Raw genomic sequence first — 144179 nt, forward strand, 5'->3', positions numbered from 1 at the left:
ACACGCTTCCTCTGGGCCTCGAGGTGTGAAGAGACTGAATAATTCTGGGAAAAAAAAATCAAAACTGTGAAGTCCTGAAAAGCTTTAGGGTTTCCCAGATTTGTCAAGTTAGGCAAGAACTGGGCCATCAGATCAGGGAATTCATGCCTTCATTCAAGAGCTGTATTGATTTATTGAGCGCTTTTTGTGTGCCCAGCACAGTTCTGGGTGCTAGGATACAGCGGTGTACAAATCAGACAAAAATTCCTGTCCTTGTGGACGTCATTCTGGTGGAGAGATGTCCAAAGTGGAGGAAAATGCTTATAGCATCGCCACTTAGATGATTAATTCTGTTTCTGGCTGTCTTGCCTCTGTATGGGATTAAGACTTGGCCCAATCCCAATCCCACTGCATCCTTCTCTATAAATTAGCAAGGATAAAAATGTCTAAAATGAGGGGTGGCGGTGGTTGTTGTTTTTAACTTAGAAGCGAGGCACTGGGGTCGGGGGGAGGGGAGAGGGCTGATAGTCAAAATATTTAACAACTGGTCTAGTACCGGTGCTGAGCCATCACAGTGGATACCTGTGGTCCCTGCGGGCCATCATTAACCCTTTTGTTCCTGGGTCATACCACGGTGCAGAAGTCTGGGAGGAGGGGCTGAGATGGCTGGGAACTTCAGAGTGGGGTGCTTGGGGCATTGTGTACTTACTAAGTGGTACGGAAGTATTTCAGTATTTTAACTGCAGGAAGGCTGTGCCAGATAGTACCAGGTGAAAACCACTTCTACTCTTGAAAGTATCCAGAAGAAGGCTATGCACATGTGAGGTCCCAGTCAATTCTCATTGCTAACATATCCAACATCCAGTAGAGGAAATACTGTTAATTAAAAATTTTGAATCTGAATGGGGACTCACTGCTACTGAGTCTCTACAACGTTATTACATGACTTTGAAAACCAAGTGGCCCCACAAGTCATCCCAAGTGGCAGCCAGGTGGAGCAGAGCTATCAGGGCCACCCAGCCCTGGTGAAAATAAAGTCTTCACTGAAATGAATGCAACAGCCCTGATGTTTTCTTCTGGATCTGCCCTTGCCTGGTCAGTGCTTGATTTACACAGGAGTTGACCAAGGAGGAAGCCACACACCTGTGGCAGGTAGACTGGAAACACTGGACAAGGAGCATTGGACAAGCCATCCAAGTTGTAGTTGCTGGGGCGCTAGCATATTTCCGGTCTTTCCATTTCCTAATTTGTCATCATGGCTGGTAACACCCCCTGGCTTTTATTGATGGCCTAATTGGAGAGTGTCTGATGCCCAGAAGCCTTTGCTGGTTGACAGCCTTGAAAGTGATGGAAGCTATTGAACTGAGGCAAGCTGTTCTTTCTGCATCCTTTCCTTTCTCACAGGTGGAGCCTGGTGAAAAATATCTTCTCTATGGGACGCACAGTAACTCTGACGATGGCTGGAATGATTAGAGGCTGCCCAGGAGAGTTACCCCCCACTTGAAAAGAAGCATAAACATTTATAGTTGTTATATCTACTTCTTGGATTGATCCTTTGATCATTATGTAGTGTCCCTCCTTATCTCTTTATTTTAAAGTCTATTTTATCGGATACGAGTATTGCTACTCCAGCTTTCCTTTGATTTCCATTTGTATGGAATATCTTTTTCCATCCCGTCACTTTCAGTCTATATGTGTCCCTAGGTCTGAAGTGAGTCTGTTGTAGACAGCATATATATGGGTCTTGTTTTTGTATCCATTTAGCCAGTCTATGTCTTTTGATTGGGGCATTTAATCCATTTACATTCAAGGTTATTATCAATATGTATGTTCCTATTACCATTTTCTTAATTGTTTTGGGTTTGTTTTTGTGCGTCTGTTTCTTCTCTTATGTTTCCCGCTTAGAGAAGTTTCTTTAGCATTTGTTGTAAAGCTGGTTTGGTGGTGCTGAATTCTCTAAGGTTTTGTTTGCCTGAAAAGCTTTTGACTTCTCCATCGAATCTGAATGAGATACTTGCTGGGTAGAGTAATCTTGGTTGTAGGTTTTTCTCTTTCATCACCTTCAGTATATCCTGCCACTCCCTTCTGGCCTGCAGAGTTTCCACTGAAAAATCAACTGATAACCTTATGGGGATTCCTTTGTATGTTATTTTTTGTTTTTCCCTTGCTGCTTTTAATATTTTTTCTTTGAATTTAATTTTTGTTACTTTGATTAATATGTGTCTTGGTGTGTTTTCCTTGGGTATATCCTGTATGGGACTCTCTGTGCTTCCTGGACTTGGGTGACTATTCCCTTTCCCACGCTAGGGAAGTTTTTCACTGTAATCTCTTCAAATATTTTCTCAGACCCTTGAACATTCCACCCAAAAGGGGCAGAATACACTTTCTTCTCAAGTGCACATGGAACATTCTGCAGGATAGATCACATCGTGGGTCACAAATCAAGCCTCAGAAAATTTAACAGAATTGAAATCCTATCAAGCATCTTTTCTGACCACAATGCTGTGAGATTGGAAATCAACTACAGGAAAAAAACTGTAAAAAACACAAATACCTGGTAGCTAAACAGTGTGCTACTAAATAACAAAGAGCTCACTGGAGAAATCAAAGAAGAAATAAAAAATATACATAGAGACAAATGACAATGAAAACATGACGACCCAAAACCTATGGGATGCAGCAAAAGCAGTTGTAAGAGGGAAGTTTATAGCAATACAGTCTCACCTCAAGCAATAAGAAAAATCTCAAGTAAACAATGTAACCCTACACTTAAAACAACTAGAGAAAGAAGAACAAAGAAAACCCAAAGTCAGTAGAAGGAAAGAAATCATAGAGATCAGAGCAGAAATAAATGAAATAGAAATGAAGAAAATAATACCAAAGATAATAAAACTAAAAGCTGGTTCTTTGAGAAGATAAACAAAATTGATAAACCCTTAGCCAGACTCATCAAGAAAAGGAGAGGATGCAAATCAATAAAATTAGAAATGAAAAGGAGAAATCACAACTGACACTGCAGAAATACAAAGGATTATAAGAGACTACTACAAACAACTATAAGCCAATAAAATGGACAACCATGAAGAAATGGACAAATTCTTGGAAAGGTACAATTTTCCAAGACTGAACCAGGAAGAATTAGAAAATATAAACAGACCTATCACAAGTAATGAAATTGAAACCATAATTAAAAATCTTCCAACAAACAAAAGTCCAGGACCAGATGGCTTCACAGGTGAATTCTATCAAACATTTAGAGAAGGGCTAACACCCATCTTTCTCAAACTCTTCCAAAAAATTGTGGAGGGAGAAACACTCCCAAATTCATTCTACGAAACCACCATCACCCTGTTACCAAAACCAGTAAAAGGATATCACAAAAAAAGAAAATTATAGACCAATATCACTGATGAACATAGATGCAAAAATCCTCAACAAAATACTAGCAAACAGAATCCAACAGCACATTAAAAGGATCATACGCCATGATCAAGTGGGATTTATCCCAAGGATGCAGTATTCTTCAATATATGCAAATCAATCAATGTGATACACCATAGTAAAAAACTGAAGAATAGAAACCATATGATCATCTCAATAGATGCAGAAAAAGCTTTTGACAAAATTTAACACCTATTTATGATAAAAACTCTCCAGAAAATGGGCATAGAGGGAACCTACCTCAACATAATAAAGGCCATATATGACAAACCCACAGCAAGCATCATACTCAATGGTGAAAAACTGAAACCATTTCCACTAGGATCAGGAAAAAGACAAGGATGTCCACTCTTGCCACTCTTATTCAACATAGTTTTGGAAGTCCTAGCCACAGCAATCAGAGAAGAAAAAGAAATAAAAGGAATACAAATTGGAAAAGAAGAAGTAAAACTGTCACTATTTGCCGATGACATGATACTATACATAGAAAATCCTAAAGATGCCACCAAAAAACTACTAGAACTAATCAATGAATTTGGTAAGGTTGCAGGATACAAAATGAATTCACAGAAATCTCTGGCATTCCTATACACCAACAATGAAAAATCAGAAAGAGAAATTAAGGAAACACTCCCATTTACCATTGCAACAAAAAGAATAAAATACCTAGGAATAAAACTGCCTAAGGAGGAGAAAGACTTGTACTCAGAAAACTATAAAACACTGATGAAAGAAATCAAGGATGACATAAACAGATGGAGAAATATACCATGTTCTTGGATTGGAAGAATCAATATTGTGAAAATGACTATACTACCCAAAGCAATCTCAGATTCAATGCAATCCCTATCAAACTACCAATGGCATTTTTCACAGAAATAGAACAAAAAATCTTACAGTTCGTATGGAAACACAGAAGACCCCGCATAGCCAAAGCAATCTGGAGAAAGAAAAACGGAGTTGGAGGAATGAGGCTCCCCGACTTCAGACTATACCACAAAGCTACAGTAATCAAGACAGTATGGTACTGGCACAAAAACAGAAATATAGATCAATGGAACAGGATAGAAAGCCCAGAGATAAACCCACACACCTTTGGCAACTAATCTATGACAAAGGAGGAAAGAACATACAATGGAGAAAAGACAGCCTCTTTAATAAGTGGTGCTGGGAAAACTGGACAGCTACATGTAAAAGAATGAAATTAGAACACTCCCTAACACCATACACAAAAATAAACTCCAAATGGATTAAAGACTTAAATGTAAGACCCAACACTATAAAAACCTCTTAGAGGAAAACATAGGAAAAACCCTCTTTGACATAAACCACAGCAAGATCTTTTTGACCCACCTCCTAGAGTAACAGAAATAAAAACAAAAATAAACAAATGGGACTTAATTAAACTTAAAAGCTTCTGCACAGCAAAGGAAACCATAAACAAGACAAAAAGACAACCCTCAGAATGGGAGAAAATATTTGCAAATGAAACAAGAGACAAAAGATTAATCTCCAAAATATACAAACAGCTCATGGAGCTCAATATCAAACAAACAATCAATCCAGTTAAAAAATGGGCGGAAGACCTAAATAGACATTTCACCAAGGAAGACATACAGATGGCCAAGAGGCACATGAAAAGATGCTCAACACCACTAATTACTAGAGAAATGCAAATCAAAACTACAATGAGGTATCACCTCATGCCAGTCAGAATGGCCATTATCAAAAAAGCTAGAAACAATAAATGCTGGAGTGAGTGTGGAGAATAGGGAACTCTCTTGCACTGTTGGTGGGAATGTAAATTGATACAGCCACTATGGAGAACAGTATGGAGGTTCGTTAAAAAACAAAAATAGAACTGCCATATAACCCAGCAATCCCACTACTGGGCATAGACCCTGAGAAAACCATAATTCAAAAAGAGACATGTACGACAGTGTTCATTGCGGCACTGTTTACAATAGCCAGGACATGGAAGGAACCTAAGTGTCCATCGACAGATGAATGGATAGAGAAGATGTGACACATATATACAATGGAATATTACTCAGCCATAAAAGGAAACGAAACTGAGTTATTTGTAGTGAGGTGGATGGACCTAGAGTCTGTCATACAGAGTGAAGTCAGTCAGAAAGAGAAAAACAAATATCATATGCTAACACATATATATGGAATCTAAAAAAAAAAAAATGGTACTGATGAACCTAGTTGCAAGGCAGGAATAAAGAGGTAGACATAGAGAATGGACTTGTTGACATGGGGTGGGAGGGCGAAGCTGGGGTGAAGTGAGAGTTGCATCGACATATATACACTACCAAATGTAAAATAGTTGGCTGGTGGGAAGCAGCAGCATAGCACAGGGAGATCGGTGCTTTGCGATGACCTAGAGGGGTGAGAGAGGGAGGATGGGAGGCTCAAGAGGGAGGGGATATGGGGACATGTGTATGAATATGGCTGATTCGCTTTGTTGTGCAACAGAAACTAACACGGTATTGTGAAGCAATTATACTCCAATAAAGTTCTATTAAAAAAAAAGGAAAAGAGGGCTTCCCTGGTGGCGCAGTGGTTGAGAGTCCGCCTGCCGATGCAGGGGACACGGGTTCGTGCCCCGGTCCGGGAAGATCCCACATGCCGCGGAGCGGCTGGGCCCGTGAGCCATGGCCGCTGAGCCTGCGCGTCCAGAGCCTGTGCTCTGCAACGGGAGAGGCCACAACAGTGAGAGGCCCGCGTACCGGGAAAAAAAAAAAAAAAAAAAAAAAAGAAAAAAGAAACATAGCCTAATCTCATCACATTGGCTAACAAATTACATGTGGAAGAGGGATGTCATTCACTCATACCTTTATCTAAGGCAAATGCCCCACCTAGGACCCCTCTAGGGTACCCACTTTTGGGTCACATGACCATCAGGGACCAGAGGACCCTGGGGAAGTTAATTCATAGACTTGCCAGAATGCTGTGACATGGCACACAGAGAGCTCGGCCAGTCTGGTTTTGCCTCTTGGGAATGTGACCTGGGAACTGTTGAGAATCTGGGAGGGGGACAGGTGGCTGCTGTGGCTGACAGCCACTGGGTGGAGGCAGAGTAGGGGTGCCTGGGGAATTCGTGGCTGTGCAGGTCAGATGGTGGGGAGGGTGCAGGGAAGAAACCAGGCGGCACTGTGGTGTGCCTGCTTCATTGCTCCAGTCGCCATAATGAATGAGCATCCACTGTGCATCAGGAACTGTGGCAGGCGCTGGTGATCCAGCAGGGAACACAGCAGACGAACATCCCAGCCCCTGTGGAGTGACATGCACGTCGGGAGACATAAAATAACCAAGGAAAGAAGAAAGTTTTACATTAGTGACAAGTGCTGGGGAAGTTTAGAAACCATGCAGGGAAAATAAGGAGGAGGAATAGATGAAATAGGATCGGTAACATTTAGACATCTGATTGATGATGGATAGATGGGGGTTCATTATACTATTTTTGAGGATGTTTGAAATTTTTCATAACCCCCAGATTTTAAAAGAATGCAGGTACATTGGACAGGAAGTATCACGGTCAGGGGAGGCCTCACTGAGAAGATGACATGTGAGCAAAGACCTAAAAGAAGTGATAGCAGGTAACAGGGGATGAGCGTTCCAAGCAGAGGGAATAGCAAGTGCAAGATCCCTGAGGCAGGAGTGTCCCTGGGGTGTGGAAGACCACAAGGGGGCAGCATGGCTCCAGCAGAGTGACTGAGGGGGAAGCAGTGGGTGAGGGAGGGCATGAGAGTCATACTGGGTCCGTGGTCGCAGTAGTAACTTTGTCTTCACTCTGAGTGAGATGGGGAGTCACTGGAGCATTTTCAGCAGAGGGATGGCATCATCTGACACAAGTTTTAGCAGATCTTGGAACTTTTTGGAGTGAAGATCCATTCATTCTTCCCTCTGGAGTCCACTGAGTGTCCTTGAAGGCAGGACCACACCTCAGCACTTCCGCGACCTAGCTCTATTATAGCCCCTGTTCTCGGATGGCCTCGGAACTCCACGTCTTTTTTTTTTTGCGGTACGCAGGCCTCTCACTGTTGTGGCCTCTCCCGTTGCGGAGCACAGGCTCCGGACACACAGGCCCAGTGGCCATGGCTTACGGGCCCAGCCGCTCCGTGGCATGTGGGATCTTCCCGGACCGGGGCAGGAACCCACGTCCCCTGCATCTGCAGGCAGACTCTCAACCACTGCGCCACCAGGGAAGCCCTCCACTTCTTTTTTATTTTTCAAGTATTCCCATAAGAAATCTCCTTTATTTGACTTCACTTCAGTGGGTATCTTTTCCTCAAATTGAAACAGACCACAAGGACAGCCACTTTTTCTTCTGTGGCTGCTGCTCCTGGAGAGCAGACAGGTGTACAGAAGGTGTGCTTGGGCTGTCCTTCACCTCAGCTCCGGAGGTGAGGGGAGCAGGTCCCAGCTCCGGAGGTGAGGGGACAATACCAGAAAGCCTAGTCAAGACGACACTTATCTCTGATTTCATAAGCCCTCAGGTGGTCTAAATTTCAATGGTATTTCCATTGGGAAACTTTAAGACAAAAAGTACACTTGAACCCAAACCAAATTTAGATCTCTTTATTTTAGAATCTCATGTTATGAAAAATAATAAAATCCTAAGACATTCCCTCCACTCCTCAAGTACTGAAATGTGAACTTCTACCCAGAAGTTAAGAGGTATAACCAACTGAGTAAAGGTGCCCATTAAGGAGAAGAGCTTATTCTCTGCTGCATTTGGTGGTTAAATAAGGGGCCTTTCTTTAGAGTCTTATTTTACTTGGCATTTATCATGTCAATAAGGCTGAAGAACTACTATCTAAAAATAGCACCTAGCGCTGAATCTGTCAGGTTTCCAAGCCCTCCAGTCTCTGAAGCCAGCTTCTCTCTTCACTCCCACCTAAAACTCAAAAAACCACCTGCATTGCTTTCGTGTGGGCCTTGCCCACACATAACTCCACCAAATCCAGGCTCACCCTTGGGAATGTGCTGCACGTGACCTCCTCACCTGAGAATGTCACAAAACCTGTTTGCTAGAGAGCTTGCACGCTCTTACTAATGAATGAACAAGTGTGAGCTGGACAGCTTCTTCTAATGACATTATTTGCCTGTAGAATTCTTTTGTCCTCAGGATGGATGAGACAAATGCTACATTTTTTTTTCCATTATAAAAGTTTTCCTGAGAAAGGGAAATTTTTTTTAAAGATTTTTTTTTAATCCACTGGACTCTTTTTACCTTGTGATAGAAAGACCCGTCCCAGCATCGAGGCTCATAGCATGTCTGTAGTGTTTATATTTGGTACTGTGTATTTCCCTCACTGCTGTTATCTGTAATCATTTACTATCTCTTAACTACATCTCCCCCATGAGACTGGCCAATTTTATCAACCTTATTTTATAGAGAATTGGTGGGATCAAATGCTTTACCACCATCATATGGGTGCAGGGTAACGTCAGAATTAGACAGGGCGCCGCTCAGCGCCCTGTTCTTGGGCTGGGAACCAGCATGGCTAAGTCCTTGTACACGTGTGGTCCCAGGCAACCTAGCATGGATGTTGTTGTTCCTTGATCAACGTTATGTCCTTCTCTAGAATATGATAGGAACGTAGGGAGAAGAGGGCTCTCGCCTATCCTGTAGGCATGTTCTATTTTTTTCTTGACTCAGCTTAAACACCCACGCTTAGGGAGGCAAAATTGCAGGACGGTCCCCAGAAGTGAGGGCTCCTTTGTGGCAAGGGCATTCTTTCTTCCAGTCAAGAGGGTATTAAAAAGGGCACTGGGAGAGATTATTCTCCTGATTTTTTTTTTTTTTTTGGCTGCCTTGGGGCTTAGTTGCTGCATGCGGGCTTTCTCTAGTTGCGGTGAGTGGGGGCTACCCTTCGCTGCGTTGCATGGGCTTCTCATTGCGGTGGCTTCTCTTGTTGCAGAGCACCGGCTCTAGGCACGTGGGCTTCAGCAGTTGCGGCACGCAGGCTCAGTAGTTGTGGCTCGCAGGCTCTAGAGCACAGGCTCAGTAGTTGTGGCGCATGGGCTTAGTTGCTCCACAGCATGTGGGATCTTCCCGGACCAGGGCTCGAACCCATGTCCCCTTCATTGACAGGTGGATTCTTAACCACCGTGCCACTAAGGAAGTCCCTGTTCTCCTGATTCTGCAGCAAGTTTAGCTCCAGAAGAATGGCCTAGGTATTGAGAATGGCTCAAATGTGACTTTGCCTCTACCTTTCATTCCATCTGAAGTACATAAATTATAATAATCTCAGTTTATTACTATGAGCAGGGAAACAATGAGAACTAACAGCCTATTCAGAGCTGCCAAAACCTTTCTCAAGAAGCAAACTGGTTCTCAAAGGATGGTCAGCTAATAATACGTTCTGTAAATACCTGCCACTTTATTAATATGCCAAAAGCCAAATTAATTTGTCCCATGAAGGTCACCCACAGGTTGAACCTGATTTTCTTCACTGTGGTGTGGTTTTTTAATTCAAGACAATTAAAATGGAGATCATTTTCTCCTGACTCTTTATGGGAGTATGATTGTCATTTTACTTCCTGAATTAGCTGCTGTAACAAGTAGACCAAACCTTTTTCATGGTTAACATAATAGGAATTTATTTCTCCGTCACTTCCGGCATGGCAGGTGTCTTTCCTCCATTTGATGATCCTGAGACCCAGGGCTCTTCTATCTCCCGACATCCCCTGGGCCTTAGCGTTATCCACATCAAGCTGGCAGAAGGGTAAGGAGGATGTGAAAAAGGTACACCCACTTCTTAAAGCCTTGACCTAGAAGGACAGAAGTTGTTTCTGCTTATATTCTTTAGTGAGAACCAGTCACATGGCCACACTTAGAGATAAACAAAGCTGGGAAATGTGGTCCCTGGCTGGGCAGCCAATATTCAGTGATAACTCTATACCGTGAAAGGGGGGAGTAAAATGTTGGAGGACACGTAGCCATCTCTGTCCCATTTCCTTCAGTAATCAAAGTAATTCATGTGGATAATTTTCTGTGGTACTTTCAAACTTGGTGCCATCTTAGATGCCCACGTTTTACATTCTGCCTCTTATACAAAATCTTCAAGTGTCCATGAGAGCAAGCACCACGGGCGCATACCTATTGTGTGTGAGTTCAGGCCTGTCGGGGCCTGCCCAGAAGGCTGGAAGGAATTCTGTTTGCGGGAGATCTGGATGAGCTTCGAGGAGAGACAGTGTGTGTCTGAGCTAGGCATGCAAATAGGAATCCTTTACCTTGCCAGATGGTGAAGTGGATGAGGAAGGAATCACTATGAGAGAAGAAGATGGACTGAAACTTCTAGGTCTGCAGATTCTGAAAGGAAGGGTGGGGATGGCTGTACAGGATGGAAATAGAGGGAGATGATTGAGGACAGCACTATTGCCTCTTACTACTATCGAGGATCAAACCTCCTACTCAGCTTCCTCTTCACACATGACTTTACTCTTCCGCTGTCTTCAACGTATAACTTCATTCTTCTAGGAAACACTTGGCCAGGGAGATAAAAGAACAGATAACTTCATTGATCATTGTAGGAACTTCCTGCAAGACCTATCTATTCTTTAATTAAAAAAAGCATCCCATGACAGTTTATACCCTAAGACTCTTTGAGTCTCTTGCCTCAAAATCCTTGCATTGTTCTGTCCACCAATCCTAAATTGTATCATGATCCTTCCTCAGTCTTGACCATACCCCTACTTTGAAACACCTGTCTTAAGCCAGACTTCAAAATCTCAGTAAATATATCTCCTTAGGTCTTCCTGCTCAGAGATGCTACTAAGACTCTGAGGAAAAGTGCTCTCCTTTCCTGCGGTAAGCAATACACTCAGCTTATGTTTGTTTTTGTGATATTTTGTGTAGCCAGCATTCCACAATATCTCCTGGTCTGGAGGATTTGTGCCAACTTCCAAAGGGAAGGGGAACTGTAATAAAATAAAAATTGTACTCAAATGAAAAAGTGGTCCCATTGGCAGCTCCAAGCCACTGAGTAGGCCCAACTGTCTCATATTTTGGCTTACAAAAGGTCTTTTTAAAAATCGTGGGAAACAGACCTGACCCCTAGACAGTGATTCAGAAAAAGACTGTGATTCAGAGAAACACAACAAGGTAATTAGAGGAGCTACAGGACAGCCAGGAGGCAGTGGTCCTTGCAGGGGGAATCTTGAGGGTAGAGAGTGGCAGAAGATAGGAGAAAAGTTAGTGCTTCCTGAAAGCACACTCAAGACATCTCAGGGGCTCTTGAACAGGCAGTGATCATGATTTCATGAATGGGACCCTTAGCCTAGATCCTAGTTACTTTTCTGTATGCAGTGCTCCCCAAGCCTGGGGATGCGTGTCTGGGCATGGAAGGCTGGCATCTAGGAGACCTGGTTGTAAGAGTAGAGTCCCCTGTGATCTGGGCCATGGGGAGAAAATGGAGGAAGGGAAGGGAAGACTGTGATACCCAAATAGGAAGGAGTTGGGACCACAGGAGAACAGTCTACCAGGAAAGAAACTGCTTTTTTCTTGATGAGCTGAGATCTTATGAGCCCTGAGGACCCCTCCCACAATAGGATTGTGGACCAACATCCAATTCTGGGCTGGGTTAGGAACGGAGGAAAGAAAATGTGGAGGATTTATAATCTCAGCAGGGTAAAGATTTGCATTAAATGCCTCTGATAAAAACTGCACTTTCCCTGAGAAAATTATCAGGCCATCAGTCATTCACACTATAAGCTAAATTAGTGAATCAGCTACTTTCCTTCTGATATTTACAAGAGGAGGGAGAAAATTCAAGTTTGTATGAGGATAGGGGAGTAGGGTGGTAGGAGGGTGTGTGGGGAAGGAGATGGAAAGGTTGTGTAGAGCTCCACACACTTCAGAAGAAGTCAGGTGTGACAGGATGTTGTAATGGGGCCCTGAAGCCAGAGGAAGTAGTGTGACATTCAACATGTGTGTGTGGGATGTTCACAGATGAGAAAGGGACCAAACAATCCTACTTGCAAATTTATTTTCTAGGCCAGAAATCCTGCACCTTTCATCTCGTGTTGGCTAGAGTGTTTAATTTGTAAGGTGGGGATATTTGTTTAACACTGAGCTGAATACCTGAAAAATGAACATTTTATTTTAAAGTCAGTTAGGAAAAGAAATCTTAAGAATAAAACCGAGAGACCTCAAAGATCTGAGCTTTATCTGTACGGAGAGCAGCCCTTTTTTTCTTTAACTGGGATAGATTATCTGCTTGGCAATGTGAAGCCTCTTCACTCTCCAACCCAACTGCTGAGAAAGCTACATGGAAAATGGAGAAGCTGAGTCTGTCCTTGGAGAGCCCTGATGATGTGCAGAGGAGCTTTTGGTTAAATGTTTTGAGCCCTGGTGAGAACTGTAAACTCCCCTTTCTCCTAGTTTCTCTGCTGTAAAACAGAGAAAAATAAAAACAAGGGTCAGAGGGTTATTTCACTTGGAGAAGATCCCAGGAAGGACCAAGTAATTCATCAGGTGGAGCAGATGTGGTCCAGAAAAAAAGCTTTGCCAGAGAAAATCCATCTGAAGAGGCTTATCTTTGTTGATAGCTGGCCTGAGGGACACCCCAGGATTCCTTTACCCTCTGAAAGTGACACATCATCACCTGCCTCTTCAGCCTCTTTACAGTAAGAATTTCTTTACTTACCAAATATATAGAGAATATAGAAAATTTTGCATTAAAAATAACATTTATTGAACTTACCTTTAATATAGAGAAGTATGAAGAGATAAACAAAAGGTAAGGCTATAATCTCACTTTTGATAAAACAGATCAATGAACAAACCTATCCAGGGTCACAAAATACCAATATACAGAAAGGCCTAATTTGTGCTTTATTTATTCAATTCCTGATTGATGGGCACATTCTATATGTCCTCCCTCCCCCAACTTTTTTTTTTTTTTTTGGTATTATAAATTTTGCTGCTATGAATATCCTTGTATGAACATCTTGGTGAACTTTCATTCAGATACCCAGAGGGCAAGTTCCTGGCGCTAAGGAGTTAAGGGAAATGTATAAGAATCATGACAGGTCATAGCTACCCTTTATTGAACAACTACTTTGAGCTGAGAAAAATTCTAGATATTATTTTTAATCCTCACAATAACCTTGCAAGGTCTTTATTTGTGGTCACAGGGGAGGGTGATCTGAAATTCAGGTAGGAGGAGGGTCCTGCCTTAGGTAGCAGAGCTGCCAGTGGCAGAGCTGGAATTCGGTCCCGAGTCCTTCTGACTTGGAACTGACATGGCCATCTAAAGGTTACAAATAACATTCAAGAGGAGATCGTGAGACTTCGTCAAAGGCCTTGACAATCTCCTAGCCTAAAGCTTTCAGTTTCAGATGTGGCAGGGAGACTTCAAGCTTAGCGTTTTGCCAAAGGCCACGGAGCTAGGTTGGACCCAGGACCTGCCTTCCAGGACAAAGCGCTTTCTAGTTCACTAGTGGGTTTGCATGTTTGGGGCCACAGATGCTCTTCTAAGGAAAAGCGTGTATGAAGCATAGAAATTCAGAGCTGCTCTGTTTGAAGGGAAGAAGGCCCAGTGCCTGTCTCTCCTTTGTTCTCCACCTATTCTGTCTCTGTCTCGGCACCTCTGGGGAGCACGGTTTGAAAACCACCCGTCTATACCACAGCTGCCTTCTGTGGGCAGAGTCAATAATCCGTGTTGTACTGGACAACCTCCAAAGCCCTGACTTGATCCTCCAAATGGCTGTGTAGGGCCTGGGGGGGCCATCCTTCGTGCTGCAGTTCCCTTGGCCTCGTCCTCCTGCCTTGGGGAGGCCTTGTGATGGGCCTGTTCGTGCTTCTTGCTCTTCGACAGGCTATTTCAGATGTATTTAGGACTCTGGGGTTGTAAAAACCCACTATTACTAATCCTAGAAGAAGAGAGTAAAAGTATAAGAAGAAATAATCAAAACATTTTAAAATGTGAAACTGTCTTCTTCTGCCTGGGGTGGCGTCAGCGGAGGAGTACAGCTGCTAAACTGACAAGCGCGGTAAGTTTTCTTGGGCCGGATGCACCACGAGAAGATGGGTAAAAACACCAGGAGCCATGCTTCTATAAAAGAAGACAAACAGGAAATTTGATATGAATCATCAGAAAGCAGACTGTGCAAAGAGGGGCCGTGCGGCTTCATCAGAGTTGAAATGCGTGGTGCTGTGTTGTTTAGGGCAACGGACGGGAGAAAGCACATTCGCCAGGTCTAAGAGAGAGACGCGGGGTGGCTGGGTTGACCTAAGCTGAAATTAACAGATTCCGCTGCTGGAGGTGGGACAGTTTAGGAAATTGAAAATGAACTTCAGCTTTGGGCACTGTGAGATGAGGCCATACTGATGCATCAGTAACGTCAGGTGTTCTGTGTCTGAGGTGCTGTGAAAACCTTCTGCAGACCATACGGCCTCAGCTCATTTTCTGGTCATTTATCCACCAATTTCTGTCCCCTGCCACTGTGGGAGCTGGGAGGCAGTTAGCCTTTTCATCCTTGTTGGCAGGCACAGAGTAATCAGAGTTACACAGAGTTAAGCATGGTTCTGATCAGAAAGACCACCATCTGATGCGGGTGAAGCTGCCTGCACTCCTGGGCCCTGTGTGTGGGTCCCATGGGCCCTAGCCTTCTACTCTAACTGGCTTCCCACACGTGTAGGAGGTAAGGGGGAAAGGTGGGAACAGGTCATCTAGGACTGTGATGCCGTCTGAAAGCTGGAGCGCCCCGAACACTGAGAGAGGCCAGGGTTCCTTTTCTCCAAAATGGAATTCTGGAGGCAACACTGCCTTTGGCTCGCACCAGCTTGCCGTCCCAGCCTCAGAACTGACAGCTTTCGCAGGCCCGTGGATGAAAGCTTGTGATGCCAGTAAGAAGAGCTTCAGGTGGTTCTGAAGATGTTCAAGTCATTTCCCACGAAGACATTAACAAATGCCGCAGGCTGAAACGAAGGCAGAGAGGGAAAGTGTGGTAGAAAAGTGGTGTAGCTGCTGTGGAAACCAGTTGGGTAGTTCTTCAAAAAGTTAAACAGGGCTTCCCTGGTGGCGCAGTGGTTGAGAGTCCACCTGCCGATTCAGGGGACACAGGTTCGTGCCCCGGTCCGGGAGGATCCCACATGCCACGGAGCGGCTGGGCCCGTGAGCCATGGCCGCTGAGCCTGCGCGTCCGGAGCCTGTGCTTTGTAATGGGAGAGGCCACGACAGTGAGAGGCCCGCGTACCGCAAAAAAAAAAAAAAAAAGTTAAACACAGAATTACCATATTGATCCAGCAATTCCAATCCTAGGTATATATCCCCAAAGAATTGAAATCAGGGACCTAAACAGATATTTGTAGAGCAATGTTCATAGTAGCATTACTCACAACAGGCAAAAAAGTGGAAACAACCCAGATATCCATCGACAGATGAATGGATAAACACAATATAGTATATACGTACAATGGAATATTATTCAGCCTTAAAAGGGAATGAGTTTCTGACACGTACTGTAACATGGTTGTGCCTTGGAGACATTACACAACATGAAATAAGCCAGACACAAAAGGACAAATATTGTATGATTCCACTTGTATGTGATACCTAGATCGGATGAGGTCGTAGAGAAAGTAGATTACAGGTTCTCAGGGGCTGAGGGAGGAGGGGATGGGGGGTTATTGTTTAACGGGTACAGAGTTTCTGTTTGAGATGATAAAAAAAAGTCCTGGAGGTGGGTAGTGGTGACGGTTGCACAACAATGTGGATATGCTAATGGCACTGAATTGTACACTTAAAAATGAGGAAAATGGTAAATTTTACGTTGTGGATAGTTTACCACGATAAAGGAAAAGAAGTGTACAGCCAGACTGCTCATCATGACACACATCGTGCCCCTCCTGCTCTGGCACTGTTGGTGGTTCCCTTCTTCCCCTCCAACTCAGATACAGCACCTCAGCCTGGGACAAGAGCGCCAGCTGGGCTGCAGGCGGCCCGCCTCCTCAGGAAAGCCATGCTCCCGTTTACTTCTCTGGCCCTGCTGTGCTGCTCCCAGCCCCATGTGCTCCCACCTCTGCTCGCAGCCTGCAGGCAGAAGGGTCTAAGCCCCACTCTTCACCAAGAGATCTTTGCCGTCTACATCAGTGCTTTGGGCTATATCTTGTAGGAATTTCTCTGAGAGTTGGAGCCTGTGCTACGATCTTAACGCTGAATTATACATTGTCTTGTAGCAGTGTCTGCCTGTGTAACGACTGTGGGTCACCATCTAGATTTTACTTTGGATCTAGAGTAAAGGACAGAAGTGGAAATGCAGCAAACAATAAAGAAATGCTTTGTGACTTGCCTGGAAATAATAACGCCGCTGATTTTTATGTCAACTCCGGCCTCTATATTGCCTTTGGGATTGGTCTGTGTGGAATGAATTGCAGCTTACAAAGTCAGGACTAAAGAAGGGACAGGTGAACATAAATAGGAGAATTAGGAAAGGAATAATAGGAGTCAGCCAGCCTGCACTCTGGTTCATGGGTGATGGCCTTCGACTAGAATAGTATCGTTCTTTGAGTAGCAGTTCTAGAAATCTCAGCATCAAGAGAAGCTGTAATTGCTTACAGTGTTATCTGCTTTGTTGTCTTGTCATTTTATTCCTTACCCGTTTTATATTCTGGGCACAGAACCAGCTGGGAAGGATACCAACACGGTGGTGTCAGTAGTGGTGGCTCACTGCAGGTATGATCTGTTTAAACCTTGGCTTTTATTTAGGTCCTTCTTCTTGTACATAATGGGTCACTTGGAAAGAAGTGATTCCATTGGGTAGTTGAGGAAGGGAAGGTGCAGGAACAGGGGAAGTATTTAAAGGTCACCAAGTATGCAGTACTTCACAACCAAATTCAAATTAATTTGAAGCACCTTGGGTAATTTGCTTTTTTCCCTTTTTTACTTCTGTCTGTGTAACGAAGGGCAACGTACTTGCAGGCCCCTGCATCCTGACATACCTGGCCTGGGTGTGACCAAGCAGATTTCCCTGCTGCCGCAGCCTGCAAGTTGCTTCCCCTACAGTGGAGAGGAGAGGCCGTCAGGCCTTCCCCCGCCCGACTTCGAGATGAGGTTGGAGTGTAACGAACAGCGACCTCCAGTGTGTGGTTCAGGATTTGCGTTTGGCTAAGAGCACAGAATGAAAACAGCAGAGATGGGAATGCTTCTAAAATTCCCTGCAAACAAAGACGAGATAGACGTTTCCTTACTGTTTTCCCTGGTAGAGAAGCTCAGGACTGAAGTTTTGTTTCACTTGCACCGCACACAACCATCAGTGCTGGAGATGCTACTCAAAACGTTGTCTTTTTATTTCTCCAGCAGATTTCCTCCAAATAGATCACTGGGATTTGTTTTTCTTAAGCCTTATTGGTTACCTTTAGAGTTCACTCCGGATGGCATCAACCTCTCTGACTGTGGGGTGTGTATGCCAGCTGGAGGGAGGGTTGAATGGGAGAGGTTGGAGTGGGGAGCTCAGAAAGGGGCGACGGGCAGTGTCTGTGGGGAAGGTCAGGGGCCCCTGCTCACCCTTCCTTGGTGACAGTGACTCTCAGAAGGTGGCCGGCTCTCCACTTCTTTTTTTTTTTTAAAAGAAGATGTTGAGGGTAGGAGTTTATTAATTAATTAATTTATTTTTGGCTGTGTTGGGTCTTCGTTTCTGTGCAAGGGCTTTCTCTAGTTGTGGTGAGCGGGGGCCACTCTTCATCGCGGTGCGCGGGCCTCTCACTGTGGCGGCCTCTCTTGTTACGGAGCACAGGCTCCAGACGCGCAGGCTCAGTAGTTGTGGCTCACGGGCCTAGTTGCTCCGCGGCATGTGGGATCCTCCCAGACCAGGGCTCGAACCCGTGTCCCCTGCATTAGCAGGCAGATTCTCAACCACTGCGCCACCAGGGAAGCCCCACTTTTTCTCTTGGCTATTGGCTATTGAAGACTTCTTTCCCCTGACCTGGTACTTCAATAACAGTAATCAGCCAGAGAGGGTTCCTGCCCTGTCTCTGTTCTCTCCTTGTCTTCTGCCCCTCCCACTCTTCTGAAGCCGGGTTCTGAGTCTCAAGGGTGATGTTTAGGCCAAGTTAGCTCACAGGCTGATGGTGTTCATTCCCTCTGAAAAATGGGGCCAAAGGGTGATCTCCAAACTCTGTCAGGAGCCAGAGGGAGGGTCTTCAGAGAAAGGCTAAAATCACAGTTCCTGGCCCATGACCTTGCTGTTTTTGTGATGGGAATAGGGATTTGGGGGTGGGGGAGGGAATATTTTCCTGTAACTTCAACCCTTTGAAGGCTGATACAGTCACAGTACACATTTGCAGTAATAACTGGGCTTGCCCTGCTACTGCCTTTTAACAAAACTTCAGGGTGGAAATGCTGCCTTTTACTGTTGTTTTTAAAGTTGTCAGCACATCCCTGTGCTTGGGCTTCCCTGGTTTCATGAGGGCTTCCTCCACCCTACATGTTTAGATCTAGGACCTACGCAATTGCTTCAGGTGGAAACCATCCTTTGAGTTGACAGGCTAGAGCCATAGACTCAGGCCAACCTTGGCCACGTGTTCCCTTAACATCACACTTATCTGCCAGGAGTGGGAGTGACAGATGAGGATGAGCCCGTGAACAAGGTGAAAAGAAGATGAAGGGAGTGGGGGAAATCACATGACCAGGTAGAGCCGGGGAGGCCTGTGTGGGTACTGGATTGGTTCAGCAAGTTTTCCCTGGTGGCCTGGCTGAGCATGTGGTACAGCTCAGGAACAGGTTTGGGGCAAGAAGAAGGTCAGGCCAAGGGGGAGGGACACAATGAAGAGGCAAAGTGGGCAGAGCTCCCTGTCCTTGGATACAAAGGGTCAACACTTTGGCTCTATCTTTGGTGATGTGGAAAGCTGCTAGAATCCCAGCCCAAGATGGGTAAGAAAAGTAAAATAAGAATGATGATTCAATAGAAAACAATGCCAACAGGGGAAGATAATTCTGGCTGAGGTGGCAAGGGTCAGTGGGGGAGGGTAGTAGATTTAGAGGGAAGGAGTCTGGGGTGGAAGACGGTTCCCATGGGAAATTACCAGTGTCTGTTCTCAGGCTGTGACGGTACAAAAAGAAAGGTAGGAAGGCTAAATATCAAGAGACAAAAGTGACAGCAGGATTTGTGAATGGATTAATAAAGACTAAAAATGAATTAAAGATTTCTCTGAAGTTCTCTGTCATGGAGTTAGCAAAATGGTGTTATTGATGAAGTGGGCACTCAGGAAGGGCTACCTTTTTCTGGAGGTGGATGGTGGTCCAGGTAAGGATTGTGCCTTGGAAGCAGAGCCCTGCTGGAGAAAGGCTGGGCTCATTTCCAATTCTCACTCTTCCCCCTTCGACACTCCTTTGCCTCTGCCTGGCATAGCTCCATTCATGCGAAATGCGCGTTCACCCGGCAGATGCTAATGGCAGTTTCAGGGCTTCTCTCCTTCCTCAAACCTCCAAACTGCCTTCTGCATCTCATCCTCCCACCAGTCACCGGCCAGAGCAGGTGAAGGCACAGTTAGTTTTGGTTCTCCCGTGACTTGTAAGCTCTTCGGGGGAAATGAACCACATCTCATGTGTCCTTTATTTTTCATAGTCTATTGCTTGGCATGTCACTGAACACCTCGTGTGTTCTTTATGTGCCTGTGTCACTCAGGGTTCTTCAGAGAATACACACAAAGGGATTTACTTTAAGAATTGGCTGACATGATTGTAGGGTTCTGGAAAGTCCTAAATCTGCAGGGCAGGCAGCAGGCAGGAAGCTCAGGCGGAAGTTGATGTTACAGTCTTGAGGCAGAATTTCTTCTTTGAAAACCCTCAGTTTTTGCTCTTAAGGCCTTCAGCTGATTGGATGAGCCTCACCCACATCATCCAGGGTCATCTCCTTTACTTAAAAGTCAACTATTGTAGATGTTAGCCACATTGACCAAATGCCTTCACAGAAGCACCTAGATTAGCATTTGATTAAATAAGTGGGTACCATAGTCTACCCAAACTGACATATAACACTAACCATCACAGAGCAGTTGATAATAGAGTCACATTGAGGCGTACAGGCACAGCTCATTTTTTGTGTTTTGCTTTACTGTGCTTCACATATACTGCCTTTTTTTTTACAATTGGAGGTTTGGGGCAACCCTGTATCGAGCAAGTGTATGGTGCTATTTTTCCAGTAACATTTGCTCACTTCATGTCTCTCTCGCACATTTTGGTAATTCTCCCCATATTTCAAACCTTTTCATTATTTTTATATATGTTATGGTGATCTGTGATCAGTGATCTTTGATGCTACTACTACGACTTAGCAATAAAGTATTTTTAAGTTAAGGTATGTACATTTTTTAGACATAATGCTATTGCACACTTAAAAGACTACAGGATAGTGTAGACATAACTTTTACATGCACTAGAAAACCAAGAAATCTGAGGTCTACCTACAATTTGTTGTACAGTATTCAACAAGGTGGAGTCTTCAGAATAAGAATGGAGAACGTCACTGAGGGAACTTGATAAGAAGCAGCGAATCTCCAGGGTGTGCAGAGTGGAAGCCACGTGGTGCTTCTGGGCCAGCTGGTTGTCAAGGAGTTTGCAAATCAGGAGGAGCTTGAAGATTCTGGGTTTTTTGAGGGTTAAAAGGAAGAGAGGAGGAGATCACTCTTAGAAGGTACTATGCAAAGAAAGGACTGGGGTGGGGTTGGGGGAGAGATGGGGAGAGAGAGAAAGGGGGAGAGAGAGAGAGAGAGAAGGAAGGAGAAGGAAGGAAGGAGAGAAGAAAGGGAAGGGAGAGGGGGGGAAAGAGAGAGGAGGACAAGGGAGAGAAGGGGGAGAGACCAAGAGTTTTAAAATCCCAAGTCATCGTTTGTTGTCTATGGTTAAATGAAACTGAGGTAAATTTAAGTGACTTCAAAATTAGAAAGAAATTTTGTTTTCTTATCAGGCAATAGGAAGAAACTAATGAGAGACTTTGGAAATGTGGGAATAAAGTCAATAGGAATCTAAGAAAGGCAGAGCAGATGCCTCTAGTGAGGAGAGAGAGGTTTTGACAGATTTTCAGATGACAAAAGGCCAATTTTTATCGGGAAATTGGTTAATTTCAAATAAATTTGTGTAGATAAGACCTTGAGGGAGTTAAAAAACAACAATAAACAAACAGAAAAGCCAAACAAAACAGCTGACAGCAGAAATCCAGATATTTGCTGCAAAACAATTAGTATTAGCATTGCTGGAGCATTCCCGAAATAGATGAGCTTCACCATTAGCCTTCTGTGAACTCAAGCAAAGAGGCATCATTACCCAAATTACATGCCTGGAGAAGGGGCTTCTGCACCGAGATGAACTTGTGAAAAGAACATTTAAACCAACAGCAATTTTGCCTGTCTGTAGTTTGCGCTATTCCCTTTGCTATCATTAAAGATATTTATTCTTGAGCAAATTTCTCACTCTCAATCTGATTTCTCCTTTTTCTTAATCCAGCCATGAAGTCATAAAATCCCCTGTTTGGGACAATATGATTTGCTGCCATGGAAACAATTACAATATCATAAATTTATCTTGCCCCATGAGATCAAAGAGGAAAAGCAATGATACTAATATTTTGCAGTTCGATAGTGCCACTCGTCTGGCAGTCACTGGCTGGTACATATCATCGATTTGTAGATGGGGAAAACTGAAGCCACAAGCTCTCGTGCTTTGGTCTAAAGCTCTTGAATTTTAGACTGTGGCAAGAGTGTCCAGATCTTTCTAATTCCCACTCAGATAAGCAGCTAAGGCGCCAGACTCTTGGTCTCCATGTCTCTTGTTTTTTAAAATTTATTTATTTAATTAATTTATTTTTGGCTGCATTGGGTCTTCGTTGCTGTGCGTGGGCTTTCTCTAGTTGCTGCAAGCGGGGGCTACTCTTTGTTGCGGTGCGCGGGCTTCTCATTGCAGTGGCTTCTCTTGTTGCGGAGCATGGGCTCTAGGCACACGGGCTTCAGTAGTTGTGGCACACAGGCTCAGTAGTTGTGGCGCATGGGCTTAGTTGCTCCGCAGCACGTGGGATCTTCCGGGACCAGGGCTCGAACCCGTGTCCCCCACATTGACAGGTGGATTCTTAACCACTGCGCCACCAGGGAAGTCCTCCGTGTCTCTCTTTGGATGAGGATGGAGAGCCAGCTCCCTTCCCAGTGCCTGTACTTCACCAACAATTCCTAATTATGGGAGTATTTGATGGAATCTAGTTTGATAAAATATACAAACAAAAAGTCTTTAGCAATTGCCACAGTAGTGAAAACATTTATATACATAGGAATAGGAAAGAGATTCTGGAAGTGCATTAAAAAGTGAGCACTCATATCCGGTCCAGCCTTGGCCTGACACCACCCCCCCGCACCCCCCGCCTCAAGTCTCACCTAGGTGCTCGTTCTCTTGGCTCCTGGCCATTGATGGATTTACCTAGAAGCTAATGGCACTTGAACTCCAGGGCCCCTCACATGTACAGACTCCTTTCAGGGCTCTGGGAGGGGCCCTAGCATTGTGTCCACTGGACAGACTTTAGAAAGATCTACACTCTTACTTCCTCTGTGTTGAGTATTGTTGGAGTGGCCTTTTGGGTTCCTGGTAAAAGAAAGTGAGGTAGGGATGCATTTGGATTAAGTGGTTTGCATTCATTTCTGTTTATGGTTAAGTTATTGCTGGCCATTTCTGAGCAGCGGTGGCTTCCAGGAATACTCTTATTGCCCACTTTCCCCAACCCCCATGCGTGGTGTGAAGTATTAATAAGTCTGAACCAGGTTCCTGGAACAGGCATTGTTGGCCTTCTTTCTACATGGAGCAATGTGCATGATGCAATAATTTATCTTTTATTTTGGACGGGACACCGTGGCATTCTTCAGATCACTGGAGACCTAAAATTTTTACTGATGTGGTGGATTCCTGAATCTTCATGGGGTTTATCTCCCACCCTCCAGAGCGCATGTGGCTTAGCCAGGCCTGTAACACATTAGCCACTTCTTGCCCATCCAATTTAATTAGCATGATGTTGTTAGTATAAGGGATCAGTGTGATATTCTGCGGGATGTCTAACGACTCCAGGCTTTTATTTTGGACTATATTATGACAGCAGGTGGGAGAGTTAATCTAGCCTTCAAACCACAGTATAAATATACACTGTTACCTGTTTCTGGTCCTCTTTTTTGTATTTGCCAGCTCAGTGGCTACATTCCATGTAACCAAGGCCATGTTCATCTGGTCCAACAAATATACCACATCTGGTGCAGCAGCTGCATCTGGGCTTGGTTGAGTGGTATTATCTACGGTCATCCTTCAGGCCCTGTCTGGTTTTTGCAGAGGCCAGGCTGGTGAAGTAAATGGAGGTAAGATGCATCCTTTAGGGTTTTCTTCTGCCATTCCTCCAGGAAGCTTTATTGCTTTTGATTTACTGTTTGGAACTGGGTTTGGGAAGAATGCTGTTTCAGAGTTTTCCACTTGGATTTCCCCACAGATCAAGGCATCAGTGTGGGTGTATTTGTACTGAACTGTACATTTAGGAACTGTGGGAATGACCATTGGATGGGTCCATGGATATGCTGGGCCCACTGTAAGCCAGACCTGGGCTAGGCTACCTCCACTTATTACTTGGAACTGATATGTCCTCACTCTAACAGGAGGGCCATGCTGATGCTTTGAGTCTCCGGTTATCAATATCAAGTCAGATCTTATGTTCAATAGACCTCAGAATGTTTGGGCATTTCCCTTCCTCATTGTATGTGTGGCAAGTGGTCACACCTCTCTCTGGGGGAGGATTGGAGGAATCATTACTGGGTATACTTGCCATGATGTTGCAGGGTCCTTCGTCCCGGGGACCCAACCTCTCCTTCAGTTATTAGGTTCCAAGTCCACAGAACGTGCTCATATCTGGAAACTGGGCAAGGGATCATGGCTTCTTATTGGTACGATAGCCCCCAGCCTCCTGATCATTCATCCTTGATTTCTTTTTATTTCAGATTGAGTAGCGTCCTTGCCAAGTACCCATTAATTTTGTCCTAGGGATATTAACCCTTAATAGAGAAGTGTGGGATGCTTCTGAAGTCTCAGAGGGTTCAGAACAATCTAGAATTCCAAGATTTTTGAGGGCTTTAGCCTAACTATCCCAATCCGGTGTATCACTTGGACTAGATGGACTCCAAGGTCCATTTTAACCCTGAAACATCTTTCAAGAATGACGTTTTAGATCTAATTCTAACCTTTCCTCAAGAAGCAGCAAGGCACAGCCTCTGGGGGCAGACCACAAATGTTCGAATTGTGGCTCCGCCATTTAACTAAATGTGAGACCTTGAGCAAGTTACTGAATATCTCTAAGCCTCGGTTTCTTCGTCTGTAAAATGGCAATAACAAGATACCTCCCTCAGAGAAGGAAATGAGTTAATCTGTGTAAAGCATTGATAACGATGCCTGGTACATGTTAGGTAGTTTTGTATAAGTATTTGCTGTCCTGGCTCCTGCATCCAACAAGCTCATTTTCGGATGTGAGCATTCATTTCTGCCGCCCCTGTGCCCTGCGTGTACCACATGCCGTGTTTACCTTTAGCACAGTGCTGAGCACATTCACTATGGTGACCGGGGCCTGTCTGGTTTTCCTGCCTCACTTTGAGCTCCTCAAGGGCCCAAGTATGCCTTGTTTCCTCTCCGCTCCTGACACAGTGCAGCTGTTTAGTAAATACTCCTGCGAGTGAATAAGTGAGCTTGCAGTCCAGAAATTGGCCTGTCTTCAGCTGGGTCCTGAAGTGATTTTAGGACCCAGCTTTGTCTTACCCAGCTGCATGCAGCTGGGTTCTCTGTCAGACATGCACATCCACATCCCTCGGTCTGAGAGTATCTGCTGCCTGGCTCCTCTGGCAAACAAATCATCCTCCAGGCACTCACACATCCTGATCACTGCTGCTGTCGTTCCTTTCCCCTATTTACCTGCGTCCTGGCCCCTTGATTGTTTTGGCAATTGAGAACCACCTGTTCCTACCTCTTTCCTGGCCTTCCGGTTATCAGTTAGCTTTTAAAAACCAGCACCTCAAGTTCTCTGCTTTAACCTCCATGCTCCTAAGTTTTTTGTTTTTCTCCCCAGGCAAATAACATGAAATCCCTTGTTTCTGTTCTGGCTTCTTGTACTGAGACCCCTCACCTAGCTTCTGGCGTCTCGGTGGCTGAAACACCGTTGATGTTTCCCATCTCCAAACCTGGGTATTTGATTGGTACTGCCTGACCTCCTAGAGCAGGGATGAAACAGTCATGGCCACTCCCCATCCTGTGTTCAGGGCAGACAGAGCTAATCAGTCTCAGCTGTCTTTCCTTCGGGGTGCCCATAAGGTTGCAGATCATGTTCAACTCCCAGCAGCCACTACCAATCAGCATTGGCACATGAGTGCAATCCTGTTTGCCCTCCCTGAATTAGATCATGGCCCTTGCCCACATGAATCTATTTTGCTAGTTTCACCTCTGCCTCTCGGGACATGACCTTTCTCCTGCCCATTTGACAGATGCCTACCTACCATTCTTCTTAGTCCCTGGCCCCTACCAGACAGCTCTGGGGCCTGTTGGACTTTAGCTACTAGGACTCTACAGAATTTGGCACAGTTATGCCTTTTAAGGGTCAAATATGACTCTTGGCCCACAGTCCCTCTACCACCGTCATTACTGCGCTGTACCTGGAAGCAGCATCTCTAACCAAGTGTTTGAAAGAAGCCCAGAGAAATAACAGATCTTTTCTGAAATGTACTAGTTTCTTCTCTGTGCCTACTTATAGGATTTTCTTGGGGACAGAGCCAGGTCCGACGGATTGTGTTTTCCTGAAGATCACTCAGAATTGGGCTTCTGAGTAGGCTCTTTGGGGCCCCAACTCTCCCATGCATTCCTGTGTCCTCCACACACACAAAAAAAACAACCCATACTCCATCCATCTATCCCTGAAGACAGTGGTGCTGATGTGAGTCAGTGAGATTATTGAGCCCTGGTGCTGGGGGTGAAGCTTGTGGTGTGAAAAGCAACAATTTTAAATACTTTGACTTCCACATAATAGTTTGTTCAGTTTCCCCTTTGGGCTACTTGCCGCGTGGTGTCATCTCCTGCCCTGGAAAGGCCAAGCAGAATCAGGTTGGGGCCTGGGGAAGGATGCTACACCCCAGAGCCCGGGCTTTAGGGAGAAATGTGCTCTTTCTCTTTCCACTCTTTGCCGAGGCTGGTCTTCCCTCAGCCCTTCTCTCCATTGCAAGGTCAAGATCAGCACGTTATTGGGGGAAGAGGCCCACGGGGCTGGCCAGTGAACATTTCGCAGCTGCTTAGGCTTCCTAATCTCAAGCATCTCAAGTGGCCATGCCCACTGTGGGGCTCCAAGGGGAGCCACATGCCTCACTGAAGAGGTCATAAACTGGCTACCCCGGGGACCCCTACAGCCCACATTTAAGAATTGAGGATTTCACGTGGACTTCCAGATTTCTGCTTTCTCCTGAGAAATAAGATGTACCGTCCATGTTGGACCCGTCTTATGATGGCACACGTTAGCAAGAGTCAAGTAATGACTCCTCTTTTAGATGGTGTCAGGGGCTAAACCGTGTCCCCCCGGTTCATATGTTGAAGTCCTAACACCCAGCACCTCAGAATGTGACTAGATGTGGAGATAGGGTCTTTAAAGAGGTAATTAAGTTAAAATGAGGTCTTTGGGTGGGTCCTAATCTAATATGACTGGTGTCCTTATAAGAAGAGGAGATTAGGACACTGGCAGATAGAGAGGAAGAGCATGTGAATACAAAGCAAAATGATAGCCATCCACACAGCAAGGAGAGAGGTGTCAGAAGAAACCAAACCTGCCAGCTCCTTGATCTTGGACTTCTATCCTCCAGAACTAAGAGAAAATAAATGTCTGTTGTTTAAGCCACCCAGTCTGTGACATTTTGTTATGACAGGCCTAGCAGACTAACACAAATGGGCGTGTTCTCCACTGGGCCACGGTTCCCACCACTCCTCTTCCTGGTCCACTTCAGCCATTTCCATCACCTCTCTGAGCCCTGGAGGCATACTGTTTGTGACCCAAGTCTTACCAGAACAGAGAGAGTGCTTTTTCCTGGTTGCGGGGAGGGGACCTCCATCTCCTTCCTTCACATTCTTACAGAGTGGCAGGTTGTGAGATTCTGAATCTGGGCCAAATGTCTATACTTTTCATCTTGATGACGCTTCTAGATACTTAGAATTCATTTATATTCAGAGTGACCTTGGGTAGCATGATCAAGCTTGATACTTCCTAGACTGAGGGTTCCAGGACTTCCGACCTGGCGTGTGGGGAGGTGAGGCTGGCTCTCATACATGTGGTCCCAGGAAATCCAAAAGAAAACACTGAGGCAAAGTCTGAAGTGAGGGCCAAGCAGAGGCAACACAAGAAGCTTTAATCTGAGGAGACAAAGTAGCGTGCTTGCAAACTAGGGAAGAGGCAGCAGGACAGAGAATGCAGACACAGAACAGCACAGATATGCCCAGAGTGAGGGACTGAGGTGACAGAGTAGGCCTGAGCTGGAGAGAAGCCATCAGGTTTTCTGTAGAGTGCCTATGGCTGTATCCCTGGTGATGTATGGGAGCTTAGACATCCGGAGGAGAGCCATATTGCTCAGCATGCTATGAAAAACCCTCCTTTTGGCTTCTCAGTATAACTTGTACAGGTTTTAGGCCTATACTGGGGAGGCATAAACCAAATTAAAGTGTACCAAGTTCACAGAGGACAGAGATCCGCACTTACTCCAGCACCTGAAGGCCTCAACAAGTCACATGCACAGGAATTACAAGGAACTGGCATTGGTGGTGATCACATACGCCTCTCCACTCTACCATATTGCTTTTTCTGAGAATGTAATATTTTTATTTTGATACCGTCTATGTGAGAGGATAAAGAAATGTTTCCTCCTTCTGAGGTTTCTGTGAGGGTAGATTTTGTTTATGCTATTGGTGGAAAAGCAGGGCTTTTGAGTAATATGTTGACTAAAGGCCAGCCTTTACTCCAAGTGGAGCAGACCATGCCAATGCTTGTCCTCATTGTCTTATGTCATGGGTTTACCAGCGCTCATGAAGCACTGTCGGCACCATGTCTTTATTATTTCAACTCTCCACTGTGTATGGAGAGAATAAATCATTTTTTAAAAAATATACATCAGGCATTTTATAAATTTATTTATTTTATTTTTGGCTGTGTTGGGTCTTCGTTTCTGTGCGAGGGCTTTCTGTAGTCGCAGCGAGCGGGGGCCACTCTTCATTGTGGTGCGCGGGCCTCTCACTATCGTGGCCTCTCTTGTTGCAGAGTACAGGCTCCAGACTTGCAGGCTCAGTAGTTGTGGCTCACGGGCCCAGTTGCTCCGCAGCATGTGGGATCTTCCCAGACCAGGGCTCGAACCCGTGTCCCCTGCATTGGCAGGCAGATTCTCAACCACTGCGCCACCAGGGAAGCCCCTAAATCATTTTTTCAATTGAAGTATAGTTTATTTACAATGTTGTGTTCATTTCTGGTGTACAGCAATGTGATTCAGTTATATATGTATGTATTCTTTTCCATTATGGTTCATCACAGGATATTGAATACAGTTCTCTGTGCTATACAGTAGGACCTTCTTGTTTATCCATTCTATATATAGTAGTTTATATCTGCTAATCTCAAACTCCTAATTTATCCCTCGCCTCCCCCCTTTCTCTCTTTGGTGACCACAACTCTGTTCTCTATGTCTGTGAGTTTGCTTCTGTTTCACAGGTAAGTTCATTTGTGTCATATTTTAGTTTCTATATATAAGTGATATCGTATGGGATTTGTCTTTTTCTTTCTGACTTACTTCACTTAAGAGACCAAATCATTTTTGTCCTCTCTGTAAAGTCACTTTAATCACTTAAAGACTCATGGCTCCCCTTCATCTCTCTCCTTAAAAAACAAATATAGGCCGTTTTTTTGGTATTTTCTCATAAGACTTATCTTTCAAAACTTTTATTGTTCTCATTTTCCTCGGAAACTTCTCTGATTGGTCTACATTGGTTTTGAAATTTGGAACTTGAAGAATATACTTAGTATCCCCACCGGGTTTGTACTTAGTGAAGGCCAAATCCAAAGTAATGAACACATGCCTGTTTGACCTTAGAGTAAATCCCTGCAGCCCAGCCCAACACACCACGGTCTGCTGTTGCCGTGAGGCCCTCTGTGGATTCCAAACCATTTATGACTTGTGCTTAGCTGGACCAACAGTCCCAATTCTCTGCTTCCTCCATATTTGTTCATATGGGAACCACTTTGTTTTTCTTTGTTGAGTCTCATTTGATTGATCTGAGCCCAATCTCTAATAAAACATGTTCTAATGAACATGTTTTATTATCCCCACTCACACAGGAAGCCGTCATTTTCAGTGCCCTGATACTTCATCAAAAATGTTTTGGTCTGGGACTTCCCTGGTGGTGTAGTGGTTAAGAATCTGCCTGCCAATGCAGGGGACACGGGTTCAAGCCCTGGTCTGGGAAGATCCCACATGCAGCGGAGCAACTAAGCCCATGCACCACAACTACTGAAGCCCACGAGCCACAACTACTGAGCCCACATGCCCAGAGCCCTGCTCCGCAATGAGAAGCCACCGCAATGAGAAGCCCCCGCAATGAGAAGCCCGCACACTGCAACAGAGAATAGCCCCCCGCTCAGTGCAGCTAGAGAAAGCCCGTGCGCAGCAACAAAGTCCCAACGCAGCCAAAGTTAAAAATATAAATAAATAAATAAATTTATTAAAAAAAAAAGAAGTAATCCATGCATATGGTAAAAAAAAATCAAAAGGTGTAAGAATACACATTAAAAAGTACGTCTTCAAAAAAAAATGTTTTGGTCTGACAAGAATCACATCTTCCAAAAATTCACATGATAGAATTCCAACCTACAGAATAAATGTACCAGTTGTCTTACAATCCCCTGGTCACATCTATTTTATGAAATGAAGCGTTTACTTCGTTAAATAAATATTAAGATATATTATAAAATTTGAAAAAAAATCACATCTTTTGAGTATATATTAAGTTGGCTAGAGAGGAATATTCACTAATTTATTCATGCTTTCAGTAACTGTTGATGTTCCATTATGAGCAAGTGTATGGAGGATATAACAGAGAATGAGACATGACTTTTCTGGCTTTAAGGAGGAGGTTCCTCCTCTCAAATGGCCATGAATATAATAGAGCTTGAGTCTATATTTTCTCCCCTCCTTGGACATCATTCAAATTCAGAATGTTCAATAAAGGTTTATTCTGAGCATAGTGAACTGACTGCTTCCAATAAACGACCCCTTCTCCATCCTCTCCCGCAAATGCAGACCACCGCCATGTTTGCTTCTCATCTAATGCATGGGAATTTTTATTTTGTAACTGGGAGCAAGAAAAGATGATGAGGGAGATGGAGGAGATACTGTAACATGTGTCCCCACCCAGTCCAAGGAGCAGGTGAGTGCTGTGCTTGGTTGGAACCACTCAGACTGTGGACATAAGCTCAAGTAACAAAGCATGGCCCAGCGGTGAGGGAGAGGGACATTCTCCCAGCCGCACTGGGAGTCTCACACAGTTCTGGAGCTCTGAAGACTGGACATATTGGGACCAGTAGAAAATAATACCCTAGACCTGAGCTTTAGGTTTTCATCATAAGTGCGGCCATTTGGAGTGTATGGGAGAGGCTGATTATTGCTAACTTTGCTCCCCTCCTGAGATTCCTAATAAATGCAGGAAACGGGGGTGTGACAACTAGCTTGGAGACTTAATGGGTTGTATTTGACATAAAAGTTGACGATTGCTAGCTACAGTTGGCATTGCAGGTAGAGGGGAATAGGGAGCAGGAAAAAGGGAAGATGAATATTATCTTGAGTTTATGTGACATATCAGCATATTGGGTACTTGATGTATTTTGTCTTACCTTATCCACACAATAACCCTGTGAGATAGAGATCATCATCTTTATTTTCAGATAATTAAAGTGAGACTAAGAGAGGTTAAGTGACGTGACCAAACCAGGATTTGACTATAAGTCTGCTTGGCTAAAATACTATTTTCTTTCCATTATATCATTGAATTGTTATTATGAATGGAATTGCCTGTTATACTCTTCTACTGTCATGTCATATGACCTAAACACATAAACTTGGTCTACTTTGGGAGTGAGGCCTCACTCTTGTTATTTTGAGATGATAATATGACTCGTCATCACTCTCCTCTTATAGAAAACTTCCAAGGAAACAGAGAGTATGATGCTTTAGTGTACTGCTCTTCTGTAATAGAAAAATTGTTCCAAATCTGGTCTGGAGCAGACTTTTCTATGTGATAAAAATCTATAAATTCCTCCTAGAAAAGAAACGCTTATGCAGTTTTCTGCTGAATTTTAATGAGATGAAGATTGGGTCTAGGAAATTAGTTACTTACCCACCCAGTTGACTTCAGCTGGTTATCAGAAAAGATTTCAGAGACCTTTAACCAGGCGTTCTTTTTCTTTTGTATCTAACAGTGATATTTGCCCCATTCTCTTTGCCTTTAGAGCGTCTCTGACTTGGCAAACTATGGGCCTTTTGCCCTTGCAAGCATGATTATAGTGATATTTTGATACTTTCTCATAAATAGATTATCTGAAAATTTTTCTTTAACACAAACAATGGTAACTATTAATAGCATTGATTGAATTCTCACAATATGTTAGGCAAGGTTTTAAGCACATTACATGTATTATCTTATCCTCAAAAAACCTGATAAGGTAGGTATGGTTAGCGCCCTCATCTCACAGATGAAAAAACTGAGACCTAGTGAAGTGAAGTAATTTGTCCAGCATCTCACAGTTAGTTAAGTGGCAGAGCTGGGCTATAAATCCAGACAATCCGACTTCAGTCCTGTGCTTGTTACTTCTTCCCCATAATGCTTCAAGTCTCCTCTCCTTTTATTTTAAAATGTTTGATAGCTTTTGCCTTATGAACCTTTGAAAATCAGTATACTAGTATTCTCTGTTGGGTTTGCACTTTCAACTAGAAACAACCAAAATGTTGCCCTTTGCTTTCATTTCTTTATCTGGCTGAAATGTGTCATAATCATTCTTTGTTCTGACCCTTCAAACTTTGGCTTTTCCTTGGGGAGATGGAGCGGTTTCTAGCCGAGGAGTGACGTGATTTGACTCGTGTTTTCAAAGGCTCACTCTGTGGTCTATAGAAGCAACTGTAGGAGGGCGAGGGTGGAAGCAGGGAGACCAACCAGGAGATGCTCACAGTAACCCATGTGAGGGCTGATGGTGTCCAGGACCTAAGGGGGAGAATAAGCTACGGTCCGTATTTTGAAGGTAAAGTCAAAAGGATTGGGTAGATGAGCTCTGGGTAAGGAATCAAAGAGCCTGACTGGAGACTGTGTGGAAAGAGAAGAGAATACGGCTCATCTTCTGAGCCTGGCTTCTGAACCATCTGCATGAGGGTAGGAATCATCTACACCAGCTCCTCCCTATAGACTGGAAGATTCCTCCCTGTGGGAATCTTCCTAAACCCTGAGGTACAGGATATCAGGTTTTTCATGGTTTCCTCTTCTTTATAAACGGTCGTCTCTCCTGCTTGGAGCAGTTTATAAAAACAGCTTTCTCATTTGCCTGTTCCCAGCAACGTATATTCTCGTAACGTTCATTGTTGATTCTCAATTTTGTTTTAATTTGCCCCTTTTAAACTGCATTTTCCATATTGTATGAAACCTCTTTTGGGGTGTCTTCCCAGGGCAGGATCCCTCCTTCTGAGAAGTGTTCCCCCAATTGCCTTGTCTGCCACGTAATTCTTTCTAGACATCTTATGTAATCCTTAGTTAATAAATTAACTCCCTAAGTTATCACTTGATAAGCCTGGATTTACTTATGTAAGTTTTGCCCATCAGTGGGATAAACCTTCTTACTAATACCCACAAGAAGATTGCCTTCATGTTGGTAATTATCTATATTTGTACATACACCCATATCTATACATGTTTATGCATATTTATGAATATTTACTTATTTAAGCTGTCAAACTTTAAGGTTAGGGGTACCACGAGTAATTCTCAGTTAGGATCTCCAAACCCTCTCAGTTTTAACAATACAAGTTCTCACTCAAGTCCCCCTTGGGAGCTTTAGTATCACAGGTGAGGCTGGAGTCATACCAGCGAGATGAGAAGTTGCCCAACTTGGGCTTCGTGATTGCTTAGGCATAGGGTGATAATCTCTCCACCTCCTTTCCTCATAAAGTCAAACTCAGGTTTGTTTCTGTTACACAGCGATGGAAGCTATCTGAGCGGGAACCACCCGTCCACATGACTGAGTGCTTGGCTGAAAGTGACAGAAACCCAGTTGAAACTGACTTAAGCACAAAAGTGAATTAATGGGCTCGTGTAACTGAAATGTCGAGGTTAGCCTGGCTTCAGGAATGGCTGAACTCAGGCACTCACGCTACACGATTGGGAGGAATCTGGATCTCTCCATTTCTCGGCTCAGTTCTCCTGTGTTCTCAAGGCAGGATCTCCTGACCGCATGTACCCCAGCAGCTCCAGGCTTACATCCCACCGGCTGGACACTTCAGTGAAAGTAGTGGCAGGCCCAGCAACTGGGTCTCACTGGGACTTGGGTCCCAACTCTGTTCCCATCACTGTGGATGGTGGGACACAATACCATTTGGCTGTATGGCATGGGAGTGGAAAAGGCAGAGTTCCCCAAAGAAAATCACCAGAAGGAGGGAGAGAGATTCCAGACCGCTCCACCAGCAGGTGCCCTATCTTAGATTTAAATTCCATTTCTGCTCCCTTGGGCTCTGGCCTTAGGGGATGTGCATCTTCGTTGGGGTCTGAGTTACCAGTGCCCACTGAATTCCCAACTCAAGACAGAAAGTGCCTTTTTGAAAGTGAAACAATGAGGTTTTTTCTTCAGGAGCTTTAAAAAAATACTTCCTCCCCCACTCCCTACTTGAATTTAATCTTTTATATTTCCATCAGAAATAATTTCTAGTGTTCTTTCATCTGCAAATAAGCACTGGTGTTGTCTTTGTCTGCATGTATTATTTATCATTCAATTCATGGTGTCTCTGTCGATCAGCCTGTAGGTGTACATGCCTGAATTGAAATGAGAATTTATCTGTGTGGTCAAAGAACTCCTTTAGGAAATCAAAAAAGAGGCTGGGGAGGCAGCAGCTTGGCCCCATGCTGCCCTGGGAGCAGGAAGCCGCCTTTGGAGTCGTTGCCTATACAGATGGCATGGAGCCCTTCTCAGCTCTAAGGTCACCAGGCAAGTGGAGGGCAATTCACAGATCTAATGCCGCCTTGGCTCAGCCCAATGCAGAATTTCTAGAGTACCTAATGGCAGCGATACAGCATAGATGGTTAGCTTGCAGCTCACAACTGTTAAGAACACATTGCCCATTCTCCTGCTTTATCATTTCTGCTTTCCCTCAAAAGGCACGACTGCAAGGAAAGGAGCTGAAATGCAATTTATTTGTTCCCTTCTACTCTTAAGTGGTTATAACCACTTTTCAGAGTTTGTTGGTAGAAATGATAGGTGCTATTTGCAAAAAAAAAAAAGAGAGAGAAAAGAAAAACAATACTAATAATAATGCTTCCCAACATGTAGCCAGCCGCTGAAAATAATAGTTCTCCCGCCAACTAAAGGGCTTCTATCTCCATGGCAACAGGAGAACTACTCCCAAATATAAGGTGGAACGGCAAACACCTTGGAGGCCTTTTACTTGCTCAGTGGACCCTGGGTTTGGTTTTGTCCACTTGGCCAGGAAACGTCCGCAGGGTCAGCAGCTAATAGTTTTGGCTCCTGGAGCTGCAGTCTCAAGGTAGAGCAGCCCAGACTTTATCCTGATGAATCCCTGGGTGCAGATCTCCTCTTTTGATGCAAATTTAAAGAGATTTTATTAAAAGATGAGATGCTTTTTGAAAAGAACCACAAGTTGGAAAATTTCCTTTAGAGTTATTGAAAAGAAAACTTCAGGCAAATCTCCACAAAGGGTTTTCTTTTCCCCTCCTTCTTTCCTTCCCCTAGTATCAAATGAGTGAATTAAATACGAGGCATATAGCAGCATCCAAACTGGAGAGACAAGACTCGTGCATTAATAAATACAAGTGGGAACATATGCTAAATGCTGCCCTGTGGCACACACAGTAATTCACACAGGTCACTGTGGCCTAATAAACCTGAAGGAACGTCAAACAACAAGAATTCCCTTTGTGAATCTCGTTCAAGAAAGCATTTCAACATCCTACAGGTCCTTAGAGCATTGTGTATTGTGTGTACTATTGGCAAGGCCGTCCCCATAAACGCTGCCAGATCCTGTGCTGCGTGTGAATTACGACTCCAGGACTATTACTCCCTTCCCTCCTCCCTTCTGTTTCCTTTTCCCCTCCTGCCCCACCCTTCTTTCACTAGCACTTTTTATAGAATATCTCTTTAGTCTCTGACTTCATAGTGACCTGTGTTCATTTCTGGTGAGGAACATTGTCCCCTTAAATTTCACAACTTTATAGAAACTTGGACCTTAACTTGCAGATTTGAGAACCACTCACTTCCAGCTGGCCATGTAGAGTTGATATTCTCCCAGTGGAAGTCTCCTCCAGGCTCTTGAATTGCTAATTCTGTTTTCCTTTTGGGGACAGAGTTCACATATAATCTTCTCTTGGCCTCACAAACAACTTTTCTTTGCTATAAGATGGAGTCCAACTTGGTGTGCCTTCGAGAAGCCCTCATCAGGTGCAGCTGAGCTTGGTGGTCCTAGTAAAGGGTGCGAACCCTGGAGCCCGACTACTAGGGTGTGAGCTGTAGCTCCGCCACTTGCATGCTGTGTTGCTTTGGCAAATCGCTTAATCTCTCTGTGCCTTCATTTGCTCCTCTTTCAAATGGGGACAATGTACCTACATTGTAGGACTGTGAAAATTAAATGAGTTAACCTATGTTCCAAGCTTTCTTGCTTAGAACAGTGTTCGGCACTGGGTGAACTACACAGTAAGTGTAGCTATTATTATTCAAGCAGTGATGGTACTGTGGCCAACATCTTCTGAATGTTCACTAGAAGCCAAGTGTGGTATTAAGGGTTTCACATGAGCTATCCCATCTGATCTGCACAAAGCCCTTTGGGGCATGTATTATTACAACCTTGGTCTTGTAGTTGAGGAAAGTTGTTGCCTGATGTCAGTCAGTTATCCTTTACCAAGTAACAGAAACAACAGGAAACTAACCTAGTTCTGTGTGGTAGCGAAGCACAGACACTGAATTACAAGGCGGGGCTGTGTGCATATGAGTTGCTTTTTTGTTTTGTGATGTGGGGGAAGGTTTGAGTAGGAAAAAGCAACCTTTTCAGAGAGTAGTTTTTGTCTTATTAGTATCTCACTTGGATTTGAGAAACTAATTTCTATTAAATAATGATCAAATCTGTGAAGATCATTTTATATAAGTGGATCCTCCCCCTGGACCTCTTGCTTAGCACATGCACACCTCTCACATGCTCAATTCACAGCCTGGGAAAGGCGTGGCCAGTTTCGGAGGTGGGTCCAAAGCAGGATAACGGAAGCTGAGTTGGCAGTGGCTTGAAGAGCACCTAAGAGTGCTTTTCCTCCCACGAAAAACCAGCCCTCTGTTCTAATCAGTTTGGTGATCACCTCGGAGGGAGCTCACAAAATTGAGTCCAGGACATGAATTCTGACGAGAGCAAGAAGGGGCAGGAATAGGGGCCTCCATGGGGGAGAGGCCTAGGCCGCTGGGATTACTTGCAGGTAGCAGTCACCTGAGGCTGTCTGGGGTCTCCTAAATGAAGAAGGTGTCGATCAAAAGAACTTTTGAAGATCACTCTTATTTGAAACTTTTGCCTAGATCTGGCCTTGGGTAGCCCATTAAGGCTCTGGAAACCAACAGCTACTGCCTTTATATGCCAAATGTCAGCCTCACACGCACCGTTTACTCTTTGGTGGTATTTAGTACTGGTGTTGTATTAAATTTCACCTTGTTAAAATAACTACCATAATAAAAAAAGAAAAATCTTACTGGGCACATGGGCTGTAGCAAATGGAAGCTGTCTTTTATTCTTTCCCTCTTTAACATGCATGGTCTAGCTGAGCTGATAACCAAACCCCAGCCTCCCTCAATAAACAGCGGACTGCTCTGTCCAGAAATGAATGTCGTATTTACAAGGTTTCTTCTATATAAGGAGCAACCCCCCTGCTCCACACCTTCTAGGCCATTTGTGGCTCTGTCTCAGGCCACAAAGGAAGCATTTCATTTTCTTTCTCTAATGGAGGCTTTTGAAGGATGTTAGCTATTGCCAAAGCATTTTCAGATGCAGGGCAGTGAAGCAGGTTGGTTTCTTCGTGAAGCCCTGGTTCTGTCTTCCTTGGTGAACTGCAGGCATCTTACCTCCACAGACCAGGCTCTAACTGTCGTGCTTTGCATATTCACCTGCGATTCCCATGGGAATGGCACGAAACCGTGAGACTTCACTCAACCTCATTTCCCACCAACTTTAAATTGAGTTTAACAGAAGTAACTACTTCACAAGACTCTTGTGAGGATGAAGCAATAATGCACACAGAGCATCTTGTGCAGTGCTTGTCACAGAGTAAGTGCTCAGTAAATGACAGCTAGTATTACCCCTCCAGCCTTGTTGGAGCCTGGTCTTGTGTCCTCTTAGGTGTCACAGTTATGAAAAGTATGCTATGGTGTCTTCTAGAAACTTGTGAGAGAATCTTATAATTTTCCTTAACTAACTCCTTGCAAGCTGGTGCTCACGTACTCATGTTGCTGTCCATTAGCATTAATGCCTCACACCTTCTCAAACGTAGAACCGAAATCAAAGGCTGCCGTCATTGCCCTCAGTTATATGAGGCATAAATAAACTTCTCTGAGAGACTTGGAAACTTGCCTAGTTCAAGGTTAATTAGCTCTCCATCTCCAGAGTGTGTGTACAACAGTGCATTGCTCCCACCAGCTTAGAAACCTTGTTATTTAAAGACATTTCAGTGCCTGGGAGGGAGGCTGCACAGTACATCTCTCAGGGTCAAGGCATCCCTGCTTATGTTCGGGGCTTGACTGAGGGTGTGGTTCATCTGACCACAATGACCAAGGGTTTCAACTTCAGGAACAAGCCTTCTATGGGGAGTTTTCGGAATGCAGTCAGCCTTTGTGGTGGTAAGAAGGACTCACAAGGCAGACTTTGGACGAAACAGTCAGGTGAAATCTTCAGCATCCATCCTCTCTTCTTTGGATCCTAGAATTCCAGCTAGAGAAGTTCCAATGGCCATTCTCTCTGCTGTTCTGAAAGTTAAGGCAGGTAAAAGGATGGTTTGGGGTATTGCCTCCCAGGGCAAAGTATCTTGAAAAGTTGTCAGTGCTTTCTCCATTCTCTCCCGAGACCTCTCCCATCAGACTTTTGTCCCCACCTCTGCATTCAAACTGCCCTTGTTGAGATCGATAGTGACCTCCACGTTGCCAAACCCAGGGCTCTCAGATCTCATGTTACTGGACTCATCAGTGCATTTGACTTAGTCGATCACTGTCTGCTGTTTCAGAAACATTCTTTGGATGCCTCTCAGAAGCCTCCCAGTTTTCCCAGCCTCTCCAGCTGCTCCTTCTTCGTTTCCTTTTCTAATTTACTCCTCAATATACAGTTTTCTACACATTCTATGTCTTTGACACTATCAAGATAAGCAACATATATTTGAAAGGATTGGGGGGTCAGGAAGGCACAACGAATCATGGCACTTAAGACTCGGTGGTCGGCAATCCAAAAATGGGCAGAAGACCTAAATAGACATTTCTCCAAAGAAGACATACAGATTGCCCACAAACACATGAAAGGATGCTCAACATCACTAATCATTAGAGAAATGCAAACCAAAACTACAATGAGGTATCACCTCACACCAGTCAGAATGGCCATCATCAAAAAATCTATAAACAATAAATGCTGGAGAGGGTGTGGAGAAAAGGGAACCCTCCTACACTGTTGTTGGGAATGTAAATTGATACAGCCACTATGGAGAACAGTATGGAGGTTCCTTAAAAAACTAAAAATATAACTACCATGCGACCCATCAGTCCCACTACTGGGCATATACCCTGAGAAAACTATAATTCAAAAAGAGTCATGTACCACAATGTTCACTCCAGCTCTATTTACAATACAACTACCATATGACCCAGCAATCCCACTACTGGGCATATACCCTGAGAAAACTATAATTCAAAAAGAGTCATGTACCACAATGTTCATTGCAGCTCTATTTACAATAGCCAGGACATGGAAGCAACCTAAGTGTCCATCGACAGATGAATGGATAAAGAAGATGTGGCACATGTATACAATGGAATATTACTCAGCCATAAAAAGAAATGAAATTGAGTTATTTGTAGTGAGGTGGATGGACCTAGAGTCTGTCATACAGAGTGAAGTAAGTCAGAAGGAGAAAAACAAATACCGTATGCTAACACATATATATGGAACCAAAAAAAAAAAAAAAAGGTTCTGAGGAACCTAGGGGCAGGACAGGAATAAAGACACATGTAGAGAATGGACTTGAGGACACGGGGAGGGGGAAGGGTAAGCTGGGACGAAGTAGTGAGAGAGTGGCATGGACATATATACACTACCAAATGTAAAATAGATAGCTAGTGGGAAGCAGCCGCATAGCACAGGGAGATCAGCTCTGTGCTTTGTGACCACCTAGAGGAGTGGGATGCGGAGGGTGGGAGGGAGGGAGACACAAGAAGGAGGAGGTATGGGAACATATGTATATGTATAGCCAATTCATTTTGTTATAAAGCAGAAAGTAACACACCATTGTAAAGCAATTATACTCCAATAAAGATGTTAAAAAAAAAAAAAGACTCAGTGGTCGGTCGGTATGGACCATCCTTTGCGGAAGTGGCTGTTGAGCAGGGATGCAGCAGGGGCGATGGTGAAGCTCCTTTCCCAGGCTGCACGTTGCCTGTGGCTGCTCTCCTGGGGCCATTCCTGAGCAGAAGGAGAATTTGGGGATAGCAGTGACTTCTCTTTCACTCATCATCTCTCTGTTATTCAGCAACTAGAAGGCTGTGCCCACTATGTGCCAGGTACTCTTGTCTTTCAGATTTTCCTCTGTATCCAAGTGATCATAGATTCAGGTAGTCAAAAGTCACTGTCTTCAGGAAAAGTGTAGCCCCCTGTCCTTCTCTAATCTCAGAATAATTCTACAAAACTGTGAATATCACACAAGTGTTTTGGCACAATTTGACACCCAGGACCCAGTGCTTTAGAGGAGATGACTGTGTCCTGGGTCTGGGACAACACGCTCATTTTAAATCATTCATGCATGGGTATATTCAACAGATTTGGATACTTACTGTGCCACCAGACTTTAGTTAAAGCTTCTGACTTAACTTCCTTCCTCTTTAGGCTTTTTGTGATATGGCCCCGCACCACCTATCTGATGCTGCTTCCCACTCACTTATAACCTCTTTTGCTGAGTACATATACCCACAAGGGTACATCACAAGCGCACTGCTGCAAATTAGCACACAGTACTTGATGCCGGCAGCCTGCTGTCCGCGATACTGTCCATCTGTTCTTATCACAGCCTGCCTCACCATGGTGAGCCCGAGGCTGATCTCCAGTAAATACTCGGCTCATTGATTCATCTGTGAAGCCACCGTCTTTGAACAGCCACAAGCGCATCAGTGAGGAGCATCTTCAGCTGCCTGGTGCAACAGAAAAGGGAAATTTTGAGAAACAAAGGAAGCTAGGGCAGTTTCTTCTTTGAATTTGGGACTGAAGCTAATTTAAAAGGCTGCCAGAAATCTGGAACCACTTTGCTGGCTGCAAGTTTTTGGTGAAAGCATGAAGAGTGTTTCCTTTTTCCTGAGGCCAGTTTGTAACATCCTGGAAAGGGTCCTTGGACTCCATTAGAGTCTCTGTGCTCTAATGCCTTCATTGGGCCCCATGTCCTTTGTGATGGGCTGTCCTTCCCCCCAGACTGAAATCAACCTCACCCTCATTACTTTCCTTTAAGTCTTGCCTGTCCTCCCTAGCACCCCTATACACACACACATATTTGGACAAGTATTGTTAATCTCCTCCTTTTTTCTGGCTCCTGGAATTCATTAGCATCCTTTTTCCTTTCCCCGACATAACCTGAAATCTTACCAACATCAAAATTACCTTCCTCCAAAGTGTTTATATAGTGACTCTTTGCACGCAGTGCTGGGCTGGGCAAAGCAGCACATAAGTTCAGGGATCGAGGTCCATGCCCCTCGGGTGTGTTGTTTTCCTGCCAGCACCAGCTTGGATGGGATGTTCAGAACCTTTGGTCAGTTAATAAATACTTCTTACCCCCTTACTTTTCCTTTGCATTATTTCCTCTTACTTTTCTTTTTGCCTGTAAGATGGAAATAACATCACTTTGTTTCATGGAGCTATTTAGAGGGATAAATGAGGTAATTTACCCGAAAGCACTTTGACAACAATAAAGTCCCATGTACATGCTTGTTATTATTTTCCATCACCTAGCGTAATGCCTGGCACTTTGGCACTTTTTGGTTGAAAGAATGAGTGAATGAATGAATGAATGAATGAATGAAATAAAAACCATAGTCTCTGAACTCTGCTTAGAATCAGGTTGGGAAGAGGCTACACTCACTGAAATACCACCAGAACAGTGTCTAACAACACCTCACTAATCGAGATGCCCTTTTTGGGTAGTGGCAATGATCTAGAACATAGTTGAAAACTAGTGTCCCCAGATCAGCCAGAATAAATGTCCCTGAACACTTGCACCAAAGCACATGCCCTTTACTCATTAAGGAGGTCTTCAAACATAACCTATTTATTCTAATGATTTTGTTCATTCTTTTAACAAACATGCTTCTCTGGGCTGCCAGCCTCAGAGCAGCATTTTGGAGCAAATGGAAGATGGGAACATCTGACTAAAGGAAACTTGTCATGGGCTCAGAAGGTATCTCAGTGATCCAGCCTTGTGTGATAATTGATGTTTTTAATGATGGCCACTTGTAATCAAGTAAAGCCTCAAGTAGATTTAGTATCTTCTGAAACCATTTAAGTTAAATAATACATTTTAGAAATGTTAAAAAAAAACTTTTCATGCTTAAGACGTTAACTCCAAAGGTTGGAAAAGTGCAGGGTAAGTGTAGCGTGACTGTGCCCACAGATGTGGAAGGACACTGTCTAGGTTCAGTGCATAAGTGCTGAGAAGGTCAAGCATAGGCTGTTCACAGCGGGTGTCTCTTCCCAGAGGAGAGGGTTTGAGCAGTAATAGCCGTTGTGGTAGCAGGTGCCTTAATCAGTGCTCTGCAATAATATAAGTGCTTTTTCTGTATCAACACATTAAATCCTTGAAACAGCTTTATGAGGTAGCCTTGTTATTATAATCATTTTACAGATGAGACACAGAGAGGTTCAGTAACTTGCCCCAGGCCAGGCCACGCAGTAGTGGAGGTGAGCCTGGCTCCAGACTCTATCATCATTGTGCTAATTGCTTCCCTAGGTTTTAAAAGAGGAGAATAAAATCCACTGATAGGGAGAAGAACCGTAGGAGCAATGCACTGAGTGGGAATGTTGAAGGAAAAAGGAATTATTAAAATAGTACTTTAAAAATTGTGAGATCAGAAAAAAGCTGCCATGTAGTTTTGTTGCTGTTGTTAAAGAAACATGTATGAAAATATGTGAGGAGCTGTCTGAAGGATGCATTGACGAGACCATCACTAAAAAACAGGGCACGTTATATAACAGCAGGGGTGACAATGATTTCATAAAGCTCTGGTTTCAGTTGTGCGTGTGCCTGTGTGTGCACGCTGGGATGTGGTGTAAAATATTTTTCTTACTAAGAGTCACAGTCAAGAGACTTTGAAAGCCCTTGCTCTGTAGAGTTTGCTGCTCTACCGGGACAAAGCTGGCTGGAGCGGCCAGCGATCAGGTCCAGATTTGCTGTCTCACTGCTGTACAGTCTCTTGTAACCTAAGAGCTCCGTCCGTGCTGCCCACTCCTATTTCCAGGGGGAGGGGCCATCATTGACTGAGCTGCTTGGGCAGCATCCAGAGTGTGAGTATGTGGGTTTGTTCACAAGGGGCTCTTATTGGAGGTTATTTCCTTAGGTCAATTGTGAAGTGTACAAAAGACCAGTCAGGCAGTCAACAAACGTGGATCAAGTGCCTACTATGTGAAGGGCCCTGTGTTAGGCTACTTGGGCTCTGACATTTTCGATTTAACAGATATAAGTCTGATGTAAATTTAAGAAACGGCAGAGAGAGAAATCTGTTTGGAAATGGGAGAAAGAAAACCAAGTCCTCCCCCTGTGTAGCTCTGCAGCTTGACAAGCTTCAGTTTAAGGGCTGGCTTCAACTCTGTTTTCATTTCCAGTGGGTATGCTTTGAGTTGGCACACAAATTCAATGTGTGAATGGCGTGGGAGTTGAGAAAGTTGCATTGCTGTTTCTCTTCTTAAAATTAACAGTGGAATCCTTGTGAGAGCTGTGTAGGCCCCGGAATGTGCCACACAGGATTCTCTAACTGCATAATTAGGGAGTTCTCCATAATAAAATAGATAAAATAGTCCTCATTCTTGCCGAAATGTGTGCGCCTCCTCTGCAGCCTCCTCTGAGAAGCAGCTGACTGACAAAAGCTCTGCAGGCGTCTCCAAGTCCTAGCATCTTGCTGTCAGCATAGTATCCACACCCTAGCCATTAGGGCTTGTCTGGTGAGGTTTACGGATGTTCCTACTTGTCCTGAAGCCCTGTTACCTTGAGCTTCCTGGCTTTTCAGAATCCACAGTGGATGCCTCACTGATCTACGATATGTGTGTACATGTTCCCAGGAGAGGTCAGTCCACAGTGGCTCACGGCCGCCTTCCTACATAAACATGGTTGGTCATCGTGGGAGCTTGTTAGAACTGAAGACCCTCAGGCCCCGCCTCAGCCCTACTGGATCAGAATCTGCAGTTAATAAGATCCTCAGGTGATCTGTGTGCACATTGAAGTTAGAGGAGCACTGAGTAGACACTTGGGAGCAGCTCGGAGGCAGTCTAGATTTCTATGTGGAGCCTCAACCAACTGTTGACCTAAAACAGACAGACTGACTGTTATTTCTCCAGCAAAAATGAGTTTATTTGGGGTCAGCAAAGAATTGCAATTGGGGTCTGCAACCACGATGAGCCACACGTTAGTCCCCACACAGCAAAGAGAGGAGAGCTCTTTGAAAGAAGGGAAGAGGAAGGGGCGGGGGAGGACAGTGGGGTTTACAGTAAACAAAGAGCCCATTAGAGGAACTGACAGTTCAAAGTATAGTGGTTTTTCATTGGCTGAGTGTGACAGCCTCTCATTGGCGGAGCTTTGGCCAGGCAAGAAGAGGAGGTCTTTCTTCTTCCTTTTGAGCTCTGCTATGGTGGTAGGGGGTGAGAGTTCCCCCTTCTGGCCTCTTGGGTCTATTTTAATTGAGGTTTCTGTTTATTGATTTTTACACAACCAACCAACTAACCAGCCAATCAATACCTATATTTCTATAGACCATCTACCATGTTTACCGTGATAACCAATACTCATGATTACCAGTGCAAAGATCAAAGTAATAAAAAAGGGCAGTCCTTGTGTTTCCCAAGTAAAAACTTTCATCACAGTGGTAGCAGGATCAAAGGCAATAACTTGGCCCAGGGCAGTACTAAAGTGGGAGGCATCTGATAAGTCTGTGGTCCCTGCAAAGTCGGAGGTTGGAATGCAGCTTTGGCTAATCGTGATTCCATCACAGTGAGTGGTCAGTGCTGACAATAGAGAAAAAAATCTGGTTTTAGTTTTTTGACAAAAAGCAATTGTTGGAACAGGTGGACAGGGGACATGAAGGTAGGCGCTGTGTCCTGCTGTGGCTTAAAACTTTTTCCAGGAGTCTATCAACCAGAGTCTGTAGTTATACAATGGTTATAAAACCATTCCTCAGGGATACACCAATTATGTATAGTTTTCCCTCAGCATCCGTGAGGGGTTGGTTCCAGTACCTCTTGTGGATAACAAAATCCACAGATGCTCAAGTCCCTTGTATAGGATGGTGTAGTACTGTTGGCCTCTGTGTCTGCAGGAGAGTCTGACATCTGCACATTTTGATCCATGATTGGTTGAATTCACCTACGCAGAACCCATAGATGCAGAGGGTGGACTGTATTTAAAGGATTCTTTTCAAGTTCTTAAGGCCATGTTTGACCCTTCACTTTCCTACTGGCCCAATATCCAGCTGCCTCCAAGGTTACTAATTCTTCTTTGGAAATGCTTTTCCACTCACTTCTCCCCGCTTCTCCCTCCACTTCCGGTGCCATGACTACAGTCCACACTATTTAGCTTCTGATTATAGCAGTTATGAGATGATTTTCTTGTTTCCAAAATATTTCCCCAAACACACCTTGAAAACTTCTTTAGCTGTACAGAGTTTCCTGAGATGATGTGAATCAGGCCACTTCCATGCTCCATAACCAGATGCTATCCCATCTGTGAATGAAAACTGTTACCTGCCATATCAGTAAATGAGGGACATTGCAGTCCTCAGCCACTGCAGCCACCCCCAGCAGTGAGCCCTGAGGGGACACAGGCTGCTGGCCCTAGATAGCTATGGTGCATAGCAAAGGAATGATTTCAATGAGCCCAGACTCTTGCATCATTTTTATTTTTTAATTTTTATTGGAGTATATTTGCTTTACTATCTTGTGTTAGTTTCAGGTGTACATCAAAGTGAATCAGTTATACGTATACATATATCCACTCTTTTTTAGATTCTTTTCCCATATAGGTCATTACAGAGTATTGAGTAGAGTTCCCTGTGCTATACAGTAGGTCCTCATGTTGCATCTTCCCATACATAGAAAAGCGCTAAATCATTAACTTGAGATATCTGGTTTTCTTTTTATTAATTAATCTTTTGATGTTCCGACTACCTGGTCTTTGAGGCAAAAGCCCCTATATTTCCGGGCTCCTCCCTTACCTCTTCCCTCAGAGCGATCTGACAAACTGTCTTCCTGGCTTGAGGTCCTCAGAAAGACCACCGAGTCAAACATAATGCTCCGCTTTGAGGCTGTGCATTTTTTCAGTTGACACATCTAACTTCTCTTCTTGGTCTTGAACGTTTCAGTGACCTGCTCTCACATCACCTGGACAAACTTACCATTTATGCCCAAAATACTAGTTAAGATTTCTTCCCCAGTAGCATCCTTCAGAAAAAGAAAAGTCACTTTATATTTGTCTTTACAAAGTTTGATGGCTTTTGTAAAGAGCACCAAAATTTGGGTGTTTCCTGAACTACTTTATTTGGAACACGACTGAGAGGACATAGGATTAGACTAACATCGGTGAGAGTTCGGGATGTTTATTGAGGCTACCTTCTAGAATCATTTTTTTAAAAGGAAGCAAAGAAACTTAACATGGTTTAGTAATTACTTCTAGGAGTATGACCTCACTTTTAAGATTTTTAAAGTGATTTGTTTTTTAAAGATTACTTAGAAAAATACAGGATGAGGTTACTTTGTGGAGATCATGTAACCACAAGAAGAAGGTTAAAAAAAAAATGACCTAATGGGATGGAACTGGTAAATTGCAGCTTGGATAAAATGTTTAGTGACAACTTTGCACACAGATTTAAGTCACGCTGTATGTCCAGCATCTTAGATGAATGTAAAGATGGTGTGCTCTGGAAAATTGTGATGCATAACTCAAAATATAGCTGTAAGTAATGATGATGATGTATATGAAGATACCTAAGAAGTGTTTCAAGAACTGGGTTATAAGAAGTGAGAATGGAGAAAAGCAGTGTTTGTATGTATGTCTCTGAGACACAAAGACGTGCTGCCCAGGTGGTCTTTGAGGAAGAACTTGCTGTCTCACCATCAGCACCATTGAGCTGCAGACAGCTCCCCAGCCCAAGGTCTCACTCTTGGGGGCAGCCCCTGTCCTGGAACCAAACGAGGTAGAGACACAAGGGCCTGGCCCTGGGGCATCACTTAGGATGTCTCTAGTCAGCACCCTTGGCTCCTGAGCTCCCTGCAGGGCTGGCGGAAGCGCTGTCAGGCCTGTAGCTCAGTTACACGTCTTCCTCTGCACAATCCTGCTTCCTCCCTCGTCCTTTCACAGGTGTTGATCTCCATTAAACCTTGTGCACCCCAAACTCCCTCTCAGCATCTGCTTCCAGAGAACTCGCCCTGCGTCAGGAGGGTACCACATTAACAAACATTGCAGGAGGACACTGGCTAGTTCATCTATATCCTTGCAAGTTTATACATTCAGGTTGGCGAGTAATTTTTTAAAATAATTGTCTCATTGGGAAAACTGGATATCACCTTACGAGCAAATGTTTTTATTTGCATACCCTCAGTATTCCCATCAGTAGCGTATGCAGGCCTGTCCACTTGCTGTCCTTCACACCCATACCCTACTCCCTATATCACATCCCACCCCACTCATTCCTGCTCTTAGGTTTTGTCTTATGCTGTTCCCTCCACTGTAAATGCCTTTCCTTCTGCTCTCTTTCATACCTGTCTAAATCCGACTCATTCAAGGTCTTCAAGGAAGGTACCACTTCTTCCACGAAGGCCTCCTTGCCTTAAACTGCACTCTTTTATTATTCCTTTATGTTTTAAATTGAATTACATTTTATTGTAGTTTAACAATACAACTCAGTTAAGCACAGTTATTCTCTAATTGTTTCATGTGAAGCAGATACCAAATTCATATTTCCTAGTACTCGATATAGCCCAGAGCATTAGGTGGTTACCTGTAAGACACTAGTGAGTTGACTAAAATACGTACATGATAACAACAATATTGAAAAGGTTAGAAAATGTATCCAGGAAAATTTTAAATTTAAATCATACCCTGGAGCAGTATGTTCCAAAACCTGTTTCCTGAATTTGTGCTTTAAAAAAGTTTTCGTGGTCAAATTAATTGGGAGAACTGTGCCTCTAGTGTCTTCCTATAAGGGATGAGCACGTTGGTCAATTAAATAGTAACGGATCTGAGAAGTCCTAGAGTAAATAAATCTGGTTGACTTTATTTAACCCAAACTACTGTCATTTTTAAAAATACATGTATTTTCCACTTTAAATAGCATCTATGAGCATCCCCGTGGTATTTGTGTAAAACAGACTCTGGGGGCCATACCCCAGCAGACAGCAGAGTGGGTGTCAGCACCGACAGCACAGGTAGGCCTGGAGGCCAGAAAGATGGACTCTCCATGGCAAACGGGCCATGACCTGTATTCCCAAATTTGGGGAGAGGAACAGGCTCCACAGGCAGGTGGACGATAGCACTATTCCAAGCACAGGAGGCACCATTCCAAGGAGTAGAAGCAGCAGCAAGAGGCAGGGCTGGCAGATCGTACCAATGACTCCTGGGCAAACGCTCTCTTTGGGCAGCTAGTCTCAGCTCCAGCTGCCAACTGGAATCACCTGGGGAGCTTGAAAACATCTGGACGCCTGGGTCTTACCCTGCAAGATGCTGATGCCACTGGTCTGAGGTGAGGCCTAGGCCCTGGGATACTTAAAGCTCCCCAAGTGATTCTAATTGCAGCTCAAGTTGAGAGCCACTGCTTTAGGGGAACAGGAATGGAAATGTTTAAAAGAATGTCTGGGCTTCCCTGGTGGCGCAGTGGTTGAGAGTCTGCCTGCCGATACAGGGGACGTGGGTTCATGCCCCGGTCCGGGAAGATCCCACGTGCTGTGGAGCGGCTGGGCCTGTGAGCCATGGCCGCTGAGCCTGTGCGTCTGGAGCCTGTGCTCCACAACGGGAGAGGCCACGGCAGTGAGAGGCCCGCGTACAAAAAAAAAAAAGAATGTCTTCTTCTGCATGCTAGGTTTCCTTTATTGAGTGTATCTGCCATAACATAAGTTGCTCTGGAAATTGTCAACTCCAGATGGGGTCTGAGGACCGCCAGCACTGACTCCACCTGAGGGCTGGTCCGAAAGGCAGAATTTCAGGCCCCACCCACATCCTGAATCATGATCCCCGGGAGATTTGTATTTGTCCCAGAGGCGCTGAGCTAGAACAGCAGCTCCACTCCATGTAGCACCTGCCATCCAGAGAGTCTGCCTGTGTGGTCTTCATTCATCTTTGTACTGAAGGCACGTCTCTCCCTGTCAGTAGTCATCGGCCTCCTATACCTCAGGTCTGCTACCCTGGAGGCCAACTGCCTCTCTCGAAGGAGGAGGCTTCAGAGTCCCCAAATTAGATTTTCCAAAGACCAGTCAGTCAATATTTTGAGTTAGGCAATCCCAAATTGGTGGAAATCTGTCCAGCTGCATTCCCCTGATGTGGTCAAAGCAGAAAAAACCAGAAATGTAGTTTGATTTATAGAGATGACAAATGGTGTCCGAAATGGCTCTTTTCCTTCTTTGTTTTGGATTAAAGAATGGGGGAAAATCAGGAATGTAGGTCCTAAGTGACCAGCCAAGTCATCCAGGTGAATCTGGGCCAGGACAGAAGAGCCTGCTGTTCCGGGGGCTCCTGGGGAGCTGAGCTGGACGCGTGAAGAGGGGGCGCTCCGTGGCACCCCTCCCACGACAGAGGCGAGCTCCCTGTGGAGGGTCATGCCAGCCTCACACCACACGTGATCGCACCCTGCCCCGTCAATGACTGTCCTACAGCTTGAGCCCAAGTCTCCCACTGGCTGTGCTTGTTACCTTCACAGAAGGATTTAATTGTCAGTTCTCCTCATGACGAAAACCAGACCAAAACAGCCTCATATTTCTGTAATGAGTAGATGTTCTGGATCCTCAGCTGTGCTCTTTCCTTCTCCATTCCCAAGCTCACGGAAGGTCTGTCCTTCCAGGGCGAATGCAAATGGCTGCGCCTCATGCTTCTCCTGCATGCAACTTGCACCTTCACTCGTGAGTTAGCTCCCTCACTCATTTGTCCAACAAACATTTATTGTCTAGTGTTCACTGAGAATAGCACTGGGCTCTGGGTACATACGCTCCTGTCTACACAGAACTGAGAGCTGAACACATGTGGATAGACTATTGAACAACAAGTTTCTGGGAAGAACTCTGTGTTAGAAGGTGAAGCTATAAACACTACTTCATCAAGAGAGAACGCCTTCCTGTGAGGTCGTTATTAGAGGTGTTCTGGCACATCCATTCAAAATAAAAGATGAACAGTTGACTTGTGTATAAATTCAGTCATTCTGAAGACAGCTTACTTTCCTCTCTCCAGAATACGACATCAGCCTCAAACCTGATAATGGCAACTTTGGAAGCAATGCAGCATGTCTGGTACCTGCTCAGTCGTTCTGACCTCTTCCATCACACGCTGTGCCGTGGGACAAGAATCAGGCCGAGTGTGGCCAAGCGGCAGTCCAAGCACCACAGGATTGTGCACGAGTTGATAGAAACGTGCCCATTTGGGGGCTGGAGCAGGAGTATTCGTTGAAGGTGGTGCAGCAAGGGCCCAGGGAGAAAGCTGTGTTTAGTTTTGGTCACTTAATTTCTCAAAGGGGCCAAAGGCCCCCTCCTGGCCAGCTTATGCAGAGGAGGAGTTCATTGGCAACATACTAGGTAGCTCACAGAATGCACAGGAAATTTGCAGAACTAGGCTTGGAAGATGGGAAGCTGGGCAGGGGGAGCCAGTGAGGGTCAGGTCTCGGGAGCCATCGGGTCAGCACATTGGCATCAGTGCCGCCCCCTCCAGAGCAGGGCTCTGGATGTCAGCATCACCGTCACCATGACAACGACAAGTCACATCTGTGTCACTCCTTCCAGAGTCCCCATCACAAGCGTTCGATTAGCCCACCCCAGGTCATGTGTCCACACTGTATCTGCCAAGGGGTGGAGAAAAGCATCATCTGGCAACTTCCAGCTCCTGTAGTAGGAAGTGGGACCCTATCTCCCTCCAAGACACGTATTCTGCAAGGTTTATTCCCAAATAAAATGGTGTGGGTGCTGGGCAGCCAAAAATATGGCCCGTTCCACTAAAAATCATAACTTTAAAGTTGTGTCTATCTGAGCTCTCCTATCCATGCCCCTGACTGTGGTAAGAGTCTGAGGAAGGTTAGGTCGACCTGGCCATCTGCACAGGGAAGAAGACAAGGTAGCGTTCCAAAAGATGGCCTACAAGTTAACACTCTGCTTGATACAGTTACTAGAAACCCAATCCGAATTCACTGATGCAGAACAGAATATTATTTTAAGAGTAAGGGGAGGAGTGTGTCTCATGGAGCCCAAGGGCTGGTAATTGCTAAGACTTTGGCAATGACACAGTCCAGTGACTTGAGTGCTGTCGGGATTCTGACCCTAATATTATTATAATTAATAATAATATTTGTGAAGCACTTATGTCCTTGCATTTATTTGTACAACAACTCTGTGAAATCTGAACTAAAATCACTCCCATTTTAGAGAAGAGGAAGCCTGGAGAAGTTAGGGCATGTGGCCAACGTCACACAGCTAGTAAGTAAGACAGCAGTTGAACCCGGAGCCTGTGCCCATGACCGTCGACACTGTGTTCTCCTGTCTTGGTGCCAGACCACCGTCTTCTGTCCCTCAGCTCCACAGACCCCGAGTTTCACACCTGTGTCCATTGGCCTAGGGAGAGATCACACTCTCCTGTGTCCCAAGTCCAGTCTCTCTAGAGGACAACTGTGATTGGCCAGTAGGTGCCAGAGGTAGAGTCACCCCCAGTGGCTCTGCCATAAGTAGATGCAATGGGTGAGGGCTGGGGGCTTCAGAGGCAGGGCAACCGTTCCCAAACAAGTAAGGGTTGCTGGCAGCCAAACGCTTGTTAACTACACATTTCAACGGTGCCTCCTGTGTGACTTTCCATTTTTGCCTCACTTTCCAGCAATTTACAAATAAATTTATTTTCAAAGGCAATGACTAACTCATTCCATGTGTCTGGGAACACTATTTTTCGGCTCTCTTTTACAGAATGACTTTCTTCTTTTATTATGAAATTTTTTTCAATTTTGCCATTTCACGCTACGCTTGATTTTTTTGGTAATCCATTTTAGAACTTTTACGAAAGTAGATGAGGTACAAATCATAGATTAAAAGAGAAAAAGACCGCAGAGATGTGCTGTCCAACATGGGAGCCCCTAGCCACATACAACTATTTAAACTTAAATTAAATTAACCAAAGTTAAGTAAATTTAAAATTCAGTTTCTTGGTTACACTAGCCATATTTTAAGCTCCCAGTAGCAAGCACACTGTAAGAGCAAACTCTGTATTATAGAATCTTTCCATCGTTGCAGAACATTCTACTCTCCAGTGTTGCTGCAAAGGGTTGTCATAATGGCATGGACTGTCTTCTGAAATAATGAGCTCCCTAACGGAAGCGGTTCGCTGACCAGGACCTACCCTTCTGCTCCCAGGGGGCTGTGGGTTCCAGCCTTCTTTCCCATCACTATACTTCCTTTGGATTCCTTTCTGAGTTGCTCCCATATTCGTTTACTCAAAGCCAACACTGGAATCATGTAACTGTGAGTTATTTCTTTTCTATAGTAGAAAAGGTATACAACTATAATAGAAATTTCTTGCGCTGGAGGGACATTTATCGCTGATACTGAAAATTTAATGCACTCGCTTAATTAGAGGTGGGATGGAAGGAATGTATGAGCTGGAGATGCTCGTTAACAAGATGAATTGCCTGCATGTGGAGATGCTTGCAGAGCCCAACAGCAGAGGCTCCGTGTTCTCCATCGTAGGGAAGTATCCATCCCTCCTCTTTTTATAACTGTCCAGAAAAGACAGGCTATTCTTGATGAAAGCTGCTTTGAATCTTTAAAATTGTTTTGTCCACATTAAAACAACTCATTTCCATTCAGCGCCAATCCACAAATTGTTTTTACCGCCCCTTGGGGCCAAGGCGGGTCACAGCTGCTCCTGTTTAAGGTAAATTCTGCCCTAGAGTGGGAGGAGTACCTCTGGAGGCAGCTGGGTGATGCGGGAGAGAGTTCCCCCTGCGACTGGTCAGAGGTCTTGTGAGGGTGGGGCTGCTTGCCATTCCTTGTCTGTGCGCTGAAAAGAGGGCAGGATGTCCCCAGAGTGTCCCTAGCTAGAGAGGTTGGGCCCCAGAGGTGGGACCTTGCAGCTCACCAATGATTCTCATGCCCCAAGCGAGGTCTTTAGACCCCAAGGAACCACAGGGGCTGGGACAGTGTGGCCTGTGAGCTGCAGGAACCTGGAACCCTGATACAAATCAGGACAGAGCAGGTGCCCGGTAATGATAATGATTCAACTGCCCATCAACTCAGTGGAAGGGGGACTTGGAGTCACATTTAACTTGATTTAAGGGATTCTAAAAATATATATTTCTTGTGCACCTGAGTCTCGGGACTAAAATTCTTGCTGCAGTTGGATATACTAAGTTTGGACATAAAATCCGAGGGGCTGGTAAGGACAGTGTCTGTGTGACTGGAAGGGGACACAGATGGCATTCCAGCAGCCAGGACTGAAGAGCTGCTTTCCACACTCTGAAAATTTGACACGGACTCACTGTGGGGAGGCCTTTGTGGATGAACCTCGTCAACTGGCAGCCCCACTGGGGGTGAGAGGAGCTCAGTTTTGTCCTGCCAGGTCTTAAGTTAGGATGGCATGTGATTTCACAAGGACTCAATTACGTTGCATGTGGATTTGGCTAAGTGGTAGATGATTAGTATGTATTTTTTATTTTTATTTTTTTAAAAACAATGACTATTTCCTGAATTCAAGCAGAAGCTTTTGAAAATGACCTCCGTGAAAGTGATGGGCCAGATTAACTACCCATTTTCTTTGTGAAGCATACTGACTGTAATGGGCTGAATGTTTGTGCTCCCCCAAATTCATATGTTGAAATCCAACCTTCAATGTGATGGTGGTAGGGAGCCCAGAGAGCTCTCCCCGTCTTTTCCTCGTGTCAGTGTACAGTGAGAAGACTGCTGTCTTTCAACCAGGAAGTGGGCCCGCACCAGAACCTGACCATGGCCCTGATCTCAGACTTTCAGTCTCCCAAACTATGAGAAATAAATTTCTGTTGCTTGGAAGTCACCCAGTCTATGGTGTTCTTTACAGCAGCCTGAGCTAAGAGATGGACTGATGTCCACAGCTCATCGAGGGCTGGCGGCTGGCACTGCACAGGCTACTGTTTAGTGGGCCCACAGTGTGTTGTTTGCTTCTTTCCTAACCTGTTAGTTCCAATTGATTGTTTTCCGGTAATTACACAGTTTGACCAGATATTATTAAAACTAGTGATACACCAGTACACAAAGAAAGAGGGATGTGCTACCAATAAAACTTCAGCTTAATGCTTTGGAAAGACTCAGTGAAGGAAAGTCTATTTTAAAAGCATTGCTGAATTATATTTGATGGTTATCAGTACAGCATCTAGAAGGATTCTTGAGTCAAGATGCTTTGTACTGTCTTTAAATTCTCATCTCAGTAAGGAAACCCAGTGAGACAATACAGAGGATGCATTATGTGTGTGTGGTTTGCAAAGAAAGGAAATAATACAGCCCTCTAACCAGCAAACCCAGATTCTAAGAAGAGGCATTGGGTCAATAAAAGGATTGGTGAGTGAAGATAGATTTTTTTTTTTTTTTTGTGAAGATAGATTTTAAGTTCCCTGTTACAATAAAATGTTGGCTGCGTAAAGGTATCGTTTGTGCGCATGATTCTCCTTTTTGTCCGAATGGATTATCGCCCTCTACTGTTAGCAGTGAGGGATGCCAATCGTGACTTGCACGGCGACCCCACCCACGGTTTACTTTCAGAGCACCTCCTTTCAGTTAGAATGTGCAGGTAGGTGTCCGGTTACAATGGGGCTGAAAACGTAGCCGCGCTCACACATCAATATAACGAAATTATTTTACATCCCAAGTATTTTCATCTATTTATTTTCAACTGTTTCATCTATTTATAAAAGAATGTTTTATAATTGAGTGATGAACACCCTCATCCCATCCCCACACGATTTTATTGCCTTTTAATTACACTCGGTAATATTTAAGCGCAGATGTCGATTTAAAAGGCGGTGGTCTTCAAAAAGGACAGCTGCTATTCTTTGGTGCCACTGTTCACAGTGACAATGTGAATTAAAATAATTCTATGGAGAGGTCCAATCTTCCTATGAATGAGAAAAATAATGTGTGCGACAGACAGCTCTCTCCTCCCACATCAAGGGACTTGGCAGGGAGTGGAAAGCATCTTGAAGGGACATCCCGGATACTGCGGGAGACCTGGCGAGATGGCGGCGGGATCCTCCCACCTCTGCGGCAGCTTTGCAATCAATAACGCAGGGCTCTGCGGCAGCGCTGCGCCTTCTTTCTTACCCGCCTCCCGCAGCGGGGCGGAAGGCCAGTACGTTAGTCCATTGCGCCATCTATCGTCTATCAGTGTTCATTGCAGGTTGGGTCTGGAAAAGTGCAGAACTGCAGTTCTGAACATCAGAATTGAACATCAGAAGCTGCAGTCTGAATTGTGCGTGGGGCAACGCTTAGCCTTCAAAAGGCGACCTAATGTTAAAAGGCAAAGAAAAAAATTAATGCCGTGTTTATTCATTTGCCTGTAAAACGAATAACTTGTCTAGAAACTCCAGGTGCCAATCATGTAAGGTAAATAAAGATTATCAAGCACCTGCCCGTCATTTTGTGTGTACCAAGGCTGTATTGATAGGTTTCGTCAGTCTCCACCCTCTTGTGACTCGGTCCAGTAGGGACAATCCATATAAACGTAAGTCCAGCTAAATCTGAGGTTCATGTTAACAACGAATAGATTTTTAATATAAAATATGTCCCATATATACTAAAAATATAATTGGGCATCCTATCATTATTATTACCCTTCTTTTTATTAGCTAAATCTGGCAACCCTCCATGGAAACACATGATTGCAATACAGGTTTTACACGGCCATTAGCTGTGCACAAAGGGCTTGAGGACCTTTGTTCAGAGGTGCTGGTTAGGAAGGCTTCTCAGCAGAGAGTCACTAATGCGAATGGTTCACCAAACCGGTGAACAGTGGGCGGGTTTCTCCTGGTAGAACTTCAGAAGCAAAGGCAAGAGTCTGGGGGAACACACAGCACAGCCCACACACAGCATTTCTGTGTTGTGTAAGTGCAGGGGTGAGGAGGGGACAGGCCCGTGGGAAGGCCGCTGCATCCCAGAGCGCTATCTACCATGCTGGCCAGGAGGTGGATTTTATCCCGGGTGCAAGGGGGAGTAAAAGAAAGGTACTGAGTAGGAGAGTGACTTGGTCAAATTTGTGCTGAAGGAAGATAAATCTGCAGCAGTGTCGAGGATGGACTGGAAGGTTAAGAAGCCTAGAGGTGGGGAGACGTGGAGGATATTGTCCAAGGTCAGCGAGCTGGTAAGTAGCAGAACTTGCAGTGTGAACTGGGGTCTGCTGGCTCCAGGTCAGCCCACGGACCTGCCCATCTAATTGGATTATGATTCCCACGTGCAATCATTTTCAGGCTCAGGAATAACACCACATTATGCACATTTTCCTTCCCTGGAAGATGAGCTCCACCCACATTTGGAAATACGGGAAATACGTCGTCCTCCTCTTCTCTCCCTTCCTGCCTCTCAGGAGGCCCCTCAGCTCCTGCATCTGATGAACTCAGCCCTCTTTCCCACACAGGGCTCCCCCTGCAAACGCGTCTAACAGGGCCAAGTGACAAAGTGAGTTAGATCCTCTGAGGTAACCTTGCGGGCCTTGTTTTTCTTGGGCCGCAGCCTGACTTTCTGATGCCCTGGAATGAGGGCACCTGTTTCTTTTCAAGGAGACTCTGCTATGAGGCCCACGCAGATGGCAGGCCTGGCGTTCTGCGGTCGTCAGAGGCTGCTCGTTCTTGGACCTGGTTCACTAAAAGCTGGACAGGAGGCCAAGCAGAGCCTGGCAACCCTTCCAACCTGCCCTCCGAGGCTGGGGCATTGGCAGCACCTTAGCACGCATGGTGCAGCCCCTCAGAGAGTGCGCAGGTGCTGGTGAACTAGGCTGGTAGGTTAGTGGGGGAAGAAGAGGGAGCAAACTTGCTCTCCCGGACATGTGTCGTGAAATTCATGTCAGGATCTTGAGGCTAGAGCTTTGCAAAAAAAAAAAAAAGAGGGGGAGGCGCATTTAACAGAAGATAAAGATACACATGTAGGAAAAAGGTATGTGAGAAGTGCAACAATTAGTTAAAAAAGGTCACATAAGGATGCAGTGGATAAATTATGCAAGAATAGAGACATGCATAGATTTGATAGTTTTGGGGCGATTTTAAAAGGAGTGCTTTTAAATAACCAACAAGTTTTTATTGAACACCTGCCATTTGAATGCCCTTCAGCACCGTTGGGCCGGCAGTAGCAAGTTGGTTGGAAGAATCCCTGATTAGAGATCTAGTTGCTGGCCCAGGCAGAGCGGACGGAGAGCCAGAGGAGATGGTACAGAGGTTCCCGGCATTGGTTTTGGTTCTGAGGCCTGTGAATTTTCAGGGGAGAATATGCGCTCTAGGAGAATGGTGATTTTGTGAGACTGATGGTATTCGTAGCAAGCATGAATATGAAGCCACAAACCCAGGCATGTAGGAAATATCCGTTTCTTCATTTTCTTCAAATTCAAATTTTAATTTGATTAACTTAATTTTAATTAAAGTTAAAATTTAAATTAACCCTGGCTCTGAAGCACCCTCCCCCATCTCCATCTGGAGATAAATTTATTATTCGAAGCCGTCATTGGAGGGCTCCTCCCCGTTCCACCACTGCCGCCAGCAGAGGTTGATCAACAATCCAGGAGGCCTAGCTGGTGCCTGGAGAAGAGGCCAGGCCTCTGGTCTTCCCTTGCTGAGCTTCCTGCCCACACCCCGACGGGCCACGTCTGCATAGGCACTGAAGGCTCTGTACGTGCACGGAGGTCCTCGGGGAACTTGTGCGGAGGTGGCCCGAGTGTCCAGTCCTTACCGCCCACCCCTCCCCACCGGCCTCCCGAGCTTCCTCCTTCTCTTGGCTGCCTCAGACTCACTCCTCTCTTCTCTCCCAGCAGCACCTCTTCAGTGAGATCCAGTTCCCTAAAAGACGAGAGAAAGCATTGCAGTAGCTTCCTTCTTCTGCTTGGAGGATGGAGAGAGGGACATATAAATGGCCTCACTAACTTCTTGAAACTAGAGAGGTGAGCAGGAAAGGAAAAAGCTTTGAAAATGCGGTGCAAATTAGTTATCTCAATAAATCATCCTGCTGCGGGTTTCTGTGTAATTTACAGGCCAGGCAGAGGGGCAGCAGAGCAGGGGATTAAATGCTTGGATTCTTGGTTCTACCTTTTGCTATCCACGTGGCCTTGCCTCAGCTTCCTCAGAGATGGTGATAACTGTACCTCCCCGGCAGTGATGCAATGAGGGGCAGCGGAGTCCACACGCGTACAGCGCTCGGCACAACGATGAGGCGCCCTGAGCACTTGGTAATTGTTAGCGGCGGTTATTATTTTTTTGGTTTTTTGGTTTTGTTTTTTTTTTTTGCGATATGCGGGCCTCTCACTGTTGTGGCCTCTCCCGTTGCGGAGCACAGGCTCCGGACATGCAGGCTCAGCGGCCATGGCTCATGGGCCCAGCTGCTCCGCGGCATGTGGGATCTCCCCAGACCGGGGCACGAACCCGCATCCCCTGCATCGGCAGGCGGACTCTCAACAACTGCGCCACCAGGGAAGCCCAGCGGCGGTTATTATTAAAGCTCTACTTTCACTGACACCCACGTTCAGCGCCCGACTACACCAACAATGTCGGTTCTTTTCTCGGACTAACAATAGCTTCCTCTCCACAACCAATAAGCGAGGAAAAGAAGGACGGGGTGAGGAAAGGGAGACTCATCCCATGCTCAGTGCACTGACGGAGGTGTGGAGGCTGATCTCTGCCTGCCCAGATGACCCAGGAGAAGGGACTATTCTAGTTGTGATGCTGTTAGAACAAGCTCAGGAATCTTACAGGAAGGGCAGTGGCACATGTTCTTCACAGATGGAGCTTGTCACCACCAGAGGTGTGTGTTTTGCCAGTGGAGAGACCACTGGACCAGGAGTCTTCCTGACTCTTCAGCTGGCTTCCTCTCTCAACTCTTTTCTTTTTTTAGTAAACTTACTTATTTTATTTATTTATTTTTGGCTGCGTTGGGTCTTTGTTGCTGCACACGGGCTTTCTCTAGTTGCGGCAAGCGAGGGCTACTCTTTGTTGCGGTGTGTGGGCTTCTCATTGCGGTGGCTTCTCTTGTTGTGGAGCACGGGCTCTAGGCGCGCAGGCTTCAGTAGTTGTGGCACGTGGGCTCAGGAGTTGTGGCTCACGGGCTCTAGAGCGCAGGCTCAGTAGTTGTGGCGCACGGGCTTATTTGCTCTGCGGTGTGTGGGATCTTCCCGGACCAGGGAACGAACCTGTGTCCCCTGCATTGGCAGGCGGATCCTTAACCACTGCGCCACCAGGGAAGTACCTCTCTCTCAACTCTTTGTGTCACTGCCTTACAGGTGTCCTCCCTGCCCCCTGATTTAAATTAGCTCTTACCTATCATTCTCTCTTGTAATTTCTTGTTCTTTATTATTAGCCTTTAGCCTTTATTCAATTTTTAATCATGGATATTTTGCGTGTTTATTTGTTTAGCATCTTCGCTCTCAGTAGATTACATAGCTCTAGAGGGCTGGGATTAAGTGTGTTTTATGGACCAAGTGCAATCACTTAACCTCAACTTTTTAATCTGCTAAATGAGGATGGTAATACTGCTTTTGCATACCTCACTGAGCTGTGAAATTAAAAAAGATAATGCATGTGAACTTCCTTGTAAATCATGAAACATCTTGCAGATATTAGTTATGCTCAATGACATGTCTACTTGAATGTACATCTCAAGCTGAACACTTGTGAAATGAACTCCCAGGCAGATGAGCATTTTGTTCAATGAGATAATGTAGGAAAGTGCTCACAGCAAGACACACACTGTGATGGCTCTTGATGTCTACAGTAGAAGATGGCAGCCCCAACCTCTAGAAATATGATAGTCACTCAGTCCGTCTGTAGTGGGCTTGAAATAGTTAAAGAGGAGCATGCCCATGGCTGGAGATGTCTGAACACAAGCCACAGTGAGTAACCCAGAGCCCAGCCATCCTGCACCCCGGAGGAGGATTCGCAAGTTCATTCTCAACTAAGATGTTCCTTTGCTACCAAGAGGCGAGGATGGGGAGTATGACACCTTCCCCTGCCCTGTGGCAGAGAGACTGCCGAGGGAGGGAAGACATTTGCAGAAGAACGGCTGCTGCTGCCAGCATTTCACAGAGGGCACACGGGAGGAACATGAATCTCCTTAAGTTCAAACACTGAACAGATAGGTGCAGTATCACACTTGGAAGAGGACGGATGTAGCTGATGAATATGTTAATCCTGGGCGTAGATTTTTCTGCTTTTGATGGACCAGCGAGGAAATGAGAAATGATCCTTTCTCATGGCCGGTGTGGTGCATGAATCACTGAGGCTGGGAACCCAAAGATCAGATGATGTTAAACCAGAGAGACAAAAACAGATAAGATTGGACCAACACAGACCCATCTTCCTTCACTAGGCCGTTCTCAGGTGTTACTGAGTCCATGTTTATCCTGCTCATGGCAGGACGGGCAAATCAATCGAGAGACCGAGGTGTTGGGGCAAGGAGTGGCGACTTTATTCAGAAAGCCAGCAGACGGAGAAGATGGGCGGTCCCAAAGAACCATCTTCCCCGAGTTAGAATTCAGGCTTCGTTTATACTAAAAGGGGAGGGGGTGAAGCCTTAGTTCTGATCCAGCTCTGGAGGGGGTGTGTTCGTTTCTTCCTTCCTGCAGCCATTCACAGGTGGGCCTGGTCAGAATGTTTCCTGTGAGCTAAACAAAGGTATTTTAGCTTAACTCTCATTACCTGGGAGGCAGGGTTCCCAGAGATGGGCCATTATGTTAATTTTAGCTTATAGGCAGCATCCCTTTAGTGATTGACTTGTAATAGAATGCAGAGGTTTTTCCCTGTTACACAGGTTTTGTCCTGTTTCTCAGGGAGGAAGGATGAAGAGATGACACCAGAACTGTGCTTGGTATTCCTTGGTGTTTGCTGTGTATGTAATTATGGCGTAACTGACTACTTAGTAAATTGTGTAGGGGATGTCTGCACACTTTATGGAGTCCCTGGCTCTCCCAGGACCCCAGATTCCCTGTTGTTGGCAGGGAGCCCAGTTTTTCCCCAGGTCTTGGGCTTGGGACTGAATGAGCGTCAGTCACTGTGTCCTTATACATAGAAACAAAGGTGAGCAGTGAGCCCAGGAGAGGCAACAGGTAAAGGGAGGATAGGTCACAGGTCAAAAGGGATAGAAATCGGCCCTAGGATGGGGGCAGGAAGATGGACCAGACACTGGATCCACAAGAAGTCGAAGCCCCGTCACAGATGCATGTCAAGACACACGGACAAAGACCAAGGTTGAGAAGCTGGGTAAGCCAAGGTCACACACAGTGGGACACAGGAGGACATGGGCTGGTGACCACACATGCCAGGGAGGTGAGAATTAGAAGGAGAGGGGGGTACAAATCTGTAATAAATTTAAAAATAATCTTAATTTGTTAAATGAATGATTGCTACTAGTGTAGTTGTCTTATCTTAGCCCCAAAAGATTGGGGTTAACTTTACTCTCATCTATCATGGGGCTGCAGCCACAGAAAGGGGCTTCCCTCAGGCCCTGCAGGCGTCCACCTGGGTTCAATCTACATTTTTTTCCCAAACCTAATCCACCTGCTATGAGGAACGTGCTGTAACAGAGATAAGTACAGGGCACTGTGAGTAGAAGCTGGGGAGTGAGGGAAGGCCTGTGGGAACCTGTTACCATGTGGAGGGAGAAGCCCAGACGCAGCAGGCTGTGATGGGGTGCTGTGGCCAGAGGCCAGGCTGGTACCCTGTGCTTGAGGACTGGGGAAAGCAAGCAGCTCAGAGAGGGCTTGGAGAGGCAAACCCAGACGAGAGGCTGAGGGCAAGGCGGGTAACTGCGTCTAACTTCACCATTTTGCCCAAGGCGGGCTCTGATCTCTAGAGCAGGTGGGACAGCTCCTCAAACAGAAGTCACCCCTGATCTGCCCTTCTCAGTCCCGGGAGGAGTGCGCTCCAGGCCACCGCAAAGGTAAATATGAGAAGAGTCGCCTGAAAGTAAACAGGGCAGTAAAAGGGATCTGGGAAAGCGAAAGCAGAGTCTGAGAGCGGGAGCACGAAGTCAGGAGCCGGGAGAGGTGGAGGCGTGGGTCCTTTCTCCTGGAGAGACAGGGGAGCTTTGTGCGCTGGCCTCGCATCTCCGGCTGCGCGCGGCCGGGCCGGGGCCATGCGAGGGCCGCTCCTCTCCACGCTTCTCCTGGCTGCTCTGTCACAGGTACGTCCTGGCTCTCCCACCACTCCTTCCCCCAGGGGATGCGGCGACTCCTATTTCCTCAGGTCAGAGATAAAAAGGAAGAGAAGATGGGGGAAGAGGAGAGATGCATTCCTTGTGGGAATACTTGCAGACGAATAGGGAGCCATTTTCCTCTCCAAATCGAGTCCTGTTGTGGTTCATTAGCTTCGGGAAAGAGTGAAAAACATTTCTCCCTTTCGGGGAAGGGCACTTAATCCTGCTTCCGATATGTTTGACCAGCTCCCAGATTTTCATACGGTGTATTTTTTACGGGAGTCTGCTGGCACACGCACTTGGGGAGCGGCAGCCCTGCGGGCGGGGTGGCTGTGGTCCTCTGCGGGCGCCAGCCCGGGCGGAAGGCACAGAGCCGCTGGAAAAAGTGATCCTAATGGCTTTCTTCAGCTAAGCCTGTCCTTGTAGGAAAGAAGCTTTTCAGAGCAAACATTTATATTTTTAAAACATTCTATTTCTTTTTTCTTAACCCATGAGTTTTTCACTTTTCATGAAAAGGAATCAGTCCACGGGATTTTTAAGTATTTCACACAGCAGACCAAGGGGAAGTTTAATTTAATATGAGCAATTCTTTGCTTTAGTATTTTTTATTAAGACCATTAAAACAGGGTGACTTATTTATGGATTTATTTACATGGTGGAGGTTTTCGCTAGCCCAGAAGACAGAGCTTTTGAAACGTGGTTATTTAGAGTACAGGGATGTGTCTGTGAGTTAATTTGATTGAGGCAGTAAGTCGTAGATGTATTTTAGAAAACAAGGGGTTGAAAATTGTTATATGTGGAGAGATTGAAGATTTTAAAAGGGTCATAAGAGTCAGTGGTACCATTATGTGGAGGGGTGCTTTTCTCCAGTAGGGGTGAGATGGGGCTGCCTATTGCCTATTCCACTGCTCTTGAGAAAAACCCTGTCATTTTTGTTGACTGAGAACTACAGCATCTCCCTAAACAGCAAATATTCCAACAGAGAGAGATGTGCCCAAAGTAAAAACAAACACAAGAAGGGGTTATATAGCGAGCAACAAGAAAATATTATGCTTAACGGCAAAGTTAAGGGTCTGATAATACCTACCATTTATAGAAAATCTACTATGTGCCGTGCACTGTGCTATGCACTTTAGTCATTATCTTAATCCTCAAAATAACCTTGCAAAGTGGATATTATTAGCCCTGTTTTACAGAGGAGGATTGAGGCTCAAAGATCAAATAAATGAAAGTTATCGAAATCCCAGAGTTATACTAAAGCTCAGCTCTGTGGTCAAGACCCCTCCTTGTTTCTGTTGTATTATTCTGATGATTCTTTTGTGGTCTTGAGCTTTTGATTTTGAAAACAATCAAAATGTCTGAAGAAAAAATTATGTACAGTTTTTTACATTTACCCACATATTTGCCATTTCTGGGACCCTTGATTTCTTCCTGCATTTCTAAAGTACTATCTATTGTAATTTTCCCTTCAGACTGAAGAGCTTCCTTTAGTATTTCTTGTGAGACAGGTATGCTAGCAACAATTTCTCTCAGCTTTTCTGTATCTGGAAATGTCTTTAATTTTACCCTCATTTTTAAAAGATAATTCCACTGGAGAAAGAACCTCAGGTTGACAGTTTTTTTTCTTTCAACATTCTGTCTGGGGGCCTTGCTCTCCTTCTCCACCTCCTTTTTTAAAGACATAGTTTTTTTTGGCGTAGTTTTAGGGTCACAGCAAGTTTGAGAGAAAGGTACAGAGATTTCCTGTGCACTGCCTCCCCTCCCCCCGGATTATCTGTGTCCCCCACAAAAGTGGTACACAACTGATGAACCACACTGGCACATCATAACCATCCAGCATCCATCGCTTACGTTACGGTTCACTCTTGGTGTTGTACCTTCTGAGTTTGGACAGATGTGTAATGACATGTATCCACTATGACAATATTGTACAGAGTATTTTCGCTGCCCTAAAAATCCTCTGTGTGCCACCTGTTTATCCCTTCCCCCAACCCCTGGCAACCACTGATCGTTTTACTGTCTCCATAGTTTTGCCCTTTCCAGAATGTCATGTAGTTGGAGTCATACAGTATGTAGCCTTTTCAGATTGGCTTCTTTCACTTAGTGATATGCATGTCTTTTCAAGGCTTGATAGCTCATTTCCTTTTAGCACTGCATAATGTTCCACTGTCTGGATGTATCACAGTTCATCCACTCACCTATTGAAGAGCATCTTGGTTTCCTTCTTTTGATGAGAAGTCAGATCTCATACTTACTGTTATTCTCCTGTGTGTAATACTCCCCCTTTCTCAGGCTGATTCCAAGATTTTCTCTTTATCCTTAGTTTTCAACCGTGTTACCTGTGACCTCGGAGATCATATAGAAATGCTTCCAGACTGGAAAGATAAACAGGTGTCCCCAGGTGGGAAGTTTGGGGAGCGGGCATTTCATTAGAGGGAGCAATGTGAGGAAAAGCCTGACCTCAGAGGAGGAGAAACTGACCTGGTGCCTCTTGTCAGGTGCATGGCATAGGAGGAGAGTGCATTGAGTGCTACGGCTGGAGAGGAAGGCGAGGACCAGCACACAGAGGGTTTAGATACCATGCTCAGAAGTTTGGACCATATATTGTTGACAGTGGGGAGCCACTGGATGGGCTTCAAGGAGATGAGGAGTAAAATCAGATACAGTGGTTTTTTTAAAATTAAAAAATTTTTAAATTTTATTTATTTTTTATACAGCAGGTTCTTATTAGTTATCCATTTTATACATATTATTGTATGCATGTCAATCCCAATCTCCCAATCCATCACACCACCACCTCCACCCCCGCCACCACTTTCCCCCCTTGTTGTCCATACGTTTGTTCTCTACATCTGTGTCTCAATTTCTGCCCTGCAAACAGGTTCATCTGTACCATTTTTCTAGTTTCCACATATGTGCGTTAATATACGATATTTGTTTTTCTCTTTCCGACTTACTTCACTCTGTATGACAGTCTCTAGATCCAACCATGTCTCTACAAATGGCCCAATTTCGTTCCTTTTTATGGCTGAGTAATATTCCATTGTATATATGTACCACACCTTCTTTATCCATTCATCTGTCAATGGGCATATAGGTTGCTTCCATGACCTGGCTATTGTGAATAGTGTTGCAATGAACACTGGGGTGCATGTGTCTTTTTGAATTATGGTTTTCTCTGGGTATATGCCCAGTAGTGGGGATTGCTGGGTCATATGGTAATTCTATTTTTAGTTTTTTAAGGAACCTCCATACTGTTCTCCATAGTGGCTGTATCAATTTACATTTCCACCAACAGTGCAAGAGGGTTCCCTTTTCTCCACACCCTCTCCAGCATTTGTTGATTGTAAATTTTCTGATGATGCCCATTCTAACTGGTGTGAGGTGATACCTCATTGTAGTTTTGATTTGCATTTCTCTAATAATTAGTGATGTTCAGCAGCTTTTCATGTGCTTCTTGGCCATCTGTATGTCTTCTTTGGAGAAATGTCTATTTAGGTCTTCTGCCCATTTTTTGATTGGGTTGTTTGTTTTTTTAATATTGAGCTGCATGTGCTGTTTATATATTTTGGAGATTAATTCTTTTTTTTTTTTTTAGCATTTGAGAACTTTGGTTTATTGAGTATTTATCATATGCCATGCACTATTCTGCCTTAAAGTTGCTCACAATTTGCTGTAGGGAGACAGGCAAAAAAGTGCATTCAAATGTTACAGTTTCTGTGATAAAAAATATGTATGGGATACAACAGGGTACAAAGGAAAAATGGTCATTTCAATCTGGACAGAGCTCATTAAGTTTCTTGAATCTGTGGGTTTGTAATTTCCATCAAATTTTGAAAAAATTTCAAACAAAATTTCTCCAAGTATTTTTGGTCTCTTCTATTCCTTCTGTGACTCTAGTTACATGTATGCTTGAGGTTGTCCCATAAGTCACTGAGGTTCTTTTTTTTTTTTTTGGCTTCTTTTTTTTTTTTAACATCTTTATTGGAGTATAATTGCTTTACAATGGTGTGTTAGTTTCTGCTTTACAACAAAATGAATCAGTTATATATATACATATGTCCCCATATCTCTTCCCTCTTGTGTCTCCTTCCCTCCCACCCTCCCTATCGCACCCCTCCAGGCGGTCACAAAGCACCTAGCTGATCTCCCTGTGTTATGCGGCTGCTTCCCACTAGCTATCTACCTTAAGTTTGGTAGTGTATATACGTCCATGCCTCTCTCTCGCTTTGTCACAGCTCACCCTTCCCCCTCCCCATATCCTCAAGTCCATTCGCTAGTAGGTCTGTGTCTTTATTCCTGTTTTACCCCTAGGTTCTTCATGACATTTTTTTCCCTTAAATTCCATATATATGTGTTAGCATACAGTATTTGTCTCTCTCTTTCTGACTCACTTCACTCTGTATGACAGACTCTAGGTCTATGCACCTCATTACAAATAGCTCAATTTCGTTTCTTTTTATGGCTGAGTAATATTCCATTGTATATATGTGCCACATCTTCTTTATCCATTCATCCGATGATGGACACTTAGGTTGTTTCCACCTCTGGGCTATTGTAAATAGAGCTGCAATGAACATTTTGGTACATGACTCTTTGAATTATGGTTTTCTCAGGGTATATGCCCAGTAGTGGGATTGCTTTTGTAGTTTTTTAAGGAACCTCCATACTGTTCTCCACAGTGGCTGTATCAATTTACATTCCCACCAACAGCGCAAGAGGGTTCCCTTTTCTCCACACCCTCTCCAGCATTTATTGTTTCTAGATTTTTTGATGATGGCCATTCTGACTGGTGTGAGATGATATCTCGTAGTTTTGATTTGCATTTCTCTAAGGATTAATGATGTTGAACATTCTTTCATGTGTTTGTTGGCAGTCTGTATACCTTCTTTGGAGAAATGTCTATTTAGGTCTTCTGCCCATTTTTGGATTGGGTTGTTTGTTTTTTTGTTATTAAGCTGCATGAGCTGCTTATAAATTTTGGAGATTAATCCTTTGTCAGTTGCTTCATTTGCAAATATTTCCTCCCATTCTAAGCGTTGTCTTTTGGTCCTGTTTATGGTTTCCTTTGCTGTGCAAAAGCTTTGCAGTTTCATTAGGTCCCATTTGTTTATTTTTGTTTTTATTTCCATTTCTCTAGGAGGTGGGTCAAAAAGGATCTTGCTGTGATTTATGTCATAGAGTGTCCTGCCTATGTTTTCCTCTAAGAGTTTGATAGTTTCTGGCCTTACATTTAGGTCTTTAATCCATTTTGAGCTTATGTTTGTGTATGGTGTTAGGGATTGATCTAATCTCATAGTTTTACATGTACCTGTCCAGTTTTCCCAGCACTACTTATTGAAGAGGCTGTCCTTTATCCAGTGTACATTCCTGCCTCCTTTATCAAAGATAAGGTGATCATATGTGCGTGGGTTTATCTCTGGGCTTTCTATCCTGTTCCATTGATCTATCTTTCTGTTTTTGTGCCAGTACCATACTGTCTTGATTACTGTAGATTTGTAGTATAGTCTGAAGTCAGGGAGCCTGATTCCTCCAGCTCCGTTTTTCATTCTCAAGATTGCTTTGGCTATTCGGGGTCTTTTGTGTTTCCATACAAATTGTGAAAGTTTTTGTTGTAGTTCTGTGAAAAATACCAGTGGTAGTTTGATAGGGATTGCATTGAATCTGTAGATGGCTTTGGGTAGTAGAGTCATTTTCACAATATTGATTCTTCCAATCCAAGAACATGGTATATCTCTCCATCTATTTGTATCATCTTTAATTTCTTTCATCAGTGTCTCATACTTTTCTGCATACAGGTCTTTTGTCTCCTTGGGTAGGTTTTTTCCTAGATATTTTATTCTTTTTGTTGCAATGGTAAATGGGAGTGTTTTCTTGATTTCACTTTCAGATTTTTCATCCTTAGTGTATAGGAATGCCAGAGATTTCTGTGCATTAATTTTGTATCCTGCTACTTTACCAAATTCATTGATTAGCTGTAGTAGTTTTCTGGTAGCATCTTTAGGATTCTCTATGTATAGTATCATGTCATCTGCAAATAGTGACAGCTTTACTTCTTCTTTTCTAGTTGGATTCCTTTTATTTCCCTTTCTTCTCTGATTGCTGTGGCTAAAACTTCCAAAACTATGTTGAATAAGAGTGGTGAGAGTGGGCAACCTTGTCTTGTTCCTGATCTTAGTGGAAAAGGTTTCAGTTTTTCACCATTGAGGATGATGTTGGCTGTGGGTTTGTCATATATGGCCTTTATTATGTTGAGGAACGTTCCCTCTATGCCTACTTTCTGCAGGGTTTTTATCATAAATGGGTGTTGTATTTTGTCGAAATTTTCTCTGCATCTATTGAGATGATCATATGGTTTTTCTCCTTCAATTTGTTAATGTGGTGTATCACGTTGATTGATTTGCGTATATTGAAGAATCCTTGCATTCCTGGAATAAACCCCACTTGATCATGGTGTATGATCCGTTTAATGTGCTGTTGGATTCTGTTTGCTAGTATTTTGTTGAGGATTTTTGCATCTATGTTCATCAGTGATATTGGCCTGTAGTTTTCTTTCTTTGTGACATCCTTGTCTGGTTTTGGTATCAGGGTGATGGTGGCCTCGTAGAATGAGTTTGGGAGTGTTCCTCCTTCTGCTATATTTTGGAAGAGTTTGAGAGGGATAGGTGTTAGCTCTTCTCTAAATGTTTGATAGAATTTGCCTGTGAAGCCATCTGGTCCTGGGCTTTTGTTTGTTGGAAGATTTTTAATCACAGTTTCAATTTCAGTGCTTGTGATTGGTCTGTTCATAATTTCTATTTCTTCCTGATTCAGTCTTGGCAGGTTGTGCCTTTCTAAGAATTTGTCCATTTCTTCCAGGTTGTCCATTTTATTGGCATAGAGTTGCTTGTAGTAATCTCTCATGACCTTTTGTATTTCTGCAGTGTCAGTTGTTACTTCTTTTTCATTTCTAATTCTATTGATTTGAGTCTTCTTCCTTTTTTTCTTGATGAGTCTGGCTAATGGTTTATCAATTTTGTTTATCTTCTCTTGGAACCAGCTTTTAGTTTTATTGATCTTTGCTATCGTTTCCTTCATTTCTTTTTCATTTATTTCTGATCTGATTTTTATGATTTCTTTCCTTCTGCTAACTTTGAGTTTTTTTGTTCTTCTTTCTCTAATTGCTTTAGGTGTAAGGTTAGCTTGTTTATTCGAGATGTTTCTTGTTCTTAAGGTAGGATTGTATTGCTATAAACTTCCCTCTTAGAACTGCTTTTGCTGCATCCCATAGGTTTTGTGTCGTCGTGTCTCCATTGTCATTTGTTTCTAGGTATTTTTTGATTTCCTCTTTGATTTCTTCAGTGATCACTTCGTTATTAAGTAGTGTATTGTTTAGCCTCCATGTGTTTGTATTTTTTATAGATCTTTTCCTGTAATTGATATCTAGTCTCATAGCATTGTGGTCGGAAAAGATACTTGATACAATTTCAATTTTCTTAAATTTACCAAGGCTTGATTTGTGACCCAAGATATGAGCTATCCTGGAGAATGTTCCATGAGCACTAGAGAAAAATGTGTATTCTGTTGTTTTTGGATGGAATGTCCTATAAATATCAATTAAGTCCATCTTGTTTAATGTATCATTTAAAGCTTGTGTTTCCTTATTTATTTTCATTTTGGATGATCTGTCCATTGGTGAAAATGGGGTGTTAATGTCCCCTACTATGAATGTGTTACTGTCGATTTCCCCCTTTATGGCTGTTAGTATTTGCCTTATGTATTGAGTTGCTCCTATGTTGGGTGCATAAATATTTACAGTTGTTATATCTTCTCCTTGGATCAATCCCTTGATCATTATGTAGTGTCCTTCTTTGTCTCTTCTAATAGTCTTTATTTTAAAGTCTATTTTGTCTGATATGAGAATTGCTACTCCAGCTTTCTTTTGGTTTCCATTTTCATGAAATATCTTTTTCCATCCCCTTACTTTCAGTCTGTATGTGTCCCTAGGTCTGAAGTGCGTCTCTTGTAGACAGCAAATATATGGGTCTTGTTTTTGTATCCATTCAGCCAATCTGCGTCTTTTGGTGGGAGCATTTAGTCCATTTACATTTCAGGTAATTATCGATATGTATGTTCCTATTCCCATTTTCTTAATTGTTTTGGGTTCGTTATTGTAGGTCTTTTCCTTCTCTTGTGTTTCTTGCCTAGAGAAGTTCCTTTAGCAGTTGTAAAGCTGGTTTGGTGGTGCTGAACTCTCTCAGCTTTTGCTTGTCTGTAAAAGTTGTAATTTCTCCATCAAATCTGAATGAGATCCTTGCTGGGTCGAGTAATCTTGGTTGCAGGTTTTTCTCCTTCATCAATTTAAATATGTCCTGCCAGTGCCCTCTGGCTTGCAGAGTTTCTGCTGAAAGATCAACTGTTAACCTTATGGGGATTCCCTTGTGTGTTATTTGTTGTTTTTCCCATGCTGCTTTTAATATGCTTTCTTTGTATTTAATTTTTCACAGTTTGATTAATATGTGTCTTGGCGTATTTCTCCTTGCATTTATCCTGTATGGGACTCTCTGTGCTTCCTGGACGTGATTAACTATTTCCTTTCCCATATTAGGGAAGTTTTCAACTATAATCTCTTCAAATATTTTCTCAGTCCCTTTCTTTTTCTCTTCTTCTTCTGGAACCCCTATAATTTGAATGTTGGTGTGTTTAATGTTGTCCCAGAGGTCTCTGAGACTGTCCTCAGTTCTTTTCATTCTTTTTTCTTTATTCTGCTCTGCAGTAGTTATTTCCACTATTTTATCCTCCAGGTCACTTATCCGTTATTCTGCCTCAGTTATTCTGCTATTGATCCCTTCTAGAGTATTCTTCATTTCATTTATTGTGTTGTTCATCATTGTTTGTTTCATCTTTAGTTCTTCTAGGTCCTTGTTAAATGTTTCTTGCATTTTCTCTATTCTATTTCCAAGATTTTGGATCATCTTTACTATCAGTATTCTCAATTGTTTTTCAGGTAGACTGCCTATTTCCTCTTCATTTGTTAGGTCTGGTGGGTTTTTATCTTGCTCCTTCATCTGCTGTGTGTTTTTCTGTCTTCTCATATTGCTTATCTTACTGTGTTTGGGGCCTCCTTTTTGCAGGCTGCAGGTTCATAGTTCCCATTGTTTTTGGTGTCTGTCCCCAGTGGCTAAGGTTGGTTCAGTGGGTTGTGTAGGCTTCCTGGTGGAGGAGACTAGTGCCTGTGTTCTGGTGGATGAGGATGGATCTTGTCTTTCTGGTGGGCGGGTCCACGTCTGGTGGTGTGTTTTGGGGTGTCTGTGGACTTATTATGATTTAGGGCAGCCTCTCTGCTAATGGGTGGGGTTGTGTTCCTGTCTTGCTAGTTGTTTGGCATAGGATGTCCCGCACTGTACCTTGCTGGTCGTTGAGTGAAGCTGGGTGCTGGTGTTGAGATGGAGATCTCTGGGAGATTTTCACCATTTGATATTATGCGGAGCTGGGAGGTCTCTTGTGGACCAGTGTCCTGAAGTTGGCTCTCCCATCTCAGAGGTACAGCACTAACTCCTGACTGCAGCACCAAGAGCCTTTCATCCACACGGCTCAGAAGAAAAGGGAGAAAAAGTAGAAAGAAAGAGTTAATAGAAGGAGAAAGAAAGAAAGGAAGGAAGGAAGCAGGGAGGGAGGGAGGAAGGAAGGAAGGGAAGGAAGATATAAAGAAGATAAAGTAAAATAAAATAAAGTAAGATAAAATATAAAGTTATTAAAAAATAATTCTTAGGAGAAAAAAACAACGGATGGATAGAACTCTGGGACAAATGGTGGAAGCAAAGCTATACAGACAAAATCTCACAGAGAAGCATACACATACACACTCACAAAAGGAGGAAAAGGGGAAAAATCATAAATCTTGCTCTCAAAGTCCACCTCCTTAATTTGGGATGATTCGTTGTCTATCCATGTATTCCACAGATGCAGGGTACATCAAGTTGATTGTGGAGCTTTAATCCGCTGCTTCTGAGGCTGCTGGGATAGATTTCCCTTTCTCTTCTTTGTTCTCACAGCTCCCAGGGGCTCAGCTTTGGATTTGGCCCCGCCTCTGCGTGTAGGTCGCTGGAGGGCGTCTGTTCTTCGCTCAGACAGTACGGGGTTAAAGGAGCCGCTGATTCGGGGGCTCTGGCTCACTCAGGCCGGGAGGAGGGAGGGGCACGGAGTGCGGGGCGAGCCTGCGGCGGCAGAGGCCGGCGTGACGTTGCACCAGCCTGAGGCAGGCAGTGCGTTCTCCCGGGGTAGTTGTCCCTGGATCCCGGGACCCTGGCAGTGGCGGGCTGCACAGGCTTCCCGGAAGAGGGGTGTGGATAGTGACCTGTGCTCGCACACAGGCTTCTTGGTGGTGGCAGCAGCAGCCTTAGCGTCTCATGCCTGTGTCTGGGGGTCCGCACTTTTAGCCGCGGCTCGCGCCCGTCTCTGGAGCTCCTTTAAGCAGCGCTCTTAATCCCCTCTCCTCACGCACCAGGAAACAAAGAGGGAAGCGAAAGTCTCTTGCCTCTTCGGCAGGTCCAGACTTTTCCCCGGACTCCCTCCGGGCCAGCCGTGGCGCACTAACCCCCTGCAGGCTGTGTTCACGCTGCCAACCCCAGTCCTCTCCCTGTGCTCCAACCACAGCCCGAGCCTCATCTCCCAGCCCCACCCGCCCCGGCGGGGGAGCAGACAAGCCTCTCGGGCTGGTGAGTGCCGGTCGGCACCGATCCTCTGTGCGGGAATCTCTCCGCTTTGCCCCACGCACCCCTGTTGCTGTGCTCTCCTCCGCGGCTCCGAAGCTTCCCCCTCCGCCACCCGTGGTCTCCACCCGCGAAGGGGCTTCCTAGTGTGTGGAAACCTTTCCTCCTTCACAGCTCCCTCCCACTGGTGCAGGTCCCGTCCCTATCTTTTTTCTTTTTCCTACCCAGGTACGTGGGGGGTTTCTTGCCTTTTGGGAGGTCTGAGGTCTTCTGCCAGTGTTCAGTAGGTGTTCTGTAGGAGTTATTCCACGTGTAGATGTATTTCTGGTGTATCTGTGGGGAGGAAGGTGATCTCCACGTCTTACTCTTCCGCCATCTTCCCGGAAGTGATCGAGATTAATTCTTTGTGCATTGATTCGTTTGCAAATATTTTCTCCCATTCTGAGGGTTGTCTTTTCGTCTTGTTTGTAGTTTCCTTTGCTTTGCAAAAGGTTTGAAGTTTCAGTAGGTCCCATTTGTTTATTTTTGTTTTTATTTCCATTATTGTAGGAGGTGGATCAAAAAAGATCTTGCTGTGATTTCTGTCAAAGAGTGTTCTTCATATGTTTTCCTCTGAGAGTTTTATAGTGTCCAGACTTACATTTAGGTCTCTAATCCATTTTGAGTTTATTTTTGTGTATGGTGTTAGGGAGTGTTCTAATTTCATTCTTTTCCATGTAGCTGTCCAGTTTTCCTAGCACCACTTATTTAAGAGAGTGTCTTTTCTCCATTGTATATCCTTGCCTCCTTTGTGATAGATTATTTGACGATAGGTGTGTGGGTTTATCTCTGGGCTTTCTATCCTGTTCCATTGATCTATCTTTCTGTTTTTGTGCCAGTACCATATTGTCTTGATTACTGTAGCTTTGTAGTATAGTCTGAAGTTAGGGAGTCTGATTCTTCCAGCTCTTTTTCTTTCCCTCAAGACTGCTTTGGCTATTTGGGGTCTTTTGTGTGTCCATACAAATTTTATTTGTGAATTCTATCAAACATTTAAACAAGAGGTAACTCCCATCCTTCTCAAGCTCTTCCAAAAAACTGAAGAGGGAAGGAACACTCCCAAACTCATTCTATGAGGCCACCATCACCCTGATACCAAAACCAGACAAAGATACTACAAAAAAAGAAAATTACAGACCAATATCATTGATGAATATAGATGCAAAAATCCTCAACAAAATACTAGCAAACAGAATCCAACAACACATTAAAAGGATCATACACAATGATCGAGTGGGATTTATACCAGGGATGCAAGGATTCTTCAATATACACAAATCAATCAATGTGATACACCATAGTAACAAACTGAAGAATAGAAACCATACGATCATCTCAATAGATGCAGAAAAAGCTTTTGACAAAATTCAACACCAATTTATTATAAAAACTCTCCAGAAAGTGGGCATAGAGGGAACCTACCTCAACATAATAGAGTCCATATACAACAAACCCACAGCAAACATCATTCTCAATGGTGAAAAACTGAAAGCATTTCCTCTAAGATCAGGAAGAAGACAAGGATGTCCACTTTCATCACTATTATTCAACATAGTTTTGGAAATCCTAGCCACAGCAATCAGAGAAGAAAAAGAAATAAAAGGTATACGAATTGGAAAGGAAGACGTAAAACTGTCACTGTTTGCAGATGACATGATACTATACATAGAGAATCCTAAAGATGCCACCAGAAAACTACTAGGGCTAATCAATGAATTTGGTAAAGTTGCAGGATGCAAAATTAATGCACAGAAATCTCTTGCATTCCTATACACTAATGATGAAAAATCTGAAAGAGAAACTAAGGAAACACTCCCCTTTACCACTGCAACAAAAAGAATAAAATACCTAGGAATAAACCTACCTAGGGAGACAAAAGACCTGTATGCAGAAAACTATAAGACACTGATGAAAGAAATTAAAGATGATACAAATAGATGGAGAGATATACCATGTTCTTGGATTGGAAGAATCAATATTGTGAAAATGACTATACTACCCAAGGCAATCTACAGATTCAATGCAATCCCTGTCAAATTACCAATGGCATTTTTTACAGAACTAGATACAGTGTTTTTTGTTTTGTTTTGTTTTTTTGTGTGGAGATGCTGGGGACCGACAGATATGTTTTTTAAGAGATCCTTAAAGCAGTGATGTGGTAGATTTGTTGAAGTCATTCTTGAGGGAGGGAGACCGGTTAGGAACTTACTGAAGTAATACTTGGTAGCAGTGAAAATGAGGGAAGAGTGACTAGTTTTAGGGCTATAAGGATGATAAGCAGGATTAGTTGTTAAATGACTATGGGAGGTGAGGGAGAGGAAGATGACCTGGACGACTCCTAGCTTCCTATCTCCAGGGTATGGAGAAGCTGTCTCGGGTGGGTGGGGCAATGTTGAGTTTGGGACATGAGTTTTTCCTGTAGGACGTTCTAGTGGAGACGTCCGGTAGGCAGCCAGCTATATGGGTCTGCACTCAGCATGGCAGTCCTGGATGGAAATTTATATTTGAAGCTGCATAGGGTCAAAAATGACGGCAAGGGTGTTGATGAGATGGTCAAGAGACAGTGTGCAGGGTGAGAACAGCAATACATTAAGGTCACGAAACACCAGTGAGCTTAGATCTAAGTCAAATGCAGGGTAACAGGAGCCTGCAAAGGAGATTGAGAAAGTATGTCCAGAGGTAGGGGTAGAACTGGGCAGGGGTGTGGGGCTGGTGTCATGAAAGCCAAGAATTGAGAGTCCAACACCTTAGAGAGGGGAGGACGGAAAGTTCATGAACATGAGCCCAGCTGAGAGGCCGCCGAACCCGGCAAGGGGTCCCTGGTAACCACGTCTGAACCTGGGCAAGAATGCGAAGCAGGCGCTCGCTACGTGTAGCCTTGATATTCTGCCCCCCTACATTCGGGATTTCCATTGTTCCTCCTCGTCCTTCAGAAGCCCAGCACTGTATCCTCAAAGTCTATTCTCACGTGGTATATTCAACTCAAATAGTAGCTGAAAGTGTTACTCTGGGGAATACATGTCTCATCAGTGGTAAGAAAAAAGGCTGGGCTTCCCTGGTGGCGCAGTGGTTGAGAGTCCTCCTGCCGATGCAGGGGACACAGGTTCGTGCCCCCGTCCGGGAGGATCCCACATGCCGCGGAGCCTGCGCAAAAAAAAAGGCTTAAGATTTAATGGTGGAATTTCAAACAGATAGTTTTAAATGTAGGGTTGTTTTTGTTTTTTCTCTGATTCTGACTCTCTTTTTCATTGTCCAAACTTTTTCTTTTTTTATATTAGCTATCTATTTTATACATATTAGTGTATATATGTCAATCCCAATCCCCCAATTCATCCCCCCCAACCGCTTTCCCCACTTGGTGTCCCTTAAATGTAGGGTTTTTGAGTTGGAAAGAGGTTTAGCATGTCTGTATCAGTCCAACTGCCTTCAGTTCCATCAGATAAAAATTGAGAGTTAATTACAGAAATTACTTGCCAGGCACTGTGCTAAGTGCCACTTGTACACCAGCAAGTGAACCTCAACTCCCTGTGGTTGGGTAGCTTTAGGGTGAGTGGAGAAGACAGGCACTTATACACTAACTTCAGTACACCGACAGGTAAAAGGGAGCATGGAGAGGTTATAGAAAGTCTTCTGGAGAAGGTGGTAACTCAGGGAAGGAGTGGGGGCAGGTGAAGAAGGTTACAGGTAGAAGGAACAGCCTCAGATATGCAGGGAACCGCAGGCACTTTCACTCGCTAGAAGCTAAGGCATCTAAGGAATGCAAGAGATGAGGAGGGCCCTGAATGTTGTGCTGCAGGTCGCTGACCTTCGGGTGCGAGGGATGAAGGAGATGGAACAGGTGAGGTTGATCTTAGCTTCCTGGCTTGGGGAACTCAGGGGATGATGCCACCATTCACTAAAATGGGGACTAGCTGAGAGCAGTTTCTTGTGGGGAGGGAGAAAGTGAGGTGCTTGTGGGACATCAAAGTGGGATATACCCCGAAGAGATGAATGAGTTAGTTGTGAGCTCAGGGGGAGAGTCTGGGCTAGAGAGGAAAAACAGACGCAGAGATTCAGTGATCTGTTCAATATCAAAGCTGGTTGGTGGCAAGCCCTGGCCTGGGGAAGGGAGGAAGGTAAGGATTGAGAGCTCAGGCTCTGGAAGCTGCCTGCGTGGTGTAAGTCCCTCTTCTTCCACTTACTTGACATGCGACCTGGAGTAGGTTAAGCAATCAGAGCCCCATAGTCCTCCCTTGTAAAATGGGGTGTATTGTTTCCTATTGCTACAGTCTTCAAACAGCACAGATCTATTATCTTACAGTTCTGGCATCTGTAGTCTGGAAACAGAGCTAAAATCAAGGCAGGGCTGTGTGTTCCTTCCGGGGAGTCTAGGGGAGGATCTGTCCTTTGCCTTTTCCAGCCTTTATAAGCTGCTTGCATTCCTTGGCTTGTGACGCCCCCCTTCAGCAGAAGCATCGTGTTACCTCTGCTTCTAGCATCACATCTTCTCTGACACACCTGCTTCTCTCCTTCCCTTGTAAGGAAGAGTAGATTGGAGGGGAGAATTGGGAGTTTGTTTTTGGTCATGTGAAGTTTGCTATGCCTGTCAAACATCTAAGTGGAGATCTGTTAAGTAGGCAGTTTGAGTTCAGAAGAGAGGCCTGGGTGGAGATATGAGATGCAGTGAGGGAAGTTACTTCAGAGGTCTTTACCCACAGGGGGTTTCAGTGTTTAGAGATGAAGATGATGAGAAGAAACTAGCAGAGGAGACTGAGAAGGAGCCATCAGTGAGAAAGGAGGAGAAAGAGTCATGTGTTGGAAGCTGAGCGCAGAAAAGTTTAAGGAGCGAGTGATCATGTCAAATACTGGTAGATTCTATTATTATTACAATTCACCACACTATATTCTCGTACTCTGGGGGAAATCTATTTCCAGAAGACCTCTGAAATTAGTTTGAGGAACCATTTCTAACATCACCTTTGTTGTCAAATGAAGTTCTACTGCAGGGCCCAGGGCACTGGGCTGGTAGACACGGCGCCCGAAGGAAGGCCTGGTGAGGTAGCAGAAGTGCACCATCGTCAACAGTTTTGTCACTGGCCCTGTCAGTGCGCTCGCCAGAAGCCCAGCTGCCCTCCTGGAGTGAGCCTGGTGAGGGATGGCTGTGGATGCTGTAAAATCTGTGCCAGGCAACCAGGGGACACCTGCAACGAAGCTGACCTCTGCGACCCCCACAAAGGGCTGTACTGTGACTACTCAGCAGACGGGCCTACGTACGAGACTGGAGTGTGTGCATGTAAGTGTTTCCTTCTGCACTGGCTGGCGAATGTGGAGTCTAGACAGGATTTTTGCCTGCACTTGTTACTTTGGAATAATCAGCTTAATGTGACTAAATAAGAGGTGGGTTTAGTTTCCATGCACCAGTGAGACTAGCCTTCTCATGTTGGACACCATGTGAAATGAGCAGATGTTACACACACATTCAGAAACCTGTTACTTCTATTGCATTGAAATGATCTTGCAGTTCTTCTCAGGTAATTGCTTTTAATGATAAAAATAGGAGAAATTATGTAAACGGCCTGACTCATTAAAGTGCCACAAATGACAGCTTTTGTTAATACTGTCAGAAGCAATCTGAATTCAACCTTTTCTGTGACTAAAAAATAATCTTTTTTAAAATGTAAGGATGTATATCTAGTATTCAGACATACAGCTTTAATCTCAGTCTTCCCAACTAACCGTCAAGTTACTGTACTTTAAAAATTTATTTTATTTTATTTTTGGCTGCGTTGGGTCTTCATTGCTGCACACGGGCTTTCTCTAGTTGCAGCGAGCGGGGGCTACTCTTCGTGGCGGTGAGCGGGCTTCTCACTGCGGTGGCTTCTCTTGCTGTGGAGCACGGCCTAGAGCTCGCAGGCTCTAGAGGGCAGGCTCAGTGGCTGTGGCGCACGGGCTTAGTTGCTCCACAGCTTGTGGGATCTTCCCGGACCAGGGCCTGCATTGCCTGCATTGGCAGACGGATTCTTAACCACTGCACCACCAGGGAAGCCCAAGTTACTGTACGTTTTACTGAGGCACATTTGTAAATAGAAGATAGGGGCACCCCACATCACAACAGGATCCTCAGCTTTATGGGCCTCAGCTCTGGAGACTGCTTGAGACCATCTAAACCTATGCCTTGACAATAATTCAGGATACCGATTTATTGAGGATTAAAAAAAAATTTCTAAGGGAAGAGAAATACTCATGTCAGCTGGGTGGTTAAGTTACTCTGTAGAAAAGTCTAAGTGGGAAGGAAAACTACTAGCAGAAGTTTGGTTGTAAGTATGGAATGAGAGCACATCTCTGGAGTTGGACTGAATGTGTGGAACAGTTCAAGTTGATAGCCTGATGCCCCTGTCAGCACTTGACTATTGTGTATTGGTTAGGAATGTAGGCTCTGGGTTCAAATTCTGAGTTCTGTCTGCTGAGTGACCTTGATCAAGTTGCTTAACCTCTCTGTGCCTCAGTTATATTATATGTACTTCCTATTTTATAGTTGTTAGCAGGATCAAATGAAATGAAGACACAAAACCCAAAACACCTGACACAATATCTGGTATGTAGTAAATTCTCAAAAATGTTAGCTATTACTTATGGAAATTCAACAGGAAAAACGTGACCTATCAGACTCTGGCATTCAGGATACCCCTTTCTCCCAAACAGTGCCAGGCAAGGTATTTCATTAACCTAACAAACACTTAGTGAGCATCCACTACTGAGCTAGACACTATGACCAGCAGGTGGGGACACAACAGGGAAAAAAGAGATACAGGTCCTGCCCTCGCGGAGTCAGAGTTTATTGTGTCAGACAGATCTTTCCACAAGTAATTTTATGTACAGTGTGATGAGTATTGTAACAGAGCACAGCCATGAGGATGGGGGTGGGGATGATCTATAACTGGGGTGACAAACTATGGCTCAGGGACCAAATCCGCCCCACAGTCTGTTTCTGTAAATAATGTTTTATCAGAGAACAGCCACACCAGTTCAGTTACATATAGTCTGTGGCTGCTCTACAATAGCAGGGTCTAGTAGTTGCAACAGAGACCGAATGGTCTATAAAGGCTTAAGATATAACTTTACAGAGAATGTGCTGATTCATCATTATAGAACAATGGTTTTTAAACTTTTTTTTGGTCTGAGGATCCCTTTAGTCTTAGAAATTAATGAGGAACCAAAGAGCTTTTGTTTATGTGAGTTACCTCTTAGTATTTAATGGATTAGAAATTTAAAAATATTTACTAATACGTTTAAAAATAACAAACCCATTGCAAATTAATAATATATTATTTGTGAAAAAATTTTACTTTAAAAACAAAGAAATTAGAGAAGAGTGGAAGTGGAATTGTTTTACATTTTTGCAGATCTCTCTAATGCCTAGCTTAACAGAAGATAGATTCTTACATCTGCTTCTGCATTCAATATATTGCTATATGTTGTTTTAGTTTGGAATATATGAAGGGATTCCAGCCTCACACAGATACGTTGTTGGAAAAGGAAGGAATATTTTAACAGACTTTTCAGATAATTGTGAATATTCTTTTTTCATATTATATTAAAACTTGAGAAGTGGAGTTTCTTAAAAATTCGCTGCATCACTGCTAATTGTGTGGAATCGGAAACCAAATCAATGACCTTTTCAGACTCTGTGACATTAAAATACTTTCCTCTATTCAAAGACCCACTTGGAATGGGGCTTTTCCTCAAGTATAATTTTGTAATACCATCACTGGTTATTTGGAAAATACCAGTTTGGAGCAATGGGTTATATGGATATTTTAAAAAATCACATTAGTTAGTACCAAAATTTTCAGAAAAGTCTACATATTGGGTAGCTATAAAGATCTCAGTGGTGGACACAAGTTTTCCAAAATTCTAATTTTTGCTCAAAAGCTTAAATTCTGTTACTGGCAACAAGTACTGTCAGTTGTTTTCCTTGAAGTGACAGGCTCGTTTCGTTGATTTTCAAGAAAATGTCTGCCAAATACCCAAGTCTGAATAACCATGAGGTATCCGTCAAGCATCTCTTCAGGGGAAATTACCACTAAAAAAGTGGTTACTTCGGCCCACAACCCAAACAATAACATAGGTGCTTTTCCTCGAGATAACTATTGTACTTTGGTACACTATCTAGAGAAAGGCTCTATGTAACTTCCTGTTTTGTCACACAGAATATTAAAAAGACATGTATATTTGATCACTCAGATTTAATAAAATTAGTAATTTTTACTGTGTCATTAAGGACATTCTTAGGTAGAACTAAGAACTTTAAAAAACAGTACGTTTATGTACAAGTGTATGGCAAGGAAAAATAGTGACTAACCTGTACAGTTTGGTTCACGCTGAAGTGTCAGCAGCAGTTTTAGCCACTGCTGCTTTTGCACCATCAGCACAAATGTCAACACAGTGAAGTCGGTCACATCTTAGTATTCTGAAAAGGTTTTGACCTTCCAGTTCTGTGAAAGGTCATCAGCTACTGTGCAGTATTGTGAACAATTTATGATTTCTTCACCCATTCACTTATCCTAACTCCCTAGGAATATATCCTAGCCTGTTGGGCATCTGGGGATATCTGTCTCACCAGCCATCAACCCAGCTCTGAGGTTTACAGTCATTATCCCAGTTCTATACTCATAGTGATTTTTTATTAACTTTACTCAAGAACAGGGAACAGGGTCTTAATTTTGAAGGTGACTACTCAGGGCTGATAATCTACGATATAATGAAAATGTCTAATTTTCACTTTTTTTTTTTTTTGCGGTATGCGGGCCTCTCACTGCTGTGGTCTCTCCCGTTGCGGAGCACAGGCTCCGGATGCGCAGGCTCAGTGGCCATGGCTCACGCGCCCAGCTGCTCCGTGGCATGTGGGATCTTCCCGGACCGGGGCACGAACCCGTGTCCCCTGCATCGGCAGGTGGACTCTCAACCACTGCGCCACCAGGGAAGCCCTCATTTTCACTTTATACAGATGTTCTGTGAAGGAGGTTTCACATGTGGCCTAAAAAATTGAGAACTATATTTCATAAAGGAGATAGCTATTTCCTCTGTGGTTTATAACTGAAGTCTAGACTATCAGTTATGGCTTCTTTGGTGATTTTGCTCTTCTCTCTTTTCAGATCTTGTAGCTGTGGGATGTGAGTTCAACAGGGTACATTATCATAATGGCCAAGTGTTTCAGCCCAATCCCCTGTTTAGCTGCCTCTGTGTGAGTGGGGCCATTGGATGCACACCTCTGTTCATACCAAAGCCGGCTGACAGGCACTGCTCTAGGGCTAAAGGTGGAAAGAAGACGGATCAGTCAAAATGTGGCCTGGGGTCATCACAACAGCAGCTGTCAACAAGCTACAAAACAATGCCAGGTACTCAGAACTGTCTCTCATGTATGACTTCGCCTGGTTTTCTTCCATGTTCCTTTTATGTACCACAGGAACTAAGGAGGTACTTACTGATTGGTGATCAGTGTGAGATTTAGTTTGAGTGTGCCACCATGCTCAGTCTCTACCTCAGGCAGGTATGCTCTGAGTATCTGTAAAGGGAACTTTATGATGTTTTAGAGTTTTTCCTTTTCTTTTGGCCGTGCAGCTCATGGGATTTCAGTTCCCTGACCAGGGATTGAACCCACGCGACGGCAGAGACAGCACTGAATCCTAACCACTAGATCACTAGGGAACTCCCCAAATATTCCAGTTTTTGAAAGCTCTACTAGGTCAGGAAAACTCTTACTACCTCTACTTAAACTACCTCTACTTAAAACTCTTACTACCTCTACCATTTAACCTCTTCTCAGGCAAACTGACCAAATATTATCCACATGTACCCTGGCCTGGAAAAACTTTTATCTGTATTGTTCTATTATGGGCAAGAAGTATGAACCATCCAGTTCCAAAAATTTCCAAAGGCAACTTTTCCATATGGTAAAGCAGAAATGGAAGGCTATGATCAAAAATATTTGAGGGTACATTGATTTGTAAACATTTCTAAAAACAGATAAAACTAATGTAAAATTACCCTTTCATTCACTGAAAATGAAGCTTAACAATTACCAACTTCTCTAAATAAATGTGCACACAGGCATTTTTAAGTAGGTTACCCAGGTATGTGTGTAGTCAGAAACTTGTAATGAGAATCTTTATTACTCACCTGGAGCACCTGGCCATTTACAGTTGGCATCAGTATATTCACAAACCTTATAGTTTGGTCTGCTCTAAGCTAGCACCTTATTTAGGTGCCAAGGCTTTTTGGGGACAGGAGTTTCAAAAATGCCAGCAGATGAAGCACAGGTGAGGAAGGACTCAAAAAGGGCAATATTGCTGCCTGGTTATTATTCACATCTGTGCTTTCATCCAGAAATTAAGAATGCCTTTTTCTTGAAATTTGGAGCTTAGTAAATGAAAGATGCCATGGAAATATGGAATACTTATGTATGCTAAAGACTCCTAAATTCACTTATGTGGATAGTTAATAAAAGCAACTATAATCAGAGAAATGAGTCTTAGATCTTTAAAAACGAATTCTTAAAGGAACATCCTCTGGGATTCCAATTATGCCAATTCAAAAAACTTTAACAGGTTACAGCAAATCGGCATTCACCATCCGTGGTTTTCAGCTAACCGCGTGATACTGTTAATGCTCTAAAAGTTTTGAAAATATAAGCCAAATTGTTTTTTTTAACAAATGTACAAGAACAGTTGATTTTCTGCATTGGATCTTGGTGACCCAGTGTTAAGTTCTTAGAACCCATGCGTGAACCTCCCTGGTGAGACCACCGTAGAACAGCAGTTGTCCCCAAGGCCAGGCCTTTGGGTCACGGTCAAGTTGGTCTCATTTGTGAAGTCAGAGCAGTTTCAGTGGATTCAGTTGGAACCTGGTTGGAGGAGGCGTCAGATGGTCATTCTTAGTGGTCAGTACTTTGCTACAGAAAATGAGAAAATCTCCCAAGTGCGCTCTAGTAATTAAAATATAGGCCTAGATATGTTTAAAAGGAAGTATATGTTCAGTCTAATGTCTCTCCTCTGCTTAACTTTGAAACTGTACTTATGGGCCCAAACAGGAGTTTGCTTTCAAAGTTGAGCACAATGACACACACATACTTTAAGATATATTTGTGATAGTAATTTATATACTTAATTCCAGACAGTCTACAGTTGGAATCTAGCTTTTGCTTTGTCAGCAGGAAGCATGCAATGACATAATGCCCCTATGCTTTTCTCACTGCTCACCGAACACTGAACTTGTACTTTGAAAATTTCTTCTAGTTTTCTTGCCTTTTAATGAATGTTAAGCAATTGCTGAACTGCAGCTCTTGGCTTAACTCTAAGCGGGGTTCTTGGTAATATGATAATCTAACCTACCTTTATTTATTGCAGATGCATGCCAAGCTTTTAACCTGCTTCCTGCGCTGAGGTCTTTAAACTGTTGTCTACCTTCCAGGTATCTCCATTTTTCTGCTTCCTCTCCCTCAGTTCTGTGTGCAGTGGCAAGATCCTACTGTAATAACACTGACAACAGTATCAAAGTATCACTTTATTCAAAGATAGCACATACTTCAAAGTGAATCTTCCCTATCAAGAAGGCATTTTTTTGAGGGAGGGGTGGGTGGTTCCTTTTTAAATTGACATTTTAATGTACGCTGAATTTTGCTGTGTTAATTGCAGACTCAAATCTCCACCTTACTCCCAAAGCACCCACTTTAGGATGCATATTAACCTGAAGGAAATGCTTTGAGACAATGAACCAATTAGTAGTTTGCTTAAAATGAACCAAGTGCCTGATTCATTCATGAGCAGAACAAGAGGGAAGCTCCCCATGGATTTACAAGATGGAAGAATTATTATGCACTCTTTATATTTTCATTATTCACCCCCTTCCCCTCCCTTGTTTCTCCTAAGCTGCAGGCAGTGGAGGGGGGCTCTGCCTATCCAACCCACTCACCCATAGATCCGTCCATGCATTCCGAAGTGATATGAAATGTCTAGACAACAGAGGGAATACCATAGGCCTGATACCATAGGGAATGTAATAGTTAAGCTGAGTGAATAAAATGGATTGCACATTTTTCATGACTTAGTATAAGTATTTAGATTAGTTCAGTGTAACGTAGAGAATTTTCTAAAAGACTAGATTTTAAAAAGTGGAGAAGAAAATAACTGGTCTCATTGATAGCTGAATTCTCAAATGTAACTTTTGTATTTTAGATTTTAACATCACGAAATTTAACAGTAAGACCACCTTGTTCTGATTAATATCTTGAATTCCCTAATCCTACTGATGTCTGTTTCAACATCTGTTGAAAATAACATCAAGCATGAGGCAAGAACCAGGGAAAAGGCAGATATCCATCAAAGCATAAGCTTGTTTAGTACTCAGAGGATGGGCTACGCAGAAAGAAGCAAATGGGTACTTTACTCAGTTTTTCAAAGATAAAGTATTTTTATTCCTCCTAAGATACTGCACTGTAATACTTGATTGAAAGATAATTTGGGGAGTGGGAAAAAGAGAATAATTAGACCATAAGCTTATTTTATTCTGAATTACTTTATATAAAGTTCAGATCTATTAACTATTAGCTTAAAAATAATGATTAAAAATTATCTACCTACATGAATACATATATATTTATACACATGCACTCCCTCCTCCTTTATTTTAGCTTATAGGAATCTCCCACTTATTTGGAAAAGAAAATGTCTTGTGCAAGCAACGAAGTGGACCCCTTGCTCCAGAACATGTGGGATGGGCATATCTAATAGGGTAACCAATGAAAACAGCAACTGTGAAATGAGAAATGAGAAAAGACTGTGCTACATTCAGCCTTGTGACAGTAATATATCAAAGACAGTAAAGGTAAAGTTTAAGTAGATTTAACTTCATGATAATTCAATATTGAAACTCCTGAAAAGTATGTGTGTGTCTATGTATGTGTGTGTTTTGGAAGTGTTTATTAATAAAACCACTTCATTATAACTCTTAAAGTCAAACTATCTTGGAGGAAAGCAGATATTAACTGCACTTTGTGGGAAAAATTTCACCAAGCAGAGGTAATGTTAGGGTATCTAGAATCAACAGGTTAACAGCTTACTAGTGTGGGTCTTGATCAGCCTGATTTGTTGGGGCACCCCACCATGTATATTGTTTTTCCAGAGAGGATCCTTTTCAGATTCTACCTTCTTTTTCCTATATTAATTTTATGTAGTGGAATCAGAGCAATTGATAAGATTTTGGTTGCTACATCATAATTATAAAAACATTAGGAACATCAGAGAAGTTCTGATCTTATGTATCACCAACTTGGAGAGGGAACCACACTATTTCCAAAATGCTTTGCTTAGCTACTACTTGCCAAAGGACTATGATACAATAATACATACTCTTAAGATTGCTTGGGATAACTAGAGCTGGTCCTGCTTCTGTGACTGTCTCGAGTAATTTTTAGAAATGCTACAAAACCAATCTTATCCCTAAGTAAGTTATTCCCTATCCTATTTATTAGAAAGCTGACAATTTCAAAGGGATTAAGATGTTCATTCATCTATCCATCTACTTAAAACTGTCTGAGCCATATTAGAGAATTTAAGTCTTGGCCCTTAATATTAAATAAAACAGAAATTTTCATTTATTGTGGAACTAAGTCAAGGGTAGATAGCAGAAAAACATTGGGGAGTGGGTCCTATAATATGATGGAGGAAGCACAGGGAGGACTTCCTAGGTCCTCTGGTGAGAGGGGATTTTAAAGGCAGAAAAGAAAGGGCTGGATGTCACTAAATGGCAATTATTAATGCCCTGAAATTATATCTGTGTATTTATGTAATAGTCCACAAAGTATCGCTTTTCTGAACTACTGTAATCAAGTTTAAAGAGTGACTTCTTAACGTTATATATCTTTTCAGATCCCCAAAGGAAAAACATGCCAACCTACTTTCCAACCCGTCAAAGCTGAAAAATTTGTCTTTTCCGGATGCTCAAGCACTCAGAGTTACAAACCCACTTTCTGTGGGATATGCTTGGATAAAAGATGCTGTGTCCCTAACAAGTCTAAAATGATTACCATTCAGTTTGATTGCCCAAACGAAGGGTCATTTAAATGGAAGATGCTGTGGATTACATCTTGTGTATGTCAGAGAAACTGCAGAGATCCAGGAGATATATTTTCTGAGATCAAGATCCTATAAAACCAAGCACATGGGGAAAAAGTTAAGGTCAATCATGTCATTACATCAAAATTTAAAATGGTTTTAAAAGGGTGGCAAATCTGCCTTATTGGTTTAAAACAGTAAGAATGCCTAGCTAATTCTCAGATAACTGTATTTAAGGCATTAGAAGCTTTAAAAAAGGTTCTCCTAAAAATATATGTAAAATACGAAAACCTTAAAATTGAGCTCTTAAAGTGTATAATTATGTAATACAAAAGTATTTGGTTCCATCTACATATTCCATAATGAAACGTTATACAATTTACAAGAGAACATTTTATTCTATAAAATAATCTGAAATGATCTGTTGAAGCTATATAAAAAGCATATTAAAGTTTTAAAACTGTACTTTGACAATACAGCCTAGGCTCCAATCACATAATCATTATAGGGTGAGCAAGATTTTCTAGATTAAATCTTAACTAGGAATAAGACTAAGTTGTAAATATATTTATTATTTCCATTGCTCTATCCTGAATATCAGTTTACTAAGATTTCTTTTGGAAGGAAAAAATGGAACTTCTTTGGCCACTGTTGACAACTGTAATCTAAATTTTTATACCAAATACTGTAAAAAACTTAATTTCCAAAATAAAGACCAAGAGCAGTATCCTTACTCTGAAAAGGAAAGAAATTTAAAAAATAACATTAAAGAAAGCACCCAACAGATTTTTCTGGCTTGAAAATAAATTGTTGCTCAAAATTACTTCCTTAAATGATAAATCACCTATGAATTTTAAATATAAATTGTGATTAAAGATAAATTAATGTTGAAGACTAAAACTGGAGATTTATAGTAACTGGAACACTTTCACTAGACTATTAGTCATTTACTGCAAAGTTTCAAAGAGGATATCAAGCTTAGTAATGTTCTGTTTGCTTGTATAAATAGTGACAAGTGGGCCTTCTTTGGCAGTTCAGTGGTTAAGACTCCACATTCCCAATGCAAGGGGTGCAGGTCTGATCCCTGGTTGGGGAACTAAGATCCCACATGCAATGTGGCATGGCCAAAAAAAAAAAGGGACAAGCAAAACTGATAAGTAGCATGGTTTAAAAACATGGACATTTATTGTTACAAAATTAACTGGTTTGATAAAAAACCATTATATTTAAAAATAATTTAATACAAGTTAAAATAATTGTAAATTGTGATTCTTTTGAGTGCAAACAAGTGGTTACCCAAAGAAGAAATGAAACCTCAAGTTGTAATAAAATCTATTCCTGAAGTTAGTGGGTATTACATAGAAATATTTATACTGTGTTCTTCTACTCCCGTATTTACTTTTAAAGAGTTAGGAGAATTTAAACAGAATGTGAAGACATAAATTATAAATAAATATAAAAAATACATCTGTACAAGACTTACTGAAGACATGATTATCTCTGTATAAATGCCTACATATGAGACTATAAATAAAATAAAATGTTGAAGAACGCTGTTCTCTCAATTTTAGAAAACACGACTTTTTGAAAGACAGATGTTTAAAGTCAAGGCACTAGGACTTGGCTAATTTCACACAGTGGGATCATCAACAAATTGTGATTAAATGGAAACTACTCTAAAGACAAAAACTTCCCAATATGAAAAACACAAATCAGCCTTTCTGAATCACAAAAATTCTAAAATAGAAAGGTAAGGGGACAAAACATGTGAAATTAAGAAAAAGAAATTGTATCTTTGGGGTTTCTTTTTCACACAGCTACGCTTAGTCTAGGTAACTCCTCGGCAGGCATGCTTTTTGTGGCATCCAGTTGGTTATATTCCTGTATGAGTGCTGATAAAGATGACAGGGCTTCTGTGAAACAGCTTTCCTCCATCCCTTCAATTTGTAGATAGTGATGAAGATGAGCCTATAAATAAAAAAACTGAATGATCTTGACCATTTTCAGGAAATTTAATACAGACAACTATCCTATAATGTAAATATTCATATTAAAATGATAGTTCACACTCAGCTTTACAAGAGAAATGAGAACCTAAATCCTATAAACCCATGAGATTTCTCATTTGGAGTCTGAGTAAGCCTCTCCTCTTCAGTTATAATCAATACACAGATATAAGATATAGCAGGCAGGATCACACCTGATTTGTGTTACTTTAATTCTTGAGCACACATCTTAAATAGCCAAAATAAACACATATAGTTAAAAAGGTGTACTGATGATTACCCTTTTTCTGTAGAGCCTCGTGAATCTCTCTCTCAGTTCTATGAAGGTAGGCTTGACGCATGTGTTGTTTGCTAAAGCTAATAATGAATGGGAATGGCCCACAGGAGGTACTGAACACAGGCTGGTCTTCCAGCCTTCTTGATTCCAGGAGACAAACCGTAGAGCAGGTTTTAATCTGAGATGCAAAAACTCAAAGGTAAGAATTAAGGTACTAAAATATCTGCCATATTATGGCAGCCCACATTAAACTGGGACATTACTAATAGTACCATTCTAAGTGCTTAGTATATAATGTAAGTTACCTATTTTTTAATACTAGCAGTATTATGGTACAGTCTAACAGTGAACTAAGGGACATTAAATTGGCCATAATGGTGATTCAAGAAGCTAGAAACACATTCCTTAACATTAGAAATCTGGGGATGAAAAGAAATGAAGGTATTATAATTTTCCTTACTTTGTAATTCAATAGAGCAGTTTTCCTAAAAAGTAAGACTGTCAAATAGTAAAACAAACTTAGAAGCAGTGTAGTGGTAGTAGCGGCGGTAATAAAAACAATAATAGCTAAATTTCCTGAACATTTTCAGAAAATAACATCTCATCATTTAATGTGCATAACATAATTAACATAAATAACAACTCTGTACTATTATTATTCTTATTCTACATTTGAGGAAAATAGGCTCAGAGAGGCTAAGTAGCTTGCTCAAAGTCACACTTCAATTAAGTTCACAGTGCTACTTAACTACATGCTACACTGTTACAAACAGTACACATAACATTATCTTGAAAAATATAAAATTGAACCTTTCAATATTTCTGCGAAGATCAGAAATCTGTACATTTCCTCTAACCATGAGGGCACAGGCGAGGTAGAGACTATGTTTGGGGTCAGCTCGAATTAGCTGGTGATCTTTACTGAAGGCATCTGAAAACATCTGATCCAACCTAAAACAATGAGACAGTCACTGTTTATACAAAATACTGTACTACATCTTTCTTCTATGTGTAACTATAAAATGAAAAGACAGTCATCTACAGGTAAATAAACTTCACACACAGATATATTCTGAATCTCAGCTATCATTTCCTCAAAGCAATCTGGATAAATATGAGAGAAAATCACGCAATATTTTTTTTTTAGGGGGAATAAAAAGCTTCTGCAATGTATTTTATATATACCTGATTTCAGGTAGCTACAAAATATTGACTACATCATTAGTGAGCTCTATGTACTACTAATTTCTAAAAATTGTGTCATTTTTACTTAGTTCAGTATGCTTATCTACTTCGTAGTATCAGAACTATCAAAACTAATTAAAAACCTACTACATTAAGATTACTTTTTTTTTTTTGCGGTATGCGGGCCTCTCACTGTTGTGGCCTCTCCCATTGCGGAGCACAGGCTCCGGACGCGCAGGCTCAGCGGCCATGGCTCACGGACCCAGCCGCTCCGCGGCATGTGGGATCTTCCCGGACCGGGGCACGAACCCGTGTACCCTGCATCGGCAGGCGGACTCTCAACCACTGCGCCACCAGGGAAGCCCATTTTTTTTTTTTTTTTTTAAGATTACTTTGTCTATAAAATATATCATAAATTACTTAGGAATAATGAGGAAGCTATCAAGGACAATGTTAGGCTCTCCAAAAAAGACACTACTCTATACTACTATTCCTGAAAAGGGAGGCTTTTAAGTGAATAAAGTCTTTTAACTTCATTCTTTTATCATTCCTCTAAAGAGAGGAAGATAAAAGTGACCGATGAAGTTTACATCTAATAATACGCAGAATCCTAGGCCTTTAATATGACCCCAGTCTGGGGTCATATTAAATGCATTACACTATGCTGCCTATTCATTCAGTAGATATTTACTAAATGCCTATTATGTGCCAGACACTATTCTAGGTGCAAGAGACCCAGCAGTGAACAACAAAAATTTCCTACTCTAATGGAGCTTACATTCTATCCTGATTCTTCTACAGTAAGAAGGATAGAGGACTCTCTTAGTGGATGGTGAGCTTTGGGGAATTCATGAATCCTCTACTGTGCTCAAAATTTTGGTGTGTATGTGCTTTTGGGCATTTTTATGAAGTCAAGGAAACCCAGAAAAGGTTAAGAACCACTATACAACAAGTAGGCACACTCATTCTTTTGTCAAAAAAAATATAAAAACTAGCAAGGAGCTATTTATAGTTATTGGGATATTTCTCTTTACATTACAAACAAGGAATTTAATATACACACGCTAATATGTGCTTTGTCATTTTCATTGATAAAAATGGACTAGATGACGTTTATTAATAAGCACATCCAAAAACCATTCTCAGTTGTTTGTAAACTACTAATAAGAAATTAAAGTCTTAAAACTATGCCTTTTAGTAGTACAATTTAAAAACAATTTATTATTTGCTCAAGGATAAACGTGTCCATATGTGGATATGGCAGCCTTTGAAATACCTATAGTACAGAAGCAAAAAGAAAATAAAAAAGGAAAACCCCCAGAAAGCTAGAAAGAACACTGTGATAAGTTCCTTAAGAGTCTAACATTGTTAAGGTTCCTTACAGAACAAACCTGCAACAAGCTATAAATATATAAACATTTTAAATGCTGACACCATTATTTTTATCAAAATATACCAAGCACGGGACTTCCCTGGCGGCACCGTGCTTAAGACTCTGCACATCCAATGCAGGGGGACTGGGTTCAATCCCTGCTCGGGGAACTAAATGCCATATGCATGCTGCAACTAAGAGTTCGCATGCCACAACTAAGGAGCTGGTAAGCTGCAACTAAGGAGCCACCTGCCACAACTAAGACCCAGCACAACCAAAAAGAAAAAAAAATATGTACACACACACACACACACACACACACACACACACACACACCCACCCACCCACCCACCCACCCACCCACCCAAGCAGGATTATGCTGAATTTAATTAGAAATTACATGTTTTTATTTTTTTAAGGAGTAACTTGAAATGTCTGGATAATCACTACTGTACAATAAATAGTTTAGCACCAATTTACATTCTATGTGTCCACATTAAAGGTGTACCTTTTACTAAATATACTCATTTTTAATATGCTGGGCTGATAATAAAAGCAATCATTTAATGATTGATTCCCATGTTCAATAAACTATGCAAGTCGCTTAACTTGTTAAGCTCATCAGCATACCACAAAGAAAGAGACCGCACCTATTAGTTGGCATAGTCAGTTATTTACTTGCTCAAATAGAAGTTAATCAGTACTACTGTGACATTCCCACAGTATAGAATTATGTTGCCAAAATTTAAACTATTAAAAAGATCTGTAATCTAGTTTTTACTTTGTCATTTACATAATTTCCTCTAGCAGAGTTTGACAAGACCTTTTCCCTCAGTCAACTGTGAATGTCAGTGTGACCTTTTCAAGCTCATCATCATTGTATATGATAAGAGTATGTTTCAACTACATTTTTGTTAAGTAAATTGATGTAAGTTTTATGCTTAAAAATGACACAGTTATAAAACAAGGTGTTCTGGAAGTGATACATAATAGCTATAATAGAGTAATATCTGTAAACCCTCTATGGTGCTAGACTGGGGTAAGAGCTTTAAAAGATACTCTTATTTAATATACCAACAAGCTTATGAGGTAGGTACTCTGACTCTCATTTTTAAAGATGAGAAAAACTAAAAGTTCGTCACCTGCCCAAGGTTCTGTAGCTAGTAAATGATAGAATTAGCATTCATATTTAAGTACATCAGACTTCAAAGCCTTTAAATCTTTTTCAATAAAAATTATATCTTTATTAATTTTCATAAGCTTAAAAATTTCGTTATTAGATTTAATTTCAAATAGTTTAATACTGACATTTTTAAACAATGACTTCTAAACAAGGAAGCATTCACTTAATGGAAAAATGGCTGTCATCACCTATATTTTATATAATTCTCACAAAGAAAATGGTATGAAGAAATAACTAGTTATTATAAACTTTTCTCTTAAAAATGTGTTTGCTTTTAAAGTAATTTGAGCCCTCAAGTAATTGGAATAAAGTTACTACATCTTACCTTCGAGAAGGAATGTTAACATCTGCCAGTGTATACAGAGGTGTTAGGCTTGACACAAGATAATGCAGTTGAGGAAAAGGAACTAAATTCATGCTGATTTCATTAAGGTCCATATTAAGGGATCCTTCAAACCTTGCAGAGCTAAAAAATTAACATTAAAGCATGAAAAATATTTAACTTAATGTAGCTTGATTTAGTCAGCAGGCACTTTCCTACATCCTTTCGTACGCTGTACTTCATTAGAGAATAGATGCTCTTTTTTTTCTGTATTAGTGAAATTTAGTATCATGAACATCGTGTATAAAGATAATCAAAATATAACATAACATCTACAGCAATTCTTATTTCAGGATTATCTGAAGTGTAACCACTCTACTACAGTTGCTAATTACCTACATAAAAATCTTACTTAAAACAGACTTTAGATTGAATTAAATACATACAGTTCAACAGTTATTTAATTATTCTATAAACCTTACTAAATTCCCCTGGGATTTGCTTACATGCTCTACAATTTGGAATATAATAATGCCAAAGCAATTTTTTAGATCAAAGTCGAAGAAATATTTTGGACCAGCTAATAAAGAGGTATAGATTAGCTGGTTTAAAAGGTTAAGACATTTCGCAGCAAAAAAAAAACAAACAAAACAACCAAGTTTGTTTTTGTCTAACCAAGTGTTTCTCAAGTGTATCTCCTTCAAAACCCTTTACCATTTAACATCTGTTAATATTCCATGGAACGTACCTGGGGAAAACAAAATGCTCCTCTGGAGTCAGAGAAAATAAAATTCTGGCCTATTACTCCAAGATGTGAAAACACTAGACAAACTAAAATTTTTATTTTAAATAAAGTTTTTAAAAAAGCTTCTACAACTCAGAATAACTAAAAAATGCTACTGCAAAACATTATCAAAAGCAAGGGAAATTTTTAAACTGCCCTTAAGTACACTGTCAAACGGATTACCTTGTTAGGTTGAGCAGCAAATTTGCCACAATATTGTTCATTGCATCAAATGGTTTCTCCTGCCGCTTTTTAAAAGCTCCAGCACTTGAAGTAACCAGACTCTTTGGCTTTATAGCTGTACCCAACTTTCCAGAATTCACCATGAGGTCAATTTTGCTAATGATGTCAAATAAAGACTTTTAAGGGAAAAATATTGGGAGAGAAGCAATTAAGAAGAGAGGACATAAATGACATTCTACCAGGAAGAAAAAGACCAAAAAAAGCAATTTAAACTTATTTTTTCTCTTAGATGGGAAGGCTGAAAAGTGAAGAGACTGTTTCACGTACACACATAAGCATAACACAGGACTGAATGTATACATAGTATGTCCATAAATTCAATGCCATTTCTTACTTGGTTGTCAATGGGCAACACACAGTCTGCATGCTCGTTAAGTTCCTTCATTGCCAACATGCTATTATAAGGCGAGGTTATGACATCATCTTCACCAGAAGGATAAATTGAAGTCACGAATCTGTATACTTCTGGGAATTCATCCTCAAGCACCTTTAAAAGAAATGTGCCAAGTCCAGATCCTGTTCCTGAAGATTAAGATTTCAAAAAGAAAACAGCATAAATGGTTCAGAATATAACGGAATTCTGTTTTTGTGTTAAAAACCTATGTATTAAAGACATACAATTTTCAACTTATTCCTGTGATTATATATTAACTAATTAATTTCAGATAAAGAAATGAAGACAATATAGGTAGTGAGACTTAAAGTCATGAATTCAACCTCTGGGTCTGACTGTGATGATGAGAGGCCTTTCTATGTTTTACACTTTTTTACATTCAAGTTATATCTCTATGATGTCAAAAGAACTGACTGAAGAGTAAAAAATGCAACTAAGACAGTATTTAGTCTACACTTGATGTTAAGCAACTTAAGAAAAAACAAACTATCTTGACATCTTTAGTGCAGCACCTATATAATCTTAATGATGAACACTATCATGACATTAAGCAACTTAAATGCTGAGTTAAAATTTAAAGTTAAGCATGACCAACTTGAATTTACAAAAGTTTCAAAGAGGAAACTTTTTTACTATCTATCTAAAAGCAGAAACTCTAAGAACTTCATTAAGGTAATTTTCTGACACACAGAGTTACATATATATAAATTCAGATATTTTTAAGAACTAAAAGAAAACTGGAATCCTTTACCCTGGTGCTTTTCAAACTATGGCTTGTGAACCATCAGTGGGCTATGAAACTAATTTATAAGGTTAGGACCAGTATTTTCTTTTCTTAAATGAAACGCAGAAATATTAGTATGTCACATATAGTGTGGGTAAATAATCTTTTGTTTTAGTTTGTGTATGTTTGTGTGTGTGTTGGTTTGTAATGTAAAATGTATTTCTTGCTGTCCAGATGAGAAAAAGTTTATAAGCCAATAATGCTCTAACCCCATTTGGATAAATATTAAAAGGCTACGATGACGGGTTCATGCCCCTGTCTGGGAAGATCCCACATGCCACGGAGTGGCTAGGCCCGTGAGCCACGGCCGCTGAGCCTGCACGTCCGGAGCCTGTGCTCTGCAACGGGAGAGGCCACAACAGTGAGAGGCCCGCATACCGCAAAAAAAAAAAAGGCTATGATGTTAAAAATATTAGATGAAAGTGAGGGAGATTTTTTGGGTTAATCTTTAATGAGGACTTTCTAAGCATTATAAAAAACCAGAGCCATTATAGAAGATAGTTTTGATTCCATTAAAAATAAACAAAACTCCCCCCTCTCTATATATATGTATATATAAAAACAAACAAACTAAAAAGGCAAACTAAGAAAAAAATCTTCAAACATGATGGAGGACTAAATTTCTTTAATAAAGAGGGTCACAAATCAACAACAAAATAATACGAATAATGCAATGGAAAAATGAGCAAAGGATATAAATTGTAACTCAAAATAAATCAAATGGCAAATAGATGTAAAGACGCTCAACCTTTTCTCTAATTAAAAAATGCAAATTAAAGCAATATAATTTTGAACATATTGTATTAGACAGATTTTGTCTCATAATACTCAGCGTTGGTGACAGTGTGCGGAAATAAACTCTTACACATTGCTGCTAATCATACGGATTGATGCAATAATGTAGGAAGGTTATTTAGTAATATCAACCAAAACTTAAAATGTACATATTCTTTGGTTCCACTTTCCTTTCTAGGAATACTGCCTACAGCTATTGTGGCACAAATGAACAAAGATATAGGTACCAGATGTTCGCTGGGGATTTTATGTAGTAGCTAAAAACCATAAATAACTTGACATCCATCAATGAGGAACTGACTTTAAAAATTATTACATATTCTCACAATTGGACAGAGCTGATGAAAGATGTTCAGGAAAGATTTAAAGTGAAAACATTACAGGGTAGTATGTATTTCATGATCTTGTTTATGTAAAAACACACAATGGGCACAGGAAATATCTGGAAGGACAGACACTGGCAAACTTGATAATCTGTGAGGAGAGAGATTAGGGATTAGATGTGGGAAAAGACTTCATTTTTAGCCTTCAATATTATTTAAAGTATTTTTGCCATTTTCAGTGAATTATAAATAAAGTACAGTCTACTGAGATTCTGAGTAATAGAGGGATATAAAAAAAAAGCACCATAATGAACTATAAATCAAATTGGGTTTTTTTGAAAACTTACTCAAAATCTGCAGGTTAATTATACCAGTATAAAGAAAATTAGTTTTTTTTTTTTTTTTAGCGGTACGCGGCCTCTCACTGTTGTGGCCTCTCCCGTTGCGGAGCACAGGCTCCGGATGCGCAGGCTCAGCGGCCATGGCTCACAGGCCTAGCCGCTCCGCACCATGTGGGATCTTCCCGGACCGGAGCACGAACCCGCGTCCCCTGCATTGGCAGGCGGACTCTCAACCACTGTGCCACCAGGGAAGCCCTGAAAATTAGCTTCTTAATTTAATGATTATGATGGTCTTCTAAAGGCATGGTTACATAGCAATTTTAACTTTAATTTTCAAATGCTATCATACTGAATAACAGATATGTATAAGAAAGTCAACTGTACATAACCTGCTGAATATAAAAATCTTAATCTCAGCTTGGAGGAAAAAAGCATGGCAAAGTTTTCTTTTAAAATAGGCTAATTCTCTTTTGAAATTATCAAATTATGATCTGTTTCTACTTCATGGAACAGGGGAACAAAATACTTCACTTGCAAGGTACAGGCTTCGCTGGGAAAGAAAGCAATGCAGATCATTTATTCTAGGTCAAGGTGATTAATTACCATGTAAGGAATGATTTAAGGGAGTTGACTAAGAGGATTTCTTTTACTTATTTCTCTTATTGGACACAAGAAAGGATTGAAGGTAGTTAAAGAAAGGGTACTGATATTCTTTTGCAAACGTATCTATGAATATGCCACAAATACTTAGTTCTAGTCAGCATATGAAACTGCATAAGCAAGCTCTTAGGAGAAAGGCAGCATTACCAAAAAGCTTATATTGAAATCTACCTTCTACTAAAGATAAAAGAAAAAAGTTTTTCAGATTCATTTCTACTGACTCTTTAAAAGGGTTTAAATTTTTAAAAAATGGTCAGAGTGACACAATTTGACAAAAATTTAAGATAAAAAGCTGTTATGTACATACATTCATAAACATACTTTTAATTCTTAATAGTTCTATATTTATTAAGCAAAGGTCTGAAAACAAGACTTATGTTGGCAAAATGAATTCTCACTTGCATTTTCACATTGTTATAGACAAATGAATAAATAATTTTACCTCCTCCCATGGAATGTATTATAAAAAAACACTGCAAACAATCACAGTGCTCTGCTGACTTTCTGAGTTTCTCTAGAATCTGTTCCTGATAAAGACTGCCAAACACTTTGTGACCCACAGCCCTGGAAAAAAGAATATAGATTAAAAAAAAAATCCTTGCATTTATTATTTCAAGATTTTATTATTTCTCAACTAAATGAAAAGACTACAGATAAGCTTCAAAAAGTATTTTTACTGTAGTAAGTAAATTTTATTCCTGTTTAACATCAATAAATCATATTATGATATCTCAAGGATATAGGAAGATAATTTAACAAATATATATACCTATAATCCTCAAATATCCTGATAAAATAGTTCATTATCAATGGATATTAAACTATGTTTTTGCTTTTTTTTTTGTGGTACACGGGCCTCTCACGGCTGTGGCCTCTCCCATTGCGGAGCACAGGCTCCAGACGTGCAGGCTCAGCGGCCATGGCTCACGGGCCCAGCCGCTCCGCGGAGCGTGGGATCTCCCCGGACCGGGGCACGAACCTGTGTCCCCTGCATCGGCAGGCGGACTCTCCACCATTGTGCCACCAGGGAAGCCCTAAACTATGGTTTTTAAAATTTATCTGCTCTTAAGGTATAATTACGACAAAACAAGGTTTTAGTTAAGTTTTTTCTCATCTTCATTGAAAGTAAACTGATTGCACTTTCATGTATTAAAAAGCAGAATGTGGTCAACTAGAAAGACATAAAAGTAAAAAATTTTAAACTGACCTACTTTGGTTTAAAACATGAAAAAAATATTGGTCATATCATGTTATTACTAGATGAAATGCCACACAGTAGAAAACTGATATTCATGAGGTTCTGCAAGCCTTTTTGGTTGCCCAAATTTGCAAGTATTATTATGATGAATTGAAATGTAAGAACGATTTCCATACAACATGTAGTCAGGTGTAACTCAAAAGTTGCAGAATAAGTTATACGACAATTAGAGAAAGCTGGTTGGATGGTGGACACACTTATTTTAGTGACTGGTTCTCCCCAAATAAGTTTCTCAGAACACAAGACTCAAATTCATGCTTTAGTAAAATTACACAGTATTACACATTATAAACCTGAGGGACTAACTGCAAATAATTTAAATAACAAATATTAGACTGGCAAACAAGAACCTACTTACTTTTTAAAAAACAGCAAAACCAGTGTCAATGTAAATTTTAAAATGATCACTGTTGGAGCTTTTTTCCCATTAAGGAGAAGAGACCATTATATATTTAAGGGCCAAATATAGCCTCAGACTGACCTTGAATGCTGGGACACTGGTCTGGCTTGCATCTCTATCAATTCTATTAAATCTGACTGATGGGAAAACTTTGACTGAGTCGAATACTATAGGTAAGAGAACAGTTTATAAAAATACTTACAACTTTTAAATTGATACAGCCACTATGGAGAACAGTATGGAGGTTCCTTAAAAAACTAAAACTAGAACTACCATATGACCCAGCAATCCCACTACTGGGCATATACCCTGAGAAAACCATAATTCAAAAAGACTCATGTACCACAATGTTCACTGCAGCACTATTTACAATAGCTAGGACATGGAAGCAACCTAAGTGTCCATCAACAGATGAATGGATAAAGAAGATGTGGCACATATATACAATGGAATATTACTCAGCCATAAAAAGAAACAAAATTGAGTTATTTGTAGTGAGGTGGATGGACCAATAGTCTCTCATACAGAGTGAAGTAAGGTTCTGAGGAACCTAGGGGCAGGACAGGAATAAAGATGCAGATGTAGAGAATGGACTTGAGGACACGGGGAGGGGGAAGGGTAAGCTGGGACAAAGTGAGAGAGTGGCATGGACATACATACACTACCAAATGTAAAACAGCTAGCTAGTGGGAAGCAGCTGCATAGCACAGGGAGATCAGCTCGGTGCTCTGTGACCACCTAGAGGGGTGGGATAGGGAGGGTGGGAGGGAGATGCAAGAGGGAGGAGATATGGGGATATATGTATACGTATAGCTGATTCACTCTGTTACACAGGAGAAACACAACAACGTAAAGCAATTATATTCCAATAAAGATGTTAAAAAGAAAAAGGTAAGGGTTTTCATATACAAATTAGTATGCTAGCCACATTGTTCCGTGCCTTAATACTTCTGATTTTTAAAATGTTAGAAAATTTCCATACAGATATGTTACATTTTATAAGAGTTGCATGATTTTCCATTGTATGGATATACTATAATTGATTTAAACAAGCCCCTGTTGAGTACTATCTGATGTTAAAAACAATGTTTCAGTGAACAACCTTTCATTTGTATCTTTATGGACAAGTGAAGAATTCTATAGAATATATAAATGTGGAACTACATATCAAAAAAATAAATACAACTTTTGTCACTACTTAGCAGTTATGCAAGAATCAAATTACAATGAGAAATTTAGTAAATCAATTTTTCATGATTCATCTTTTTCTTAAAAAAAAAAAAGAGAAACAACTAGGATACAGATGGCTTCCAAGCATTGTGAACACCATCATCTATCAAGGAAAAGATGATGGGCTGAAAGGCCTAGAGTTAGGTATGGCAAGTTGTATCTTGCTTCATGTCAGCAGGACCTATCAGAATAAAGGAAAGATTCCTCTTTTTTTTTTTCAGATGACATTTAATTTTTACATCCAGCATATTCTCACCAATTATTCCCTGAGCCAGAAATATCAGTGATGAGCTGCTTACTATCAAATACATCTCTCAATGGTCCCTGAAGAATTTCATTTACTACCCCTTCCTCCATGTCAATCAAGACAGCCTGAGAAAGACAAATAAAATGTAATTAGCATATTTTTCTTTAGTCACTCTGTAAATAAAAAGAATTTTTGAAGTTGCATTGTTCTTTTTATAGTTTAAGTTTGATCAAATCTTTGACTCTCCTTGTGGAGTCTGTTATAAAACTTAAAAAATAATTTCACTCTGCTCCAAAGGTGGAATCCAATGAGAAGATGGATTCTAAATTCTTACCCTAAGAATAAGAAGTAAAAAAAAGGAACTGAATAATTCTGATTTTCTAACAATTCTTTTATTTATGTGCTTATGTGACTATAAATTTCTTGAGAACAAGGTCTCAGAAGTTTAGAAGGTAACCTTAACCAGAAACAATTCTCAATAAATGTAGGGTTCATTAATGTATTTGGTCACTAGGAATAACCATGCTGCTCTTTATGAATCACAGCCGAAAACTGTCCAAATCAAATCAGTAAACTACTATTACGTGCAAAGCCAAGGCACTGGATAGATGTCAAAGATGACAAGTGTCCCTTCCCCTAAGTAACTCGCAATCTAAATTCACAAACTCACTAAATATCACAAACTTTATTGACATGGGAGATAACCTCTATTACTAAGAAGAAAATGAGAAAATAAAACATAAAATTAGCTATGGAAAGAAAAATAGAAAAGACTGGATGGAAATACAGCAAAATGTAAGCAGAGATAGCTTGGCAGTAGAATTATATACCCTCTGTCCCCACTGTTTTGTACTTTACTTTCTATATTTCCTACACTGAGGAAGAAGAATGAAAGAGTAAAATAGAGTTAAATAAATAAAAAAGCAAAGTTGAAAAAAGTAATCTGAAATGATGTTAGGGTCCCCTTTAACCTAAGTCTTTGATTCAGAGTCACAGAGAAAGTGCTTGATTTATGGGCTTTTTCAGTGCTGGTGAGCATGTAACATTAAGCACTTACTACATGCCACGGTACATGTATCACCCCATTTAATCCTCACAACCCTATGCACAGGTACTGTAATTACTCCCAGTTTACACATGAGGAAACTGAGGCCTAGAAAAATTAAATAACTCGGCTGTGATCACCCAGCTAGGAAGTGGTAGAGCTGATTCAAACCTGGCTAGCCTGGCTGCAGAATCTTCACTCTTAACCACCAAACTCTATGCTCTATTATTTTATCAAAGGGAGACAGTCAAGTTTGACACTTACCGAGTACTGACTACAGTGGAGTCACAATTTATGCCCATTTAAATTCTGTGAATTCAATTATTTGTGTAATTAAGTATGCTACTGTAAGCTGGCAATTAAAATATTATTACACAGTACTTTAGAAATATATTTCTAATTGTATGACAGCATACCACTTTTTTTTTTAAAACATCTTTATTGGAGTATAATTGCTTTACAATGGTGTGTTAGTTTCTGCCGTTTAACAAAGTGAATCAGCTATACATATACATATATCCCCATATCCCCTCCCTCTTGCGTCTCCCTCCTACCCTCCCTATCCCATCCCTCTAGGTGGTCACAGAGCACGGAGCTGATCTCTCTGTGCTATACGGCTGCTTCCCACTAGCTATCAGTTTCACATTTGGTAGTGTATATATGTCCATGCCACTCTCTCACTTTGTCCCAGCTTACCCCTCCCCCTCCCTGTGTCCTCAAGTCCATTCTCTAGTAGGTCCACATCTTTATTCCCGTCCTGCCCCTAGGTTCTTCATGACCTTTTTTTTTTTTAGATTCCATATATATGTGTTAGGATACGGTATTTGTTTTTCTCTGACTTACTTCACTCTGTGTGACAGACTCTACGTCCATCCACCTCACTACAAATAACTCAATTTTGTTTCTTTTTATGGCTGAGTAATATCACATGTTATATCATCATGTTACAGTGGTATATTAGAAAGACTGTAAAATTCTGTTTTATAAATGTGCTCCTTTAAATACAGCATCAATGTACATACACAGGATTATACAGGGTCATTTCTTGGCAATTTTAGGGATTTTCAAGGATTTTTTTGATAATATGCAATTTTTATCTTAAATGCTGACTTTAACACCCGATCAACCATGTAAGAGGGATTTCACTGTTGTATAAGATTACAAAAAAGAACAAAATTAGCTTCTACTGTCCTTGTTCCAAAATAGATTTACTGAGATGATTTGTGGAAGATTAAACATATTTAAGACATGCTTTCAATTACTTTGCAATCAGGCAAAGGAAGGGGAATACAGAATACAAACTGACATTCAAGCACCTCCTGAAGTCAGTTTTGAGGGAATCATCACTGTCATAGTCACTTAGCATTAAACCCTGACAGTCTGTAACTCTTTCAATCTTTCCTTAGTCACATAAGACCTCTGATTTGTTTTTCCATAGGAAATTAATTACAAGGAATTATTCTGGATTCCTCACTTAGTCATCCAAGATCTGGAGTCACAACTTCCAAGATTCGATGTTTATTATTTTATTCCAGAGCTACCTGGTGATAGCTTTTAGGCCCTTGAGCTTCCCCTTAATTGTAATACAGGATTTACAAAATTCTGAGTGTTTGCCTATTAACACAGTGGAGGAACCCAGCCACCAAATTATCTTTTGAAGCCTAGACTCTTCAGTGATCAGAGCCACATGACACCAAGACTACTAAGAAGAAATGGAAGAACACCTTCTAGGAAAAAAGCCAAAGGCTACAGAAACATACTGATTTATTCTCTTCCAGCAGTGTTTCCTCCATTTGCCAACTTGCTCACTGGTAGGGTGGTGGGAAAGAGCTCAAATTGGGAGTGGTCTAGGAAATGTCAATGTTTCTTTATCTCTGAGCAAGATTTGGATTGGGATGTTAGCACTCTCCAACGCATGAACTATACCAAATGTTAATCAATTATCCTAACAGACTACAAGCACATAGTCTCTGCCCTAAATTTGTTTCCCAAGGACACTGGAGATCACAGATACAACGCGATGGTTCCCAGATACTACAACACTACTGCTCTTTAGTCTTTCAGCCGCTACTCCCAGTCTGATCCTTATCATCTCAATTACTTCCACAGCACCAAAACTGCCTTTCTTTTCTGTCATCGTCAAACATTACTGATCAACAGTTGGAAAAAGCAGTTTGTTGCAGAGACACAATCAAAGAAGAGAAGTGTTAACTGCAATGAGATTAAGACTAAATATGGGCTATTGACTAGAAGTATTTTTGTTCAGGAGGTCTTACATGGTTATGTTATGTATTCACTAGAATGTGGTTGAATCTATGCTTTGTACTGGGAATAGTAACTCTGGTGCAAGTAAACCTTTCATCATTTTTATATGAAAATTAACCTTCATTAGAATGTATTTTAGGCTTAGAGTTAAGAAAAGCTTTTGTTATCATTTATCTAGACATATATTTCCCCTAAAACATTTAGAAAAATGCCAAATATGCAGTATTTTCACTTTAAGCACAAAATTTTCCCCCTAAAGTTTCATGGAGACACAAATGTCTGCTTAATTATATTTATATTAAATGTGGCTTAGCAAATACCTTTTTTTTATTTTGAGAAGTTAAATTAAAATTTTATTCTTATGATAGTTACGGAAGTAGAGTTATTTTAAAAACACATGCAATATAAGAATCCAAGTGTATAAGACTTACTCGTGCTTTTAAAGAACAAATTTTCCCCTTGGAAATACTGCCACCATCACCAACCACTCTGAAAGGTAAAAGATGAGAAAAGGTCATAAGATCTTCCATGCTAATAGTGCTATCAGGTAATAAAATTAACTTCCATTCACATAGTAAAACTACTTATAGGCCAAGTGAGGCAGACACAAAAGGCAACAAAGAAGCCATTCGTAATCTCCCACCTCCCAATAGGCTGAAAAAGTGAGGTACTTATTTCCCTGGCTTTCTTTGTAGTTTGGGCTGGTCATGTAATCCAGTTCTGGGTAATGAAATAAAAAGGAGATATTCTGGGAAGCTTTCTGATAAAAAGGACCAGATGCAGTTGGTCCTTTTTCCTACCTTGAACACGAATCTAGATGGGATTCCTGGCAGTGGAGGCTGTCATTTTACGGTTATGAAGTACAAAAACATGAGGACAAAAAACCAACACATGAAACAATATGACAGTATCTTGGTCTTTAGGGCATGTCTCTAAACACAGATTTCTTTGTATGTGACATAACTGGATACATCTATTGTTTAAGCCACCATTAGTGAGGCTTTCTGTTGTAGCCAGACACACATCAACTAACATACCAGTTATATACAGTTGAGTATCTAAGGCTGTTCCTAGAATTTCATGTTGAAGATAAGTCACCAAAGTAACTAAGTCTATGACTACAAACAGTGGACAAGTCAATATAGTTTACAAGACAGAATATATGAAGTGAAGCTGAATTGAGCATAGATGATGCTATAGGTCGGGGGTTGATAATCTATAATCCTCAGGCCAAGTATGACCAGCTACTTGTGAAAACGAGTTTTATTGGAACAAAGCCACACTCATTTGTTTATGTACTATCTATACCTACATTCACACTACAATGGCGGGCTCAAGGAGATGTGATATGGACTTTACGGTCTGCAAAACCTGAAATATCTACCATCTGGTCCTTTACAGGAAAGGTTTGCCAACCCCTGGTATAGGTAAATTCCTATCATGCTATTAAAAAGGTATGATAATTTCCTCAAATAAATAAGTATATACAAAGGTGTGGTCTTATTTTTGAAAAAGAATTTTTGTACTAACTTGTGGAATAGATGCTGCATGTGTTGATACTACGTTGGAAAGAAGAGCAAGATGCCAAGGCTCTTCTCCTCAAACTTGATATTGGAGAAATAAGTATGCTCTTAGGTTAAATTATAAAACGAACCGAGTAGATGAGAACAGAGTTAGGTAAAGTCACCTGATTAAGAGAGAATGGCTTCCAGCTGAATCTCAACTATGTAATATTCAATGAAAGGAGTTATTACAGAGGGAATGGAAGTACAGATTTAGTTAGAATACTACCTACAAGGAAGTATTACAAAGGCAAATTTGAGTCTCTTAATAGTATGTAGGGGAGATGATGTTCTAGTTTACAAACAAGAGGTAATCTAGTCTATGTGACAGATATCTCCATATTAATAAAGATAAATAACACCAGTCATTAAGGTAATACACCTAACTTACCTTGGTCTGATTCCATGGTCACTAAGTAACCTTTTATCACTTAGCTCTCCTGATAGATTTCCTACAGAAGAGAATGTGCTTTTGAAAGAAAATGGGTGTCTAGTCTTTTTGAGTTATAGCTCCTACTGTCCATGACTACACTGACTTTCTGCTTTGTAATTTCCTATCTGAGTTTGGTTTATCTGCCTGTACTAGAGAGCACTGGACCCATTATCAAGATGTCATCGAAGTTCCTGAGTTTGCAAGCGTGAGGGTCAGACTCTGAAATTCACTAAGGAAGTGGGGCCTAATTAGCCTTCCCAGGGAGATAACTGCCTCAAACACCCAACCAACTAATTCAAACTAGAACTGAAATCTTTATTAGATTAAAACTGGATATAAAGTATGCATTTTTCAGTTCAAGCCCGGCAGGTTTAGTTTTATTAAGCATTTTGAAAATGCATGAACTTCATGATTTAATGTTAAAAGCTTAGAAACACACCCTGAATGTCAAATTACTCTTTCAGGTAAAAGATATATACTTACATATACCCTTTATTAAGTAAACAAAACTAATCTGACAACAACTGCTCTGCTCCTTTTTAGCACATTCTATTTGTAGAGCAAATACTCCTGACCACAAGTAATATCACAGGAATGTAAACAATGTATTTTTCTTTCAAAAGTTAGCCATTATTGAATGCACTAACAAGACACTCTCAGGGAAATTTTCAGCATTCCTTTTAGTGAAACTTTACTTCAAGGTCAAGTTAAAATTAAGCACACTAAAGTTTCCTTTTATTCCTTCATATGGCTTTAAAAGGAAACCTGTTGTCCTGCTCTGCTCTGCCTAATGACATGAGAATATTAATGACAAGAGAATGACAATATGCTTTCAATAATGAGAAAAACAAACAAAAAAGCCAAACAACTTCTTTACAGTTATCAACTGCTTTTACTGTCCTATGAAGAATTTTCTCCCAAACTGCTGACATGAAAATAATTATTAAGCTATGTGACAGACTTTAACCCCATCTTACCTGGTATCCACATTTCTAAAGAAGCTGCTTATTGCCTCATCATAAATCGCTTTCTAAAAAAAAAAAATACATTTATTAGCGCTTGATTACGTTTTGCCTCTTTCCCAAACGAAGTCCTTTTAATTTAATAATCCCACAGTACTTTAAAGGCCGGCATATGGCTACAATAAGAAAAAGCAAACAATCATAAAATGGTTATACTGATTCTTCCAATCTAGAGAAGAGCAAATACCGCGAGATCTATGGATTAAGTGCAGCTGAAGGTACTGAGAAAAGGCGTCCCCACAGAACTGTAGAGCAGGTGCATCAAATGAGAGCTTTCCCTGCATTCTTGGTGATCATTTAAAAAGCTGACTAGTTAAATTAAGGAATATAATGCCACACATGGTACCTATTTTACAAAGTACTTTCACATATGCTATCTCATTGCTCCTCACAAGAACCCTGATAAAAATGCAACCCTGAGAATTAAGGAACCTTAAAACTAAGATCTACGGCGAGTGTTCGTTTGGACTCTTGTGTCTAACGCCAACAGAAGTTTAAAAACCAGTTTGCCCTTTACCGAGAAGATCCCATACAACTTACATCGGCCAGATAAAAGCTCCCAGAGTATTAATGCTTATTTTTTGGAAGAGCCTCGGGGACAGGCGGGCATGGGGGTCTCCCGCGCGTTGGGGACGGTACCTGGTTGACTGCGGCGTGCTCCCTCAGCGCCAGGTCCCAGAAGCAGCAGCCAATCTGGTTTCCGCACTGGCCGACTGCGCCCAAGAAGGTAAGAGAATAGACATTAGGCAGCAACAGGGCCACTCGCCTCGGCGGCGACCAGGTCCCCACCCTCCCGGGGCGGCTTACCCTGTATGACCACCGACTGGGTCATGCTGCAGCGCGGCCGTCCCGCTGCATCCAGGAGCCCGCGCCGCCCTGCGTATTTCCTGCCCACCAACGGCTCTCTCCGAGGCGGCAGGGCGGCCGTAAGTCACGCTGCTGCCGCAAGTCGCTGCCGTAGCTCCGCTCTGCTCTAGCTTTAGGCTAAGATTTTACGTCCCAAGGCCGCGCCAAGTGCACGTGCGTCTCACCGTTACCATAACGACTGGTCCTCCCGACAGCAGATCTTCGCTGCCCTATGAATGTCTGAGCAACTGCAGCTCCGGGGGCTCGGGTCATTGGCTGGTAACTAGGCTTTGGCGTGGGATTTTAAAACGTGTGTCTTTAAAGCTGTTTATGATCTATCAGAGGTTCAGTCTTCATTTACAGTCTCAGTACCTGGGGCGGCGGGTCAAATTCTGTTCATTCCGATTCCTCCGGACGCTGCGTTAATCTATTTAACAAGTCCTTTGTTCTAATAGAAAACAATGTCGATGAGCACAAAGAAACCCCAGACAAATAGACGTGTCAGGGTACAACCGAAACTAGGTGGTTATACAGATTGACAAAAATGGCGCTTCAGAGGCCCAACCAATGTATGTTGAAGCTGTATGCTTCCAACATTAACTTCTAGGGCCTCTGCAGGATTCAAAAGAAATTAAGACATAGATCCAGCTCCAGAAGGCTTACAATCTGATTGAAGATACACACGAAATACTCAAAAAATTGTGACGATTTTGTGGCGCTAAGTGTAATAGGATTCAGTGGATGAGAACGTGGACAAGTAAACAGAAGTCTGATGGAAGAAATGAAATTAAAACTAGGCATTTTATTTATGTACAGTGTTTAGGTGGGACAAAGGAGGAGGAGATTGAAAAATCAGGTATTCCTGAAAATGACCAACTCCTAAAATTTTCAAACATTGAAAAATACTGTAAACTCTTATTAATTTAGACCAGATTTCAATTAAAAACTCAAGCACTTTTTTCGTAAAATTAATATTTTCCACAAAAATTCTGAGGAACTACAAAATACTAGGAAGCCTCCTCCCACCAAAAAAAAAAAGTTAAAATTACATGTGCAACTAATGTGTGGTAATAGGAATTGTAATATTTGATTGTTTGGAACACCTTATTCCCCTACCAATACAAATAATAGTTGTTACTATATCTCTGATATCTGGTAAGTTTGAAGTTGCAATGGGTGGTTTATGAGGCTGAGGCTTTCTCACATTTCCATTTAGATGTTTTTCACCTTATTACTCACATATCTTATGATTAATAGGTAACTTTCAATCAAGAATTTTTTGCATTTGCTGGATTTTACTCTTAACTGCTTATTAGTGAGCATGGAGTCAGTGTTAGAAGTGCAGTCAGGTTCCCCTAACACTTCACTTAGGTCTTAACATTAAAGTCCTAAAGTCTGGGACTTCTAAAATTTGCAAAGCTTGGTCCAGTTTGTGAGTAGATCTGTATCTGTGAGCTATGGTGCCAGCTCATCTGGTATTCTGGCCTCTGCAGAGCTCTACCCTTCATGCAGTGGTTAGGTCCTAGTCATGACTCCCTAGAGGTCATACCTAGGAACAGAATTAAGAAAGTTCTAACAAGTCTCATTAAAAACTTCAGTCTGGGGAGAATCAGACTGAGAGGAAATTCTGCTTGAGAGTCAAGGTAGAGCCTTACCTACCAGCCACTTTAGGACTTCAGTAGAAGCAGAAAAAACATTTTAGAGTTTATACTTTCCAGGAGTCCACCTTGAAGTCATATATCTGAACATATCCTAAAGTTGAATGCACTCCTAATTAGATGGACTGAAACCTCATTTAAAATATACAACAAACTTTCAGAAGAGCAAGCAGAACACAGGCCACCCAGAAGGCTACACACAGCTCTCGTGGAATTCTCTCTGATACACCTCCTCTGATAAAAACACAATGAAAAAGAATATATGATTTACCTTTCAAACTCTGTCTGTGAGTGGAAGAGCAGATTTCAGATAAGTAGGAAAGAAGTCAAGGAGAATTTACCCACAGAATAGCAGAGTATGGTAGACTGGAGTATTGCTCTGAATTCTTTACTCTCTCCCTTTGCACATGACTGTGCAGTACCTCCTGGAATAGGGGGGTAGGCAGAGTATACGTCTTAGTCCTATTGGTCAGGCTTTGTCAGGTGGCTTGCTTTGGCCTGTGGAATGATATCAGGTATCAAAGGTTTTAGGTGTGCTTGCATGCTTTTGCCTCTTGGTCTTTGCTATTTTTCGTAAGAAAAACTACCTCAGGTGGCTGCTGTTTCCAAAATGAGGAAGACATGTGGATCAAGATCTGAATCTGCATCTCAGTTGAAGTGTGGAGTACTGCTAATCCTAACCAAACCCAGGAGAGGCAAGTGGAGACCAGCTGAACAGCAGGCTCTCCACAGTCTTAACAAGAAAAAGGGTTTTGGTTAAAGCTGTGAGATTTTGGGGTGCAATAGTATTGGAGCAATAGCTGTCTAACACACCAAGCAAATAGCTTGGGCAAAATTTTATATGTTAAATGTGAGCAAGAGAAAAACATCAATGAAAATTATAAAGACTACTCCTGTAAAAGGAAGGAAGGATGGAAGGAAACTAGCATGTAAAAGATGAATGAAGTACATGACCTGTAAAACTTAACCTAAGGGGAAAAAAGAAAACTCATATAATTTTTGTGCTGTAGAGGAACTTATTAATAATAAGAATATGAATTTGGTAGTACAGGAACTTAAAGACAAGATGCTAAAATAATGTATTGAGGGCTGAGTCTTGCCTTGTTTTTTTCACTACTATATCCTTAGTACTTAGAACTTTGCCTGGTGTACTATAGGTAATCAATAAATATTTGGTGAATAAATGAACTAAAATGGAAATAAAAGAGAAAGGAAACTAAAGACCAAAACATGTTAAAGGACTAATGAATAATTAGAAGCACAGAGAAGCAGACTAGAGAGCTGAAAATCAAATTACTGATTAGAAGAAAGGATTGAGATAATCACAGAGAAATCTGAGGCAAAGGACAAAGGTATAAAAGCTCTTGGAAGATAATATATGTGAAAGAGGTAAAGATGGTTCAACATAAGATTAATAAGTGCCCCTGAAATAGAGAACACAGCAAATTGAAGAAGAAATGTTCTTATTGATATAAAAAATAATAAAGGAGGAAAAATCTATAGATTAAAAGCATATACCATGTTACATGGAATAATTTCTATAGAACAGTCAACACTAAGGGATATATCCTGGTTCAGTTACTCAGTTTTCAGAATAAAGAAAGAATTGTTTACATACACAGGCAAGAAACAAAAGTTGGGGGGCGGCATGGAGAAAAAACAAGGCTCCTTTAGATTCATCTATAATACATTTAGTATTTGATGACATTACAAAGATGCTACAAATTTCTGAGAAGGAATAAAATGTGTTCCAAGAAAAATATACTCCTATGGCTTTCAAAGTTGTCATTTAAATATACTTTGAATTTGTGGGCACTCTATCAATTTTTATTCCTGCTTGCACACTGCATTTCTGAGCCCATCTCTTTGTCATATAACTTGACAGACACAGCCAACAGCAGCTAACATGTTACTGACATTCTTTCTTCCAACCTCTTCACCTAGCATTCACCAGCAAATCATCTGCTTTCCAGGTTATCACAGAGTTTTCCAAAAATTTTTTCAATAGGTTTGCCCCTGAATAACATAGACAACTATCCTCTCAGTTTCCAATACCAATTTTCTTGACACTCGCTGCTTGACCACTATGCTGGTGACTTATATTTTATGTTTTGTTATGGCAGTACCTAAGTCTAGACCTAAGTCTGTATAAGTCAGGATAAATTTTATTATGCTGTGGTAACAGCCAACCCCCAAATCTCAGTGGTGTAAAATGACAGTTGTTTATTTTTTGCACATGATACATGTCCATTGGAGGGGGGAGTCTGGTGGCTATGCTTTATGTTATCTTCACCCTGGCACCCAAGTTGCTGAGCTACCACTCTTTGATAATTCCTGGGTTTTGTGACAAAGAGAAAGACAACTCAGGAGGGTCTTGTACTGCAGTTAATGGCTGCTGTTAATTCACTGGCCAAAACTAGTCACATGGGCTCCAAGTAATCATAAGGGGACCAAGAATTACAATTTCTGGGAGACAGAAAGCTAGAAATATTTGATGAACAACATTTGTAAGTGCATCACAAGCACTCTCGAACATGACACCAAAACACAGTATCTGTGATAGGCAGCCTCTCAGATGGTACCCAGTGATCTCTGCCTCCTATTTTTTTTTGAACTTCTCTACAGATGATCTGCCTCCTATTTTTGTGTAATCACCTTCCATTGAGTCTGGGCTGGACCTAGTGGTTTCTTTCTAATGAATAGCATCCAAACACAGCCCAGCAGCCATCCTGAGTTGGGGAGACAGAGGAACGAAGATAAGAATGACAGCAGACTTTCTTGTTGGAAACAATGCAAGCCAAAAAACACTGTAGAAGAATATTTAAAGTCCTTAAAAAAAAAAAAACCCACAAAATTGTTGACCTAGGATTCTATACCCAGCAAAAAGAATGTTCAAAAATGAAGATTAAGGAAAAACATTCAAAAGGTGAATGAATTAATCACCAGAAGTCCAAAATTTAAATGAAAACCTTCAGATAAAAGGAAAATTGTTGGATGGAAATCTGGACCTACTCAAGGGGATAACACTGAAAATGATAATTATGGGAGTATATATAAAAGAGTTCTCTTGAAAAATTTCCTAAAGAGATGATTGCTTAAAGAAGAACTAATAATAATGTGCTGTGGGGTTTATGGTAAACGTAGATGTAAAGTACATGACAACAAAGTAATACAGGGTGTGAGAGGGGAAATAGAGTATATTCTTGTAATTTTCTTGTTTTGGAAGTGGTATAATGTTACTGAAGGCAGACAGTATAAGATGTATTCTTCCTTTCTCCTTATTCCTGTCACTTGGGAATTTCAAGCCCCTTTTGAGGAAACAGGAGAGAAGAGGTAGTCCAGGCATTAGAGAGAGGGTTTAGAGAGTCCTACATAGGAAGAACGATAAAGAAATTTGTAAAGGTGCAGTTTGAGGCTTTTGGCATAGGATGAGGACATGGCTAGATTGGATTAATTTGGGTTATTAGTCAAGGGAAAGTCTGGAAGACAAAGGTAATGAGGAGACTGGGATATAAAGTGAGGAGAATCTCGTGATTTTGTGCAGATTGATTAGACTGTCAGTTTAGAATAGATACAGATAAAGTAATTCATAGATTAAAATATTTAATGTTGGAAAATAAACAAGGCAATGACAACAAGAATAAAAGCTTCACACAAACTTTAGAGACCATTTTTTAGCTAGGTTTCAGCTGGTTGCTGGAGCTATGAATCATGATATTGGTTAGCAGGTAGGAAATTATGTGAAAGAATCTTCTGGTGTCACAATTTCTGGGTATCACTGGAACATTTGATCATCATTCCTTTGGCAATTCCAGCCTTCTCTGGAAGGTCAGTAGAAGCAATTGATTTATTCACCTCTACAGGAATCAGACTCGGCCTATTTTGGTAAGTCTGTGTATCCTTGATCAAGTTAGCTGAAGCTTAATACTTACATATGATAGCTAGTTATACTAAACCATAGTTTTTACTATGGTTTTACTAACTTGTCATTGAGCATAACACTTTTTTCTTCGATAATGGACACACAGTCTATAAAAACTGTTATATAATATTCAAATTCCAAAACTTTTAATAATTTAGTTTTATTATTACCACAATAAACACTTACTTATTGGGCATAGAAAACTGCACTAGGCATAAGAAACAGTTACAAGACATTTTTCATTTTTCCTGCCCTTTGCTGAAGACATGTAAATTTATACAAGATAGAGCTATTAATTACTCACTGTGTCCCAGACACTGTTCTAGGTATTAAGGATTTAATCAGTGGTGACAAAGACAGACATGGAACGGGAGTCGGGGGGACAATGATTAAGCAAAAACATTTACAAAAAAATTAGAGTACTGGTTCTCAACAGGGGGAGATTTTTCTCCCCTTTTCTACCAAGTGATATTTGGCAATGTCTGGAGATATTTTTGTTGCAACTTTGGGGTGGGGTGCTACTGGCATGTGAGTGAGTGAGTGGAGGCCTTGGATGCTGCAAAACTTCCTACAATGCACAGGACAGTCTCCTCCCTCCTAAACAAAAAATTATATGACCCTAAATGTCAATAGTGTCAGAGTTGAGAAATCCTGAATTAGAGTGATGATAACTGCTATAAAGCAGAAGTAGAGTGCTAAGAAAACATATAATGGAGGGTTTATAAAAATCTTCTCCGAGAAAGTGAAATTTAAATTCAGACTTAATGAATGAGTTGGCCCTAACAACTAAAGTGTGGGAGCAGTGAGGTGGGGAAGAATTCCAAGCAGAGGCAACAGTAGGCAGTGAGGAGCTTATTTTGTGTAGTTGTGTGTGTGTATGTGTATCATATATATCGTATGTATCTCATATATACATTACATTGTATATGTGTATGTATATATTTAATCATGCTCAGTAGTATCTGCTGAGTAATAGCAGTTAACATTTATTGAGCCTGTACTATGTGTTAGGCACTGCATTTCACATGTATTACTTTATTTAAGCCCCACTATTACCCTGGAGGTAGATAATATTATTAAGCTCAGGTTATCTTTTTTTTTTCTTTTTTTGTGGTACGCGGGCCTCTCACTGCTGTGGCCTCTCCCTTTGCGCAGGCTCAGCAGCCATGGCTCACGGTCCCAGCTGCTCCGCAGCATGTGAGATCCTCGCGGACCGGGGCACGAACCCGTGTCCCCTGCATCGGCAGGCAGACTCTCAACCACTGCGCCACCAGGGAAGCCCCAAGCTCAATTTATCTTTGAGAAGCATACTTGGTTAAGTACCTTGCCTAAGATCACATAGTTGGGAAGAGCCAGAGCCAGGATTTGAATCCAGGTCAGTCCAGCTCTTCCAAGGCACTTTCTTAACTAATGCACTGTAAATGTAGAGAGGCAGGGGGTAACAAATAATCACCAGGAAGAGAAGGAATAGCTGTAGGTATCAGGCAGATGTGAAACTCCTGTACTTCAAAGGAAGACAAGGGTTTAGATAGGCAGAGAGGCAGTGGGAGCTCAAGCTTGTCAATTGCCATAACCATTCAAAGGAAAACAATTTTTTTTCACATAACATAAATGGACTTCAGTTATGTTAACCATGGGGCACAGTTTACTTTATCATCTAGTGGCTATTTTATATTTGCTCAAGACTTAAAATTGTATGTAAAGGAGAGTTATATAATAGAGTATTTATGTACTTTTATAGATATTTAAGTATGTCGTTTTCAGAATGTTCCTATATGCCTATAGCAAAATTAATATTAAGAATTTGAAAGAACTATTTAAAAACAACTCACCCCTCCTCTCCATTATTTTAACTTTCTAATCTAGGTTTTCAGTGAATTATGCCTTTTCGGTTTGGGACCCAGCCAAGGAGGTTTCCAATGGAAGGGGGAGATCCTTCAGTTGGGCTGGAGCCTGGGCTGAGCTCCAGTGCTTCCTGTAACGGGAAAGAGATGTTACTAACCAGGTAAAAAGTCTTCTTGTCCTAACAACTGAGGAGATATGTAATGGCTATCATCAATGCAAGCTTTAGCTGACATTCAATTAGTAAGAAAGAAGCCTAGGAGCATTGCTATTATTAAATTAGTATTACCAGAGCCTAGGTTTTCTTAGCATAGAGTCTGTATATTGTAAGTCTGAATGATAGACCAATTTTGGGGGGTAAATATTTAGCTAGTTTTTTGTTAATAGTTTCAAGATTATATAACATTCAATCAAATAAGCAAAGCCTTTAGTGCTGTTATGTGCAGGCACTGTGCTAGGCCTAAGGCTACAAAATATGAAAAAGACTCAGACCTCAGAGTCAGTGTCACTTTGGCTTTGACTTGACCTTTGGCAGAAGGAGAGTGATAGAGAGGTGAAGATTCTATTTTTGCAAAATTGAAGAAAACTATAATAGGATTTATTCCACTTTCCTTCTGTTTACCATAGTACATTGTTTGATTTCTCATGGCTTGGAATTTTCAGAACACAGATTTAAGCTTAATAAGGTAGGTATTTTAAACATCAGAGTTATTCAAGGATAAAATAGGCTACTTCGGGAAATACTGATCAATAGTCTTTAGAAATGTTTAAGGTTGGGTTATTATTTGATGGGGATGTTGGAAAGGAAATTCAAGCACTAGGTGTATTTTTAGACTAGATGTTATTTAAGGGCTCTTTTAAACCTGAGATCCTATCAACATTTGAATAGTATGTGGAATAATATGTTCAGTTTTATATTTTTCCACAAATAGTCTAGTTTTAAAATCACTCAATTGGAGTGATTTTAAGGTGCATTTATGTATGAATTGCCATAGTATTATCACTTATGTTTATAACTATTCACTCCCCCCTGCCCCACTTTTCTTTGCCATTTAGCAATCACTGCATACCTTTCAAAAGAACATCTGGAGGGTTGTCTTCGTATTTATAAGTTTCTTTTGATTAAATGTATGGCACAACATTTAACAACAATTTCTTTGCAATGTAAGTCTAAAATGTCTGCCTCATTAGTGCCACTGTGTTATATTTATTTTGTGACATTCAGAGATTTCAAAAAGACTTAAAACAGTTGAATGAATATACACTCAAACTTTGGTTCTCTGAAAAAAATTTCCTTTTTCATATCTAAGTACATGTCATTTTCTCTTTTATTTAGGCAACTCCGAAGATGCCCTGGAAATCATTGCCTGACAATAACTAATGTTCCCATCACTGTCTTTGCAACAATGAGAAAGCCACCTGCACAAAGCAGCAAGGAAATGCATCCTAAATGCCACCATTAAGTCTTTTGTAGAGGTTTGACTAGGTCAAGGGTAATGGACCAGTATCATCTTATGATCTGGTAAGCAAATAAAAGTGGTGGCACCTTTGGATGGTGACAGTAGTTGAAATATTTACTTTTTGTAGGGAAAGACCGGAATGTAGTCTGTAAAACATGTGTAGTGATAAGCCATCAGTTATGTTTGATAGATAAGACAGAATAATATTTCACAATTAGAAAGTGCCTTAGAGATCATCTTGCTCACAGTGGATCATTAATATCAACAATTCACAATGAAGCTTAAGCCACCTTGATTATCAGTCAGGAAGGGCCCATTCTAAATGCTTAATGTGTTTTGCGCTGATTTCCTTTGCTTATTTTTGGGTTGCTACTTAGCCGAATCCTTTCACTTGAATAGCCTAAGCCAGTTTCCGTCTTTCTGTCTTTTGATAATGTTCTGCCCAGGAATGATTATATTGGGTGAGAAATGGAGCCCTGTGGCTTATGCATTTTTAAATAATACCCAAGACTGAAGGAAATTCTTAGTTCATGGTTAATCTGCAAAGCATATACACTGCTATCATATGGGAGCTCAGGTTATTGGTTAAATTTATTATAATGAGGTCAAGGCTGTGATTCTAACCCCTATTTTTCCAGGAAAAATGATGTCTCATCATCACACTGTTACCTCAAGTCCCAACCAGTCATCTTGAAATTGTCTACAGTTAGTATTGAGAAACCTGAGATTTTATTTTTTAATTTTATTCGATTAGACTTAAGGTTCAGTTTTGAGGTGTAGGCCAGCTCTTTCTCTTTTCTTTTTCTTCTTGTAATAGTTCCAAGAAAGTCAGCTTGCTTTCTTTACCTCTTGATGGTTGCCACTCTTCATCCCATGAAATTTTTTTTTCTCCAAAAGACTGACTTTAGTGTCAGATATAGTTTCTCCAGTTTCTTGTCTACTTTTCTGCTCCTGAAGATATATACATATATATATAAACCTTTTTAAGTGAAAGGTTTATTAGCTTATAATTACATGCATATAGATGCATGTGTGCTACATGAGGTGAAAAGAAAAGCTTTTCATCAGGGATTTATAAATGGAGAAAGTCTGAGAGCTCACACAGTGCTAGGAGATGTTTGAATTCCAACCAGCCAGAGTAGAAAGACATTATTGAACCTGTGGGGCATTGAGTAGAGTCCTCAGAAAGGTCATGTCTTAGTAGGAGTTCTAAAGTAGCACTAGATTAAAGGTTAATGTATACTAACTTTAACAAAGTTTAAAAATAAGACTTGAGAGAATCAAGATGATCCATGAGTAACTTAATTATTTGCCAAATAAAAATTTAATACTCCTCAAAGGAAGAGAAAAAAATCCATTAAGGAAATTGCCCAAGGCTGGGGAAAGAATCATGGGAAAGGAGAAAGGAGTAATGAAAAATTCCTCAGAGCTCATACAAGGCTGGGAATAATTTGTGATTCAATCATAGTGGAAAGAGCTTTTAATATATGGAGTAGAGTCCTCAGTGAGATATTGCCTCAGTGGGGGTGGGTTTGGAGTGGAGGATAGCTTTAGACTGAAGGCTGCTCTGGACCTGCCCTAACAAAGCTTAAGAGCAAGAGTGGAAAGGGTCAAACTGATTCCAAGTAACTAAATTGCATCCAAGGAGGGAAAAAAACCTCAAAATTTAAAGAACTACAGTAAAATCCAGCACCAAAAATGTAAAATTCACAATGATGGTGTCCAATAAAAAATTACCAGGCGTGCAAAAAAGAAGGAAAATGCAGTCCATAGTCAAGAGAATCATTAGTCAATAGAAACAGATTCAGAGTGCTGGATGATAGCATTAGCAGACAAGCTACCATAAGTGTTCAAGTAGTAGATGAAAGCATAATCACAATGAAGAGAGAAATGGAAGGTATAAAACGGACCCAACTGAACTTCTAGTGATGAAAAATACAATCTCTGAAATAAAAATATACACTGAATGGGATCAAGAACAGATTACACACTGGAGAAGAAGAGATTAATGAACTTGAAGACATAGCTATACAAATTATCCAGAATGAAATATGAAGAAAAAAAGACTGGAAAAAAGAGCATAAATTTTGTGTTTTAATAGCAAGCAGTCTAACATATATGTAAGTAGCTTCTCAGAAGGAGGAGGGAGGACAATAGAAAAATACTTGAAGAAATAATGGCCACATTTTTTCCAGATTTGATGAAAACTATAAATTCACAGGTCCAAGTAGCTTAACTGACCCCAAAGAAAACAGACATGAATAAAACAAAACAAACAAAAAGCCATATAATTAAATTGTCTAAAAACCAGGGATAAAGAGAACATCTTAAAACCCGATAGTACAAAAGGACACATTCATTCAAAGGAACAACAGCAACAAAAAGAATGAGAGCACTTTTAATCAGAAAGCATGCAGGCAAGAAGACAATGAAGTCATATCTTTAAAGTATCTCTCAAAAATGGTGAAGTAAGGACTTTTCATCAGTACTAGAAGCAGATCAGTAGATCAGTACTATAAGACATGTTAAAGGAAGTTTTTTCAGGCAGAAAAAAATTATACTAGATGGAAATTTGTATAAGGAAATAAAGAGCACCAGAAATAGAAAATATGTGGGTAAATATAAAAGACTTTTTTCTCATTTTTAAACATTTATTTAACAGGCAAATGACTATTTAAAGCAAAAATAATAACAATAATTTATATAAAAGTATAATGTATGGTAACAATAGCAAAAAAGACAGGAGGAGGAAAATGGAAGTTTACTTTTGTAAGTGTCTTCGATGATTTATGAAATGGCATAATAGTATTTGAAGATTGATTGTGATGAGGTAAATATGTAATTGTAAACTTTAGATTTATCTCTAAAAGCAAACAGTAACAGAGAGCTAATACACCAGTCAGGGAGATTAAATGGAATAAATATCACTCAATCCTAAAGAAGGCAGGAAAAGAGGAAAAAAAGAACAAAGATAATAGATGTAAACCAAACCATATTGACATTTGCATTAATTACAAAAGGTGTAAACACTTCAATTAAAAGACAGATTATGAGATTGGCTAGAAAAGAGGATGGTGTCTACATGAACCTACGTTAAGAGTCTCATGCTGTACTGATTGAGCTAACCAGCACTACATGAACCTACTTTAAATTAAAAGTATAAAAGGATAAAAATGGATATCCCATGTAAACATTAATCAAAAGGAAGTTGGAGTAGCTATATTAATAATAGACAAGAAGATTTTAGAGCAAGGAATACTACCAGAAATAAAGAGGGACATTTCATGATGATAAAAGGGTCATACAATCTTAAATGTTATGCAGAGCTTCAAAGTACATGAATCAAAAACTGATGGAAAGAACAAATAACTCCACATTTATAGCTTAACATTTTTAACAACTGGTAGTAGAACAACAGTACAGCAGAATACTATACATTCTTTTCAAGCACACATGGAAAATTTACCAAGAATAGACCATGTTATAAGCAACAAAACAAAGTATGCAGAGTGTGCAAAGTACGTTCCACAACAGAATTAAATTCAAATTCAACAGAAAAATGTCTGGAGACTCTCCAAATATTGGAATACTAAATGAAGCACTTTCAAACAACTCATGAATAAAAGAAGAAATTACAGGAGAAATTAGAAAGTATCTTGAAATGAATGAAAATGAAAACAACATATCAAACACATGGGGTACAACTAAAGTAGTGCTTAGAATTAAAGCCTTAAATTCTTTCATCAGAAAAGAAGAAATGTAGGGGAATTCTCTGGTGGTCCAGTGGTTAGGACTCCAAGCTTCCACTGCAGGGGGCACAGGTTCAAGCCCTGGTTGGGGAACTGAGATCCCCACATGCAGCACGGTGTGGCCAAAAGGGAAAAAAAAGAAAAAAGAAATGTCTCAAGTCAATTAATCTAAGCTTTCACCTTAAGAAAGAAGAAAAGATGAGCAAACTAAACCCAAAATAAGCAGAAAGAAAGAAATAAGATGAAAAAATTAATGAAATAAAAGACAAATAATAGAGAATAATCAATGAAACCAAAATCTGGTTCTTTGATAAGACCAATAAAATTGATAACCTCTAGGCAGAATTAACAAGAAAAAAGGACACAGGTTACTGATATCAGAAATGAGAGTGGGACTTCACTGCAAATTTTAAACATTAAGAGGATAAATAGAGTTTTTCACTGGGATGAATTCTTTAGTCTTCTAAGGCTTCTACCTTGAATAAATGCCTTCCCATATTCCTTACATTCTTAGGCAGGAGCTTTCTGTGAAGGGAATATTATAAACAGTCTGAGGGCAACCCTGTGGCATCATGCTTTCATAACCTTCCTTTAGGTTGGCATCAGCTCACGAATCATCCATCTTTAGACATGATCATTTGAAAACGTGTTCTCTGAGACTGCTGATTTAGCTCACTGTAAGCTCACTGTGGTCTGGCTGGGCTAGTGAGGGACTCAGTGCCAAGCAGCTACCATCACTACACTTCCTTCCTTGAGGGATTCAGTTGCTATTCTTCTGGTTGGTAGTGTCATGTTACATTCCTCTTCAGTGTGAGCCTCTCTGTCACATGATTTGGCAGATTAGCAGGCTTTCACCCCTAAAACTCATCTATGCTCTGCCCACCCCATCCTGCCCCCTAGCAGTATCCTCTGCGAATGGTGTCCTCTGGTGTTGTGAAGTTTACAAATTGAGTGGCCTTATCCATGGTAGCTGATCTTTTCCTCTACTTTTCAGGACTTGAAAGGTTACCAAAGACTTGAGGGAATGCTTCTTGTCTCTCTGATCAGCTATGCCATTTTTTCCCGTAGTCTTCTCTCCATATCTTCAGGCAAATCAGAGATCCCTGGGGCTCAGGGGAACCCAAGTGGAGAAGTCAGTATCACTTTTTCCTTTCTGAAGATTGCCAGGCACTTTGTAAGTGATTGCCTTGGGAGGTGAGATGAGGGGGTAACTTTTATGGAAACTTGGCTTTCCTGAAATTTACTCAAAGAATATTTATTGAGCATATACCTACATGCCAGGCATTGTTCTAGGCTCTTACAACACATCATTGGATGACAGACAAAAATTTGTGGAACTTACATTCTGGACAGTGCCTCTTCTGTTGCCTTTATACAGACTGTGTGTGTGTGTGTGTGTGTGTGTGTGTGTGTGTGTGTGTGTGTGACATGTATGTAGTGTGTTGTGGGCATTGTGGTTTTACATTGCTAGTTATACTGAAATGACTTCTTTGAGCCAGTCCTAAAGAGAAGGGATTGGCTTCACACCTCAAAGTTTGGTGAACCTAAAATGTGTATTTACTGCTTTATGGTCCTAGTTATAGGCTGTAGTCACCAATTAAGGTAAGCAAAGACCCTACTTAACACCCTCTACTACCATGCTATGTACAAGAAGTGGGAGCCCAGAGAACAGAAGTAGCCCAGTGTCTTCTGAGATGCCCCCTTATACAAACTGTGTGCTGAGAACTGAGGTGGTTCTTACTGGACAGAGGGTAGGTGGATATATATTATTCTGTGTTTACAGAATGGGAAGTATGTGTCTATAAATGTGTATGGTAAACACTTAAAACCATTCTTCTAGGTAAGATCATTTTGGCTTCAGCTATTATTGCTATGGGCTTGATTCTTTCCGTGTTTCCCAATTCACAATTTCAAGAGAAAATTTTCAGTTGCTGGAACTCATCTTTTCATACCACCAGATAGTGGGATGTTGCTTCACTGGAAAGAAATAGGATGGTGCCCTTACCCAATCAGCTGTGGCCATGAGAGGAGGAAGTGGGATACAGGCCCAAATAGGGCTGCTTCTTCAAACTGGGGCTATGGGAGGCCTCTTGATTTCCAAGGTGCTCTAAACTGGCAGGGGCCATGAATGACTAGTCAAAATTACTCTGAACATCCAATCTATATCTATATCTATATCTATATCTATATCTATATATATTTTTTTGCCGTACACGGGCCTCTCACTGTTGTGGCCTCTCCCATTGCGGAGCACAGGCTCCGGGTGCGCAGGCCTAGCGGCCATGGCTCATGGGCCCAGCCACTCCGCGGCATGTGGTATCTTCCCGGACCGGGTCACGAACCCGTGTCCCCTGCATTGGCAGGCGGACTCTCAACCACTGTGCCACCAGGGAAGCCCCTCTAATCTATATTTCTATGTATGAAGTTCCAATATACTGTGATTAACTAAAAGAAAGGAAATCATACTTCTTTCTCCCTAGACAGTTGAGAGAAGATGGGGTCCCATCTAAGAACTGAATCAAGCTCTTATAAATGGTAAATTCAAGGTTTCAGAAGGACATTGTGGTTAAGAGGGTCAGCAGATATGGGTCAGTAGATTCTTACTTGCTGAGCATAAGAATGTGAAATAATAACTGCAAAGAAGTGGCCCTGTAAATTGCAGAGAAGGTAGAAGAATTTTTGTGACTTTAGTCTGCATATATGTGAGTCTGCGTACACACTTGCTGTAGTTACTGGAGGTCTGGCCAGGGTCTGGGCCACTGCTGAGAATGAAGGGCATAGAATGGCCCTCTAGGATGTCTCGGGAAAATCTCTTGGAAAAGAAAATGGCAGGCTGTTCCAGAGCTGCTGCCTCCATCTTGGGTCTGTTGTAGGGAGGACTGTGAAGGCGTAGTGTGTCTTAAGCATCGGTCCAATCTGTACTGGTTAAGGCCCTAGGCTATTGGATTCAGAGTCTTTAGCTCAGAAGCCACATAGGCCCAGAGGCCATAGCTCTCAGAAGGTTTTGTTTGGTCAGCCCAGTATTTTGCTCTTGTGATTGCTGTTGTTTTAATTTTAATTACTTACTAACTGAAAAATCAGGCCATTTCAAGCCCCTCAAATTTCACATTTCCAGCTTCTTTTGGAAATTTTGGCCCTTTCGATTTTCTTAGTCAGACACCACCAGGTTCACGCCATGATACCTCTCTGGCTGTATAGGTGGTTGAGTCTGTGACCCCAGCTTTAGAGACCAGTTGAGAGTTGGCCTGAAGGCAGACAGTCTCTTGGGGGCAGGAAGCAAGGGGACAGTCATACTGCCCCTGGGGGCAGGCAGCAGTCCTATTTCCAATTCTGGCTCCTCAGTCTAGCTGAATGACAGGAGGCGAGGTATTTAATCGTTCTAAATCTCAGGCTTCTCATCTGCAAATGCCACCTCACAGGATTAGTGTGATGATCAAGTGAAATCTGCTTTAATTTAGCTTACTGTGGAGGCTGTCACTGAGTAAGTCCTCTATGGATATTAGCTATTTTTGTTGATCTTCATCATTATTATTAATGTACCTGAGACATGAGGGTAGTAGGGGAATGTAAATAATTACATATATATGTAAGAGATTATTTTATTCTCTTAGTAATTCCTCAAAATACTTTATACTCCCTCCCCATACCCCAAAAGTCACTCCTCTTACGTACCTTCAATCCTGTTGATATGAGGGTCTATTTTCTCATTTTGTCTTCATTGTTGATTATCTTTTCATGTATAATTCTTTTATTTCAGTCTGTATATTTTAATATTCTACCAGCTAGTCAAGCCTATTTTTCCTTTTCTAGACTTTATTAATATATATATACCTAAAAAATAATTATAAAATTTTAGAAATAAGACTAGTTGTGTTGCAGGGGGGAACACATGTGGGGGAAAAAACTTTTAATAAAAGGACTTCTATACTTTTAAGTGGAATTGTATGACTTTGTCTTATTCTCTTTGCTATAATGTCCTTCATGATTCCTACAGAACACACAGTAACAATATCCTACAAGAACCTCCCCTCATGCACAATTTTAGTTTTCTTTTAAGGAAGAAAGGAAAAAAAGTAGGCATTTATTCGATTGAGGCTTTCTTTTCTTTCTCTCCTGGAAACATATTACCATTTTCTGATAATTTGTTAGAAATTTACTTTATTAAACCTTGATAAAACTAAAATATGGGGCTTCCCTGGTGGCGCATTGGTTGAGAGTCCGCCTGCTGATGCAGGGGACACGGGTTCGTGCCCCGGTCCGGGAAGATCCCACGTGCCGCGGAGCGGCTAGGCCTGTAAGCCATAGCCGCTGAGCCTGCACGTCCGGAGACTGTGCTCCGCAACGGGAGAGGCCACAACAGTGAGAGGCCCAAGTACCACAAAAAAAAAAAAAAAAAAAGCAAAACTAAAATATTCTTGCTATACTGATAGACCAAACAAAAGTGCTAAAAGCAAATCTATAATCTAATTTTAGATTTTATGTACATTAGTAAATCTTTTCAAATAAAGAAAGTATACCAAAGATATTTTGGTATAGGCTGAATGTTATCTTACCTAAATGAAAGATGAATCTGAGAATCTAGCCACGATTTAAAAATGTGTGCCAGTGTTTATTTAGAATCCCTTCTATTTTATTAGACACAGGAACAGTAATTTCGCCAGCAGGAAGTAATACAATACAGGTAAGTTTAACGCTCCTTTGATTGTTATCCATGGCAGACATTTTGGATCCAAGGTGTAAGAATCCAAATAAGAAATAATAAACATCCAGTCCCTGATGATTCATTTAAGTCCTGCTCAACTAGATGAAAGCTTCTACCAAGAGGAAGAATTGCCACTCTTCCTGGCTGGCTTTGTGTTTCTTTCAGTGCTCTAAAGAACTTTGTACTTGAGTAGCTCTGCTGTGTCAGGCTGCTGGACAGGAGTTGATGCTCACGGCACCGCTGACCAGGGCTGCTTTACTGAAGCTCACTGGGCGCCCGTCAATCACAAAGTGACGGATGCAGCCTGTGAAGGGTCTGCCAGGGGCCAAGCGTGGTGTCAGCAGAGACTCTGGAAAAAGAAAGAAATGAACACAAAGACTGCAGTTGAGGCATTCCAAGCCCAAATATTACTTTGTGGCAAAAATATACATCATAACCGCTCACATTATCAAGATGATTTTCATGTCAAAGACGGAATATAGTAATAATTTACGCATTTTCTCAGAAATATTATCTGCTTTTGAAGTAATATGAACATGTAGTAATTTTAAAGTTTTGCCATGTTTTCCATGATCAAATTTCAGAGTATAATTCAGCTGTGTATTTACCATTGAAATTTACCACTTACAAGTAAAGCCTCAGCAGTGAATTTTCGGGATCTACATATGCTTTTTAGAGTTCATTTCACCTGGGCCTCACTTATTTTGTGTGCTTTACTGAGACAGAGGAAAGAAAATTTAGCTTCCAAACTCTTCTTGGAATTGGTTAATGTTTGTTTAATTTGTATCATTACCCTTCATCCTTAATCCTCCACATTTTTGCCAAGCTCATAAAATATAATGAGAAAATAATGAATTCAAGTAAACTAAATTTTAATTTTTCTGAGCTTAGGGCTGAAGAACTATAAATAGGATAATGATAACTAGCCTAGTCTTTGTGTGGGTACAGGTGCCCTGGGGTATGCCAGGGGACTTTCCTCCCATTATCTTAATTAGAGATCTAGAAGCAGCCTTGATGCTTATTAATTGTACAGACACAATTAAATGTGTTGAGATGATAGAAGCAATATAATTTAAAGCAATTTAGAGAGCTTAGAAATATCATGAAATTAAAATCCATTTAGTGAAAGCTTATTATTATGTACAAAACAGCTATGTGAGCAGTAGCAGATAAAAGATGGAAAACACTTAGAAATCAGTAACTCAGGAGGGAAGATAAAAAAGGACAGCAAATTAAATACCATCAAGCAGCTGTAATAAGTTTTCCAAGCAATGTAGATTAAGAATATGCAGAAGCTTTGTATTGAAAATAAATCATGGAAATAACATTTCATATTTAGAATGATAATTATCAAGTCTTAGATTTGGAAGGGGCCTAAGAGATCAATTCCCTTTGTCTCTAGATTAATATGACTATATATATTCTTCAAGCCTGTTCAGTGTACTTCATCATCAGAATAAAGATGAACAGGAAAGAATGTAAGAGGTAGAAACATCTATTTCTTCTGTTCATTTTGGACACTAGTTTTAGAACATGGATTTTGATTCTGCCCAAGCTTACCACCCCGTGGTTCATGGGGGACAAATTCTAGAGGAAATAGTTCATGTAGAAATTATGGTCTGCATAATTCACTACACAATTTATTGCAGTAGTGACAATAAAGTGCCCCAGAACCCTAAGTAATTGATTGATAAAATCAACACATGATTTTAAGAGCAAACATTCCACAGGTTGAAAGCTTGACTATATACAGAATAATGCAGGATCTTCAGTACAGGAATGAATCGTCCTTAACTCAAAAAATTAACTTCTAATTTTGATTTTTAAATGATCATACAATGAAGCTGAATTTTCTGGTATAAAGTTCATTGAACTTCAATGCATTAACTTTTTATTGATAGAAACAATGTGTTACCAGGGTTCTGCCTTGTATAAGAGAGCTGGTTGGGATTCTAAGAGATTTCAGTGCATATAGGGGTTTTGTTTATGCCTAATTTCCTTTAGTTATTCTTTTTCATGCCCCAGTTTCTGATGTGATTTTAGTGGAATTAATCTTGAACAGCTCAAAATTATGTGATTAATGATGTTCGGCTTAAATTATAATTGCTTCTGTTCTAGGCTTGCTGGCATGATTCGTAGATGGAATTAAGGGCTGCAGTGGTGCAGTGGGCTGGTGGGTATGCTTTGCTAGCTCCTGTGTGTTGGCTCATTAGCTAAAATTTGCTATTCATTGCATGTCTCAGGCAGGCAGAATTTGGCTTCAGGTATATCTTTCCCACCCAGTCTGTAGAGCTTAGCCAAGTCTTACAGTGAGAGATGATGGCAGTGTGTAATGCTGGGATGAGACTCTGAAAACAAACACAAATCAGAGAGACAAATATTTGTTTGAACGAGAGACAAATATTTGATATAGTAAGCACTCTGGGTGCAAAGTAAAGAACAAATACCATAACTTCCGTGAGCCCATGCTTGTTTTGTTCATCTCCTGGAGCCTAGCACAGTGCTTAATAGACACTCAATACATATTTGTTGTGTGTTGAAGTCGTGTTCTCTGGCAGCAAGAAGTGTACAATTTAGCTTCAACAATATTCTGCAATAAGTGCCACAAAGGTGGTATGCATAGCACACTCTAGTGGGAGGGAGGCATGTGTGTAAAAAGTCTGAGCTGGATCCTCAAGGTCAATAGGAGTAAAGTTGGGGGAAGAGTGGGAGAAGTTCCTTGAAAAGGTACTAGGGGAGGCAAGAAAGAACATCTTCCAGAAACTGATGCCTTGTGCACTTGTGCAAAGGCCTGGAGCAAAGAGACCATCACTGAACATCCAGAGGACTGCAAGTCCCAGCAGGTAGGGGGAGGCCCCAGAGGCAGGGGCAAGGCGGGGGCGGGGGGGTGGGCAGATGATCAGGACCTTGCATGCCAGGCTGACTTTGATCCTGTAGGCCCCTGGGAACGTGTGAAATATTTTAGACTACGTTGTGATTTCCCGGAAGAAAGCAATGTGCAGAAATGGAGGAACTGATAAGACACATCTTCCATACTGTACCTGTATGAAGTGCAATGTGGTTTCTGCCAGTATTCTTTCAGAACCAAAGCCTGGAGCAGGAGGGGAGGACTGAGAAATGGAGATGGGAGTGGACAGCGGGAGTAAAGGAGAAGAAGCGTTGCTTTTTGAGGGTCTCAAATATTTCATCAGTGAGTTACTGTTATTGTCTATACTGGTATTTGAAAAATTCATATTACAAAGCAGAAGAGTGCTTTGTTGCTACTATTTTGTGAGTACGCAAGACTGGATGCTTAATCTTTCTCACTCTCTTAAAGCATTATTTGCCTTTACATGGGTCAGTCTAAAATAGTCTAGTTAGGATGCAAGGTAAAACCATGTTAAGTTTTTCCTTAAAATCCCCACCAAATTCAGATGTAAAAGCTTGATTTTTCCCTCTTGCTACCTTTATCATTCAATTTTTCCAAGTTAATGAAGTGTGTGAAACAATCACTTTCAACATAAGGCCATGGTCCCTGCTTCAGAGGTTTAAAGTAATTGTGGAGGGTCCATAAGTGTCCTATCACCATCCTGGATTATACACCATTCTTGGCAGATGACAGCAGTGATGTCACTGATGATGTTTACAGAACTGCAGCTGGGAACCTCTCAGGGAATTTGACTACATAGGAACAACAGAACTTCTGGTCTGCAGCTGTTTTCACATTTCAAACTAGTCCTGGTTGGGAAGAACTGTGTATTCTCTCTTAGTGTGGAAGAGGAGCAACTATCCACAAACTTTTAGTTCTCCAAGGTTCTTCCTCAGATCCTAGAGCAGCAATAGTGTATGAGTTTTCTTTGTGTCAGAGGTAAGATAGAGTGTGTTTCACTGTGTGTATGTGAGGAGGGTATGTAAAGTGAAGAGAAAAAAATTAAGCAGATACAGCGGAGGGAGAGAAGTTATCTACTGGTTAGAATGCCGTGGTGTAGTTCTTATGTGTTACTTTGTTTTGATCCTTGGATAACGTTTCATAATTGTCAGTATACTTTTTCCTATGAAAGGATATTGTATATAAAATCCTTTGAGTTATTAGGTGAATTATGAAAATACATAGCTCAATTCTTAATAGTATAATAACAGTTATGAGAACTTAGTGTCTTTTTGGATTTGGAAACTTGTCATTTTAAAATAACTCTTACCTGGAACACCTCCAACAAACACAGGCTCCCTTTGATCAACTGGTTTTGGATTCAGGGGTCCAACCACATGGTTCACTTCAGAGTCTACATCCAACTGAACCACATTTGAATCTCTAATAACTGAAATACAGAGAAAAGAGTGGTCAAAAGTGACACTAAAGTGATTAATTTTCACATGAAAGGTAATAATTCATTACAGTAATGGCTTTTATTTATTCCGGAATAAACCACTTTCCTCTATTCACTGAAAACATCAATGTCTAAGCAAAAAATAACTAACATTTTCCTTTGAAAGGGATAATAGTTAGGATACTCTTTCTGCTACATTTTTGCTCCATAAGGTATGCATTATTTAAACAACTCCCGAAGACTATTCTGGCAGCATTAATATTTTCAAATCACATGTGGATTCAATATACACATTTTAGTACAGTAACATTTGATTCTCTTCTCTTGGCCGCTTTTAGACTGTCATCTATTACCTATTCTGTCATATAAGTTATAGTCTAAGTTCTGCCAAGCCATCATGCCACAGGTGGGTGTGTAGGCTCACTTTATTAAGGAAACCCAGGACACTCAGCTTTTCTCACCTGTAATTCTGTGCCATCTGCCATCACAGAGACTCTGCTTGGGTGTCACTAAGGTGGAAAAGTCTCTGATACCATTATTGACTTTCACTATGACCTGCAAAAGACAAGGCACATTGTGGAATTTAATTTCATTTCTCCTCATTGTGATAAAATGAAATTTCTTACATTTACCACAGGGAAGGAGAACTTTTAACATCCAGACATGATTAGCTTTGCAATTTGAACACAAGGGGTCACTCTTCAGTAGGCTACAGAAAGTTTAAACTGTTCCTCAGAGAGAGAACAAAATAATGACACAGGAGAGAAGAGGGGGCAGAGGAACAGTAATATAACACAATAAATTCCTTTAATTTTAAAGATGAAATGTGTTATACAAGGCAGGCTAAGGTACTGATGAACAGCATGGACTCTAAGAGCCAGACTGCCTGGGTTCCCACCCCAGCGCTCCCACTTACGTCACTCTGTGCCATGTTCTCTCATTTGCAAAATAAGGGTGATAACTATAATACTTACTTCATGGAGCTGTTGGGGGGATTAAATGAGTTAATCCATATAAAGCAACTGGAATGGTATCTGACACACAGTAAAGCACCATATAAGGTTTTGTTTTATTATTATACGGTTTAATAGAATATACGGGAACGCAAACAAAAATCAGTTATATTAAGTTAGGGACATCATTGAAAATATGCTTCATATTTATTTGAGTACTCTCATGAATGTTCTTTAGTAATATTATTTAAGGATGAAAGTGGTGTTTATAACAGAATTTTTTGTTTTTAGTAGTTGAAAATATATGCATATAGATTATAGAGCGATGTTTTAGTACTTGTTGGTTTTGATAGTTGAACATGTTTGCTGCTTCCATTTGTTGTAAAAAATTTCTCTTCCGATTCTTTTGTTAAAACCTTTTAATTACTGATTTTTGCCACAATTCCGTGGCTCTTTGCTCTAATCAAATCAATTCCCAACGTATGAATCTGAATCCAAATATTGCCTGCGTTTTAATTTTATGTTATACCTTCCCTGTTGTTTGTTCTTTCCCCCAGTTAGGAAAGATTGATGAAATAATTCTGTGAAATAAATCTGCTTCAGATCCAGAATCCAAGATCAGAGGAGACAGACTGTTAAGACAATTTTTAACACATTACCTGCCCATTTTTCATGTGAACATTTAGGTACTCCCCATTGACACTGTGGCCATGAACAAGGGTTCCAGAACTGCTTCTGGGACGGACTTCAAATGCAATCTCAAACTTCAATCCAATATTGAAAGACTCATCTATGGAGAGAAATACTATTAGTTCTCAAGAACAGCAACCTAAATTTTGTAACCATGGTTTGATTGCAGATTTTTGTACTTGTTTTTGAAAGTTTGATGTATTTTTCAATAGGTAAGCAGAAAGTGTTGTTTTCCATGTCCAACACACTGTGGAAAGCTCCGTGGGGGTCTGAGATAACTAGCACACCACTCCTGCTCTGGGGCCTGGGGAGGAAACAGCTTGCTGAAAACACAGCATGGCTATGTGAGCACAGGTGAGGAGAAATTGATTCCAACTAGCAGGACCATTTAGTATCTCAAAAGTGAGAAGGAGGAAAGAGCAAACTGGGAAGAGTGAGTCGTCTGAACACAAGTACAGAGGCTGGAACATTTGGAGAGCACTGTGAACGCCAGTGTGGCTGGACCGTCCCCTGTAAGGGTAGACGGAGGCAAGGTGAATGGGGAAGGCTGGTGGGAGCCACACTGGGAAGGGCTCTAGTGCTCCAGTATGGAAGGCAGACTTGACTTTGCAGTCATTGAGCAAGGGAGCTGACTTGATCAGATCTGTATTTAAAATAATTCTTAAAAAAGTAACTGGTGCCAGTGCTGCAGAGCATTTGGGAGGAAAAACAAAGTGAGAGCAGCAAAAGCAGTTAGGAGCTGTTATTGCAGTGATGCAAGAAAATGAATTCTTCTTAAGACTAGCTGTGTTCACTCCAAGAGACTCATTGCAAACCTGGGCATCTTAATAATGTTCACTTGACGTGTCTCCTCATAGATAACTTTTTAATTTTTCCTGCTATTAATTAATGTTTATTGAGAACATAAATTGTGCAGGTTGCTATGCTTTTCAGGCTGTCCAAGTCTTTGAGTTCTTATCACCGAAATTCAATGAAGGGTTGAGAAATGTGCCTGTAGGTGTTTTAGTAGGGATAAAGGATGAGAAAGGAAAGTAAAACCACGAGCTAGACAAAGAGAGGATATATTACCTCTGGTTATTCTATTGGATATGTGGGCGGTTTAAGAAGGAATACTTGGCTGCACTGTAATGTCTTTATTCAGAGGATGCTGAGGGCAGGGAACATGTGGTTTTATACCCTTCTTCTATCTTCTTTCCCAGCATCTGTCCTTGTACCTTCCTCACACCTAATGGTTGCTCTATAGAATGTTGGTGGAATGGATTGGTTGGTGATTGTGTGCAGTCTGTTTAGGATTTTATTTATTTATTTTTTGGAATTATTGATGCTTTTTTTTTTAAGTCTTTATTGAATTTGTTACAATATTGCTTCTGTTTTATGTTTTGGTTTTTTGGCCGCGAGACATGTGGGATCTTAGCTCCCCGATCAGGGATCGAACCCACACCCCCTGCATTGGAAGGCAAAGTCTTAACTGCTGGACCGCCAGGGAAGTCCCAGGATTGTATTTATTTATTTTTAGAACTATTATGTTCCATCACCTGGCATAGGGACTGTCATACCAGAGGCACACAATAAAAACTTTGTTGAATGAGTGAGAGAGTAAGAGTTGAGGAGAATAAAAATCCAGAAATAAAATGTTTTTGGGATAGTGTTGTCTGCTAGAGTTGCTGGCAAGGGGAAGAAGTGGACCTTTCCTTAGTAGGAACAATGGGTGATGCTTAGAGGGAGCAGAGAAAGACCTAGAGACTGAGGTGGCCAAGAGCCAACACAGGTTAGACCATGGTGCAGCATAGGAAATTCTAAAGGGGCCAAGATGGTCTACCTCCAGAGGTCTGGCAGCTGTGGAGAAGCACTGGCTGGGGAAAGCAAACAGGGATGGGCACGGTCCATGTGTCTAGTTTGGAGGGTAGGAGAGGAGAAAGGTGGTTCTTATGGAAAGAGGCCATTTTCTAGGGCTGAGTTAGATTTTCTGGTTTTTATCTTTGGGCCCAATATCCCTGTTAGCCACCTCTAGGAATGAAGTATTTCATGATTCACGTTTTAACATAAGTCATTGTTACCTAGAACCACGTATCCTCCTTCTGTTGAAAAGTATGTTCCTGTTTCCATTGGGCCTTCAAAACAAGGAGTCACGCTAAATGTCTGAGAAGCAGAGGTGATGGAGGCCCCATTGAGCTGGAGGTTGCTGAGGCAGCCACTGAAGCTGTAGACTGAGTTTATCTGAGAGAAGAAGACATTTCTTAAAATCCATTTTCTCAACACTCACAGATGTACCCAAGGGAAACAAAATGAAGGGATTTGAGTCCAGAGAGAAACCAAGTAATTTCTTGCCTTATTTATCTTAGCTATCTGAATGATCAGTAGTTTTCCAGGTAGTTGCTTTATAACTAGCTCTTTGAAGCTGGAATTTTGTATTTGATAATGACAGCCTACCATAATTAAGGTAACGAAAATTTTTACGTTTTTCAAGACAAGGTAAATTGTAGCTGTGGTTTTCAAATTGAACATTAGAAATATCCTCGTTTGTTTCTCTTCAAGAAGAACAGCTGTGCCCTAGATCACCTAATGCTGATGAGGGCTAGCAAAGTTCTTAACTGTTCAATCTACCATGGCTAAATAAACAGCAGAAAGCTTGCTTCACTGTCTTCATTGTTGTGGTTGAGCATTTATCATACTACAGAACATGGAACACGGGCCACTTGAGATAACTGATTTCACACTGCTTTGGAAATCTTTCTTTTAAAGAAGTTATCATGGAATTGGGGGTACTTACCTAAAATCTAATTAAACATGAACATTTTCCCCCTTTTTTGCTTTATCCACATATATTAACAGATCTTAGAAGTATATTAATTCTTTGTGTTAAAGTCAAATCTATATTTATGTTAAAAAAACTTAGTCCTTTGATGCATTCCTTTATTGCTAGATAATTTTTAAAGGTCCAATATTTTAAACTTTTAAATTACAAAAATAATGTTGTTGTTGTTTTCTACTATATACTCACGTCTCCCCAGGGGTAACGACATTTCCTTGCACATTTACAAATTGTGTGTATGTGTGTGTGTGTAGAAACGAAAATGAGATCATAGTTTACATAAGGGCCTGAAAGGTTTTTTTCATCCAATAATATATTGATATAATGGAATGACTTGCTTTCTTTTTTTGGTTTTTTTTTTTTTGGCTGTGCCACATGGCTTGCAGGATCTTAGCTCCCCAACCAGGGATTGAACCCAGGCTATGGCAGTGAAAGCACTGAGTCCTAACCACTGGACCGCCAGGGAATTCTTTCTTGGGTATTTTTTTAAGATTAAAAGTATGGTTACTTGCTGAACAAATAAGCATCTCCTTGAGACATAACTTTTCATGATAGTTTGTATCTCTGAAACATTTTTCATCTCACCTCTACCCTAGAATCAAAAGATCACTCTGGGCTTTGTAATGTCACAGGGTGGACAGACAACCTCAGGACAATACCCACTTATGTACCCCATCTCCAGTCAAACTACAGTTTTACTTTTGCCAGTTTCCTAATCGTAAAATGAGGGCCAGAGTAAATGATCTTCCAGCTCTAAAGGTCGATGGCTCTACCTGGTCACGCCTGGCTTACCTGGACATTTTTCACAGCCTTTCCAGGAGCCACACCTCCCAGATAAATAGGACCCTTGATTTTCCAGGTAGCTCCAGTAGGGGGAAGACTTTCTTCTAAGACTCGAAGACCATCAATTATCAGTCGGCCGCTGCTCTTTTCCCGAATAAATATCACCTGGATGGAGAGAAGGACAATAGAGAAGGCTGTGTTGCCTCTCCTCCCAACTTTGCAACTGCAATGCCACAGAAGTTCTTTAAAAAAGTGGTCCTTTCTCTGAAGGTTAGGAGTCTCTTCCTTTAACGCTTGATTTAAAATTACAGGCTTAATTTCCGAATACAGCTTATGTTTAGCAGAGTTCTCTGAGGCTCTGCCCAGCTGGCCAGCCCACGTGCTCTCTCTTGTAAATTTAATTATAATTAATTGTAATGCAGCTGACATTGCTTACTCTTTCCAGTATATACACACTGAATTGCTTTGATATTTAGGTTATTCTACCTGTTGTATCCTGTCGTCCTAACAGATTTACTCTTCACTTTGTACCTCCCATAGCTTAGTCTACGAGACACTCAGCAATCATTGAAAATTTAGAACATTATAGGCAGTGGAAAAAAAACCCAGTCGAGTGAAATATCCTTAAAAACCAAACTTCGGTTTATGTTGGCCATTGATCTTTTGTTTAAAATAACTGCACTAAAGAAAATTGATCTGTCAAAAATATTATACTCAGACTGTATTTCTTTTAAAATAATATGCTTCAAGATTTTTATAATGAGTTAATGAAGGCTTTGAAATTGAACATATAGCAACAGAATTTTTAAATGGATGTTTCTAGAAAAACCCCTGGTGGGTATTAGTGTCAGTCCATTTGACAGTGGTGGACATTGGCTGATAATAATATTCTCTGCCTTCAACTTACATCATGCCACAAACCATCATTGTATTTCTCTTGGCTTCTAATCTTCAGTTTCTTGTGGCCAACATTAAACATGAAAACCAAGCGGCCGTGGGCTAAGAAAAGAGCCATGAAGTCATTCTCTTCTTGATCCGAGACATAGAAAATCATCCCATGGGAGGAACGTGTTTTCAGACGAATGGAAAACTGAGATCTGGTAAATGAGAAGAAAAAGCTTACCACCTGTCAGAGGAGACTGAGGGTGATCTCTAACTTTCCAAGGCAACAGAGTGTAAGGAAGAATAAAGCCATTCGATCTAATCCCAAGCAACATTCTTCTAATTATTAGTATTATTAGAAGATTAGAATAGAATACTATTAGATTAAAGATTAAATTAGAATACTAACATTCTTAGTATTATTAGTGAGTATCCGGTAAGTACCGCTAGTTCAAAAATGTAAATCCTTCTCCATTTCCTCACACAACAGGGATATATCCCACATTTAAGAAAGTGTTGTTTCAGTAAAGGATAATCTCATGTCTTCCTTTTAAAGTATGGTTGCAATTAGTTTAGTAAAAATCTTTATGTTAAAGAAGCTTCATGTGGACAAAATAGTAGTAATTAATATGCATATTTTTGCATAGAAACAATATGATTTGTGTACTGTCTAAAATACAGATTCAATTTTCTCCCTGTAAAAATAAATTAATGGATATCACATGCTAAAAACAGCTACCAGAATGTGTAGAAATTAAATAAAATTTTCTAGAAATTTAGCTCTAGGCCATAGGTAAGATACATTTATGAGGCTAATTTCCAGTCTGATTAACTCTAAATTTTTCCTGAAGAATACAAAATACTGATTCTGCCCATTAGGAAAACAGGAAATTAGAAGGCATTAGGAGTTTCTTATTGAATGCACTGCTTGTATGAATGTTTGAAAGAGCTATATAAGACCTATATAAGAATATTTGGGTGCTAACAGTTTACAAAGAAATCTTCAATAATACTAAATAACCTGGAGATTTGTGAAATACCAGGAAGAGTGATGAACTTTAGAGATAGCTTGAGGGCCAACAGAGATACAAGCGCATTTGTATTTTCAGTGTCTTTCCTTATTAACCTTCTAGCAGTTCAGATGCATTCCCATTTACAATCTGAAAGCAATTTGTATGGGGGAGGGAAGGTGATAGCAAGGTTAAATGATGAGTCATTTAAAATTTACCCCATCTTCCTTTCTTTGATTGTCTTTTCTTTTTGATAAAGTTCAGCAAACTCCTAGGAGAATGCTGTTTTATGCACCTTACTTTTGGGAAGAAAGTCACAGAGAATGTTATTTGTTGGACAGTATGAATCATGTACTATTTAGTATTTGTTTTGATGATAAACGAATACGATTAATTTGGCACAGAAAAATTATAGGAAAAGGATGACATATGGCAAATAAGGATGCAGCCCAGCCATGGCATCAAGTTTCTGAAAGGATAGTATGTTACTTTACTTTTCACCAAAATCTCCTTTTAAGTGTTCAAACTCTTGGCGGCTGTTGGCTGTCCCTCCGTACTGATAGGCATGCTCTATTGCTCTAGGGCTGTTGGAAAGGTGGCAGTGAGAGTCTCTTGGAACATTCCTCTCTAGGAATTTCAGGCCAACAGGATCCCATGAAGGAGCATCTTTGCTTTTCTCTCCCTATAAGAATAGGCAATGAATCATTTAAGGGACAAAACTGACATACTAGTAGCAAAAATTCATTTTTGATTTTCTTATCATTAATAATGATGATAAATAATTCAAGGGTATATTATCTGTGCATTTTCCACTCATAAAATATTAGACCTCTCTCTTCCTTCCTCTACCACCATAAGCAAATGCCAGCAGTAGCTGCAGCAGTAACAACAACAAACAACAACAACAGAGTATGTTAACAAATCCAAAATTCTAGTCTGTGATAGTGAAGCTATAGAGACAAGTGCTCTGTGATTTAAATTAAATGCACATCTTAATCAATGATGAAAAATGAAAAAGCTGGCAATAAAATAACCCTGAGACAAATCAATAAAATCCTCATATCATATGCAACAATATCACTCGAATACACATATTATTATTTACACATCCTGTATAAAAAGTTAACAACTTAGTAACATCTTCAAAATATTTAAGAATATTTTTGGTGATATGTAGCAAACCTATGTGACAGGATATAAAACAATTTTTAAAAACTATCTTGTGCTCTTAAAATTGCACTACTGATTTTAAAATTTAGAATTGTGAAACTATAGACTACTATTTAATGGTCATTTAGTCAATTTCTGAAGCAAAAGTACATGCAAGTAAATCTGAGCATTCATCTACTTATTTATTCAAGCAAATGTTTATTGAGTACCTAATAGGTAGGAGTGAAGGGGAAAGAAATCAACGTTTCTGCGTGCCTTCCATGGGCAGTGTGTGGTAGGGAATAGAAAGGTGAGTGAGACATGCTTCCTGTTTTTTAAGGACTGAAAATTGATTTGGAAGAATAGGCTTTTAAACAACAAATTGGAAGACAGGTTGTTGCTGGACAGAAAGGACCTTAGATGACTTGGTAAAGAATGGAGTCTTGTGTTTTAGGTGATGAGGAGACACTCAGGTTTTAAAAGCAGGGAGTGGCCTGATCTGACCCACTTGGGAAGAAATCCTGCAACAAAGCAAGGGTGGAGAGAGAGGAAATGTTTGGCACTAGGGAGAACTGGAGAACACAGTAAGAGTCAGGATGAGACACAGGATTAAAGGAGAAAAGACAATTCTGGTTCAGGTTGTTGAATGAATGCACACATTTAGTTTTCCTCCTCCCTAATTCCCACTGAAATGTCAGAAGAACTATACACATAAAAATAAATCCACAATAGTCCTGGAAGTCTATGAGGCTTTCTACTAGTCGAACAAAGCAGTGTGGAATTTACAGAAGATAATAATACAGATTGGAACAGACTGACAATAAAATTCTTAATCTCATATGGGCAAAATATAAGACCTCCAAAAAAAATCAGTGTTCCAGGCAAATCCCAGAATTACCCTCAAAATACAGGTATGGTGGGCAGAGGGCAGATGAATGAATTAAAGGGCAGAGCAGCTGTGCCAGTGCCCTGCTCTCAGGGCAGAGGCTCTTCAAGTTGGGTCCTGATACTGGAAACTCTCTCAGTGGTGGTTAGATTGGAGAAAGTGAAGTGGTGCTCAGAGACTCACCTGTCCTAAAGAAAAGCCCACCTGGTTCTACCATCCCTTCTTCCATTCCTCACATAGTTGTCAGGACTCAGAACCTGATTCACTGCTACAGAAGCAAGCCTTCTCTCTTGTATGGAGGAAGTACATCCAGTCACCAATGTGTTTTTGGTTGGCCCAGGCTCTCACCTATAAATAACGGCCATAGCTTCAAGCTACGGGTGGACAGAACGGGCTGGAGTGGGGCTTCGGGGAGACTCTTTCCCTCTAATGTATCTTGGGAAATTTCCCCTGACTCCACACTGTATTCCAACCCCAGTGGAGTAACAAGCCTTATAATGGGAGATTGATCACCTTTGTCTCATTGAGGAACAAAGCTGGAAATGGTGTGCACGTGGCATGGAGGGTGCGGGTGAGAGATTGGTGGGGGTCGGGGACTTTCCCCAACTCTGGCCATTCTTCATTCTCTCCATTCCAGTGGAGAGGATCTCACTTTTTCTCAACCAGTGTATCCACTTAGCTGTGAGAGGAGAGTGACAGTAACTTAGACGACAGGGGCTCAGCAAAGCAGGGCTTGTTGGATCACGAGTCTCAATTGACCAGCCTTGCCTTTCTCTGCTTCACCGTGGGAATACATGGACTAGGCCCTGTCTCTTGTCTGCTGCAAAAACTAATAAAATTTATATATGGCAACCAAATACCCTAAATCCTCTGTGGATATATGCTCTGAATAACAATAAAAAAAGAAAAGTTATAATTTAATCAATTGCTTTGCTACCATATAACACAGAGACTCAGTTTACTATCCCAAAATGGGTACGTGTGTGTGGATTCCCACTAAACCCCGCTAGACTTGACTTTACCAGTGTAATTTCTTTCTCTGAAGGTCTATTAGTTGCAATCCAACTGGTGGTACCAATTTCAATTTAGCAAGATTCTTTTGTTTCAGATTATAGCCAAACTGGTTGAGCTACTTAAGACAAAGAGGGAAATGTGTTATAAGGATATAGGAGTATCTTCCGCAATCCAAGAAAAGAGAGTGTAGTGGGGGTCCTACCACAGGCAAGAATCAGGAATTGGAAAGCTAGGAAGAATTAAGGCACTCCTTATCTGGATGTTTCTGGTATCTCAGTGTTGTTTTTGTCAGTGTTTGCTTTCATTCTCCTTTTCTCTGCAGGACAGCTTTCTGCCTTTTTCTATAAAGAGTATATTATTTGTGCATTTTCCATTTATGAACTATTAGGCCTCTCATAATAACCATAATAAATAAAGTCTATAATAAAGTAAAATGTGATAGGTGCTATGGAAAAAAGAACAGCTAGGAAAAGATAAAGGATCAGTAGTAGTGGTAGAAGGCAGGAGGTGGGCTGGGGTATAAAATAAGGGCTAAGATACATCAACATTGAAAAAACAAACAACCCAATTAAAAAATAGGAAGAAGACCTGAATAAACACCTTTCCAAAGAGGAGATGCCAAAAGCCAACAGGCACATGAAAAGATGCTTAACATCACTAATCATCAGGGAAATGCAAATCAAAACCACAGTGAGATACCACCTCACACCTGTCAGAATCGCTATCATCAAAAAGAACACAAATTGGTGAGGACGTGGAGAAAAAGGAACCCTCTTACACTGTTGGTGGGGATGTAAATTGGTGCAGCTACTGTGGAAAATAGTATGGAGGTATCTCAAAAAACTAAAAATAGAACTACCATATGACCCAGCAATTCCACTACTGGACATATATCTGAAAAAACAAAAACTCTGATTTGACAAGATACACGCACCCCAATGTTCACAGCAGCATTGTTTACAATTGCCAAGATATGGAAGCAACCTAAATGGCCATCAACAGATGAACAGATAAAAAGATGTGGGGCATATATATATATATATATATATATATATATATATATATATATATATATATATATACACACACAATGGAATACTAATCAGCCATAAAAAAGAACAAAATTTTGCCATTTGCAGCAACATGGATGGACTTGGAGGCATTATGCGAAGTGAAATAAGTCAGAGAAAGACAAATACTGTATGATGTCACATATGTGGAATCTAAAAAATACAACAAACTAGTGAATATAACAAAAAAAGAAGCAGACTCAGAGAGAACAAACTAGTGGTTACCAGTAGGGGGAGGAAAAGGCAGAGGGACAATATAGGGGTAGGGAAATAAGAGGTACAAACTATTAGGTATAAAATAGGCTACATGGATATATTATACAACATGGGGAATACAGCCAATATTTTATAACAACTATACATGGAGTATAACCTTTAAAAATTGTGAGTCACTATATTTATACCTGTAACATATTATACAGCAACTATACTTCAATTTAAAAAAAACAAATAAAATAAAATAGGGGTTAAGGCAGGGCTCACTGAGCAGATGACAGTTGGGCAGTCCTAGAAGGCGAAGGAGTTGTCCATGCAGATATTTGGGGGAAGAGTGGTCCAGGCAAGAGGAAAGCTCAAGTGAGGATCTTAGGCAGGAGTGAACATGGCCTGTTTTTAGAAATAGCCAGGAGATCAATGGGGGGAGAAGAGTGAGTGAGGGAAAGAGGCCTGGAAAATATAGGGCCTCTTATGACATTGTAGGAACTTGAGCATTTACTCTGAGTGAAGTGGGGGGCCACTTTGAGCAGAGGAGTAACATGATAGCGCATGTTTAAAAGGATCTGGTTGTTGTGCTGAGAATATACTATTGGGCAACAAGGTAAAAGCAGGGAGTCTTCTTGGGAGGCTATTACAGTAATTCATATGGGAGATGATGATGGCTTGGACCAGGATGGGAGCACTGGTACTTGAGTGCATTGTTAACATCTGACCAGGAAAGAGTAGGGAGGGTTAGATTGAAAGAATGAGAAGGAATTAGACTTTCACTTGTAATGAAGGCAAATAGTGTACATGCTAGGAGTAAATGAACGAGAAAGAATAGTCATCAGTGAACGCAATTTAGGACTCAAGAATTTGATGAAACAGCTGCCCTAGTTGATGCCACAGGTCAACTGTGTGAGTGGTTAAAATGGAGGTCAAGAAAGGAGGGGAAAACAGGGTAAGATCAGAGACTAATAATTTCCATGACTGTGACAGAAACCAGAGATAGTTATGTGAAAGCAAATGATACTAGAGAATTAGCACAATAAATAATATATATTATAAAGTACAGAGTAATTTTTACTACTGTAATGAAAAGTAGTTGGAAGTATGAGTAAAAGCTTATTCAAACTGTTTTTCTGGGAACAAGAAATGATACAACAAATCTGGTAAACTGCAATATCAGATACTACAGGAATCGTATCTTTCATATATACACAGTTGCAAACAAGAGTAAATTCTATAAAGCATCAGTGTCTAGAATTGTGTGTGTGGAATACAAGGGCAATCAAGAAGTTGGCACGGCATTATCTTTTACCTTTTTATTCCGACTTGTTTCAGGCTTTGAGGAATTTTTTCCTTTTTTGTGAAGGAGAAACAATGGCGAAGACTCAATGGGACACTCATAAAGAGAAGTATGGACCTTTTCAGAATACCGCTGGAAATCTTCGACCTCCACATCTCTATCCAACCTGTGTTTGTAATAGAGGAAAGAAAAACCTTAAAAATGTTGTTTAGAATTACATGATGAAACTATGGCAGTCAAAGAACCTTAGCAATTAAAATGTGTGTGTGTGCACACGTACATGATGGGCCTTTATCCACCAACCACTACCTTAATGAGAACCCTTGAAATGATCATTTAACCAATTAACCAATAACTTTGTACCTGGCACCAGCACATTCTGACAGATGAACATGTTTTCCCTCACCATGCTCTGGATGATGGGGACCTCATCTGTGTTACTTAATCTGTATTAAATTCCTTCCTTGCATGTTTTTGTACTCAGGGGGCCCTCACTGTCTTTGTTAAGTACAAAACAAAAATGGAGCGTACAGAATGGGAGAAGATATTTGCAAATAATATATCTGATAAAGGGTTAATATACAAAATACACAAAGAACTCATACAATTCAATGTAAAAAAAACAAACAACTTGATTAAAAAAGGGGGCAGAGGACCTAAGTAGACATTTCTCCAAAGAAGACATACAGATGGCCAACAGACATGTGAAAAGATGCTCAACAACACTAATCATCGGGGAAATGCAAATCAAAACTATAAAGAGATACCACCTCACACCGTCAGAATGCCTGTCATAAAAAAGACAAGGTATAACAAGTGTTAGTGAGGATGTGCTAACCCTCAATATAAACTGGTGCAGCCACTATGCAAAGCAGTATGGAGGTTCCCCAAAACATTAAAAATAGAACTGCCATATGATCCAGCAATTCCATTGCTGGATATTTACAGAAGAAAACAAAAACACTAATTTGAAAAGATATATGTACCCCTATGTTCATTGCAGCATTATTTACAATAGCCACAATATGGAAGCAACCTAAGTGTCTACTGATAGATGAATGGATAAAGATGCGGTATATATATATGTATATGGAATATTATTCAGCCACAAAAAATGAAATCTTGCCATGTGTGACATGGATGGATCTAGAGGGTATTATGTTAAGTGAAATAAGTCAGATGGAGAAAGACAGATACTACATGACTTCACTTATATGTGGAATCTAAA

General features: G+C 41.2%; 4 protein-coding genes across 6 annotated transcripts in view; 2 read left to right on the forward strand and 2 right to left on the reverse strand.

Moving 5' to 3' along the window:
- The first annotated feature begins 58716 nt into the window (after positions 1 to 58716).
- Positions 58717 to 87506, forward strand: CCN6 (cellular communication network factor 6). 2 transcript variants are annotated; one of them, XM_079938877.1, is made up of 5 exons: positions 58717 to 58805; positions 78466 to 78763; positions 82626 to 82868; positions 84876 to 84939; positions 86159 to 87506. In XM_079938877.1, the coding sequence occupies exons 1-5, from the start codon at positions 58740 to 58742 to the stop codon at positions 86163 to 86165; spliced, it is 678 nt and encodes a 225-aa protein (XP_079795003.1). In that variant the 5' UTR covers positions 58717 to 58739; the 3' UTR covers positions 86166 to 87506. The 2 variants fall into 2 exon arrangements, with proteins under 2 accessions (XP_079795003.1, XP_079795002.1); XM_079938876.1 differs by lacking the exons at positions 84876 to 84939; positions 86159 to 87506 and having other exon boundaries at positions 82626 to 83078.
- A 186-nt stretch (positions 87507 to 87692) lies between these two features.
- Positions 87693 to 108650, reverse strand: TUBE1 (tubulin epsilon 1). The gene is made up of 12 exons (XM_079938875.1): positions 108520 to 108650; positions 108352 to 108425; positions 107668 to 107720; positions 105127 to 105184; positions 101395 to 101510; positions 98693 to 98814; positions 95288 to 95475; positions 94894 to 95069; positions 93930 to 94070; positions 90675 to 90815; positions 89868 to 90042; positions 87693 to 89549 (listed from the first exon to the last, which is right to left on the reverse strand). Exons 1-12 carry the CDS (start codon positions 108542 to 108544, stop codon positions 89391 to 89393), a joined length of 1428 nt encoding a protein of 475 aa, XP_079795001.1. The 5' UTR covers positions 108545 to 108650; the 3' UTR covers positions 87693 to 89390.
- An 88-nt stretch (positions 108651 to 108738) lies between these two features.
- On the forward strand, positions 108739 to 118365 carry FAM229B (family with sequence similarity 229 member B). 2 transcript variants are annotated; one of them, XM_079938951.1, is made up of 3 exons: positions 108739 to 108837; positions 116005 to 116143; positions 117317 to 118365. In XM_079938951.1, the coding sequence occupies exons 2-3, from the start codon at positions 116019 to 116021 to the stop codon at positions 117441 to 117443; spliced, it is 252 nt and encodes an 83-aa protein (XP_079795077.1). In that variant the 5' UTR covers positions 108739 to 108837; positions 116005 to 116018; the 3' UTR covers positions 117444 to 118365. The 2 variants fall into 2 exon arrangements, with proteins under 2 accessions (XP_079795077.1, XP_079795078.1); XM_079938952.1 differs by lacking the exon at positions 108739 to 108837 and adding an exon at positions 115226 to 115513.
- Positions 118366 to 125245: 6880 nt separating this feature from the next.
- Positions 125246 to 144179, reverse strand: part of LAMA4 (laminin subunit alpha 4) — a 150939-nt gene continuing 132005 nt past the window's right edge. Inside the window, exons 30-38 of the mRNA XM_079939603.1 lie at positions 142964 to 143117; positions 137823 to 138010; positions 136344 to 136533; positions 135446 to 135601; positions 133899 to 134058; positions 131811 to 131941; positions 130660 to 130753; positions 130070 to 130189; positions 125246 to 126240 (exon numbers count right to left, since the gene is read on the reverse strand). Coding sequence (XP_079795729.1) covers positions 126095 to 126240; positions 130070 to 130189; positions 130660 to 130753; positions 131811 to 131941; positions 133899 to 134058; positions 135446 to 135601; positions 136344 to 136533; positions 137823 to 138010; positions 142964 to 143117 — 1339 coding nt within the window. The 3' untranslated portion in view covers positions 125246 to 126094. The remainder of the gene's footprint in view (positions 126241 to 130069; positions 130190 to 130659; positions 130754 to 131810; positions 131942 to 133898; positions 134059 to 135445; positions 135602 to 136343; positions 136534 to 137822; positions 138011 to 142963; positions 143118 to 144179) is intronic.

Source organism: Stenella coeruleoalba (genome assembly GCF_951394435.1).
Source record: "Stenella coeruleoalba genome assembly, chromosome: 12".
Classification (NCBI taxonomy): domain Eukaryota; kingdom Metazoa; phylum Chordata; class Mammalia; order Artiodactyla; family Delphinidae; genus Stenella; species Stenella coeruleoalba.

What these genes read in the sequence shown, in the direction of transcription:
- CCN6 (XM_079938876.1), top strand. Translation starts at nt 58,740, where the DNA reads ATGAGGGGCAGCGGAGTCCACACGCGTACAGCGCTCGGCACAACGATG. An exon ending in TGAGGCGCCCTGAGCACTTG is followed by an intron (nt 58,806 to 78,465) that starts GTAATTGTTAGC and finishes TGTCAAATGAAG; the next exon opens with TTCTACTGCAGGGCCCAGGG. An exon ending in CGAGACTGGAGTGTGTGCAT is followed by an intron (nt 78,764 to 82,625) that starts GTAAGTGTTTCC and finishes CTCTCTTTTCAG; the next exon opens with ATCTTGTAGCTGTGGGATGT.
- TUBE1 (XM_079938875.1), bottom strand. Translation starts at nt 108,544, where the DNA reads ATGACCCAGTCGGTGGTCATACAGG. An exon ending in TCTGGCTCAGGGAATAATTG is followed by an intron (nt 98,815 to 101,394) that starts GTGAGAATATGC and finishes TCTTTTTTCCAG; the next exon opens with GGCTGTGGGTCACAAAGTGT. An exon ending in AATACATTCCATGGGAGGAG is followed by an intron (nt 95,476 to 98,692) that starts GTAAAATTATTT and finishes CTTAATCTTCAG; the next exon opens with GAACAGGATCTGGACTTGGC.
- FAM229B (XM_079938951.1), top strand. Translation starts at nt 116,019, where the DNA reads ATGCCTTTTCGGTTTGGGACCCAGCCAAGGAGGTTTCCAATGGAAGGG. An exon ending in AAAGAGATGTTACTAACCAG is followed by an intron (nt 116,144 to 117,316) that starts GTAAAAAGTCTT and finishes TCTTTTATTTAG; the next exon opens with GCAACTCCGAAGATGCCCTG.